A 114,592-nucleotide genomic window follows, 5' to 3' on the forward strand; every position below is an offset into this window, starting at 1 on the left:
AGGACGAACTTTCCAAGGAGGTAAAATGTCTGAAAAGGATGATCTGTACACATCTAAAAACGAAGCGCTCAGATCCGAGGCTCGTTTTTTCACTCTAAGTGGAAAGGGCAGCGGAACGGATGGGCGACTTACAAAAAGCACAGATGTGGATGTGTCGCTAAAGACAGGATAAAAAGCATGGTTATTCAGCGATGAAATTTTAAAGCATAAAGTAAGTCCATGTACGTTCGTTGGTTCTCAAGGCTCCACTTATTACACTCGACATAAAGACTCTCGGCAGGGCTAGTGCGAAAAGCACCCGACGCAAGATGGAGGCCCAAGTGTAGCACTGGGTCAAGAATTCGCAAGGCTGTCTTAGTCGCCGACCCATACACCACACTGCCATAGTCCAAACGAGACCCAATCAAAGCAGTATACAAGCGAAGCAGGAGTTCTTTGTCGGAACCATAGGGTTGGTGGGAGGGAACCTTAAGTATATTCATTGTTTTGAGACATTTATTTTTAAGTTCCTTGATGTGGGGAATGAATGTGAGTTTGTGGTCAAACACAACTCCTAGGAACTTGTGCTCCTTGTTCACAAGAAGCGACACGCCATTAAAATGAATGTCTGGGTCCGGATGGACCCCACGCTTCCTGGAGAACACAACGCAGGAACGTTTTGCTGGATTCAATTTAAAACCATTCTTGTCTGCCGAGCCGGCAAGTTTCTTGACACCAAGCTGGACTTGACGTTCGCAGATTGACATATTACATGATTTATAGGATATCTGGACGTCATCTACATACATAGAATAGGAGATTGTAGGTGGCAGTGCCTTCCCAAGGGAGTTCATCTTAGCTATGAAGAGAGTGCAGCTTAACACACCACCTTGTGGCACGCCATTTTCTTGGACGTGAACCTTTGAAAGTGCACAACCAAGTCTTACTCTCAACGTTCTCTCTGACAAATAACTAACACGGGCTGCATGGTCTCGGTAATTCGTCGTACTTTCTTCTCAAGGCGCGACAGTCGATCTGGTTGTTCGTGTGTTCTTGCAGCAGCTATGGGCGCGAAGTTTGGAATAGAGTATTCCGTGATGCGATTGGCCAGTTTCGCCAGTCGATCAAGGAACGTCTCATCTGAACCCGCGAGAACCACGCGCACCGACTGGGGCAGCCGTTGCAGAAAAAAATTCATGAAGAAGTTGGAGCTGGCCGTCCTGACGCGCGTGCACACCGAGTAGTTGTCGCATACGGTGCAGCAGTTGGGAAGGTCGTTGTTTGCCCAGCTCCTGCCGACATAAGAGCTGCTGAAGTCTGATTTCTTCAGGCTCGTCGAGGCGGTCCAGCACCGTCTTTTTGAGGGTGTCGTGTTAGGCTCGTGGTTGGGGGGTGAAATCCAAATGTCGTCGATAGCGTGGGCGATTTCTGGGGGCAGGGCTGCGACGACGTGAAGGTACTTCGCCTACTGCGAGGTGATGTGCCGGAGCTGAAAACAGGCTTCCACTTGGCTGAACCAAACTCTTGGATTTTTTGGCCAAAAATGTTGTAGGATCAGTTCTGTGGCGAAGCCTGCAGGCGTGGAGGCAGCAGTGAGGTCGTCGGAGCTCATGGTGGCGTGCTCGTTAGAGCGTTGTTCGGGTCACCAATTTTGTAACAGCCCGGAATGTCGACTGCTGAAGGAGGCGAGAGAGCAGACGTGGAGCTGGTTTGCAGTTTCAAGACAAAAATGTTTATTTTCAAAAGATGAAAACTCCGGGAGCGTCCCCCGACAAGAGGAAGAAGGGGAACCCCGCGTCCTTCGAAAGAGAGAGGAAAAAGGCCCCCCCAGCGAAAAATTTCCCCGCATTTCCCCGAGGGGAAGAATGTGAAAGTGCGAATGCAGGAGTTGAATTTGCGCGGTTCGGTAATGTTCGCGAAAGAGAGATCACACACACACACACACACACACACACAACTACAAAGAAAGAAAGATGCATTTATTCACAGACACCTACTTGTGTTGTCGTTGTACTTGATTGCTAGAGCGGATCTCAGCTTTGAAATTTCGTGTCAGTACTCCTTTAAGCGGGTGCATTAGCCCTTCTCACGCCCGATTCCTGGCCAATCCCCCACGTGGGTATGTGCCATGTCAGCGGCCAGGCAGCGCGCCCCCATCTCCTCCCGTTGCCAAGGAAGACGAGGAGATTCCTGGCCAATCTCCCACGTGGGTATGTGCCATCTCCCCCCGTTGCCAAGGAAGACGAGGAGCGCGCGCACCCGCAGCTGTTGCTATGTGGACGGACGGCGGTCAACGGAATTCAGGGTCGCTTATAAAGTGCATTCGCACTTAAAAGACGGCGACGGCGCCAGGACTCATGCCTAGAGTCTGCCGTACAAGTTAAGCTTCCCCTGGAAGGCAACCTTTGCAGAGGACGGGTGAATGACCCCCACAAAAGGCGTACTGTCGATGAGCCGGCGGCAGACCAGAGAGAAAGGAAAAGCCCCGTCTCGCGGGAGCCGCTTGCGCTGGTGTGCCGAGTGGCTTCCGCTACATGAGCAAGGGCTTTCACGACTACGACGAACGCTGGAGTTTTCTTTTGTCAATCTTGGTCAATTTCTCTGTGGCTTGACAAATGTGCGCCGGGGATGCCAGACGCTCGCCGCGAGCCACGCGCACACGAGCACTCCGCATTTTGTTGTTTTGTTTATCTGCCGGGCGGTCGCCGCGAGGAACGCGCTCACGTGCGCGCGCTCGCGTGAGCTCTGCATTTTCTTGCTAATTCTAACTGCGGACACGAGGAGGAGGAGGCAAAACGTTTATTGAGAAAAAAAAAACGGTGGGTGGCGTCCTCAGTTCAGGAGGCCGCGCGCCGCCGCTGCTCGCGTGGCCCGCTGGATCAGGCTGAGCTGCTCCTGCAGGTCCGAGCTGGTCAACGCGCATTCCCACTGCTCGGGGGTAGGGGAAGGGAGAGGAACAGGGTGTTGAGGGCACCCTGCTTCGATGTTTAAACAGTGTTTTAAACAGCTTCGGTGTTTTAAACAGCTTCGATGTTTAAGAAGGGAGGCAAAAATAGGCCACCTAGGACCCCCACATGGCAGACGCCCCTTCTATGAGAACGTAATGCTCGTCCTGATTAAAGTTTATTCCATCCATCCATCACATCCGTATGAGTGGCAGCCAAGATAAGCCTCGCGCATAAAAAAAAATCCCTTTTCTAAGCTTAGCAAACAGCATTTTGCGAATTTTTAACTCGTCTCACGGAAATGTGACATTGAAACAGTCATGCGGTGACACACAAAGCGAGCACATGTTTTGCCCAACCCGGAATGCTGCCTGCTAGAAGGTCATCAGGAATGTAGTCGCGCGCTTTGCTGCAACATGTACCAAACTCTTCGCCAAGGGCACATCGCTTGCACGCCAACATCGAGACGCCGGCAAAGTACGTTGCGCGCTATCGTACATACCTAGCCCTCCAAGGCTTGTCTGCACTGATGACTGTCTATCCAATTCATCGTTATGGCATTCGCAATCAAGCGCATTTTCCCAACTGACCACCGCTGTATTCGTATGCTCAAAACCTGTGTTGCTGAACATCATGCGGTCAGTGAGCTGAAAGGGTACATAGAGCAGTACATAGACAGTGCACTTTGTCTTTCCTCACTGGCTGCGCCAGCGATTGTGCTCTCTTCTGGTATATCAATGAACATTCCTGGCTGTGAAGTGCACTGCTGGGTACGCATTATCACTCTTAGTTTTGTCCATGTTTAATCTACCCGGGTCCTCGAGACAATGTTCAAAGAATATAGTCTACCACTCTGCCGCTCTGTTTTTGCCACTTTCACAGCCGTAGTTCATTCACCAGCCAAAAGGTAGCGAGTTTCCATGGCGCCTTCTGCTGCACCCCCATGCGTGGCTGCTCTACCGTACCAGGATACAGCGCGAAGTTGGGTTGTGGCCGTGGGGTGTGCATGGACCATGTTCTGGGCAATGATAATAACACGCTGCAGCAGCATCATTTTCGTCGCCATGGTAAGCGAAATGTCGGCGTCGCGAGAAACGGCTTCGTGGCCCTTCAACATTGTGGCAGCAGCCACCAACGTCTCCGGTAAGGCTACGCCGTACTCAAGCGCACTTCGAGGCTCATAATGTTGGTCATAAAAAAAGGTTACTTCTTAAAAATTTACGGGCAACCCAGACCTACGTGGAGCTGGTTAATTTGGTCATATTGTGCTCTGCATTTTCTTAGATTAGTGCACGCACCCCGCGGCAAATGTGCAATGTAAGACTACGCGAAAACGAGAATAAGAATGTCCCAAACACTTCTAAATACTTTCATGACATTCTCGTCGCAGGGTATCGGATTCTGATTGTATTTAAGGAAGAGGGAGATAGAGTGAGAGAGGAAAATACCTTATTCTGGTCAGTGCCATTCAGGCCTCAATTGTGACCGGTAGAACCCACTCATGGGCGACAGCTCGGCGAAAATGCTTAAGTAGTAACTAAAACGAGGTGTTTTAGTTTTGTTCTTGAGGAGCGACGGGTGCTGTTGCATGACGTGGTCAATTCCCGGCACCATGGCCGAAAGGGTAAACGGGACCTGAAGATCCAAACGGAGCTGCGAAGTGCGGCCTCCCAGTGGTTATGAAAGCACTCTAAGAAATGTGTGGCGTACTTGCAGAGTTGTACAGCTTCTCTGTTCCTACTGGCATCCTTTGATTGGGCCCGCATCCGGTGCGGTGTCAGATGCCCTGCTCACTCCACGAGGAAAGAGCAATTAAACTGCTCGCGAACTCTTTCCACGGTGGATGGGGTTGAACCGCGGTTGCATTCTTTCCGCGGAAGATAATAAGAACAGTTGCGACTCAACTTAGCTCTGCTAACCTTGGATATGCAAGGCCAAAGCTTGGCCTAGTGTGGTTAAGTCTTGGTTTCGCTTGGATAACCTTTCATGTAGCTGTGTTGCCGACCACGGCTCAAAGCCGTTCGGTCCCGTGCAACGCTCACAGAAAAAGGCCAAGCCTCGCTTTCATTCTCTGCGAACGCGGCGTTCCTCTTTCACTGCGAACGCGGAGCAAGATGAGTCACATAGCTCGAGAAGACCCAGCGGCGCATGCTTGGGAGGCTGCGGGTTTGGTCGGCTGCTGATCAGCTGAGCGGCAGCTCCCGTCAAGGGCCGCCGCCGCTACGTGAGTAGAACGACTTAAAACGGGGCCTTGTGCGCAGCGCCGACAGCGGGCCCGTGAATCACGCGATTTGCTTCGGGGAGTGTGTCGCAGGGGATGGGTTTCCGGTAAAAAGGTTAACTTGCGCATCCTCCGCGAAACCGTTTGACGAAGCTATTAAATCTTTGCTTTGAAAAGGCCAAGGAACACCCATCCGTGTTAAAAAAGAAATCCAGAAATACCCACGCCGGGAGAAAATCTGGGATATTGCCGGCTACCGAAAGCTGTCGTGCGAGAGTAGTCGCCAGGTGAGGAACCCCCCAATACCGAGAAAAGAGAATAATGGGGTGAGGTCGCGTAACACGTGTTGGTCTTCGGCCGGGGAACACTTCGTCCCTCCGGCTTTCAATCAAAATTTGGTATTTGCATTGTGGCTGAGTGGCTAGTCTACATGCTTGTCTTGTGCGTACTTAAAAGAAAGAAGTTACAGAAACGTTTTTGGCAAAAACATGCATCGTGTGCCCGGGAGAGTGTCTGCAGCAACATGTGAAGTTACGGAAGCTGTGATAAAAGGAAGAAAAGGGACCAAATTACAAGAACCTTGACTCGATGGCTCTTCTATGTACCAGAAACCGCGGTGTCTTGGATGATTCCTATTTCAATGAGAGTGAATACGACGAATTTTGCTGTCCGCGTGGTTTAGAATACGTGCGGTGTGCTTCTATCACAGGTTGGAATTGGAATGACCTCTGCTTTATTTCGGCATGTACCGCGCGTGTGTGCTCTTCGAGATTGTGCCCCGCCACAGAGACCTGCGGTTTTTCACGACAGAGTACCCTTAGAGGTCTTGCTGTACGGATTGGTTCTCAACGGATCAAGGCTCATGAAGGCATGAAATCAAGATAAGGATTGACTTCCCTGTTAACTTCTTTGTTCCGTTTCTTAAATAAAACAGGCTGAAGATATCTTTGTCCACGTGTGTTTAGTCCTAAGTAATATAACGAGCCAATTTTAGAACCCTTATATATCAATGCTCATTGAACATTTTTTATTGAGGAGAAAAGATTTGTTTTCACTAGCCGATTGATTTTTATGGGCGTAGTGCAATGATACCCCAATGCAGTCAGCAGTACAAAATTAGCTGAATATTTTGCCCGATTGATTTTTGCGTAATGTTGTAGCGCTGCTTACGTTTTCGTGAAGGAAGTGGGGGGGGGGTCTTTGTTTCCTCTTAGCAGCTATGTGGGTTTGTAATTGTACGGCTATTAAGGAAAAAACCTCGTGCACGCATCGGCCACGCTCTCTGCTGGAGACGGCGTGGTCTCCAGTTTGTTCTAGCGTAACGTTCCCGCTCTTGGGGGTAATGTAGTGCTGCCAGTGAAGGCATGAATAAATGTTTTCCGAACTCTTGCAATGAGTTCAGCAATGGTGTTTCAAAGGAATACTACGATTCTGAGAAACAGTAAAGTAGCCCTCCTTGGGAAGGTATAGCAGTACTCTGGTCCAGCTTTCCATAACTCAATGGCCGATGGAATTCTGCAACTCGTTTTGGGACTTGTCCGATGCTGTTTCAGGGGGCGCCTCTACACTCCTGTAGGAATACATTGACCGCCTTGCCACAAGGGTCCGGTGACTCCCGATGTACAGCTGTGCTGGTGCAAGAGGAGTTACTGGAAGCTCAAAAAAGGAATTGTACACGGGATAACCATTTCAATTCCGTTGAAGAGCTACCTGGTTTTCTTTACTTCTTAGAGTGAGAAGGTTAATAATACTAAGTGATCCCTCGAGTATGCCTACATAATTGGACCGAGGGCGGCGGGTTCACCCCAATGGCGTTAGGCAGCTGTTGGGTATAGCTTTGGGTGCATGTGTGTCAGATGCAATGAGCCCGGTAAAGGGCTGTAAACGCCAAATATGTGTGTTGTTGTTATCCAATTACTTTTCCACAGTTAGATAGAACCGGCCGTAGGGAGGGTAGTGTTTTGTGATGTCAGTAAGTGTAACCAGGTGGTCTCTACAACTGACAAATATTTTTGCAGATATTCACGGCACAGGTGCAGATTGCAGACAGCCGCGGAACAGGTGTCAAGCAGGGCCTATGTAAATATCCCTCCCTTGTGCTCGTCCCGCCGTCTTGCTCCGTGTCGTGGTTTTCTGCGGTATATTCTTCATATTATGTAATATTCTTCATCAAAAAACATTATGAATGCAGCGATGAGCGGAATCAACAGAAAGCGAAACTTGCGTCGTGGCGAGTGCGTCTAAAATACGAGACCTTACAAGAAACGTTCAACTTATCAATCCCCCTGTTAAACACGTAGTGAATCGCACCGCCAGTCCTTGACGTGGGCACTGGTGAGTGGAATGGGTAATATGAAAGAAGACACACGGCGTAGGAACCTTCCATCCAAAGCCGGTAACCAGCGGTTTTCATAGGTCGACGTTAACGTCTCCAGTGCGTACAGTCATTAATGCGTACATCACAGTCATGGGTGCGTACAAAACGAATGGTAGGGCGAGGAAGTCTGTAATTTGCGTTTGCGATTGAATTTGTTCGACGACTCCGAGCTGACCCCAGTGCATGAGGCCCTTGTTTTGGCCTTCGTGCGCTCTTCCGCCTGTCGCTTCTCGGCGTACTACACAAAACGCTAGTTGCGTTTCTCGACCGCCAGGCGTCGTTTCCTGGCCTCACTTCTTCGAGCCAGCGTACATTCGCCATTTTCACAGCGAACACGCTCATGCTGGCCGGCACCTGCTAAGACACCAACAGCTCCATGTGCAGGTCACGTGACACGCACGTGAACATGGGCTTTTCCGGGCATACCATCTCCACTCGTCTCGTGGGCCCTGCCAGGTGTGATACTCGAAGGGCATTGTTATAAGCTGTAAGAAACGCCGCGCAACGCCCGGCCAGGTTACTGCAGCAGCAGTAGCACTACCTGAAAAACTGGGACAGAAGGAAGGAAAATCAGCCCATCTTCACTGCCTTAACGTCGTGAACGCCAGTGCCTTCACGTTGGACAGCGAAGCTACCTGGCGTTCCCAGATCGCAATGCTAAGTTTCATAAAACTTCTCAAATTCATCAAATTCACCAGTTCGCTCTTCTGAGGAAGTTCCCCCCACGTGCCGTCTCCTTGGCGGGAGGTATGATCATCGCACTTGAGTGTTTCTATGTGCTGCATTCTACAATGTAACCGGAGTAATACTGTGCTACGGCTTACTGGCTGGTAAGATCACGGCAACATGCACTGCCATTATTAGCGCCATAATGAATTATTCTTTCTCCTGTAAACAGGATTCCACTGCTCGTGCCGTATACCGGAACTTTTGTTGCTTCTGAACTTAACTTATTGCCACAAGGCGCGCCGCAAGCATTTTTTGTTCGCGGCGTATGTTTTATTTGCTGCGGCAAAAACCAAGTGTATCGTGTGTGATAGCCGCGGCAAGCGCGTCAGCCCACCCGCGCGCGTGGAATGTTCTTTCATCGCATCGCGGCGCATGCTCGCTGTGTGCGTTCGCCTTTCCCGTGCCCTCCGCCCTTTCTCAATGTAGGCCATAAAATTTCCCGCCCAATAAACCGAAGGGTTCTTCTCGTCAAGGCTTGGCTTCACTATCAGCAGAAGTCGCACCAAGACAAAACATGGTGTCAGAAGTGGGATACGAAGATACGTCGAGCTGAACGGCAAGAAGCAGCGACCAGCAGTATGGAATTTTAAATGCAGAGCATTTCTTGAACTCACATGTAGCGTCCGCCGTCCGTCCGCAACAGCTCAGCGCGCAGGTGCGCCCTCTCCCCCACTCCTCCTCTCCCGCATCACGCTACCCTCCTCGCTCTCAACAACAGGTCCGCACCCCTCCGCCTACACTATATAAAAAAATAATACTTACCGACGCCTGGTTTCGATCCCACGACCCTGCGGGCGGAACGCAAGGTACATGGTGCTCTTCCCACTGCGCCACAAAGCCGACACAGATTCAAGGCTACCAATGCGCCTTATATCCTTGACTCATTCAAACTACGTCAAGAAGCTGCTGATACAACGCATTCACTACCTGTGGGCGGAACGCGAGGTACATGGTGCTCTTCCCACTGCGCCACAAAACCGACACAGAATCAAAGGCTACGAACGCGCCTTATATCCTTGACTCACTCAAACTACGTCAAGAAGCTGCTGATACAACGCATTCACTACCACCAACTCCCCAAACACTAAACGTTAACGCAATACACCCACCCCCTATGCGACGCATTTACTCTAGTCCCCCTCGCGGGGAGATGGGCCCAATTTTTTAAGCCCCCCGAACCGATACGCATCGAGGGCGACATCAGTAAGCATTGGCAGCTGTTTAAACAGAAGTTTCAATTCTTCCTGACAGCATAAGAAACGGGCCCCAAGCCCCGTGGAAGCGCAACAAAGACTTCCCTACTGCTTAGCCTGGCTGGCGACGCCGCCTTGGAGGATTTCAACTTCACTTTCCTCGAAGGTGATAGCAAAGAGGATTACGACAAGGTGGTAAAGAAGCTTGATAAATACTGCGCAGCATAGCAGAACGAAGTGCACGAGCATTACCTGTTCCGACAACGAGTCCAAGCTGACGGTGAGCCTTCGGAGCAGTTCATTCAGGACCTGAGGAAACTGGCCCGGTCCTGCAACTTTGGTGTAATGGAAGACTGAATGATTAGGGAACAAGTTGTTTATGGAACAAACAGCGAGAAAGTCCGCGAGAAACTGCTGCGTGAGAACGAATTAACGCCAGCCAAAGCCGAGCAAGTATGCAAGCCGGCAGAACTGTCGGCGGCGCATCACGAAGTGTGGCGACGGGAGCAACGACAGGTCGACCGGGTCAAGAAAACTCATGAGGAGCAGCATTCGACCTTCCGGTGCTGTGGGCGGGAACATGGTCCGCGAAATTGCCCGGCGTTCGGTCGCAGTTGCCGAAGGTGCGGAGGAAAAAGTCATTTTGCTGCAAGATGCAAGAGCGCAAAAGAAGTAACAGAGGTCCAGAGCAGTGAATAGGACTTCGAGACTCTCGACGTTTCGATTGACAGCGTGATAAATCAGCGGGATGGGATCGTGCTAGCACAAGTGCGAACGGTGACCTGACAGTGAAGATAGTCACAGGAGCGCAAGCAAACCTTTTGCTGTACAGTACGTATCGCAAACTCAACCCGAAAACGCAGCTAGCACCCAGCAACGCAGCGCTACGTTCCTATGGGGGAGCTGCCATCAACCACCTTGTGATCACGACGCTAAAGGTTAGCATCGGCAGCAGGACTGTCAACATCCCCTTTTTTGTTGTGAAAAAAGGGCGGCAAGCGATTTTTGGCCTGCGTGCGAGTGAACTTCTTGAACTATTCACAAGGAGCATCAGCGAAATTACGACGAACACCAGTGAACAAGTAGTGCAGGAATACCAAGATGTCTTGGCGGGTATTGGCTGCATTCAACGACACTATAAAATTGTACTGCAACCGCACAGCGTTCTCACAATGCAGGTAGCACGACAAGTCCCCTTGGCTCTCCAGGGGCCACTGCGAGCTGACCTCGACCGGATGCAGAGGGCCGACATCATTACCAAGGTGTAAAAGCCAACAGATTGGGTAAGCCCTTTGGTGATCTCCACAAAAAAAGGGCTGTAAACTGCGCGTATGCCTGGATCCCAGAAAAATTTACCAGTGTTTGAAGCGCGAGCATTACGAGATGCCGCGCCGAGAGGACATTGATGCAGAGCTTGCAGGTGCAAAATTTTTCTCTCGCCTAGACGCGAGCTCTGGGTTCCATCAGATTCACTCGATGAGGAAACATCCAGATTACGCACGTTTCCCACCCCCTTTGGATGCTATAGATTCCTCAGCCTTCCGTTCGGAATAGGGTCAGGATCGGAGGTGTTTCAGAAAAGCATGAGTGAAATCTTCGATGCAATCCCGGGAACACGAGTGTACGTGGATGATATCCTGTTATGGGTTAGCACGAGAAAAGAGCACGACGACAGGCCAAGGGCAGTCATGCAGTCCGCGCGCACAGCGGGACTAACGTTCAACCCGGAGAAGTGCGCAATAGGCGTCACGGAAATTTCTTTTTTGGGTGACGTATTATCGGCGCAAGGAATACTCCCGAGTCCTGCATCCGCTTCTTCGGTACTCTGAATACCGGCTCCAACCGATAAGCGCGCTGTACAAAGAATGCTAGGAGTCGTTAACTACTTTGCGAAGTTTATACCAGCGTTGGCCGAAAAAACGAAACTGCTCCGGGAGCTAATAAAAAAGCTCAACATTTTTGAGTGGACTGCTAACCACACGAAAGGATGGGATCTCGTAAATCGCGCACTGAGTGAGCAGCCCGTTCTAGCTATCTTCGACCCCAATCGAGACACGAAGCTAAGCTCACATGCGTCGCAAGACGGCATCGGCTCGGCCCTACTGCAACGGCATGGGGACGGGTGGAAACCAGTTGCTTATGCGTCACAGGTACTGACGAGTGTTCAGAAACGATATTCCCAGATCGAAAAGGAGACCATGGCAGTGGTATACGGATGCGAGAAATTCCACCATTTCGTGTACGGCCACAAACTGTTGCTTGAAACGGACCACCGCCCACTGATAGGAATATCTCAGAAAGCGATTGGGGACATGCCGTCAAGGTCGCAGCGCTTCTTTCTTCGTCTACTCAAATACGATTTCACCCTGCAGGTTGTGCCTGCAAAGTCCTTGCTATTAGCTGACATGCTGTCACGGGCGCCCGTTAGCCTGCCCCGAAATGACGACGCTGCGCAGGACGTCGAAGTTCATGTTGTAAGTAGCATTTCAGCTCTTGTAAGCGAGGCAACATGGCGCAACCTGATACAAGGAACAAGCGAGGACGGCTACTTGAAAAAATGTCATCGAATGTCTTCAGACCAACAAACCCGTTGCAGGCCAGCTAAAGCCGTTTGCAGCGGAGCTGTTGACATTTAACGGCGTGCTTTTGAAGGGATGCAAGGTTGTTATTCCAGCCAGTATGCGCACCGAAGTTTTTCGCAGAATTCACGACGGCCATTTGGGAATAAATAAATGCAAGGGACGTGCCCACCGTTAGTTTTTTGGCCAGGCCTCGGGACCGACATTGATAACCTCATCAGGAAATGCGCAGTGTGTCAGACGCATGTGTATAAACAACAAAGTGAGCCACTTTTGATTCGTCCCGCGCCCGAACATGCCTGGTATAGAGTCGGGGTGGATATCTTCGACAACGGTTGCAAAGCGTACCTATGCGCGTATGACGCGTTTTGCAATTTCCCAGAGGTGGAATTGCTCCATGACACATCGCAGCGACAGTCATTGAGAAGCTTAGCGCTATGTTTGCCAGATACGGGATACCAGTGGAGGTATGCACTGATAACGGACCGAAATTCGCCAGCCGTGAATTTTCGCTGTTATCAAATAGATATCATTTCACACATACCACCTGTAGCCCCCGGTTTCCTCCTTCCAATGGCCTCGCAGAAAAGGGCGTGCAGGTAGTTAAGTGGATCTTAAAGAAAACTACATAAGGAACCGATGACTTCTGGCTGGGATTGCTTAGTTACAGGTCCAGTCCCTTTGAAGATGGCAATTAGCCCGGCGAGCTACTCCAAGGCCGGCGGCTCTGCCCGACTTCAGTGAACAGCCTCGCATTACTGTGCGAAAGCAAGACAAGCCCAGACGTTCCCTGGTGCCCTTAGGAGAGGGGGAAGTTGTTAGAATTCGTGATGGCACGTGGGCAAGGAAAGCAAAGGTGATCCTTGCTGTGCAGCCTAGGTCGTACCAGGTCGTCACCGAGGACGGGACCGTTCTTCGCCGAAACCGGCAACATCTGCTAAAGACGACAGAACATTTCGTTCCTGACACTTCCGATGACGACGACTCCGACGGCGAAGCGGGCAATGACCGGATACCAACACAGCCGCACTACACCACAGCAGGTTCAACAGTGGGGGTGCCGCCACCAGTGAGCGCACCGGTGAGAAGGTAAACGCGCCAGCGAAGACCCCCTCAGCGCCTGACGTATGATGACAACTTCCATCAGTGCTCTTGAAAGTGATCAAGTGTGTTCTTGTGCATGTACGTTATTACTTTGTCTATTGGGAGGCCTGACATGAGAACTTCTATTGGTGCTTTTTAAAGTGATCAAGTGTGTTGTTGTGCGTAGTCGTTACTTGCTTTTGTTTATTTAGAGGGGAAGATGTATCGTGTGTGATAGCCGCGGCAAGCGCGTCAGCCCACCCGCGCGTGTGGAATGTTCTTTTCATCGCATCGCGGCTCATGCTCGCTGTGTGCGTTCGCCTTTCCCGTGCCCTCCGCCCTTTCTCAATGTAGGCCATAAAACTGCCCGCCGAATAAACCGAAGGGTTCTTCTCGTCAACGCTTGGCTTCACTATCCCCGGTGGTCGCGCGAACACCAAACACCAAGCAGCCAGAAATTTTAATTATCACTTATGTATTGATGTCTTGCCTCATATGTGTTTAATGTTTTCTTTTTGCTCAAAAATACGGATAAGTATAAATATTGCCACCAGATTTAGTAGTTTAGAAAACCTTTGCCGATATAAGCCTGCCATTCAAGCATTCGTTTATCCTTGCAGCATGTGCGTCTGAGGCTTACTGTCCTCGCTAGGCTATGCCCTCTCCACATCACTACGACCACGTTACCACATTTCGTCTCATGAAACCACGACCAAGAACAACTTCGCTGTTAAAGCGGCAATGCAGACGAAGCACAAGTTTGGTTCATTCAAAACATTCTCTCCTTAGAACTTTACTGACACCGCTTTAAACGTAAACATCGCTCAAATAAACAACATTATTAGGAAAAAGTGGAATGCCCATGCGACCCACTAGCTCATTTCCCGCAACAGAACCTGTGACGTTATATGTCCCGGCCCTGCGATTGGCTGAGGCCGGCAAAAGCAAACGCAAATTAGGCAGGGCTTGCCGAACGAGCTATTTGCACTTACATTTAGGGCACGGTCCTTTCACAGCAGCAAGAATGATGGGGCGAACAGTGAGCGCGGTTGAAGTTACGAAAGTAGCGATGCGTACAGCGCGCACTATGCTTGCTTTAGCTGCAGAGCACTGCGGCGCTTTGTGGTTGTCTTACTCGACACTGGACTACTGTCGTAAGCGACCGGGCCTTAGATGACCATATTGTCTAGTGAACACCATGTTTCACGAAATGATTATTTTCTAGCGCCACAAAAACAACCCAGGTACAAACACGGTCAACAACAAAGCGACAGTGAAAATGCCCTGCCGCGGTATGGTAACGCCATCTAGGTTGACTGACGGTAACAAGGCTCGCAGCCCACTAGGTTTAGCGTGAAGACCTGCTCTTGTGATGCTATTGTAGACGTCGTGAACATGGTTTGGCCAGAGAATTAAAATTTTAGCTTAAATCGGTTAATTTACCAGTGAAGAAAGCATCGTTTGCCTCCGGACACGCGCGGGAGCCCTACAAAACGCGAAATCTTTCTAATAAAACAAACTTGTATTTTGCCTGCAGATAAGCCTATCTTTGCAATTTCATTCCGTACTTCTGCACACTATACTTCATACCACAAGCTACGTGGAGCACCCTGGAGGCTACATTGTTGTCATTAGTGAGCCCACTGAGGGCGCCTAACTCACCATGAAGGGGGCCTTAAAAGGACATTTCCCTCTTCCCTCCCGGCAGGGAACCGCAAGGCCCCGGCACCTTTTGTCGCTTTCTTCGCGGTGAGTTCGGCGCTCTCAGTGAGCAGACTGTTAACAATGTAGCCTCCACAGTGCTGCACGTAGCTTGTGGTATTAACTATAGAATCCTGTCGTTCCTAAATATAGACTTTGACAACTTAGCCTGCAAACGCACATACGATATTCAATAAGTATGTGAACGCTTTTCACGGCGTGCCTTCCCGCATGCTCAGGTGTCATTGCTGGACTGCTTCTGAGGAAGTTCCCCCCACGTGTCGTCTCCATGGCGGGAGGTATGATCATCGCAATTGGAGTGCTTCTGTGTGCTGCATTCTACAATATCACCGGAATAATACTGTGCTACGGCTTACTGGTCGGTAAGATAACCGCGATATGCGCTGCCATTTTTAGCGCCATAATGAGCTATTCTTGTTCCTGTAAACAGGATTCGGCCAAGGATTGGTTTGTCTCTCCAATGAGTGTGCGATCAACACCTACTTCAACAAGTAAGTCAATGTTTTCCAACAAAAAAAAAATTCGCGCCAATCCACCCTGCGAATGAGGTTGGAAAGCAAAGCTGTAAACAGCGCCCACAACCATTACCCATGCGACGTCACTTAAATTCAACCTCGTGACTCTACAAATAGTGAAACCAGAGACGAGTGAAATGCACTTAATCTCACCCTTTATTACTTCAAAGAGATATTCGTTTCTAAGGCTAAATGAATGCATGATGCATGAACGGTAGTTTCTTAAGTTGTATTGGCGTAGCACATGAGTGGAAACTCTTTTTTTACAAAATTAAAGAAAGCTCAAATTCGCTGTTACGCGATGTCACTTCTCCGTCTCCGCCGCCGCCGCCGGAAGCGACAAGATCGGTGGCAGAGACGGAGGAGGAGGAGACGGAGGTGGAGGGGAATACTTTTGTTGAGATTTGTGAACGGCCCAGAGGGCGGTGCAGGGGTCTGGTTCCTTCTAAGGCCCCTAAAATTGTTCCTTCGGGCCTTAGTTCCTTCTGCGAAGCCCATATGCATTCCGCGCCACCTGTGCCCTGTCCACCAGCTGAAGCAGGGTAGGCAGAGAGGGACTGGACAGCAGCTTCTCCCATTGCTCTTGTTGGGTAGTTCACGGGAAGAGAAGGGGTGCTCAGGGTTAAACTTGATTGATAGATTCTGGGGTTTAACGCGCCGACGCAACGCAGGCGATGAGGCGCGCCGTAGTGGAGGGCTCCGGATTAATTTCGACCACCTGGGGATCTTTATCGTGCGCCGAAATCTCGTACACACGGGCGTTTTTGCTTTTTGCCTCCATCAGAAAAGCGGCCGCCGCGGCCGGGAATCGAACCCGCGACCTCGTGCTCAGCAGCGCAACGCCTTAGCCACTGAGCCACCGCGGTCAGGGTTAAACTCGCACACCCCGATTATGTGGCTGACTATTCCTACTTCTGAGCAAAATTTACATTCAGCGTCGTAGTGATTCGGGTGCATTAAGTGAAGACGCGTCGTGTGTGGGAAGGAGCCGCATTGTATGAGCCGTAAGGTAGTTGTTTTCTAGAAAGGTCAGGGTAAGGCGGGGGTAGCGTCTGTCTTTGAAGGCGATAATGCTGGGTTATGTCCCTGAACGGGACAAGTTGTTGACTGTCTTAGTGCAGCTCCATAGCGGGGGGGGGGGGGGGGGGGAAGGGGGGTAAAAGCGCTGGCTTGGTGGTTTGAATTTATTTCATTTTGAAGTTATTTCATTTTGTGTTACAACAAGAATGTATACAATAGAAGATTTCAGAAGGAGGTCCCAGAGTCAGAGACTGAAAAGGGGACCTCCTGTTATTCATTAAACAGGCGGAAACACACGTTATAAGCACGAATATATCAATCAACGAATGGCAAAATAATATCAGCAAGATAAATTACGTTATATATACAAAAACATAATAAGCAAAAAACGTATTAGAAAGACATGAAAAAAAAGAAAAAAACTATTACCAAGATAACAAACGGTATATATGAAAGAACGTAATCATCAAGAAACGTAGTAGCAATGCATGAAGAAAAAAAGAAACAAAACTAATATCAGCAGCAGTGTATAGGCAAGAACATCATAAGCACAAAGCATATTAGTGATGCCCGAAATAAAGAAACAAAACTAAACATGGTACAACCAAGTCACATTATTCAGGTTAGGATAAGAACGCCCACAAATTATTTTTAAATGTATACACGGTACGGCATGTTTTAATAGAGAGCGGCAGCGTATTCCAACAGTGTATAGCTGAAAAATTAGTTTAAAACTTTCCGTAGTTTGTTGTTACTTTTGGCAATAAATAGTTCATGTTTAAAGAAAATCGAGTGGAGTTACCACGAGGAAATTGGTCAGTACTTATTAACTGAAGGGGGAGGTTTCCATTAATGAAATTATAAACTAATAGGCCATGAGAATATTTAACAAGTTCTGAAACCGACAAGATATTATGAGCCCGAAGCAAGGAAACGGCGTTCGATTGGATGTGGCTAAAGGTTATAATTCGAATAGCTTGATTTTGAATATGTTGCAGTGTAGATAAATGAGTTTTGTATGTATTTCCCCAAGATGACATGTCATATGCTATGTGACTGTGTAAGAATGCGTAGTAAAGTGAGATAAGGATGCGTTCACTAAAAAAGGAACGAACTTTATAGAGCACTCTAATACCGTAAGCTGTTTTTCTTGCTATTAATGCGATATGGTTGTTGAATTTCAAGTTCTTGTCAATTTCTACGCCAAGAAATGTTACACTGTCACATGGAAAGAGTAGATCAGAATCAAGGTTAATGCAAGGACGTCCGGGAACGGTCCTTTGATGTGACGTGAACATCATGAAGTTTGATTTGGCAGCATTAATGCTCAACAAGTTATTTTTACACCATGTCACTAAATTAGATGCATCTGTATAAGTTTATCTACTAATGAACCAAGGCACTTGTTGTGTTGTGTTGTGTCATCAGCGTAAAGTATGCTGTTAGAATAATTGAGACAAAGAGGAAGATCATTAATGTAAATTAGAAACAATAATGGGCCAAGACTTGACCCCTGCGGGACACAAATATTTGTTATTTTAGTTCGAGAGTAACAAGTTGACACACATACGACTTGTTCTCTATTAAGCAGGTAAATTAAATTGAGGGTAGGGCTGGTTACACCAATCGAGTTCAGTTTGCTAAACAATATCGTATGGTTAATAGAATCAAACGCCTTTGAAAAATCAATAAACAATGCACCAAAAAATTCCCCCGCATCTACTGCCGCTTTGATTTTATCGGTTAAGGAAATTAGGGCGAGGTCCGTTGAGTAACCAGCCCTGAAACCAAACTGATACGACGACAGGATATTAAATTTTTAAGTACTTCATTATTCGTTCAACTAAGAGTTTTCTATTATTTTACAAAAAATGGCAAAATGGCAATTGGGCGATAGTTAGAGGCTTGGCACTTATCACTTTTCTTGAAAACAGGAACTAGTTTAGCTTTTTTCAAAGCGGACGGAAATAGGCCTGTTTTGAAGATAAGGTTAACGATGTATGAAAAAACACCCGAAACATATTGTGCGATTAGTTTGATATGGCAAGAGTGGAAGTTGTCAAGGCCGGGACCAGTGTTCTTCATGGTGCGTATGACAGCACAAACTTCCTCGGGCGTTGTAGGAAAAAGAAAAAAACTGTGGGGGAGGCGGGGGTTATTGGACTGGAAGATTTCATCAGAATGAGCTTGCTTGAAGGCGAAAGCATCCGCAAAAACGTTTGCTATGTCCTGTGGATCATTGTAACTGACGTTCTCAGTATTAACCATGGTCACTGGAGCGTTAGAGCGATTTCGGCCCAAGAAGGTATTTATAATTTGCCATTGCCTTTTAACGTTGTTTTATGCACGGTCGGTTGCATTCTCAAAGTGCTTCCTTTTGGCTTCCTTAAGTAATGCTCCTAAGACGTTGCAGTACAGTTTGTAACGTTTTTTTTAAGTCTTAAATTATACGGTTGTTTTTTTGTCTTTTTATACATGTTTTCTTTTTTCCGCATGGATCTAAGAAGACCGTTTGTCATCCAGTCGTTCCGAGGACCAGATAACCTATCTTGGCGCGCAGTGACGGTTGCTGACTCTGGTGCACGAGCAATATTTTCAGAAAAAGTATTAAATGCATCATTAGAGTTCTGTCTGGAAGTTACTGCCGCCCAATTCGAATTACGGATGAGTTCAACGAAAATAGATGCATCTACCTTGCTCTTTGTTAACTGCATGTTATCTATATTGACCGAGGAATTGATTCCTCGCGTCGACTGCTCAGATTACGACGAGGCCACATCAGTGTACTCTGTGCCAGAGGACATGGATGCCAATGAAGACGCTGAAGGCGGTTCATTTACAACGGTGACATATCACAAGAGCAGGCCATCGGGCATTCCAATTCTGTTCAAGCCAGTTGCGCCTGAGGCGTCTTTTTGGAAAGTGAACCCGAACGTGGTGGCTAGAGAAGTCGTCGCAGTTGCTAAGGAACAAGTTTTAAGTCATCGCATCAACCGAGATGGCAGCCTCTCTCTCAGTGTTCCCTCTCTGGCTGCTGCTCAGCGGCTATTGGAAACTTCCAAGATAGCTTCACTCGACGTCAAAGCTGAAATTCCCCGCTCTTACTGCCTCAACTTCGGCCGTATAACTGACGTGCCCATAGAGTACACAGAAGACTGCCTACTTGAGTACCTTAAGGAAGTAGGAGTTGTATCTGTATGCCGACAAAAGTCTTTTGTTCCCGGAGAAGATGGCTCAGTGGAAGAGCATCCCCTTCGAAGTGTTGTGTTACAGTTTCGACCAGACCGCCCAATGCCCACGCGTGTTTTCCTGGGCTTTACCAGCCACCGTGTCACAGAGTACTTTGGAACAGCGATACAGTGCTACAAATGCCAGCGCCATGGACATATTGCCAAGTTTTGTCGCGGACCCTTACGTTGCAAGGTGTGCTCTGGTCCCCACAGTCACAAGGTTTTCCCATCAAGGAGAGAGCCAAGGTGTGCCAACTGCGGCGGATCGCATGCCGCAACTTTCGCAGGATGCCCCCGCAAGAAAGCTGCCAGAGCAGCAAAAAGGCATATATATCATATTACACGGAAAATCGCCCACACCGAGGCGCAATAAGCCGAACGCAAGTAACGCTAAGGGCAATGCCTCCTTTCAACAGCAGCTGTCAATATCGCGAGGAACATATGCCGAAGTCACCGCTGACTCGTCACAACAGACACCCCGGCCTGCACCTCGTTCAAAGAATTTGGTACCCAACTCGACTACGGTGACCTCAGGCTTGGCCGCTATAGAGAATCCATCACATCAGCGACCCTTGGATACACATACCCAGCGGTCACAAGGCGTGTCGGCACGACCGGAGAGGCCAACAGTTCCACAGTCTGATGAAGAAATATCTGACAAGGTCCTTATACGGATCCTCATTTTAGCACTTCGTTCGATCACCCGTCTCCTTCCACAAGCTAACTCCCTTCCAGAAATCCAAGCTCTGCTGTCACTACCACAGGCCCGCCCTTTCATTGCCGATCCGTGTCTCGGGTATGTCTAACACTTATCAACGGACAAATGGAATACTAATGGACTCGCCAACAAGACAAGTGCATTTCGTCAATTTGTGCACTATTATAACTTTCCTGTTCTAGCTTTGTGTGAAACACGAGTAACTGACCAGTTTCGCTTGGCTAACTATGTGCAGTATCGTGCTAAGAGACCAAATGGACTCAGCCGTGTCATGATTTGTGTGCGCAAAGACTTACCCTCTTCCCTCGTGTCCTCATCGACCTCTTCATCACCGGAGTACGTTGCAGTGAAAGTGCGGTGTGCATCCTTCATTTTCACTGTCGTTAGTGTCTACCTAGAGCCACAAACCACTGTGAGTTCATCTGTGCTTAATACTTTATTTAGAAACCTGTCAGCTCCATTTGTTGAATGCGGTGATTTCAACGCCCATAGTCCATCATGGGAATCCCAGCGGATATGCAGTCGGGGCCGATTACTCGAGGAAATTATTGAGCGTAACAACTTATGTGTTTTGAATGACGGCACACCAACGTACCTTAGAGGAGTAGGTTACAGTAGTGTGCTTGATTTGACGTTATGCTCTTCAGACATTGCATCAGAGGCGTCATGGTGTGTCGATGCTGACACTCACGGCAGCGATCATCTTCCTGTCTTAATTCAACACCAACGAATTTGCCTGGCGCAGAAGCCAAGGATGGCATGCATTACAAACTGGGGGGCTTTCCGCTTTCATAACGATTGCTCCGAAGATGCCGCGGGCAATATTGACACCTTCGTACAAGGGGTGAAATCCACTATGGCAAAGGTTACCAAGTGGATTCCTGTTCCAAACGCCAGTGCTGGTGTAAACGGAGAATATGCACGGCTGCGCGCAATTAGACGTCGTGCTGAGCGGCGTTTTCGCCGCTCAGGAAAGCTAGAAGATTACCGCACCGCACAGAGAACGTTAATCAAAATGCGTAAGGAACTGCAGCCTTTAGGCCAACGTAGGTGGAGGTCATTCTGTGCCACTTTATGTCCGATGACGTCAACAAGCAAAGTGTGGGATACGATTCGCGCTCTTCGATCACCTGTGGCAGCAAGAATGCCTTTTCAAGGATTAGCGCTATACAGAGGATTGTCCGAAACAGCTGTTGCAGATGAATTTTGTGCATGGATTACGAGGCCTTCAGAGGCAATGGCCTGTGATGAGTTTATCACATCTCGCAATGCCGCTAGGTCATTATTCCAGAAGTACAGGACATCATGTCACGCAGAGCTTGATGTCGCGTTCTCGCTGACTGAGCTCGAAGAAGCACTGCGAAGGAGTCGCCGCAATGCCGCCGCTGGACCAGACAATGTCACTTACGCTCTCCTTTGCAATCTTGGTACCCGCATGACCATCCATCTGCTACATTTATTGAATTAATTATGGAATTCTGAGGAGATCCCCGAGTCTTGTTGCCAGTTGCGTAGCCAAGCTAAATGAGAGGCTAATCTTTTATAGATTAAATTGGTTTTTAGAAACATCTGGGTTTTTTCCATCATGCATGTCAGGATTCCGGCCACGTCGGTGCACTATGGACAGTGTCCTAGACCTGGTGACGTCCATTGAACAAGAGCGCTCTCAAGGAAACATGACAATAGCTGCTTTTCTGGATATTAGTCGAGCTTTCGACACCGCAAGTCATTACCACATTCTTGAAGGCCTTGTCGAAATGGGAATTCGTGGCAAAATACTTCGTTGGATTGAGAAGTTCTTGAAGAACAGAAGAGTGTACATGTGCACCAGTCAAGGAGACAGCCAACGGCATGCAGTGGAACAAGGGGTTCCTCAGGGAAGCGTGCTAAGTCCGCTGTTGTTTAATGTTGTAATGGCGAAGTTGCCAGCGTTGCTTTCCCCGCAGCTGCACGTAAGCATCTACGCTGATGACATTTGCATTTGGTGCAGCGGTGCTTGTTACTTGTCGATTCAAGCTGACCTCCAAGCTGGCATTGATAGCATTGAGAAGTTTCTACGTGCGCGAGGAATGGATGTCTCTGCAACGAAATCCGGCGTGCTTGCTTTCACGCGAAAGAAGTTGCGTGGATTACGGCTCACCATGGGTGGTCAGGAAATACCTCGAGAAAAATGTCACAAGTTTCTTGGGATATGCATTGACACATCGCTCACATGGTGCCGACATATGGATTATCTGCAGGAAAGGGCATCACGTGTAGTCCACGTTTTGCGTTACCTGACAGGCACCCGATGGGGTTGTTCGGCCGATGCTATGCTTCGACTGCATGCTGCGCTTGTCCGTCAGGCCGTTGCCTATTCTATACCTGTTCTGCATGGCCTGTCAAATCGTTAAGAGCAGCGACTGCAAGCATTGGTTACCAGAGGCCTCCGTCTCTGCCTCGGGGTGCCCAGGCCAACGTCGGGAACCATGGTTCTCGCGGAAGCAAGAGAGCCACCCGTAAATGCTTTGCGCGTGCAGGAGGTGCGCCGCCCATACCTGCGCCTGACTACGCAGCATGACTCGCACCCTTTGGTTTCCCGCCTTCAACAGCGTTGAGCGTCAAAGATTCATCAGGCCATCTTTGTGATGTCATGGCCCTGCCCGCTGTATCTCAATGGCAACACAGCACTGGGTCGCCTCCATGGACTGTTCCCTGCATTGACACCAATGCTGATATCCCCGGCATGCCCAAAAAACAATCTATATCTACAGTGGCAGCACGGCAGATGACGCGCAGATGACGCTCATGACCGTTATGCTGATTATGTGCATATATATACCGATGGATCGTCGACAACCACCTCGTCGTCGTCAGCTTTCACAATACCGAGTCTTCACATCGATCAGGGGGTCAAGCTCTCGCACCCTACATCGTCGACGGCTGCAGAGCTTTACGCAATGTATCTTGCAGTCAAATTTATCGCTACAATGACTTCACCGACTAAATGGGCAGTTCTCACAGATTCAAAAGCGGCTCTTCAAGCCCTAAATCCAATTGCGGCTTACAGTCATCACAATATCTTGGCAAGACACATCTGTGATGTGATTGCAACTGAAATAGGAAAAACTCAGAAAATAACATTTCAGTGGATTCCCGGGCACATTGGAATATGAGGAAATGCACGAGCTGACCGATTAGCAGCAACCGCTCATTCAAATTCCACGTGTAGCGCCGTGCCTTTTACCAGAGGTGATGTTAAAAATTATTTGAAAAAACTAAGGACACACATTACTTTGGAAACCAGGTTGACCGATAAATATCGTTCATCGCTGTTATACCAAGTGGACCCGTACCTTACATACCCGTGTGCGTCTCACCTGGGTCGTTCCGTCGACACGTTAATACATCGCCTTCGCCTTGACGTGGCCTACACCAAGAAATTTCTTTACCGTATTCAATTCGCTGATGACACCTGCTGTGCTTGTGGACACCAAACTGAAGATGTACATCATGTCCTGCTTGAGTGCCCTCTATATGCGACCGATCGGAAAAAACTAAGTGATAAGCTTAACCTGCTATCTCGGACACCCCTATCCTTGCCGAAACTGTTGGGTCCGTGGGACAATGTACGCAACCAAACGAAAGCCTTCCTTGCCTTAAGGGATTTTTTTCAAATGACGAAGATGTGTGAACACTATTAAATAAGTGCACTTTCCTCTGAAACGCTCTGAAATGGGTGTGGAAACACACAAGGGTGTTATGTATATTGGCGAAACTATCTGTGTCACGTCGTGGATGTCGTCTGTATATAGATGTGTATAGTTCTCTTGTTTTTTTTTGTTTTTTTTAACTTTATTTCACTGCTGTAAGGACCGCTGCTGTCTCAATGTACTTAATCTAACCCCTTGTGGTTCCTTAGCGCAAGTATTGTACCTTTTGTATACTCCAATGCCTGGAGTAGCCAGCTCCTGTTTGGGTTGGAGCTAAACTCTCCAATAAATAATTATTTCTCTTTCTTTCTCTCTGATTCGGACAAAAACAGGGTAATGATCAGTCATGGAAACTTCGAGTACGCCAGCACTGGGGGGAGTTATCAAGTTCGATAATGCGTGGTCTATGAGCGTACCCTGTCCGTTATCGACACAGCGTGTTGGAATGGCCACGATACATTCGAACCCATGACCATTGAGACAATTTTTATACTCATTGCAAGGGCTGTTATTTTCGAATAGGTTAATGTTTATGTCTCCCATGATGATTGCATTTTTGCGTTCTGATGATAGTGCATGCAATGTATCATTTAAAGCTAGGCAAAACTCGTTAATGTAAGATGACGGCGAACGGTAAATGCATCCGATGGCTAAGTTTTTTTTTTCTCCTGTAAGAATATCTGTTCATCGAATTCAACCCAAACAGACTCGCAGTTGGCTTGCTTAATTTCCAGATCAAAACGCCTGCGCTACTGGAGTGATGACGAAACAAATATGGCTGCGCCGCCATGGCTGCTATTGCCGCGATGACAATATTAAGAAGAATACGAGGGAAAACTGTACAGGTCTCTATCATTCGATGTTAACCATGTTTCACTGATGCAGATTACCGAGAAGTGGTGTTTTATGGACGACAGAAGGTTGGCGATATCATCAGAATGCTTGCGCAGGCTACGGGCATTAAAATGAATGAGTGATCTGCAGGGAACCGAGAAATATGAAGCGAGTTCGGAGGGTGAAAGGTAGGATGTCATTGTGAAGCGATCCAATTGCTAGCTAGGCCCAGAGCACGAAGCTTGGCAAAGATCCTTAGGTCAGACTCGGACATGATGCGGAAGACCTTGCTGTCTTCGGATTGACGGGCTTTGATTTGGCAGTTTTCAGTCCAAAGAAAGCGCCAGTTTTTCTCCTTTTTGAGTGCCACCGCCTTCCCAAATAATCGTTTGTTATCAGGGGCGTTGGGTTTTCTCCTGGGATATCTCCTGCGTATTTGTTGCCCTCCATGGAAGCGTGAGCGGGCGTCCAGATGAGCTGACTAGAATCAGTTGGGGAGTGTTTTTTTAGAACACGCAGTGCAGCTCAGGAAGACCCACCCCGACTGGTAATTCCGGTAGGATTGTTGGAATCGCTGACTACCTTCCGAAGCCCTGTTTGAGTGAGAGCCAAGGCGATGGCTGCCTCTTCTTCTGCTATAATGTCTTGGGTGTTGAGGGAGGCACACGCAAGGAGGATGGTTCTGGAGGTAGCCACGATGATGGAGTATTGCTACCCTCGATGTTGAAAGGCGTCTGTGTAGATAACTGCATGATCCCCGCCGAGGGTGGTGTTGACCGCTTGAGCCCATGCTTGTCGGCCACCCCCGTCGTGTGACGGGTTCATATTTCTAAGCAAAAGGAACTTCTTTAGTTCTCGTCACCAAGAGTCCGGGAGAACATTACGTGGTGTGACATTCTGTGCTGTCCAGCGAATCTGGTGAAGGATGCGGTGACCCACTGCAGGTGTGCTCATGCGGAGCTTCTGGTTAGAAAGATGGCCCTCTATCAGTTCTTCACCGTGTTGTGGAGCCCCGCGCTAAGCAGCCTCTCTGTGGACGCACTGATAGGAAGACCAAGGGCCTGCTCAACTGCCTTTCTAATCGCTGTATCAAGCGTATTTATGTCCTCCTTGTCGAGAAGAAGACGGGGGCGGTGACCTAAGGGATTCTCGGGCGGACAAAATCTTGAATTAATCGAAAGGTATCGTCTTCCTTGAGGCCTCGCTTCTTGGTGGTAACTCGCCTGATCATGTGTATGCTTTCATTGATGATGTGTTCGAGGCGCTAAAAGGATACCTCACTCTTGGTGTTGTCCCGGAGACGTAGGCACAGGATCTTCATACTAGGGCTTGGAATGACGGCTTGGTCATCAAGGAGTGTTTAAATGTCTTCCTTGATGTGGCGTTTGGCGTGAGGGCGGACAACAAGGATCGCTGATTTTTGTGGAGAACACTGGAGGCCACAGGCTTCACCCATTGTCGCACTAGAAGTGAGATGTCATGCGTTGGTGTGAGCTTCCTTTAATCGCTATCGCGGGGCATTCAGCGAGAATGCAGAGGTTAAACCTGTAGATGTGCGTGGTGAGTGCACCACCTGTCACCGCCGTCTCCGCATGGGCTCGTAGCTCAATCGGTAAGACAACGGGCTCTTGCTTTGTTGCTGTATTAGTTCCAGGCTCGATTCCTGGCGGTGCCACTAATTTCTTTTATTTATTCGCGGGAGTTTTTTGTTGACACCAACGGTCGCGAAAGAACCCTTGGGGGGTAGAGGTAAAAAGCTTTGCTTTAAAACCAAACATCATCTTATTGAAGCGTTGGTGTTTTAAAGATAAATCATTCTTAGTTGGACCGATAGCGTTCTGTCAAAAAACTAATGCATTTTCCCACAGACCGGTGCATCGAACGATAAGATCTCTGGACATGTGGCGTGTGCGTGAAGCCGGGCATCCATTTCGTCAAAACAGTTACTTGAAAATTTGTAAAAAGGAACGGTTCTAGATAATACACTACGCATATCGATCATGAATAACTACAACAGTATACCTTCATCTCATAAGCCACGTATCGGTATACGTTTAAATTGTTCCCAAATGCGTTTACTTAGTTCGCAAAAAATTGTCGCATGCGATCGTTCTTCGTTTGCGACTTCGGTCTTCGAAGGTTTAATGATCCATTACACTTACTTTCAGTGAAGCTTAGACGCAGCTTTCGCGAGAGCTTTGATGCAGTTTCGACGCATTTTTTGCGTAATAAGTCTTTCTTTAGGAAGGGATGGTAAAGTGTTTAACGTGCGTCCCTTGAATAACTTGAATTAGGAACTTGAACTATGGCCCATTCTTCTTTAGTCCCTCAATTGTAATGTACATGCTACACTTTTTTGTCGTTTTCAGGTATCGGGCGTCTGCAAGCGGGATCAACTGGGCCGGTAGTAGTCTGGCCACCTTCGTGTTCTCTTCCGTCATTGTCTATCTTAACGACCAGTACGGATTGCGGGGAACCTTCGTCATCGTGGGTGGCTTGACTCTCAACGCTGCTGCCGGGTGTCTTCTTATGGCTAATCCAGAAGACCGTGTCAAGAAGCCTGAGCTGCCTGGTAGCGGAGAGTGCGTCAACGGGGATATAGATGAAAAAGTACAAGGAAAGTGGTACAATAGTTTGTCACACCGCACTGTTCGTGATGCATGCGGAGAAAAAAAGATTATTGGTTTCTACGCTGAGTCGAATACAAGTGTAGCGCTTAGCTCAGTGCCGACAGAAACACGGATTAAAATGTCGGCTAGAAACGCCTCACCGAGAGACATGCCCCATAGTTCACAAGTAGAACAAAATTACACTGGTGAAGCAGGCAGGGAAAAGTGGCCGCGCCAGAAGTCAAAGGACATCAGGAACGGGGAAGGAGGAAATGCCAACACAGCCAGCTGTGTGAGGAAATCAACGCTTGTGTCTGTTGTCTGCAGCGAGCTAGGCTTCCTGAAGAGGCCTATCGTTCACATCATCATGCTGTCAACCGTTGTGTACGCTTCCGTAAGCGCTCTTTACGCTGTCACGCTTGCGGATCACGCTATGGGCCAAGGACTATACGAATGGCAGGCTGCACTTGTGGTCTCCTGCTGCGGAGTCGGCGAAATCATCGCGCAACTTCTATCCGGACAGATATCGGACAGGAAGGTTTGCCAAAGGTAGTACGAGTTTATTTCGTTTCACAATACGGGAGTTTTTTTTCTTTCAACGCGCGAAGTAAGGCTGCCATGGATTATGTCAGGTCCAGAAGCCAAACCACCCGAGGCATTGAAAAGTGTCTTCTGCCTCTCACCTGTTTCTGTATATTTCATTATTGCTCTCTCTCCCTTTTTTCTTTCATTTTACCTGTATGTGCGTGCAAGTTATCTAATAATTTGCAATGCCACGCATTGCAAATAGCAGTGGTCAAAACATTATGCCTGCTTCACTGACTTGCCATCGCGAACACTGATGTTAACAGTAAAGCCGCTTGGCGTTCCCTATTCGCATGGCTACGCTTCATTGAAGTTTTCAAAGCCAGCAGATCGATTCCTGTTCATGTCCGCTGGCGCTCCCGACGGCGTCCTGATCTTCCACAGAGAGCGCGACTTTAAACAATTTCCCAAGATTTCAGAAACGATCTCCAGGCGCACGAGCCAATATATGCGTGCTCCTCCGAAACATCTGCCATTTGGAGGAGTCGGCCATTTAGAGAATGGCCGACTCCTCTTCTCCTCTCCATGACCCCGCCCCCCTGCATTTGACGCCCGCTTCCCCTCTCCCCATTACTCTGCGCCTCTGCTTGGCGCTTGCTCTCCCGCTCGCTTGGCTATATACTCCACATCGCTGCGCCCGCGTTACCACGCCTCGGCCCATAAAAGCCTCGACCAAGAACCACTGAGAGACTGTACGCTGAAATTCAGCGATATTAAATAGGGTAGGCTAGCATTGGCATCTTGAATATAACCAGGTAGATGAAAAATGCGATACAATAGGGACGGTGGCTTCAATCCGGAGGTTGTGTTGTGGACACGAATTAGAAAAATAAATATTTCCCCGGCTGCCAAGAATTCCAACTTTGAAGTGATGACCGCTGCTGGATGAAATTTTAAACAATCGCTGCTGGACATTGACAGACAACCAAAATCGAGAAAAGGTCCAATACCTGGCGGCGCGATATGTAATGAAGAAACATGTTATGAATAGAGAATTTGCGCAACCCTTTCAATACAAGCATTAAAATGAAATATAATGGAACACCGCCAAACCAAGCTCGGGTTGAAGTTATCCCATAGAATATACGTTTCTAAAACAGGTGTCAAGTTTACATAGCAGCATCACATTATAAATCAGGCCGCATGGACCATGCTTACAAAGTTCAAGATTACAAACGGAACACTTCAATTTTTGCAAGATCTTTTTTCCCGAATATGTCAGGTCGTAAAATCGGTTATCGTCAGCAGTTGGGTCGTGCATTCCAAGCGATCCTTTTTACGGTGCTTTTTAGAGCTTTTTGGTATGTGGCGGTAGTATCTGTTTTTGTATTATGTATTTTTCTTCTCTGCTGACCTTTGTATGCCCGAATGGGTTTTCATGCTGCATTGTTTTAAAAAACCGTGCACGGGAATGCGCTGTTAGTCCGATTTAAGGTATTGTAGTATTGAACTGAACGTAACTATATTCTCAGTATTGACAGTGGTGTATTTTCCTCGCTTACGCTTGAGTGATTGCGTTCTTTTGATGCCAACTAAAACTTGCCGTATTTTTTATTCTTTTTTTTTTGGTTTTTAACCCCTACTGTATTTCCCGCACTGGGCACCTTGAGCATTCATGGTGACGGTGTTGGCGACACCGCGGACCCCGAGCCCCCAACATACACTGTAACCTACCGTGGTGATGTGTTTAAATGTGAAGGGTAGGAGCCTCAAACGGTGGCCGTCGGAGCCCAGGTCAAGCTCCGGCGGATGGGCTCCCTGTCTGTTTACCAGGCAGGGAGCTCCGGGACCTCTCAGGCTATCAGGGTAAGGTTTGAGAAGAAAGTACCCCCGTCCCTTGCTTTTTTTTATGCTGTATGGAAAATTCAAAACCCCCCTCCCAACGTGATCGGTCCCTCAAAAGGGGCCGCACCGAAGTATCTTTTCCTCCACTTCCAAGCATGAGCTTCCCAAAGCCAGACAAATACTCTCGTTTCCTTGTTATCGAATCTCTTGACACAGCCCGCCCTCTTGCTTCACAATCAGTATTTCTGATTACAAAATACATTGATGGAATAATTGGGAAAACCTATAATGCCAAAAAACAACGCACAGGTGAAATCCTTGTTGAAGTAAAAAACCAGCAGCAGGCAACCACACTTCTTGGTCAGCCGAAAATGGTCGATCTGGACGTCAGGGTCACAGCCCACCGCAGCCTGAATAGCTCCCACGGTGTGATCTCTGAGGCAGATCTTCTTAACGAGACAGATGCCGACATTCTTGAAGGTTTAAAGGATCAGGGTGTCACAACCGTGCGCCGCATCACGATGCGTAGAGATGATAAGATAATCCCCACGAAACATATTATCCTGTCCTTCAACTGCTCCTCACTTCCTGACCATATCAACACAGGGTTGATATGGTCAACCCGCGCCGCTGCTTTAAGTGCCAGCAGTTCGGGAACGGAACCAACTCCTGCCGTGGCCGTCTGACCTGCGCAAAGTGCGCTCAGCACCGATCCTTCACCTGACAATTGTCCATCATCAACCCTCACTTGCGCCAACTACCAGGGACCCCACGCTGCCTGCTCTCGAAAATGCGAGAAGTTTAATCAGGAGAAGGCGATCATAAATGTGAAGGTCACTGAGAACATCACCTTCCCAGAGGCGCGGAAGAGGTTCGCCTCTTTCCCCCTGGGGAGGTACGCCGACGCAGCTCGCCGGTGGGCGGAGCTGTGTCTGGTGTCCACAGGGACCCAGTTCAGCGAGTCTGACCTGGTCCCTCCCCCGCAAACCCCTGGGGTGCCTCAGGCATCCCAATCCGTTGCCACGCCGCTTGCTGAGGCAGCAGCGGTTGTGGTGACAACCTCTTCTGTAGGGACCGGTGCCGCTCCCGCCTCTGCCTCCCCGTCCTCCAGTGCGTTGGAGGGTGCCGACCGGATGGACACCGGGGTCCCCGCATCGGCTTCCACCGCCACCGCACCTCCCGTGCCACCTCTGGTGCCCCGGACGCCCTCGGCGGTGGCGGCTCAAACCAAGGGCTCCCGAAAGGGGGCCAAGTCCGAGGGGCCTGGTCCGCCGGGCACCCTTCTGGCATCCGACGAGGAGATGGATGTCACGCCGTTCCTGCCTGCAACGCAGCGCAAGGAGCGGCCTCCGATGTCCAAGCCGACAGAAAAGCCTAAAAATCCTAGAATAACAGCCCCGAAAGACGACACATGAACAAGCACACACACACATACTCCAGTTATTCTTAAATTTAAACAATGGGAACAGAAAACATCATCCAATGGAACTGCAGAGGCCTCCCTAAAAATCTTGACGATGTGTATGAGATTCTGCATGCTAGTCAGCCAAGTATCATGTGTCTCCAGGAAACTCACCTCAATTCTAAACAAACAAATTTCTTAAATAGGTACATGGTATTCAGAAAGGACAGGGTTGGCTGCACACACTCTTCAGGAGGTGTGGCAATTGTCGCCCGGAAATCCTTAGCCTGCCACCCTGTCACTCTGAACACTGTCCTTGAGGCTGTAGCAATCCGTACGATAATATTTAATAGGTTGATAACGGTATGCTCCATTTACATTCCTCCTGATCATGCACTTTCAAGCTCTGATTTCGAGGCGCTGGTCGACCAGCTGCCCGAACCATACATCCTAACAGGCGACTTTAATGCGCACAACTCTCTTTGGGGCTCCTCTAGAATGGATGCCCGAGGTCGCCTGATAGAAAAATTTCTTACATCCTCAGGAGCATGCCTTTTCAACAAAAAACAGCCTGCATACCATAACTTAGGACATAATACATACTCGCATCTTGACTTGGCTATTGGTTCTGCAATTCTCTTTCCATGTCTTGAGTGGGGTGTGGGCACGGACCCATATGGTAGTGACCACTTCCCCACTTCCCTAACGTACATAGGTAAAGGCCCATGCAGTCCATCTTCCCATAACATGTTTAATGAATCAAAAGCAAACTGGAGTACATTCACAGAAACATCTAAACTACACCACACAACCATAAAACACCTACACGTGGAGGAAGCAGCCCAACTTGTCACGGCACACATACTCGACACCGCCGAAAAGTCTATGCCCCAGGCCTCCAGTGCGTCCCGCAACCCAAGGAGGCCCTGGTGGAACGTGGACTGTAGGCGGGCGCGAGAGGCCCAGAACAAGGCGTGGGGTGTCCTTCGCCGGTACCCCACGCCAGATAATCTCATTTCCTTTAAACGGGCATAGTCTCTTGGGAAGCGTGTGCGTCGTGAGGCGAAAAGGGAGAGTTGGCGCGCCTTCCTCACTTCCATCAACTCATACACCGACACTCACAAAGTCTGGACACGAATACGTAACCTTAAAGGACAACAGACACACAGCCTGCCCTGGTCAGTACAACCGGGGACACGCTAGAAGACCAGGCTAACACACTTGCACAACACTTCCAACACGTTTCCAGCTCTGCACACTACACAAACACTTTCCTAAAACATAAAAATACTTGTGAAAAGAAGTCACTACATGACAATAACAGGTCAAAATCTGGTTACAATTCTGAATTTACACTCTATGAGTTGAGGGTTGCCCTGAACACATGTATACCTTCAGCTACAGGGGCAGATAAGATTACAATTCACCATGATACAACACCTACACGCAGACACTCTTGAAACACTCCTACACCTATACAATAAAATATGGCTTTCGGGGCAGATTCCACACTCTTGGAGGGAGGCCATAGTAGTGGCGTTCCTGAAGGAAGGGAAGGACCCTTCCTCTCCCGCCAGTTATTGTCCCATCGCTCTGACAAGCTGCCTGTGCAAGCTGCTCGAGAAGATGATACATCGCAGGATGGTGTACTTCCTTGAGTACAACGGTCTTCTCGAGAGCTGCCAGGCAGGCTTTACGGTGGGGCGATCTACCAACGATCAACTTGTTGCGTTGGAATCCTTCATAAAAGATGCATTTGCTCATCAGCAGTTCTGCCTTACGGTATTCTTTGATCTTGAAAAGGCTTACGACACAGCCTGGCGATATGGCATCCTTAGCGACCTGAAGTCTTTGGTGTGTCAGGTAACATGTTAAATACCATTTCTAGCTACATGTCCACGAGGACATTTCGTGTTAAGGTTGGGTCATCCCTGTCCGAGATACATGTGCAGGAAAATGGTGTGTCGCAAGGTGGAGTTCTAAGCTGCACATTGTTTATAGTCAAGATGAACTCCCTCCGAAAGGCACCTCCACCAACCATTTTCTGTTCCATCTATGTAGACGATGTTCAAATATCTTTTAAATCCTGTAACCTGTCAATTTCCGAACGTCAAGTACAGCTCGGTGTTAAGAAGCTTGCTGGATGGGCGGACCTTAACGGTTTTAAACTGAACCCGGGCAAAAGTACTTGTGTTCTGCTTTCCCAAAAGCGCGGGCTTAATGCGGACCCTGAGATTTCTCTTGGCCGTGCATCTATTCCTGTTAAAAGGGAGCACAAGTTTTTAAGGTGTCATATTTGATAACAAGCTCACATTCATACCTCACGTCAAAGCACTTAAACATAAATGCCTCAAAACACTAAACATTCTCAAGGTCCTCTCCCACCAATCCTATGGTGCACACAAAGAACTACTCCGTGTCTTTACCGCCTTAGTCGGGTCCCGGTTAGACTACGGCAGCGTCGTGTATGGGTCGGCATCAAAAACCGCACTAAAAATGCTTGACCCAGTACTCCACTTGGGCCTCCGCCTTGCGTCGGGTGCGATCCGCACTAGCCCGGCAAAGAGTCTATACGCTGAATGTAACAAATGGTGCCTTGAGGACCAACGAACGTATATGGACTTGCTCTATGCTTTCAAAATTTCATCGATGAATAACCATCCTTTTAAACCTGTTTTTAATGATGCATCCACATCACCAGTGTTTGTAAATCGCCCGTCCGTTCCTTTGCCATTCTCACTTAGAGTGAGACAGGAAGCTTCGGATTTCAACATCTCCTTTTCAGACATTTACACATCTTTTACTGACGTTTTACCACCCTGGCAGCTTCAACCTGTGAGTTGTGACTTGTCTTTCATGAATATTGATAAAACCAGGGTACCACAAACTGCAATTTTGCAGCACTTCTTCTCCCTGCAGTACAAGTATCGATGTGCAGAGATTTATAGTGACGCATCAAAAACTGCAACCATAGTGTCTTGCGCTGCTCACGGACCAAACTTTGATGCATGCAGAACCATGAGCACATACACCACAATTTACTCAGCTGAGGCATATGGCATCTTACTTATTGCACAACACATTCTTGAACACAAAATCTCGAAGTCCATCATATATACAGATTCCTTCAGCGTTGTGCGCGCATTGGCATCATACAAGGCATGCAAAAACAGAATTTTCCATATGGTTTTCAACGCTATCATGTCTATATATGCCCAAAAACTTGTTCTGGTGTTGTGCTGGTTCCAGGCCATGCTGGGATTGCTGGCAATGAGGTTGCGGATCAGAAGGTCGCACTTGCTTTACTCAGGAACACAGTAGATATAACAATACTACCACAGAGTGACCTTAAGCCACAAATTCGACAATACCTTCGAAGGAAATGGCAAGCACAGTGGAATGAACAGACAGATAACAAACTACACGTAATAAAGCCACACTTGGGACGATACACAACTGACTCACACAACAGACACACGGAAGTCGCCTTGGGTAGGCTGCGGATAGGGCACACCCATGCAACGCACTCGTATCTGCTGACGGGATCTTCTAGACCCCAGTGCAGCAGGTGCGGAGAGGCCCTATCCGTAGTGCACATACTAATTAGGTGCAAGGCACTTCACACAACACGACACAAACACTTCAGAGAACTCTACAGACAACATATTCCCCTACATCCATCGTTTTTTCTAGGTGACGATGCCATTGTTTCCGTGAAACGTGTGTTTGAGTATTTCTCAGATGTCAAGTTTTTAAACCTCATTTCCTATCACACATAATGAAATCTGGCCCTATACACCAGCCATGCTCATTGTCGTTTTGTTATTTTACTTTTGTTTTTGCTGACTTAGTGTTTAAGGTTTCACCCCTCATATATGACTATTGTTTTGGCGCTCTTTGCCCCAGTTGGCCTTGCGCATAAACATCCAACCATCATCATCAACCCCTACTGTATTGCCCTTGAGGTGTTGTGGGCATTAAACATATACAAACAGGGTGGCAACAAAAAGGTGAGCTACTGAGTGAGGGCATGATATGGTGGATTTGCTTGGAAAGATACAGGCGTGAATTTAGAAGCAAAGTGAAAGGGTATGGGGATTTAACGTTCATTTCGTATCATTTACACTTCCCGTACTGTAGTGGGTGAGTGACAACATTTATTTGACCATGGATGGAAGTAAGGAAGGAGAAGGCTTGAAGAGCCAACTATGGTCAGCAGCCACGAATCCTCTTTTTCTAGCCACGGCGTTGACTATCTAGACCAGACGGGCCCACTTTCTCGGGTCCTAGCTGAGCAGCATAGTCTTCCACTGCTCGGTGCGCCTAATGTGAAATGCTAAATTCTGATATCTATTCTTGTGCATTAATTCAGTTTACCTTGTTTGGGCAAGCCCGGATCTTGTGACTCTGGTACGAGCCTCTTTCCGCACCGTTTACATGCGCGTGAATATCGCGCCGGGTAGCAGTGGTTGCGCAACACTCGGTTGGAGAAGGTGTCTGGAGAAGGCGCTACTCCACTGCCTGCCATCTGGAGAGGCTCCTGTCTGCTGCAGAGCATTCAGCCCTTCCCAGCTTGTAGTGGTTTAAGACGCCCCAGTAGGTGACCACCCTGTCTCCGTCCGACCGGCTCAGCGAGAGTGCGTTGTTGGTGTCGGTAACGTCGGCCAGGTCGGTGAAGCCTCGATCAGCGTTGTACAGTTCCTTGTTTCCAGGGAGGCCAGACTGAGCTGGTGCCCGTATGAATTGGGTTCCACAGACTCATCTGACAAAAGGAAGTTTGCAGCACAATTTTGAATTCATTCGAACCTTATGGTATAAACTTTGACGTGTGGCTACCACACTAGCGGATAGTCGAGTTTAGGTCGTGCTAAGGTTTTATAAAAAAAGTTTCAGTTTCGTTAGTACGAGGGAGAAGCTACAGGGCAAACTGCCAAAAGTGCGTTTAGCATTGTGTTTAATAGGGTCAATGGAAGTCTGCCAAGTAGGTCCTGGAATTATAATGCCTAATTACTTGTAAGAGGTGTGGTAGCTAAGAGAAGATTAAAGAACTATCTAGTTACATTTATACAAGTTTGACGTGAACCCCATCATTTTTTTAGTATTATTACGGTTCATTATGAAGGTATCGCGGCAAGAATAAACGTTCTGTAGATTACACTGATGGTCTAGTTGGTAAGGAGACGTTTTCATTAATAATAAACAACTGAATCACCCGCACAACGCTTTATATTAGAGGAGATGGTATTTGGTAAGCGAATTTCGTAAATTAAGAGAGTAATTAGCACGCATCAGGTCCTTGTGGGACGCCCGAAATTACAGACAAGGGTACCATTGCATTCGTGAGCGCTTAGTAATTGGCAGCCTTCTTTAACAAAAAAACATTTTACATATTGTTAAAATAGGGGCTATTCTGTAAAAACCAGGATTCCATTCCCCTCTGTGAAGCTCGATGTCCATCTAAGCTGTACAAGGATACATACTAGCACGTTTACACGTATTTATGTTTCTTATAATATCGTAATTGTAGCCACTGTGGGTGTACGAATACTTAAAGATGACTACAAATATATTCTGGCAGACAAACCTGGGCGCTTCGTTTCCCTGCCACAAAAGCCTATGTACTGATAGCAAACGGGGATTCTGTAAAGTTCACAACTTCACTGTCAGCTATGACAAGTAAATGAAATTCGTAGTAATGATCGAGCCCTCTTAGGGGCTAAGGGCCACTTTCTTTCTTCCCGGATAATTTTGTTAAAACTAATTATTCCGAGCAAATGAAACTGGGAGTAATGATAAACTAATCTTAGCAGCCAAATTCCGTGTAATATATGCTACCCTAGGCATATAAAGCTTCGCTTTAATAAAAGTTGCTCCAAATCTTCTCGGTTGTAAGCATATTCACCTAAATACATAACGTCCAGTCTCCACTGCAAGCCAGAGGAAATGTTAAAAACATATAATAAGCATCCACTCACCCTGCATAACTCTTGAACTACCCGTGGCTAATTTTTTATTTTTGGGACAGTACAAAAGGTAGAAACCGTCCCCACCTACAATCATCAGTAAACATCTTTTGCAACCGAGCATCCCAGTTCTTAAGCTCAAACTGTTGTTATGCCCTTAGTGCTCTTATGCTCCTTGTGACCATGCTGGCGAGCATTTTTAGGAATTTTTGATATTCGTGCCACCCGTAAACAACTACGCGCTGTTGTCTCTTGATCCACAACACAGGAGGCACGTGATGGCGATATCCTTCCTGCTGATGGCCTCGTCATTGGTGGCCGTCATATATGTAAAATCGATGGCTCTGTTCGTTTTGGTCGCACTGTTCTACGGCCCTGCCAGCGGCGGTATCCAGATGCTCATCGCCGTCATCACGGTCGAGTACCTCGGGCTGAAGAACCTGCCACTGGCCTCCAGTTTCTACTCACTCGCCTGCGCGCTTGTGGCTTTTCCCAGACCTCTTCTCATTGGTAAGGTCACATTGAGTTTGTGAAAGGCAAAGGGCTTTGACTATGGCGAAAACCATAATACGTGTGCGGTAGATTTGATTGATAGTGGGGTTTAACATGCGGACTCTTCACAGGCGATGAGGCGTGCCCTAGTGGAGGGTTCAGGAATAATTTGACTACCTGGGGGTCTTTAACGTGCGCTTCAATCTCGAACACGCGGGCGTTCTTGCTTTCCGCCTCCATAAGAAAAGCGACCGCCGCGCCAGGGAATCGAACCCGCATCCTCGTGCTCAGCAGCAGAACGCCTTAGCAACTGAGCCACCATGGTGGGTGAGCAGTAGCTATAGCCGTATGTTGGAGGCCGCCATTTTCTGCCTTAATCAATCCGTGCCTGGCGCAGTGGCTCAGTGCCTAAGGCGTTACGCTGCCGGGCCGAGGGACACTTGTTCAATCCCGGTCACGACGGCCACTTCTCGGGTGGACGTGAGGAGAAAAAACGCCCATGTGTCGCTATTTCGGCGCATGTTGAAAAACCCTAGGTCAAGAAAATTAATGCGGGCTCTCCGGTACGGTGCACCTCATAGTCCATGTCTACCCTCGACACGTTCAAAGTACGCTGAAGGCAACCAGAAAATTCTTTTCAAACAAAAGTCTGGCCTTTTCATGGCCATTTTAGCGTTGATTCCGTGCCGATGACGCCCTAATTGCGGAGAATTTTGGTGAAATCAATCCTGTTTTCCCCCAACTCCCACGTCTTTTGCAGCTCCGGACCACTAAACAAAATGTTCCTTCCCGCGTACCGTGACCAATATTGACGCTATATAATTGTTGCAGGAACAAATGTTGTACTTTTAAATGCACCCGAATGTTGGCGTCGAACGAACTGCTCGTGCGTAGCTCGCACGCTTCCTCCAAAAGCAGTACCGCCGCCCTAAGTATAGACGAGTAGCCCCATCCAGTGGGAGCCATAAAAGACGTTGCGCCCGCTGGACGTTTTAACCATAAATAGTGCAAGTTGCGCGGTATAGCCAGTGTCGGCGGCACCTATCTTGACTCTTGCCATATTCTCTACCTTATGTTTAAAAGGCTGCGCGTAGGAGTGGCATATTCGTGTTGACCGTGAGCTAATCCATCGATCTAGTGCAACATGTATTTTGATTTCAGTACCCCTTTAAACGCCGGAAATTTGACTTTTTTTCATGAATCAGTGACCGTCCAGCGCTCCGCACCTCTTGGCCCATGTATAACGTCACGGCGCAAGGCCCTAGTTAGTTGAAAGATGGGCAGACTTGTAGGCGATCCGCAATTCTAGAGGCGGCTGGAAAGGTTCATTATCCCCATCACGTACATACGGGTAGATTCTGGAATACCTGAAAAAGTTGCACTGCTCGGAATGCGCTAAAGAAGTGGCAGCTTTATGTGGTATACCGATCGACCTTCTCCTCTCGTCTACAAGACACCTTCACTCAGTGCATTCAGCGTTTTAGGATTACTGTGCCTACACGGGTCACTTTTGGCGGATGTATTCTTTATGAAAATACCTTCGATTATGATAGCCCAGTTTTTTTGGGGGGGGAGGGGGGGGGCAATAAATGCCACACGACTTGTTCACGTAATCACAGAATTTTGCAAGCAGAAAATTATTTATGCGCTTCATTTCTCTTAGTACTTGTCAGTAGAGATTTACCTACTTTTTAATGCTGCTAACGCTTAATTTCTGTTACGCAGTAATTACGCAAACGCGCTAAACAAGCCTGTACACACGTCTTTCCGACAAAATCACGCTTTGTCGCTTGATACGTAAATCGCTTGTTCTGTGCACCGAATGAATAATTGAATAAATGGTCGTTCTAAATCCACATTCAACCACAAAAGACCGGCAGTGCGTATGTAGGTATTGCTTTCGTGATCACACATAAGACAGGACTCGAAACGTGGCACGGAAGCATGGTACATAACGCTGGGGGTGTCAGTATTATTTTTTCAAAAGCGAGAAAACAAAGGCAGAGTGGCGCATTATTAACGCACCATTACTTAAACACGGTATGAAAACTTGAGCCAAAGACAAAACGTGAATGAAAGCAGCAAGGTAACAAGGTATCAGATCGGCTAAAGAATAATGCACGTACGGCGAGCCTCGCAACTTTGTTCTAGGTACAAACAAACAAAGCACGTATGAATGTTGCCACGAAAACGAAACTAGAAAGGGCGATGCTGACTACGCCAACGCGCCAGCTAGACGGGGCAGAAAGCAAGAACATTGGCGTTCGAAACAATTAGGAACCATTCCACAGTGGAACCATAAAAAATTAGGATCCATTTCGGCTCATAATAAGTTGTGTATTAAAGACATCCAACACATGAATAATGAATGTACGCACACTATTTGTTTTTCTCATCACTTATTAGAATTCATTTATCTTTATTTTCTTTATCATTTTTGTAATCAATGGCTCTATGATTTGTTGTTGAAAAGTAAAAAACAAGAGTACCAGGGAAACTTGAGGATGTCAGTCATTTTCGCTACGAGCTGATGTAATAAAGCAGACGGTAGTTGCATGGGGTTTAAAACTAAACTGTTAATGTGGTATTCATGACAAGTAAACAAAACTCAGCGTATCGACAGCCGCTAAATGCCATAATTTGTTTGGAAGTTTCAAGAAACAACAAGAGTTACATTCGTTTTTCTAAACATCCTTCCGCAAACACAGGTATTGTAAGCAGAAGAAAATTCTGCTACGATTATTCCTTCACTGTGAAATACACTAGGAAATAACGATGGAGTCATATTTGAGGCCAATTGTCATATCACTGTATTTTTGAAAAGATTCTATAAAATTGGACTTACAACGGTTTTTTTTTCTCAAAGGTCTTTTTGCCCAAGGTTTTGCCCAATTTACCTAACACTAGCCATAAACAGTTTCACTGTAAAAATTAATTAAACCGACAAGGCACTGACGCAAATGCTTCCACATGATCATTGGCGAGGATTTGTTCACGCGTGTGCTGACATGGTCAAGCAATATGAACCAAAGCCGCAAATTTGCAAACCCACACTATTGGCTGTGTCCGAAGTAGATTCGGCAGCGACGTTTGCTCTCGCCATTCGCACTACACTTTCTTTTTTTTTTGAACAGCGCTAACAGGCATGTTTCTTCCTTTTTTCTACGTCTCCGTGTTGTTAGCGCTGTTCAACATACAACCTTACCAACAAGCTCGGCTTTCTTTACTCACTCATTATTTGCCTGAGGCACTGTTTTTCCTTCCGCTCACACAGGCTACTACAGAGACAGGAGAGGGTCGTACGCCGGTCTATACGTGCTGCTGGGAGCGCTGTGCTTTGCTGTTGGCCTCATTTGGACCATCGAGTGCCTTCTGCAATGGAGAGCATCCAAAAAACTTCGGGAAGAAGCGGGACCGCCAGAGAAGGACGCTGAGATAGTTGGTGTTTGTAGTCCCCCAAAGAGCGCTTAGACATTGCACAATGAGGGTGTTTTTACGGTGAATGCCCACTCTACTGTATTCGTAAGGCTTGCAACTGTTGGTAGAACTTAGAAGGAATGATGGAAGTGGCCCCAGTTATCCTACTCAACGACGTTCAGACATTCGGGTGCGTCTTGTTAGGAACCATCATGGCCGTTTTATGATAGTAATATTTAGCATGCAGGGAAAGTTTAATTTTGATGCTAACGCAGGCAAAAATACTTTGTAGAACGCCCCATCCGAAGAGCAAGTGCACTCTGGTATGTTGCTTCGAGGTTTGGCTTCAGCGTGGTCCAAAAATATCGACGTGCGACTTCTCCCCACCAGCCCTCCCCGTCGTCATAATAGCTCTAGAGCGCCTGAATCATGGTCTTCCAAGACGCGACTCCACTTGCGCGCACTTTACGTGGCGTCCACTTTTATAAAGTCTCGCTGGGAGCTCAGCCAGTGCTTTTCTTACCGGACATTATACGGGGCAGGGTAGTCTCCTGGCATTGTGCACGCTTCAACAGTTTCCGCCAACAGAGTATACCGCATCATGGCTTGCGTCTTTCCAAAACCTTGTACAGCCATCCTTAAGAACTAATGTTCCAGCCCCACAGGATCCAACCTTGACTACCAGGTATTTCAAAATGCATTGTGAAACTGTCAATAAATTTCAAGTAATTGGTTGCGGGAGTTTAGACATGTCCGAAAATGCTGTGTGTGTACTAAGGTTGACTTTGTCCCGATATTGGCATTGTTGGTGATCGCGGTGTCAACGTGCAGTATTTCAGATATTGTTGTTTTGTAGAGTAAATTATTATTATGCTATACTATGCTACACTATATTCTCGTCGTGCTAATTCTCATTGTTGGACATTCTTCTCGAGACAACGGCTGAAAATTGCATTTATATGTCAGCCTAGAATTAAAAGATGCGTGACCGAGCGATCAACCAACCAGCCGACCGACTCACTCACTCACGAGATCGATGAGTGCATCGATCAGTCGAATCCTAATTGCCGGGCCCCTAAAGACGCTGGTTAAATTCCCAACCACGGCGGCCGCTTTCTGATGGAGGTACAGAGCAAAAACGCCCATATGTTACAGATTTACGCCGGCTTTAAAGATCCACAGGTAGCCAAAATTAATCCGGAGCCCTCCAATACGGAGTGCCTCTTCGCCTGCGCATCGTCTGCGTGTTAAACCTCACAATCAATCAATCAATCAATCAATCAATCAATCAATCAATCAATCAATCAATCAATCAATCAATCAATAATCGAACAGCCACTACCAAAAACGCCAGAATTCCGAAAAGAGTTCACGAAGAGCTTCTTACCCTATAACGGCGACTTAGTAACACTGTTACTAGACACATGCTTCAAGGTATGCAAATCTCATGTACACGCCTTTTTCTTGTGTTTTAGTACTTCATATTCACTTTGTTCAACTGATCTAAAAACAGATTTACAACCCAGTGTGACAAAACAGGAACCACTACTCTCTCTCTCCAATGTGGTGGCCACGAAGTGCTTGTGGGAAAAGTAGGCATGTTGGGGTAGCGCGGAAAGAGCTGTGTGAAGCTGCAGTGTAATCTCAATCGGCCGAAGTCTGTTAAACAGCACTGGTGCCTCCACGGTACAGAAACGCCTCGGAATTACTTGGTTTTGCCTTAAGGAAGTGTAAATAAATCCCGTTAATCCGAACGTACATTTTCCAACTACCGCGTAAACAGAACCAGACTCAAAACCGCAAATAGTTTAAGCAAGCTACACCGCTATCGTGGTAGGCATCATCCTCATTTTCATTTCCGGCCGCGGTACTCATCACTCCGTAATGCTCGTCTGCGCAAGCTTCCGATGTTCCGGCACTCTGCTGACCCTGCACCCGCATCGCTTGCGTGTATTCGTCGTGCGTTTGCAGTATTGTTTAGGTAGAATGACACCTCAGAACCTTTTTTGGAGCCCATGAAGGACACCCTCTCTCCTCCTTCGGTAAGACCTGTGCAGACGGAACCAGCGGTACATATGCTGAAGCGCTTGGGAGGTGGCCTATTGTCATTTCCTCTGGACGCCGATCCCCTACCGCACTACGCCTTGGCCAGAAGGCCGAAGAAGCCGCCAGGGACCAAAATCTACTGCCTGACAAATGTGACAGAGAGAGCCCAAAGCTCCCTACTTCTGCGCGACTAAAGCTCTCTCTCTCCCTTTCCAACTTCCAGCCAGAACGCTCAGAGCTGTTTCGGCGCATCCTGCCGAGTATCAGCGCCGCAATAAAATGAACGGCTCCTAAAGCTAGAGGAGCTAGAAGAAGTAAATATAATGCCGTTTAACCTTGGCCAATAAATCACACTTCTTACTGTATTTTACAATCACAACGAGTAAGTGTACTATCGACATTTCTTTTTTTTTTGTTTTTGGTGAAACTAAAAAAAAACTGTGGTTGATTCCTTTATCATAAGAATTGGTACAACATGAAAGTGAAATGTGCAGCGAAATCTGCAGTGACTGGAGAGCATGATTTGCGGGTGGGTGGCTCTCTTGCGGGTATTCTGGGCGAGCAACATCCTGCTGGATTGTCGCTTCGAAAAAGGTGCGACCACTTCAGTCCTGCTTAGTGGCGGGTGTGGCAGATGGTTACGTTGCGATGAGCTCAGCGTGTGGAACGCGAGAGGCACATTTCGTTGTTTGGATCCTGAACGCATGAACGCATTCGGCTTCCCGCTGCCATGTCTCTCGTCGCACCAAATCAGTCACGAACGCTACATTCACCCGTCAGAGCCATTGCCTTTCAGCGGCGCCTAATGCGAGTTTTCTTGCAAGTCGGCCATCACACCAAAAGCAGTAAGCAGCGGAGGGTGCCTCAATTCACGCGCGTCCCTCGTACTTCGGTGTTAAAAACTGAAGCGTGACGTTCGTGCAAGGCAAGCCTATTAGCGATCACTACGGGCGCGCTCCGGGACAAGAGCGTCGCAGGCAAACGTGGCCGAAAGCGTCACCAATAGTATTTCCATGTTCGCCGCTGATGGCGCTGCTCTTTGAGTGGAAAAGGTCCATTGCGCTAAGGGCAGCACCCGCAGGCAACAAATCGAGCCCGTTATTTCCTTCCGTGTTTCCCGTCAGCAGCAGAGAGGGCGAAAAATAGCAGCACATTTTGCTTTACTTTCTTGAACGCCAATCAGTCACAATCAAATTCAAGACAACCAGGTTGCTTGCATGAGTGCCCCAGGCGTATTCTTTCGATCCCATGGAGTCACAGACGGCTTCGTGGCGAGAACTACGTTAGAAGGCACCGCTAAGCCCTGTTTCGAAGTCTGCTTCGAGCGTCACTTCGTACAGCATCAAAGCAGCTGGAAAAAGCGACACAAAAATAGGCCACCTTAACAACCGTCTGAGTGGCAGCCAACATAAGGTTCGTGCATAAAAAACTATGTTTTCTAAACGTAGCAAAACACCATGCTGAGAGTTTGTAACCCGTTCCTCGGAAATGTGACATTGAAACAGTCGTGCGGTGACGCACAAAGCGAGCACATGTTTTGCCCAACCCGGAATGCTGCCTGTTGGAAGGCCATCAGGACTGTAGTCGCACGCCTTGCTTCCCAAGTACCAAACTTCATCAAGGGCACATCACTCGAGCGCCGACATTCCGCACCGGCAAAGTACGTTGCACGCTATCGCACATACCTTGACTTCGAAGCCTTGTCTGTGCTCGTGCCTGTATATCGAATGCATCGCTATTGCATTCACAACAAGTGCATCTTCCCAACTGACCACCGTTGTATTATTATGCTCAAAACATGTGTTTCTGAAGATTATGGGGAGAGTGAGCTGAAAAGGTACTCGCTGAGAGCCGTACCTAGACAGCGCACTTTGTCTTTCCTCACTGTTTTCGGCAGCGATTGTGCTCTCTTCTGGTACATCAATGAACAACATTCCAGGCTGTGAAGTGCACTGCGGGGTACGTATCATCACTCTTAGTTTTGGCCACGTTTAATCTACCGGGGTCCTCGATGCAATGCCCAAGTAATAGTCTACCACTCTGCCACTCTGCTTTTGCCACTCTCACAGCAGTACTTTATTCACGAGCCAAAAGGTAGCGAGTTTTCATGGAGCCTTCTGCTGGACCTCCAGACGTGCCTGCTCTACCGTACCAGGATACAGCGCGAAGTTGGGTTGCAGCCGTGGGGTGTTCATGGAGCATGTTCTAATATTAACCCGCTGCAGTAGCAACATCTTCGTCGCCATGGTAATCGAAATGGCGGTGTCGTGGGAAAGCGCCCCGTGGCCCTTCCACCTCTAGGCAACGGCCACCAACGTGTCAGGTAAGCCTACCCCGTATTCAAGCGCACTGAGAGGCTCATAATGTTCGTTATCTTGTGCTGCGCATTTGATCACATTTAGTGACAGAACCCCGCGACGAATGTGCAATGCTAAACACGAAACGATTCTAAGAATGTCCTCTGCATTTAAAAATTCTTTCGTTACATTCTCTTCACATGGTATCGTGTTTTGATTGTATTTAAGCAGGAAGGAGATGAAAAGAGAGAATAAAATTCTTTAATCTGGTCAGTGCCATTCAGGCCGTACTTGTGACCGGTGCAATCCACTCATCGGCGACAACTCGGTGAAAGCAAATACGTGGTAACAAAAACTATGTGCTTTAATTTTGTTCTTGAGGTGCGATGGGTGCCCTTGCGTGACGTAGTCAATTGCCGACACCATGGTCGAAAGGGTTAACGGTACCTGCAGATCCAAACTAAGCTGTGGAGTGCGGCCTCCCAGTGGTACTCTAAGGAGGGTATTTACATTAAATGATCCAGGGAGTATGCCCATATATTGTGACAGAAGGTTGCGTGTTATCCTCAAATCCGTTGAGCCGCTGCTCAGTATAGGTTTGGGTGCAAGTGTATCGGAAGTAGTAAATCCGGAGGGTGTAGTAAACGCCAAATGTATGAATTGGTGTTTCACAAAAAAGGGCCAGGCATTATGGGAAACCATACAGCAACTCAACCTGACAAATCTGACGAACCCCGCTCATCCCACGAGAAGAGGTAACAGTGTCCAACGCGACACCACCCCTGACCTTACCATCGTGAAAATGTCTCCGATGCGTGGTGGACAAACACTCTTGAAGGCTTAGGCAGTGACCACTATATAGTGGAAACCGCAATCATTGCGGGGCCGCCAAAGTACAGCGGCCGGGAACAAAAAATTATCCACTGGGATGTTTTCCGTAATATACGGAGGGCCGAGATTTCGAAAGTAGAAAACTCGGGCATTGAAGATCTGGAAAAATGGGTCGAATGCTTACAGGAACACGCTACGATAGCTACTCGAATCGTACCAGAGGAAGCGAACCTAGACAAGGTCGACTCTCGCCTCCTTCACATGTGGGAAGCGAAGAGCAGCCTTCAGAAACGGCTGCATGGGCAGCGGCACAATCTGTCCTTACGCCGCCGGATAGCGCGCCTAAAGAAGAAGATCGAGAAGCACGCGGCATATTTTACTAATCAACACTGGAATGCACTGTGCGAAAGAACGGACGTACAAATGAATATACGCAAAACATGGCACACCATCCGCAGCTTTCTGAACCCGGACGGAAGGCGGGTAACCCAGCGTAGCAACTTCGTGACCATCCTACATGCACATCAAGGACAAGGATCTACTTTACTGCAGAAACTGCAGGAGCTTTACATACAAGAAGCCCCTCAGGAGTCAGCAGACCCATATGCTGGTAACCCCTATCCCGAAATAAACAGGCCTATTACCAAAGCTGAAATCTGTGAAGCCATTACTAAACTGAACACTCGCTATGCGCCAGGGCCTGATGGCATCACTAACAAGCTACTTACCAATCTGGACGACTCATCCGTAGAAGACCTCACAGCTTACATGAACAAATTATGGGACAACGGCCGTCTTCCTCCTACGTGGGAGAGCGCTCTCGGAAAGCAACTGCAGCTTGAGAACCTTAGGCTCATTTCTTTGACCTCGTGTTTGGAGAAACTGCTCGAACACGTAGTGTTGAATCACCTGCATCGGTACATGGAAGAACACCAACTCTTCCCCCATACCATGGTGGGCTTCCGGCCATCACTATAAACGAAGACGTCATACTCCAGTTACAGCATCAAATCATCGATAACTCCGCTGTATCACCACTAGACACTCGAGCAATCTTGGCCTTAGATCTGACCAAAGCTTTTGACTCCGTGCAACATAGCGCTACTCTCCACCACTTGAGCGACCTCCACGTGGGCAAGAAGGCCTATAACTATATCGCGGATTTCTTAGCACAATGAACCGCACAACTAACCATACCAGGCCTCCATTCGGACCCCATACGCTTGGGCAGCCGCGGAAAACCACAGGGCTCGGTCTTATCGCCCTTTCTTTTCAATGTGGCAATGATTAAGCTACCTGTTTTACTACGACAAATTCCTAATGTAAGTCACAGCATTTATGCTGATGACATCACGATTTGTACCGTAGGAGGAAGCGATGGGGACATACAGGAACAGCTGCAAGTAGCCGCTGACCGGGTTCAAGAATACGTAACCCAAAGAGGCCTCGCATGTTCACCACAAAAATCAGAAGTCCTCTTCTACAACCCAGCTAGGCCCGGCCGGAGGCAAAGACATGACCCCAACATAGAAATCCTGCTGCAGGGCAGCCCTATACCCAGAACTGAATGCATACGAATTCTAGGGCTTAGAATACAGGAGAAAGGAACCAACACGGTTACCATACAGGCCCGGCACAATGCAGCCGTACAAATTGGTTGACTCATCGCCCGGATAGCCAATAAACACCATGGCCTCAAGGAACATAATCTCCTTAGGTTAGTTCAAGCCTTTATCATCAGCCAAATAACTTACGTTACTCCGTACCAGAAACTCAAGAAAGCAGAGAAAGAAAAAATAGATCGAATTATTCGCAAAGCCACCAAGGCGGCTGTAGGCATTCCAGTGGCTGCCTCCACAGAAAAATTACAGGACATGGGCATTCACAACACGTTGGATGAACTTACAGAAGCACAACGCATTGCCCAATACAACAGGCTGGCGGGGACCCCAACTGGGCGGGCCATTCTGGAGTCGCTGCTGTTACGAATCTGCCATCGCCACGTGTTTAGCTGTTACGTGATCGGCCAACGCCACGTGTTTTCCCGCATCAGGCACCACGTGGGAATCGACCATGTGCGCCCGCGTGTCGGTGAATCGTACTTTCGTGTCTCGCCATGCCGGGTCAGTCACCTCGCTTTGCAACGTGCCTCCGGCGGCTGCCAGCGCCACACCCTTCAGGCACCTGCGCGTCGGTGAGTCCCGCCTTGACCTTCCCGGCTCAGACGTTTTCGCTATCGGCGCGATCAGCAGTTGATAGCGCGACCCCGGCACCTTTCAAGGACACTCTCTCCCCCCCTCTCGGACGCCATGTGGGACGAAGCCATGAATGACTCACGAACTATGGAAAGAGTGTGTGTGCGTCTGTGATTTCGTGGAGTGTTACTCTTTGGGGCGTTTTTTTGGGTATAAATAGAAGCAGCACAAACGTTGAATTCATTCCTGTCTGAGCAGCGAATCCATGCGGTCGCTCTGCTCGTGTCCTGTATTGTAACCTCGCCCGTCAGGGCATTGTATGTGTTTCTTTCGCTTCGGCTCACCTCTCGCTATGAAGTAAACAGTTACGTTATCCTACTGCTCTGGACTTCTTCACGGCTGCAACAGCGGCTGGCCGCTCGCACCATACACGCTACCCATCGTATGTTGGAGGCCACGGAACTCGGATCGGGTGCCCCCGCCCGGTCGCAACACTGCCTTTCGCGGACCAGAATAACACCAAAGGCGTCATTGAAGCGGACCTACGAGACAAAATAAGTGTGGCCCCACTGCCTAGAAATATGCATCCGGAGTACCATCAAGACCGACGGCTTGCCCGTGCGAAGGCGCTCCACAAGCAGTACAGTGCCAACCCAGCGGTATGCTATGTCGACACGGCGGGTTACCCTGGCCAACGTGCGGTAGTGGCCGTGGTGGTAGATCAGCAGGGAAATGCAACCTCATCTTGTTCAATCCCTACGTCCAACCCAGAAACGGGTGAAGAGGTGGCCATAGCTCTTGCTATTACGGGCACGCAGGCCACTACCATCATCTCGGGCTCGAAGGCCGCCCTGCGCAACAATGCGCGCGGTAGGATTTCCCCCACAGCCGCCAAAATCCTTACGAACAGCGCGACCCCAGTTTCAAGGCACACCCGCCTGGTATGGACGCCAGCTCACTCGTCTCTCCTGGGGAACGAAATGGCACATGAAGCAGCTCCGCGCATACACGAACCAGGCTGACTTGGAATCCGACAAGAGACTGACAACTTACCGAGAGATTACTGAACACTATAGGCTGAGCCGACTGAAATTTCCGGCTGCCCACACTACTCTAAACAAATGGCAAACAGTTGCTTGGCGCAGGTTGCAATAAAATTCGTTCCCTCACCCCGCCCTGTGTCACCGCAGCTGTCCGGATAGGTACACGGGCAGAATCAAGTGGTGCAACATTGCAGCAGCCACACTACAACATATGGTCTGGCAATGTCCCAATAAACCACGCGCCTTTGAACAAGTAATACATATAAGAAGTAGTGAGCAGTGGGAGGCCGCACTGCTCAGCTCTCTTCCCGGGATACAAGCTGCTGTCATCCAAATGGTAGAGGACGCCGCCAGGGACCACGGGTTCCTGACCACCGTCTAATGTGACGAATATACCGGACTTTTCCGCACGGTACATTCGTCTTAAAACGGATGACAATAAAGTCTGTTCTCTCTCTCTCTCTCTCTCTCTCTCTCTCTCTCTCTCTCTCTCTCTCTCTCTCTCTCTCTCTCTCTCTCTCTCTCTCTCTCTCTCTCTCTCTCTCTCTCCAAATCCCTCTTCTTTCTTTCCAGTTCAATTTCGTTTCCGCCAATAGGTAGACACGGCGTTAGAGAGGGTAGTGTGTTGTAATGTCAGTACATGTAACTCGGCGTTCCCTACCATTGCAAAATATATTTGCAGACAATCACGCCACAGGTGCAGATTGCAGACAGTCACGAAACCGGCGTCAAAAGGTGCCCATGTAAACATCCGGCTCTCATGCCCGTCCCGTCGTTTTACTCCGTGTCCTCGTTCTCGCGCGTAATATTCTTCACATTAGGTAACATTCTTTGTCAGAAAGCATTGTGGATCCACGCATGAGCGGAATCAACAGACAGCGGAAACTTGCATCGCGGCGAGGGCGTCAAAAATGTGAGACCTTACGAGAAACGTTCAACTTGTCAGCCCCATGGTAAACTCGGGGTGAATAGCACCACCAGTCGTTGACGTGGGCACCGATGAGTGGGATGGCTGGCATGAAAAAAAAAACACACTCACACACGGCGTAGGAATCGCCTATGAAAAGCCGGTAACTAGCGTTTTTTATAGGTCGACGTTGAAGGGAAACTGAAGTGAATTTGCCAAGCTACTGTTTTGCTTGCACTGCGTACAAATCCTGAATAAACAAACTTTTAGATGCGACTGCATCTCCTTCACTCGCCTTGTCCCTCCATACGGCGTCGTTGTCCGTCCACACCCCTCCCCCATTCTCCTCGCCGCGCGAGCTGCGCTCTCCGCCGCTCACCCCCTCTCCTCTCTGATAGCGAACGCTCTCTCGCGAGGGGCATTGGATTGGATTCGATTGGATTGGCTTGACTTGGATTGGATTTGGATTGGATTAAAATGGATTGTGTTGGATTGTGTTGCGTCATAGCCGAGCCACGTTGCGTCATAGCCGCGGCAGGGGGTTCACGGCACGTTGCACGCGATGGGAGAATCAACCTAACGGAAACAACAACGGAATCCCCTATGCGTCGCATCTACACAGGGGTTCCCGCAAGGGGAGGTGGGAGTAATTTTTCATCGTTTATTCGATCGATAAGGCGGTATTTATTTTATAAAACCCGAAAAGAAGAAAAACTACCATGCTTGGTATCCCGTGGCGGCATGAACTAAAGCAGTGATGTCCATTCAAGCAGCTACGTGATTGACGATGTCCAAGACTAGAATTCAAACCCATTTGGGTTCGATGAACCAACATGCTTGCTATCTGACGTTATCGTTGGCTGGGCATTTCGATATCTCAGTTATATTAGGCGTACCGCGCTTCTGCCAATTCGTCGGCTGTAAAAATGCGTCAGATATGCCTACCAGCCCGGCTTCGAATCGTAACAATCACTAGCCGAGGCATAGGCAGTGGATGAACGCCCTCCGCGTCACCACAGACGCAAAATGCGATGCGTTTTTCCCCCACCTTTGGAGCTTGCCTGATTCGTGCCTGGCAAGAAGCAGGTTCTCAAGAGGCGGGTTCGCCTATCACCTAGCTATCGCGAGGCGTATTGCGATAGGCGTGTTCGCCCATCAAACAAGCCTATCGCAAGAGGCCTGTTCACACCAGGCCAAGGGTCGGCTAATTCGGAACTGTACCCGCAACCAGTCGGTGCTTATGTCCAAACCAAGACAACTAGAACTCGCCAGCAGGTGTGTCAGTCTACACGCGTTCTGCGACCTCGCTCGTAGAGCAATGAACGTTACTGCGCAAAAATAAATGGTGAATTCAGTATAGCAAACATTTCCCAAAAACAAATAAATTAAGCAACTTTCTTGATTAAGGGATCGTATTTTATTAGTTTATTGCTTAAAGCTGAAGTGCATCCAACAGGCCTTTCTCAGGGAAACACTGAAGCTGCTTAGCGCGTGGAAATAATTAGGTTTCATACTAGCGTCATTAGGAATGCTATTCGAAATTACGTGCCGTTAATTTGAACATATCTTTTTTCCGTCCAGCCTACGGCGGTGGGAAAAATTAAAACCTGCGTTTCCCGCCGCCTTTGCACACTTTATATACCTGTGTCAAAACGATACTCGCAAGGAATGGATCATTGAGACCGAATATTGTCTTAATTCTTTGGACCACTCATAACGTGCAAGTTTAACAAAAAAAGAGGCCCGTTGATTTTAACCGAGGCTCACTCTTGCAAGTAAATGCTGAATATGTTGCCTATCTAAGGGGTTGTTTATTTCATAGATGTGTTTTATATGTGTCTAATTCGTGTAATTATATCACTCTATGCAGTTGTTTGTATGCATACGAACGAAAGCAAGGTATTGCTACGGAGATTAATGAGATCGATGTAATCACTAGATTCTTATGTTCTCTTTGGAACTTGGTTTTTTCAGTGTATGTCATCCGCAGTATACACACCCAAGTAATTGTAAGAATCCTATCTATTAGTTACCCATCAGTATATCAAAAGAATCCTAATTTAGCTGACCTCTATAATAAATGTTTGTGTATGGTTTTCTATATTTACTTTGGGTTGATTCTTACTAAACCATGCCAAAACCCTGGAAAGTTCATGCTATATTTTTAGCCCTATTTCATCCATATTATCGCCTGCCAGAATGGAAGCAGTACTATAGCATATATTAGTGCCTGCGGATGCCTTAGGATAGTTAGGAAATAGTTCACGGATAACAGGAAAAGTAGGGGTCCGTGAACGGAGTCGAAAACAGATCTATTAAATAATTTTTTTATAGTAGTACAGCTGGTTTTCCTGTAAGGACGTAGTTGTGTATTTTAGCGGTATAGTGTGATTATTAACAGCGTCAAAAGCTTTTTTTATGTCACCATGTACGACTGCAGCAATTCTGCTGTTGTTGCGGATCTATTTGCGATAAAACCATTCGGAAAGGGCTAATTATATTGCTACATAATTTTAGGCAGTGTACCTATCGCCGTGCCGCCGATCAAGGAAGATGCTCGCATGGTGGCTCGTTGCCGTGCTCCCGCAAAGATGGCGGTGACTTAATAAAATTCATCTCGTCATCATATACCATTGTTAGTATCGACTATGTCCTAGCGCCGCGAAACAATATCATGCTTCTGTATAAATTTGTTTGCCCACATATGAAACCTTTTTTTTTTGCAAAAGCAGTATTGATGACAGTCAGAACATGTAGGGTGCGATTTATTTCCTTCTTTGTAAACCACTACCATTTAGATATCTAAATCACTTCCTTGTTATAACTGGAATACAATGTTTGTTTGGATATTTTAAGCCCTAAATCTCTTTTCGATAAAGTCAACTGTCCCTTTTCTGGGGCTGTAGTATTGCAGGGAATTTTGCCGGCACAGCAGCCATCAGCAACAAATCGAGTACGTTATTTCTCCGCGCACCTTGCGAAAGTAGCTCACGGAACGAAAAGCAGTAGCACATTTTTTTGCCAAGAGCCACACCAGGTTTCAGTGACAGGGATATTTCTACACATAACAATCAAACAGTTTTGAAGCACTCCTAACGAAGCCGCTTGCATCAGTTAATTGCTTCCAGCATTTTCGTGCAATCGCTGGGAGCCAAAAATAGCTTCAAGGTAGCCAGTTTACACGAAGACACCACTAAACCTTGTTTTGAAGCCGGGCTTGAGCGTCACTTGATATAGGATCAACTACAAAACAAAGCGAAGCAAAAGGAGTTGACGCTGAAGGCCATACAATGGTCAGCTAAAGCTGTAACGACAAAACAGTCGTTGTTTCAAACCTAACAAAGAAGCATGGGGAACTTTGTGCTCATGACACCTGTAAAGAAAATGTGACATTGGAAATTACACGCGGTGAAAGACAGCTCAAGCACATGTTTTCCCCAACTAGGAATTCTGCCTGTTGGATAAGCATCAGGAATGCAGTTGCATGCTTTGCAGCACATATACGAAACTCTTTGTTACGGGCACATTATTTGAGCGCTGCCCGTCTACGCCCGACAGGTAATTTACTTGAATGCTACAAATCCCACAGCACGCTATTATGTATTAGTTGTCTTACAAGCCTCGTCTGCTCGTTTACGTGTCAATTGAATGTATCCTTATCGTAATAAAAACCAAAACCAGCTTCCCAATCTGACCGCCGTTCTTTCATTACGCGCTACAAGTTTATTATTGAACAACATGCTGTTAGTGACCTCAAGATGCAGGCGCTCAGGGCCGTACTCTGACAGTCCGCAGGCTAGCTGTGGTGCTGCCACTATCCACTTTTCGTCCTTCCTCACTGGCCACAGCAGTGTTTGTGTCCCTCTGCTGGTATATCGCTGAACATTATCAGCATTGAAGTACACTATAGCCTACACATCCTACCTTTTAGGCTTTTCCGTGTTGTACATTGTCGTGGGTCATCAAGGCATTGTTCAAATAACAGTCTACCCCCTTTATGCCCCTCTGACAGGCGTTCCTCATTCACCAGCCAAAAGGTAGCTGTTTTCCATGGCGCCTTCAGCGGGGCTTCTAGATGTTCCTGCTCTACCGTACCGAGATACAGCGCGAAGTTGGGTGGTAGCCGTGGCGTGCGCATGGAGTATGTTCTGGACAACGATAATGGCATGCTGCAGTGGCATCATCTTCGTCGCAGTAGTTATCGAGATGGCGGCGTCGAGAGAAACGGCCTCGTGGCCCTTCAACCTCATGGCAGTCGCCATCAATGTGTCCGGTAAGTCGAGATAGTACGCCTGTGCTCGACGAGGCTGAAGTGTTGTCCTAAGCAGGCAAGCTATCTAACGAAATGTGTAACGAAAAAAATGTTTACTCTCTATAAATTTCTATCCAATGCCAATGCGTGTAGACCTGGGCAACTTGCGTTAGTTTTGGTGAAACTTTATCTCATTAGTACGAATGCTATTTCTCGTTTTACAAAAATATAGTTTTGATAATTTTATTTTTTAATTATTGTATCTCTGGCTTTTTTTATATTCCTATCTCCCAGATATACCCATTTTATGTATTACAACGATTAAGTGCGTTCAGTATGGCAATTTTGCAATTTTTTGCGAACCTAGGGCATTACACACTTACCGGCCCGCTTTCACGATTTTATTATTTGAGAATTTCCATCGTTGTCTTTGCCGCTTCGTTAATCTTGTTGTTCGTTTCGCGGGGTTGTTCATACAATTCATATCTTTTATTCTATTCGTTTTTTTTTTATAATTTCCACATTTTTGCTATTTTTTTTCTTTTTTAAAATTCTCTTTCTGAAGAAATTAGGAGTGTTTCAAGAGAAGCAGTAGATGACTATTGGGGGTGCGTCCATCCAGCCATATTCTTCAGACACGCCACCAGTAGGTGACGAAGAAATGATTTATCCAGCGCACATTTAATGGCCTAAGGCACAAGACGTGGAGCACCACGAGTGGATCAAGGGCGACGTCATCGCACTCAGTGAGACGGCATGGGGACCACAACACAAAACCCGCACATGCGGGGAATGTGCGATATATTAGCAGACGGCATAACCTAGCATCCTACCAGTGACGTCACTTGCACTTGGCGCCACGGTAGCTTTTCTTTCCTCCTCTCTAGATTAGATGGTTCGCCTTTTTCCAGGTTTTGCTCGACCCAACCGAAGGCCTCGACACAGGTCTCGAGTTGGGTTGATCTAAATTTTCCGTTCCTTGATTGCACCGCGCTCGCCCCGTCGTCTTTCGCAAATTACTCTTAGTATCAAGGTAGGTCACCACCTTCGAAAAAAAAATTTACAAGTGTAGCCCGAAGGTTATAATTATATTTTTAATTTGTACAGCTTATGCAGGTAGAAACTTTAAAAATATAAAATTACTAAAAATGTCTAACAAAAAATATATATAAATCAAAATGCGCGGAAACATGCATGTTGCGCGAGTAGTCATAAATACAAAATGGTAGGTGCGTTTCAAACACGACTTCGCAGGAACGTAATGAGGGCAATAATCTGTGCTTCTAACTTCCACGATTATCACATATTTAAGCTGTGTAATCATAAAAAAGACTGAAAAATTTGATATCCGGCATGTTCGATTTTCACACAACCGGCCGAAAGTTACCGATATTTTTTTCCTTATTCTTTTCGATTGCATAGTCCTATATAAAAGAAACATCACGCCAATTTTCTTATTAAAACAGTTATACAAGCAAAGTTATCACTGTTCGCGTAACTGTAGGATGAGAAAAATAAAGTTTTGAGAAAAAAAATCTCGCCATCTCCACGAAGTGAATGATGATGAGAGGGGCGAAGGTAAAATGCTTATCGGTAAAACCGCGAAACATTCGCCGACACATCATATAAAGACTCGACACGTCAAGCTTTCCACCGCTCCGTTGACAAGCCCGTCGACGACGTCGATGTTTGTGGTGATTATGTAGGGCTTGTTTGGGACGATGAGAACCTCAATGGGTAAGTTGGCGAATTCGATGTGTGACATTTTAGCCACTTTGGCCGTCGCCTTCTGCAGAGCGTCTTGTGTCGCGTACCCCCGGTACCTGCCTTCAGCTCGCAGGCGACGAACGACAACCTCTTCTTCTTCCTCTCCTTCTTGTTGTGTAGCAACGAACGCGTTACACGCTTTGACCTCTTCGGCCAATTTTTGGTTTGCCAATCCTTAGGGGGATCCTGCCACAATCATCATCATTTCGTCATGTATAGCAGCAACGACGGACGTGACAGGGCCCGAGCAAGAGTCTCGAGCTCGCAGGCGACGAACGACAACCTCTTCTTCTTAATCTCCTCCTTGTTGGGTAGCAACGAACGCGTTGAACATTATGTCCTCTTCGGCCAATCTTTGGTTGATCAATTCCTAGGGTGATCATGCCACAATTATCATCAACGTGCCGTGTACAATGTGCCGTGTACGGCCGGGACAGGGCCCGAGCAAGAAGAGCTTCGCCCCTAAAATGGCTTTAAAGGTTTAAACCAATTGTGCATGTAATCAAAGACATTCAGTGCGCCTAAAATTCACCCAGCCCATAGCTTGCGCTCTCCTTGGAACTGGCACGGTCTCCTTATGACCGAGCTGAAGCACACATTTTTTTGTTGCCTGTTTTGCATCCTACAGTTGGCTGACGTGCGGCCTTCGTCACACGGTGACAGTCAGTGGGTAGGCACGAAATCTGCGTACTATAACTGTGTCGGTAGACTATGGAGTATCATAACTGGCTCCTTCCAGAGCTAGAACTAAATCCCCAACATCAATATGGCATACAAAAAAGCACAGACAGCCAGGCGCAAACGCAAGGCAACGCCAATGCGCGCAATGTGAACAAGAGAGTGCCAAGAACTACCTCATAGTGAAAATTTTAAAATAAGTAGCATGTACAATGTCCCACAAAATGAGTCCAAAAGTTAGAATGTACCTAAACAAATTTGCATTACGTATAATATGTACGAAGATACATTTATGGCGACATGTCAGATACTACGGAATCGGAAACCTTCAGTTTCAGTTTCGGATGTGTCTAGGAGGGAAAAAAACTATCATAACTTTTGAACCGATTAATATAACAGCATACTTTGTTGTGCTAAATATTCTTCCATGAGATTGGGATGTTCGAAATGCTAATTTAAAAAAAAAAAAGCCTTTTTTAATGCGTTTCTGAAGGTGGTGACGTACCTTAACTCATGAACGGACGGGAAAACCAAGAAATTCCATTGCCTAGACTTGCTCACTGGAACACTGTGGTTGGCATGCCCACACTTCAGCATGCCGACGCGGATGCGCAGGCGTCATGGCCGGAATACTTTTGAGGAAGTTCTCCCCACGCTTCGTCTCTCTGGCGGGATGTCTGCTCACCGCATTTGGAGTGCTTCTGTCGGCTGCATTTTACGACGTCACCGGAATAACAATCTGCTACGGATTACTGGGCGGTAAGACGAATGGAGAAAAAGTCTTCATTTTTGGCATTACTACCAATTCTTCTTCTCTTTGTCTGCAGGACTTGGGCAAGGTTTACTTTATTCTTCCAATGCGTACGCGCTCAACACGTGCTTCGAAAAGTAAGTAGTTGCGTCCTTTAAGGTGCAGCTTTTGAAGAATACGAGCGCAGACTCCTGGGCACGTGTGTGCAACGAACATTAAAAATTCCTAGCACATACAAACGAGCACACTGGAAAGCAGACAAAGCACGCCACGTGGGGCAATCTCTTCTCCCTGGCATTTCCTGTCTCCTCTACGCTGGTTTGTAGGCGCTGTGAATTTTACGAGAGCCTTTTGAATAGCTCGAACTCTGGCCCATTTCATTTATATTCTCAATTCTGCTTTCTGTTGTTGTCAGGTACCGGGCGTCGGCAAGTGGGATGAACTGGGCAGGCCGCAGTGTGGCCGCCTTCGTGTTCCCTTCCGTCATTGTCTGCCTCAACGACCAGTACGGATTGCGTGGAACCTTCATCATAGTGGGAGCCTTGACTCTTAACGCCGCTGCCGGGTGTCTCTTTCTGAGAAGTCCAGAAGAACTCGTCAGGAAGTCTGAGCCTCGCGGCAGCCGAAAAGGTGTCAGCGAATACAGAAATGGGAAAGTACAAGGCAAGCGCAACATCACCTGTTCGAACCGCACTTTCCGCGATGCATGCGAAGAAAAGCTGATGAAAGAGGACTACAGGGAACCCGCAACAAGCGTAACGGATAGCTCAATGCAAACGAAAGAACTGATGGAGATGCCGCCTCGAAACGCTTCACCTGAAGTGAGGACCCTGAGTTCACAGACAGAACAACAGTTCATCGGAGATGCGCGAACAGGAGGGTGTCCAAGTCAACGGTCAAGGAACACCATAAACGGGGAAGGAAGAAACGCGAACAGAGCCAACGTTGGGAGTGGGACAGCGCTTGTGTCCATTGTCCGTCGCGAGCTAGGCTTCCTGAAGAGGCCCATCGTTTACGTCATCACGCTTTCAAGCGTTGTGTACGCGTCCTCAAGGGCCTTTTACAGTGTCACGCTTGCAGATCACGCTATGGGCCAAGGACTGCCCGAATGGCAGGCTGCACTACTGGTCTCCTGCAACGGGGTTGGTGACCTGATCGCGCAACTTGTGTCCGGGCAGATATCGGACAGGAAGTTTCTCCTAAGGTACTAAACGTTGATGCCTCCTCACTATATTTCGTCTTCGCAACATTTTGCGACAGCGGTTACTGTTTGTTTGCCTATTACTTCTTGTTCTGTCTGTAAATGCACCAGCGGGAGCTCTGTTCTCTGTGTGCTTGGTTTTATCTCGCGTGAGTTGGTTCTAATCTGCGCCTTTTTAACGCTTTGTTTTCACTCGCTATGGTAGGCACCAACCCAACGTGCATTTTTAACCCAAATAATTCGGTTACTCTCGGTTACGCAGGTACATTTCCCATCAAATGTGCCCGAGGATTCCTTCGCGCTAAATGATGGCGGCATGTGGGATGTACGCGACAGGTTTAGTAAATTGGAACGGGTTCGGCCTGTATATACGGCTTTCTGACGATTTGTTTCACTTTTTTGCCTGCAGGTTGAGACAAGAGGCACAGAGACAGACAGTGACAGGCCAAAATTTTCTGATTCTAGTTATCAAAGTAAGGCTATCGCCTTGAAAAAACTTCATTCAAGCAACTGGTTAGACAAGCGAAGTGGCCACCGGCCGGAAGCTGGAGGTGCCTTAGGGGCGGCGCTTTGGACCAGGGCTTCTTACATAATCCGGTCAAAGCTACCCAATGCCTTCATCCACTTCTCACTGGTGATGATAAGAGAGATAAGGTCTTGGGAGCATGACCGCGTAGATTGCGGCGTCCCCCCCCCCCCAAACGGGCATGCTGATGAAGGGAACTTCAATGAACTGAGGTGAAGGGGGACGCTGTACTTGTAAAACCCTTGGTCACCGGTTGCCACCTGATAAGCACTGACGTATAGTAAAGGCTTCATTTCGAGAAGGAATTGTCTGCGTGAGAGGATGCCGAGCATTATTCTGCCTGGAGCGGGGTCCCGTGGTGAGGAACGATAGCCACGCCGACTCGATGTGTGAGATCCCGGTTCTTTACGTTTGTATTCTTGTTACCCTCCAAGCCAAGGGAGGCTGGCCCCCATATAAACTTCACTGGGCCTCTGGTGTATTTTGCTTAGGCGTGCAGTGGGTGAGATATCTCTAGGAAAAAATTTTGAAGGGTCGTTTGTTAGTATAGCGTAATAATGCGGGAAGAGACCTGTGTTAGTGCTAAGCCCATTGCCGCCTCTTCTGCCAGAATGGTAAGGTAGCAATGGCTGTGAAGGTGTTATAAGCGGAGCAGCGCTTTTTTGGAGCGGTGACTGCTATAAAGTATGCTCCATGATGTCTGTACTCGGCTGTGTCGAACTACGCTACCCATGAACTGTTTGGTAGCTGCCTTGAAAGAGTTTGTGTTTGGGCTATTGCTTGGCGTCATATCGAATTGCGAACTTCAGATCCATGTTCCTCTGTAAGACCCCTATTATTTGCTTCCATATATTAGCAGGGACTGGTGACGCATCCAGCGTGTGATTTCTTGCTGCCCCGTCCGTGCAAGCTCTAATCATTCTCTCTCTGTGCTTAGGTGTGCTTGCATGACATCTTCAGTGGTATGGTACATTCCCGGTTGGTTAAGCCTGTCAGTAAATGCGTTGTAGGGCAGTTGCAGAGCAGCTCCTCACACTTTTCTTATTAGGCTAGTAATATGAAAGGGTATTTAATTGGAGTTGTCCAAGAAAAATTATTCTAAGACAAGTGACTGTCCTCCTCTCTGGGTAGCGTTTTAGGGTGCAGCACTTTGTCGCCCGTCTCTGAGCTGAGCTGCATCGCTGTCGTAACCCAGTCAACGATGGCAAGACCGAATAGTGAAAGAAAGCAAAGGAGGAGGTTGTGGCGACATTTTGAGGAGAGGACAGTTCGCCGTGGCGGCGCAAGTGCTCTCCGAAAGTGTGTGGTGGGGGCGGGAGGTACGCTGTAAGGAGGAGAGTGTCGCGAAATTGGGAGGGAAGGGTGGTTCGCCGTGGCGGCGCCTGCGCTCTTCGAAAGTGTGCGGTGGGGGAGGAGGGGCAGTATGCTCTGCCCGCACGAGACGCCCGTCTGCGTGACGCTGGCGTAAACGGAGAGGGCCTTTGCGTGACGATGGTGTGCGTTCCCTGCCTAAGACGCGGGTCGCGGTCCCCTCTTGAGACGCACTTCGCTCTGCCGACGCAGAGGCTCATCATCGCTGCCGTCGAGAGAACCCACGAGTGAGCGCTGCTTCAGCGCACTCCTGCTGCGCCCAAATATCGCATTAGGGAGCATCGTAATCGCGAGCCAATTTTTTTGCTGGTTCGTTTTTATGCCGTTAAATTTGTACAGTTCGGTCTTTCTGGCTCGAATAAAGGGTATATTGTAGAAAAGCTGGTTAATATACAGGGTGTTTCAAGGAAGACTAAGTAATTTTAAAAAATAAGCTTTCGGATGTAAAATTGCGCGCGGGGTCAGATGCGGTGGCGGACGCAATAGAACGAGTTACAATTTGCATTTGGGACAAAAATTATTAGTATTTGTTAATTTTTTGTTTTGTAGTTAGGTGGGTGATTGTAATGTAGAAATTGTTACGTTACGTTAGCGAAAATGTAATTGCCCACAGGCCTATGGACTGAGTACTTCAGTCCTCTAAACGCGCGCATTTCGAGCTCGGCGGCTGCAAAGCGCCGCCAAGCCATGTCCACATATTGACGTCGTCACTCAGTGAACGCCGCCCTTGGTTACGTTGAATTTTAGAGACCCGCTGGACCATGCCTCCTCTCACCTGAAGGGGGAGTTGAGGTGCCATAGCATTCGTTTCATTTGTTGCAAACACATATAATTCGTATTTTATAGGCTAGCACTGGCGTCCAGCCCGGGTTCTCTGTTCTGAAACCACATCTGCTCCTGCTTGGAGGGAGCTCTCAATGTGTCCATCATTTCACCGGTTAATGCAGAGGGCGATGTCCTCCACATATGGCGAGGAGGAGCTGTGAGGTCCACCGCAGTCCAAGAGGAGGCGGAAAAATCTTTATTCAAATGCAGTGCATGGGCCACCGGTAGGAGGGTTAAGCTGAATAGCAGAGGAGAAATGACTGCGCCTTGAGGAGTGCCTCTACTAGCAAGGTCGTATGGTACACCCTCATTTTGTCCCATACGGATGGCGGCGGTAGGGTCGATAAGAAAATCCCTAACGTTGTCGTGGACCCTGCGACTCGGCTTAAGTAGGTTGCACCATGCATAATGGCCGTGGGGTCTACCATGTCAAAGTCTTTTCGTAAGCCCAGTACCAGTAGCGCTGTGCTGTCGACTCGTTTGGTGGTCTGTACTCATTATAGAAGCAAAGGGCGAAAGGCTACCATTTCGCATGGTATTGTCGTGGTCTGGTCGATGTGTCCGGTATGCCGAGCCGGGATAATACGCTGAGGGAGTTTGCAAAGAGGGACGTCAGGGATATTGGTCTGAATGTTCTACAGTAAAAGGCTTACCCGGCATTATGATATAGGACATTCTGGGAGTACGCCACTCCTTAGGTAACGTGACCATTCACAAATAGTCACCATGGTACTCTGCTAGCTGGGCGACGGATTTATTGTGACGGTTCCTGAGCCCTTTTTTAGTGACTGCATCTAGACGGGGGGCTGATCCGGGCAGGACGTATTGACTTGCGCTTCCGTTATTTCAGAACCCAGGGCTTCCCTTTAGTCTTTCTGGTCGTCCGGAGTAGCCACTTTCACACCGCATTAAGTGTCCATCGAGCATAGGCTAAGGTCATCTATTGAATTCCCCCTTTTGTATTGGATCACCATAAAAGTTTGGATTTTGCAAACATGACTTGGAAGGCGTAAGACTTGGTTTAACGCTGAAATTTTTGCAATTTATATTGCAAGACAAAAAAAACAAAGATATAGAAATAAAACCAACGGTACTTTCTGTTGCTAAGTTACAGGCTGTTAATAAGCTGTTGAACACAGCAATTCGCAAAGAAAAACTTTTATTCCTTTCCCTCAAGATCAAAGGAAAAAGTTTAGCGTTACATCGAACGGAATGGTAAAGAAAATATCTGTACTCTCTCGCGTAAACGTTTACGAGAATTGTTACTAAAATATCTCGAGAAATCTAACTGCCTTAAAAATTTTTTAGCTGTATGTTCTCACGTCGTACAACTCTTACCACCTCATCAGGTCCAGCGGCGAGAGATATCACTGCCATGGAGCAAATCCGAGTAGACGAGTACGGAATATCTGTACTTCTCCAAGCATCCAATGAACGTCAGGCTGAAGGTCCTGATGGCTTACTGAGCAAGATACTAAAGTTGTGTGCACGATTACCTTCGTCTTTCTTGGCTGTATTTGTTGCAAAATCGTTAGTCATATGTTCCTCTCCGGCGTAGTGGAAAATGGTCGGCGTTGTCCAAATTCACAAATAGGTACCACGAGACTCGGTGGTTAACTATAGGTCAATCTCTCTTACGAGCCTTATTTGCAAAATCTTAGAGATAGTTTTGTACCGGCACATAATGAAACTACGAGAGTCCCATTCATAGTTCAATACAAACCAGAACAGCTTTCGCCAAGGTGTATCTTGCGTAACTCAATTGACGAAATTTCTTCACGAAGTGACCAAAACATTGGACAGCCATTCCGTTGTACACTGGGTTGTTATAGACTTTAGAAAAATCTCCGACTTAGTGTATGATGTGTTGCTTGTGCACAAAATGATGTCTTTGAACATTAAAGACTAAGTTATCAATTCGATTGAAGAATACCTAAATTTAAGGTCTCGGTTTGTAACTATAAATAGGGCACAGTGGAATGTCGTGGATGTTACATCACGTGTCCCGCAGTGGTCAATCCTAGGACCTCTGCTGCTTTTATTTATGTAAATGATGTTTTGGAAACATCAACAATTCCATGCGCGTATTCAAAGGCGATTGTGTAGGGTAGCGAGAAGTGGAAGGTGTCGAGGACAGCCGTGCGCACAACGTGATTTAAATCGCTTACAGCTGTGGTGTCAAAAACTGCCGCATGACTTTAACCATGGAAACACTGCGCACATTTGTTTTACGAAGAAAAAAATGCATTGAAAAAGTTTTTGCTTTCGACGGGATCACGTTGAAAACTGTTAGTGGATAGAAGCATCTACACGTATTCCTTACACTGACTTTGTGCTGGAATCTACATATAGATTTGATAACTTCAAAAGCTTGTCATATCTTGGCTTTCCTGCGTAACACAAGGTTTCTCTTTAGTGCATGCGCGTTTTTATATCAGAACCATTGTCAGATTAGTGGTGGAATATGCATGAGCTGTGTGGAATTACCCAACGGCAAGACATAGAACAAATTTAGAAAACGTACAAAACCTGGCAGCTTGTTATGTTTCTCGAAATTACGCGGGACGACTAAGTATGGCGAGTTTAAAATAGTCCTCGGGGTGGGTATCGCTAGATTTAAGAAGAAGAAGAAATACTGCTGAAGTTTTCTAATATCTACCCCAGCCAAGTTAGTATAACCAGGGAAAGGTACTTACTTTCACCACATCTCATATCGGAGTGAATCGACCACTATCATAAAATACGCGAATGTTGGAGCAAAGCTGCTTTGTTAAAGTTATCTTTTTTCCCCACGAGAATCCGGGAGTAAATTGTACATTGTTCGCCATTGCTCTTCTTTTTTGCTTGCATGGCATTTTTTTAAGTATGCACAGTGCGTGTCAGGCTTGTTTAGGGCAACCGGGCTGCGTATTTCCAAACGCCTCGCTGCGCAGAGCACCCACGTGACATGTCTGTTGCCGCGATGCAGAACGGTAATTAAACGTCATCATTGGCTGCGCCCCAAACCCAATGCTAACTAAAACATATCAAATCACTATTATTAAGAAAAACAACACGTAAATTTGAGTTTGTAAAAAAATTATATTTAGAAAAAAAGTTATGAAAAAAACACTTTACAGATAGACCAGCTGGGGCCCAAACCCAAGCTGTCAGCGCGAGTACTCAGTACTGTACTGCTAGGCCACAGAGCACCCGCCGCGCTGGCTCAGTGGCTAAGGCGTTGCGCTGCTGAGCACGAGGTCGCGGGTTCGATTCCCGGCCGCGGCGGCCGCTTTTCTGATGGAGGCGAAACGCAAAAACGTCCGTGTGTACGAGATTTCGGCGCACGTTAAAGATCCCCAGGTTGTCAAAATTAATCCGGAGCACTCCACTACGGCGCGCCTCATCGCCTGCGTTGCGTCGGCGCGTTAAACCCTAAAATCAATCAATCAAGGCCACAGAGCCCGAACGGTGGGCTCCTTTTAGCAGGCGCTCAAAAGAAGATCGCGCACAGGGACATGAATTATGTGACATGGGTGCTCTGTGCAGCGAAGCGTTTGGAAACACGCAACCGGGCGTATAGCTCTAGAGCCTGATAAGGACAATCTGCTGGTGGGTTATGGGTTGGTAATAGTTCGATATTGAGCATGCGCCGATCTGAAACGTACTTGAGCCAGTCGTCGTTTCGCGTTGGCCTGTGTACTCTGCAGACACCGCCACCCACAGTGGGCGCTTCTCTTTCGCAATACAAGCGGTAAGCAATGATCAACACGGCAAAGAAGCGCTCGCAAGCAGTCATGTAATCGCACACAACGACTTGTGCTAATTTTCTGAATCTCACTAGTAGCAAGCGAAAGGCACGCATCGAGAATGTCATGCAGTACTTTACGTCGAAGATTTTGTGCGAGTATGTAACGACCTGCGGGGATACTGCGGCACGTGAAACGACGAGCCAGTGTCCCTACTCCAGTGTCACTACTTACGGCTAGCCGTGCGACAAAGATGCGCCCCTCGTGGCTGATAGTGTCTGCAAATTATGTAGGCCAATGCGAAACGATGACCGACCCAGCTTGTTTCAGATTGGTGCATGTGCAGTATCGAGCTACCTCCAAACCAGCAGGCACCAACAGATGCCGTCAGCATGCTTCTGAGCCGTGCGCTGTCTTGGTGACGCAAAGCCCAACCCGCACTGTACCCCTCGACTGTAACGCCAGAAATGACGATGTGGATAAACAAACAAATAAACAAACAAATAAAAATAAAACAAGTAACTAAATAAAAAAATTAATAAAGGCAACTAATTCTAGAAAGTTTAGCGCCCTTTACATTTCCGTCCCCATGTTAGGGCGTCGCAGAAGGGCTTCTTGACGCGTGTACTCCACGTGGAAACTCCGTGCTATTGTCCCTTGATCTGTGGTGCAGGAGGGACATGATGGCGATATCCTTCCTGCTGATGGCATCGTCATGGGTGGGCCTAATATACGCAAAATCAATGGCTCTGCTCGCTCTGATCGCGACACTGTACTGCTTTGCCAGCGGTAGTATCCAGATGCTCTTCTCGGTCGTCACAGTCGAGTACCTGGGGTTGCCGAACCTTCCGCTGGCCTCCAGTTTCCACTCGCTCGCCTGCGCCCTCGCGGCTTTCCCAAGGCCGCTCCTCATTGGTAAGCAGCGGTCGTGCCGCGTTTGCAAAATAAGTGGGCTTCTGACGTTGGCTGAAACAATATTACCGTGCGCCGTAGATGTAAGCGTACGTTGCGAATGACCATTTAGCTCGGTGGGGGCGAGCTCAGCGTTTCACCTTCGCACGGGCTTCGGAAGTTTTAAATGCAGAGCATTTCAGTAACTCACGATGTCACCCGCGTTGACGTCCGTAGTCGTCCGTAGTCGTAGTCCGCACCCCTCCCCCTATACTGTATAAAAAAAATACTATCCGGCGCCTGGTTTCGATCCCTCGACCCTGCGGGCGGAACGCTATGTACATGGTGCTCTACCCACTGCGCCACAAAGCCGACACACAATGGGAGGCTACGAACGCGCCTTATATCCTTGACTCATTCAAATTACTGCTGACGAGCGCTCTCTCGTCAGCAGTTGCCACAAGTGCAACAACATTAACGTAACGCAAACTACTTAACGTCATGCGCCCCCGGAAATGCTCTGCATTTGATCGTGCCCCTCGCGAGGGGGATGTTTCACTACGTCGCCATGCGAACAGTTTGCCACGCTTTAGTTTAGTTCTTCTGTTCACGAGTTCTCCGAAAGCTTAACATTGTTGGGGGCGTGCCTTACTGCCATTTTTCTAAGTGCAACCCCAGCTTCCTCGCCTGAACCAAATTGACCGCGCAGTTTCATGAGCGTGTGCTGACCACCCAAAGCGACCATTGACCCTTGACAAACGACACATTAAAGCAAAGGCACGCACCGCGAACGTCGAGACAGATTAAAACGGCACATTAAAACGATGTACACACCCCGTACTTCAAGCCGATGGCAGGGGGCAAAGGCGGAGTGCAATAAAACGGACTACACTCTAACATGAGGTCTTGCGGGTTCTAGTAGTGACGATTTTTGACGTATTTTCACGGATCTAAACCGCAAGTTCTTGTTCGTAAATGCGCTCAGTTGACGGTGCGCAACGTGCACACTGCATTTCATTTCATTTCATTTCATTTATTTCCACCTTAAAGGCCCGAAGGCATTACATAAGGGGGGGCGTACAAGGTATGAATTTCTGCTCAATCAGGAACACAAACAGCAGGGGAAAAAAAGAAAAAAAAAGAAAAAAAAAAGGAAAAACAAAGTGGCACAAAAAGTGTTGCAGTCAAACCTTATAAGTCAAACCTTTCTGCAGTCAAACCTTATACGGAAGGCGCCGCAGCTAGGCTTGCTGCAGACGATTGTTTATTACATTACTTGCTAACCATACTGCCTTTTGCTTCCCTTATACAGGTTACTACCGAGATACAGGGGAGTCTTACACCGGCCTCTATGTGCTTCTGGGAACAGCGTGCTTCACTATGGGCCTTGTTTGAACCGTGGAGTGCCTCCTGCAGTGGCGGGCGTCCAGGAAACTTCGGGAAGAACCAGGACAGTCATGTGAAGTCGCTTAGGAGGTGTGCAGCGCCATAGGAGTGCACAGTGACAGTCACCAGAGGCGCGCCGTGATTAAAAATTCGATTTGTGAGGAACGTGGCATTTCCCCGAATCCCATTTAGCAGGCTTTCCCACATGGACGCTGTTACGCAACGAGCATTGCGCACGCGGGTCGTGAACACCTCCCGTCCATTCCGTTCCAGACAGATTCATTATGGCGACACTGGCGCCCATTCTCAGGCCGATTTTTAGCTGCGTCCATGGCCACATGTGGCGAAGACTCGCGAGAAGTCTGAGGACAAGGGAAGACATGCTCCTCCTCGAGAAAGGATGTGCGGGCTGCGTGTTCATTTTACGAGCTCCTGACTGCACCACGGCCCCTAGCTTCAGTCGCACCCACACGTGGCAAAACATCCCCTCTCATGTATATTATTAAACAGTCAAACCATCGTGATTTTTGCACTGTTGTTTAACGCCTCGCTCCACAGCTGCTGTTTGACCAACGATTATTCTGTATGCGGTATCTTTGATTGCACGCGCAATAAACACTGCCTGTGTTGCTTACCACTCTCACCTCTTGCCTCATTTGTCTCCGTGAAAAACGAACCCGTTGCAGTAAGTGCTCGCACGGAATGTTCTCTGAGCGTGGATGCCGGCGGGGTAGAAATATGTAGGAAAAATGACTCCATAGTACTCAGCATACTCGGACATGAAAGTGCGTCTTATTGAAATTTGATCAGACCGATTTAAAATGGCAATATAATAATAACTGTAAAGAGTCACGAAGAGCGGCAGCGATGATAACCATTATCTCTAACTTACTGTACAAAACGGTGAGGGGACGTGCGCCGCCTCGCCAGGGGATACAGACCACTGCATATATGGATAGGCTTGCTCTCAATGCATGCTGTAATGATACACGGTACCGGACAATCTTTTCTTCACTATTCCCAGGATTTAGGGGCACGCACCGCCGAAACCTGACTGTGCCCTCTCCCGGCACTTCGCTCGTCCGGGGCGTAACTGAATGGCGCAAAAATTGTATTTAAATAAATTGTATTTAAACGACGCACTAGCTACAAGAATACGAAAGAAACTGTACTCTTAAGCATACGCCTGCGCAGAACAGTGATTTGAGGACTAAAAATAACCAAAAAGCTATGTATGTATATTTATGGCCATATGTTGGCTGCTCAGAGCCACCATCGTAACGAAAAAAATACACGTGAAAAGTGAACACAAAAATAACACAGAGATCATCAATGGAGCAACAAGTAGGTAGTACAAATAGGAATCTAATAAACATGGAAATCAAAAAACCTAAATTAAGAGCCGTTTCATCAAAACCCTCTTTCCAACTCATGTATACCTTGATATTATCTGACTCACTCCATTTAAAACGTGGTCGCTCGGAATATTCTTGATACTAACGTTTATTTCTACGTCTTCTGCACAGACTCCGTTAGCCGTGAGGTCTGAAACACGTCGGTGGGACTCTTGGGCAGGCCTTTCCTAACGTTCGCGGGTGCATTCATTTCGGGTCAGGTCAAAATAAACTTTAATTTTCAGATGTTTCCTTACTTTAATTAACAACCGCCGCTGTGGCTCAGTGGCTACTCATTGTGCTGCTGATTACGAGGACGCGGGTTCGATTCGCGGCGGCGGCGGTCGGTTTTCAAATGTAGGCTAAAAGCAAAAACGCCCGTGGGTACGATATTTCGGCGCACGTTAGAGATACCCAGGTGGTCAAAATTAATTTGAAGCCCTCCACTACCACGTGCTTCACCGCCTGCGTTGCGTCGGCACGTTAAACCCTACAATCAATCACTTTAATTAACGCCGTGAGTTAAAAACGCCGATATGAAAACTAGCATATACAATGAAATACCTGTTGTGGAAAAAGCAAAGAATGGCAAGCTCAACAAAACTGTTATTTGGTAGAGATCCTTTTTTTCCTACATCAGCTTCGGGACCCTTTTTTAGGAATTGTTTCTTGCGCGACCATTTTTTTCGGCGCCTAAACTGATGTTTGTCAGTAAACACCGCAAAAAGTAACAAAATTGTTGTTTGGTCGAGATCCTTTTTTTTCCTACCTCTGCTCCGGGACCTTTTTTTAGAGAGTAGTTTTTCCGGGACCTTTTTTTTTGTGCACCTAAAATGATGTTTGTCAGTAAATCCCAGACTTCACAAAACACTATTAGAAGCTACTCTTTTTAGTGTTCTCTGACCTATCCTCCCCCACTACCTACAAAAACCTGAAACGTCGAAAAACCTGCTCCCCTGCCCGTCCCCAAGAATGCAATATAAAAGGAGCGCTAAAAATGCAATCAGCCGGCTGCACAATGAAACAATTTGCCCAGAGAAAGTATTAAAAAAAGACATTCAAATGCTCGAATGGTAAAAATTAACTTTGGAAACACAGGAATAATCAACAAAGTTAAGCCACTGCAGTAAACTGCCATGCAAAACCTACAATCCGCGAAAATAAACAGTGACAGTTTTTAACAACGAAGCACACAAAGCAGTTCAACTTTGCGCACCGACACGTCCCAGACACATATGTGTATTAATACGTACACGAAGCAACTTCAGAGTAGAATGAACAGGGAAATTGAAGATAAGACCGAAAGGTTCATCCTCGTTCCACTACAAAAAGAAAAAAGAATCATATCGTACAGCAGCAAACATCCAAAAGGAAAGACACACAAGCGCTGAAATCAGTGGGGCACATTTTACTGTAACGAGAAGACAATATAGGAAGGGATGATGAACCTTAAGTTAAAACTTGCGTATAAAGAATGTAGGGCGCATCTCTTCAGTAAAATGCCGTTAGTAAAAAGTACCGTAGACTGAAACGGGCTGTGCCCACAAACCCCAAAATATTGACGATTTAAACAAGTGGCGTTCACAAAAATTCATTTCGTGAAACCAGTGCTCAGCACAGTTGACAACAGATTACCCCAGACAAATACTGATGCTGCACACCCATCAAATAACTCATGAGCTTCATCAAAATATTTTTGCCTTTCGAGGCCTGTACAATGTTTGGCCACATGAGTGACGTCACTTGAGCTATATCACAGCTGTTGACCGGCTTCCTTTGAGCCGCAGAAATGAACTCACTTGATAGCTACTTTTTTTTGACACCCACTTGACAGGTACGTGATAACTAACAGGTGGCCTGGGCAAAAAAAACATAGAATCTTGTGGGCTGAAAACCCGTGACATGCCGAGGAGCAAAGAGGGGGTTAGAAATGAAGACGAACCAAGCGGCAGTATGGAAACAGACTTTGCAATTCATTTCTTTTTAGTTTCAATTAGGTAAGTCGTTGAGAATAGAGGACAACGCTTGGTAACCGACTAGAAATAAACACCGTGCGGATAACGAGCTTGAAATGTAGAAATCGGAGGTTGCATTAACTAGCTGTCCTTTTGTTTGTTTTTTTTTTTTGTTTTTTTTTTTACATTGGACGAGAAGCACCGATTTGATTGATTTCTGGGTTGAATGCGCCGAAGCAAGACCTCAGCTATGGGGTGCTCTGTAGTTGAGTGCTCCTGATGAATTTTGACCACTTGGGGATCTTTAGCGTTCCCCCAAACCTCGACACAAGGGGGTTATCGCTTTTCACTTTCATCTGAAAAGCGCCCTCCGCGCCCGGAAATCGAACCCGCGACCTTCCGGATCAGCAGCGCAACGCCTTAGGCACTAAGCCACCACGGCAGGTTGCACAAGTGCCAAGAAGTCCCTTACATACGTAAACACACGTGGCAAAATAATTATGTGCCGATACGAAAGCGGAGTATAATAAACTAAGAAGGATAAAATGACGTGGTTTGGTGCGGATGAGATGGGGAACTAGACAGGGAGGAAGATTCGTTATAGCAGTTACAACTGCGCAATGAACTTTTGAATAAAATCTCTAAACTCTCTTATCTCCAAACTCTTGAATAAAATTGAGCTCTGTGTTCGCAAGTTAGCGTAAAATAAGAAAGGGCAGGTGGAGATATCAAGACGACCTTGTTTGAAACTCACCTTTAATGGTACTTGGCCACTGATTTGTTTCAGGAAAGCGTTTCGTTGGTGCTATACCTCCGTTCTTTTTTTTTTTGTAAATGCACCCCTAACATATACATCTACGCTTTTGTCGAAACCGTACAGTGCAATATATTTGGAGTCCCCTGCGTGGAGTTCTACACATGGCCTCCGCGATCGCCGGCAGCCGTTTGCGGAGGCCACGTTCAACGGAGCCTAGTTTGGATGGCTGCGTTTCTAGTCGCAAAGGAAACCCTTGGGGTATGAAGACATTCGCTCGTGGCTGCTGCGGGTCCCTTGGTGAGAGCATAGAGACGACAATTACGTTTCCTGGAGGCGATGCAAGATCCTTTTGTCAGAGATCCCCTCTTCTTTCTTCGTGTCCTTCCTGCTTCCGGTAACTTCCAAAAGCTTGCCCACTGAGAGAAACCGTCGAGAGCACCTGGAGTGTGTGAATTCCCTGCTTTTCGCGTCGTAGGGGAGACTGCAAGAGAGAAGGAAAAGAGTCTTCAACTCTGGGCGCCATGTGGTGTCAGTTTCTCGAAGCTTGAGGCCGTGTCCCAAAATGCAGGCCATGCCCTTATAGTGAAGACAACACCGCAAAACGTCGCAACAATCTACCCGTCCTTTTGGTGCTCTTTAGACCCATTCGAATGAGTATGAGCTTGGGAGTGAACCTTTTTTCTCCTCACTCATCCTTTTTGGTCCGCGTATCTTGATTACATAAACAGATGTATGCATACTTTTATTCAAGCTCATATTTCTGCTGCATGCCACTTGAATTGATAGGGAAACCATAATTATTGGCCCCTTCGCGATTTCATGGCAGTCCACCTTATTTTATGTAACGCCAACTTTTTCTTCAGAAAATGTTACATCTATAAGCTCCACCAGGAGCACAGTCAACGCTTCAGCTCTGGTCCCTCCGACCATTGTGGGTACGTGCCAAGGGCTTCAAGGCCGTCATGCTCGTCGTCGTCGTCGTCATCACCATGCCGCGGGTCAGGCCTGTGCAGAAGGCCCGAGGTTTGGACAAGAGTTTTGTATTTCGGGTCAATTTTTGTTGTGTTTACAGTATACTCTCTAACGGTGAAGCTTCTTCTAAATTATAGGTGCGGGATCGATGCATACGAGCTGATGTCGTTCAGCTGTCCCACCCAGGGGCCACCGCCCTTGTCGGGTTCTATTTCTGTGTAGGAGCTGCCTCTGAATTTCTTTTCAAATGGGGGCGTGAACACGCTTCCTGTGGCTCTGGTGCCGACTAATTTAGCGTCAGTTAGTCCTTACACATGGATCTATTCCCGCATTTATAATATCGAATAAAATCAAACCAAATCAATTTTATGTTCAGCATCACAAAGTTGAAGGTCACTCTGCCATAAAAGCTGCTAGACGCTGCTTGACGTGGCTAGGGGGCCGGTCAAGCTGAAAACCTCAATTAAAAAATTTTCCCTCGGACATATCTCACCAACTGCATTCCCAAGCAAAATGCACCAGAGGATTCGGTGAAGCTTATATGGGGCACCTCCCACCTTAGTTAGGAGGGAAACGAGAACACAAACGTAAAGGATTGGGAACTCGCACATCGAGCCGCCGTGGGTATCATTCCTCACCACGGGACCCGCTCCAGGCCGAATAATGCTCTAAAGCGTCTCACGCGGAGAATAGCTTCTTGGCGTAAGCGCCTTACTATACGAAAAGAGCTTATATGGGGCACGTGGCGACGGTAACTTTCCCAAATACAGCGCGCACCCTTCACATCTATTCCTTACAATTCCCCTCATCAGCATGCCCCCTTTGTTGGGGGGCTCATCACACTCCATACGGTCATGCTCCCCAGACCCCTTCTTACTTATCATCATCTGCGATAGGTGGACGAACGAGTTGGGTAGCCCTGACTGAATGATCAAAGAAGCCCTAGTAAAAGGAGCCGCCGGAGACACTACCAGCTTCCGCCCGGTGGCCAATTGTCTTGTCTAACCGATTGCTTGAAAAAGGTTTCGAAGACAAAGTGTTATTTGGGCCACTTCGACTAGAAAACTTTGGTCTGTCTGTCTGTCTGTCTGTCTGTCTGTCTGTCTGTCTGTCTGTCGCTTACCCTATCCTGCCGGCTAAAAGTTAAAGGGACACTGAAGTGAAATGTAAACATTGCAGGATTACTTGCGCAAATTGTAGTCCGGAGTCCCCAGGCCACGTTTCGACCACCCTGGGCGCGTTTACGCGATTTTATTTAGTAGAAAACTTAATTCGAAAATGCTGTCCTCCTCTCTTTCGCTCGCCCATTTTCTGCGGCGTTTTCGTGTGACGTCGCGAGGAGCCGAGCTCGCAATTGGCTGCGCTACTGCACGGCTCCCCGGCCTTTAGACAGAGTCAGTCGGCCCAGCCTTTCGTCCGCCGGCCGCCGACGGGTCGTCGCAATTCGTTCACTCAGTTGAAACGAAGCCAGGACACGTTTGTGAATGGAAGAATCTGCCTTTCTTTACTTGGTTAGTTTGTACACTGTATCTATCAGGTCGCTTCACACAAGCGCTGCACAAGAGCACATGCGACGCTTCGCTGACTGGTACGCCAGTAGGAAAATATAAGGCCTCTTGAAGGCGGGAGAACAGTCAGCGAAGTCAATATAGGTACTAAGGAAATAAAATCAACTGATATTTTTACCGTACAGCGTAAAACTAGGCTGCGGGAAGCACTTTTTTGCGCTGGGCGAAGAAGCACAGCGGTCAATACCACGACTACGCATCTGCGAACACTCTAAACTTTTTTTCCTCCCATATACTCCCTAGAGGTTCTTTTTCGCCTGTCCTCTAGTGGTCCTCCTTGTAGGAGTTATTTTACTACATGGAACAGGGAGGTTTTGTTTACCTACTCAAAACAGGGCGTTTTTAGGTTATAGAAAGGAGGTATTTAGGGAGTGTTAAGAAATGTTCGGGAGAATTTAAGGAGGTCAAAATGGAGTATTCTTTACTTCCTGAAGGGCGTTTTTAAGTGATGTTTATGGAATTTTTAGGCGGTTGAATAGGAGCCTATTATGGCTCCCTTTGGAAGTACTTATGTTAGTTTAGGGGCGTTTTTAGGAGGTTCAAGGGAAGCATTTACTTCTTTTGAATGGAGTTTGACGAAAGCTTGGGGAGTTTTGTAGGCCTTCCGAAAGGAGGTTTTCAAGGCCACAAGGGAGAATTTCTAGTTCCCTGCGGGAGTACTGATTTCACACGGTTTTTCTCGATTTCAGGTTTATTTCAAACGAACTTTCGCAGACAAGTTTACATGGTACATGGTGTACACAAGGAGGTTCCGAAATAAATACCTATGGCGACCTCATATTGGAAATCACAAATGGTACATTGCTAAATAACACGCCAGTTAGGAATTGAAGACAGCAATACGATGCTAGTTGAACAAACCGTAGAAACAATATTACTACAAGAACTGGAAACACGCGAAAAACAAAGATAGGCACAAACACAACCGCATGGTAAGTGAAATCATCATAGAATACTATCGGATCGAGAACGCGTCAGTACTTATCAGAACTTATCAGTACGCATCAGCGCTCAGTACACAGTGAAAAAAAAATGGTTGCAGTGGTTTACAACACAACAAAAAAATTCAGTAGGTGGTGAAATGAGCGAGAGCTGTGTGCTAGTTGAACAAATTGTAGAAACAAAAATAATACAAGAACTGGAAATACTTGAAAAACAGATAGGCACAAACACAACCGCATGGTAAGTGAAATCATTATATTATACTAGAGGATCGAGAACGCGTCAGTATTTATCAGAACTTATCAGTACGCATTAATACTAAGTACACAAAGTGAAGAAAAAATGGTTCCAGTGGTTTACAACAACAAAACAATTTTTCAATTTGTGGTGAAATGAACGAGAGCTGTGCAACGATTTGATATTGAAAGGTAACAAGCATTTTGTAGGTGGTAAAGGCACAAGAGATAAATGATGTAGGAGACAGACTGCAGTGAGTTGGCTATGGATAAATGAGTAATATAAAGAACGAAAAATATGCTGCGGAAAATACCAGTGCGTTTTGATAAAGAAACAAATGCGCCAAGAAAAGTGACCGAGTCTGACGGGTTAATTGCAATGATATAGAACAGAATGGGTGGTATCGCGACAGATTCTTTAGAGTGAGAACAAAAAGCCATGAAATTCGTGTTTTTTGGATACTTTTTAGTCGATTCATTTCGCACCAGATGCCAATATTATTTAGATAATTGTTTCAAGTTAAATTAGTTTGTTAATATTATTGCTTCACTGAAAGATAGCTGTATTATCAGCATACAGAACGGCCCATCAAATATCCCCTTTTCAGTAAAAAAAGAAAAAAAAGAAAAAGTCAGAAATATAATACGGAATTCTTTTTGACTACTATCCAATGATTACAGGATTGAAAACAAATTTTAGTGAGCGATATTGATGCGATAAAAGTTAATTAGTTCTAAATCCTTCACACGTGGTTTGGTGCTGGCAAGGTCCAAAAAGGCATGTTCCACAAACGTTAGAGCTCTGTGTGCCTTCTTGGGATAGTGAATGTTGAAAAGCTAGAACGATGCAAACAGACTACACAGTCCTCCCAGTAAAGATTATGCAGTCAAGACACGCTGGCCATCAATGTGGAGGCTAACTTCCCCGTTCACAGAATGCAGTCAGGGAGTCAGAGGAACATCTGCCTGAAAAAGCAAAAAAGAAAAAAAATGCCCCACACGTAAAATTCAAAACATGGTTAAATGAACTTAATAATTCGGTGCAGTAATAAAATTGTAAGGCCAGGTTCAATGCGAATTCCAGTACCTAAATTAGGAATGCAAAGGCTTCATCAAACCAAGTGCCAGTACATTAACCGTCGTGGCTTTGGCAGCAATAAAAAAGATATTACTTTCGCACAATATACTCGAGCACAACTTTAAATGACAGTGAAGATAAAATGCAAGTCTCTGTAGGTTGATAGATTAGTTTTTCTTTTTGACTGAAAAACACTTTGGTATTGCATGATTTTGTTAACTGCTGTCTCTTGCTTTAAGATGCCAGCTTGCATCTATTCAAGTGAATGGGCACACAGTTAAAGATGCAAACCCTTACACTGCCTCTCCCCTACCATGGTGGCTCACTTTCATAGAAAAAGTGCAGCTTTTTCGAGCTGGACGGCTGTTGCAAGCCGTGGCAATACTCACTTCTGCTGGAGGGGCCAACTTGGTTTCCGAATGCAGCCTTGCCTTGTACAGCACAGCCTATCCTGCCTTAAGATCTATGAAGTCATTCAACTCGATCATGTATCAGGATCTGCAGAAGAAAATCGTGTCAGCAAATAATGAATTCATGCCGGACAGGCACCCACTGTTTCAGTTATACTTGCAGATACCTCCACCTATTTCCCTCCTGGTGTTCATTTCCCTCCATAAGGTCATTTGTAGCCGCAACCTTTACTACAGCCTTGTTAGCTAACGTAAACCTCGTTTATGGCACCAAATTACTTCTGATTGCATGGCAACCAAACAAAAAACAGCTGAAATGGAAACGCTATTCTCGCAAACTTACCAACGCTGCATGCCACACACACCTGCCTTAGTTAATTTACCGTGATTGTAGAAGTTTCCGTCACGCAAAACCATAGTGCACTTTTTGGAGCTGCAAGCTCCGTGTCAATATCGAGTGTCAGATGAATCGAGTAATTTTTGTGTATGGTCTTACTATTGATTATGACAAAGTTATTACCAACAAAAGAAGAGTGTGTGCATTGTTCTTCCAAAAAATGATATCATTTTTTATGCCCGGCAGACTTGTGTCATGCTACGGCAAACTCGGTTCTCTTCCATAAGGGCATGAATTTGTGTTTTTAATTACGTGGCCTTAGCTGGCGACTGACGGGCCCCGAGTGTATACAGACCCCTCATTATCATCCGAAAGTGAATAAAAACATTTCGGTTTCGAACCACGTCGCCGTCGTGGTCCACACTATATGCATTTAATCGTTCGATAGGCTCATAGCATCTTTTACGCATGTCACCGTTTCCTTAATAGGGTACGCTGTTAGATGTGAAGAGTCGACTTAAGCGAGCAAACAACCCCACCGAATCTACAGGGCACAGTTTTCGAAGGGGGTGGCCGTCTGATCTGCGGCTTTCGCCGAAAAGGGCGCTAAGAATGAGTCAGAGCCTTGAACGAAAACAACACAAAGACTTATATTTGGACAGGCAAGCCATCAGGAGCGTTAACACATAGATATTACAAAGTAGAGCAGTTAACTAAAAAGAACACGAGCAGTTCGATGCATATGAGAGACTGAGTCCCACAATATTCACCGACCGGGCCCGACGATGCACCGCTGTCGGAGGCGATTCGGCTACCTGAGTAACCGTTACGTTGCTTTGAAACGACTCCGCGCGCGGCAAACGATTTCATCTCAAATGCCCTGTTACAAACCGGCCTACAAAAGAATGCCCAAAAGCCACAAACAAGTACAATAAAATGAGTGTACGCTTTTTTCTTTGCCCGTGCGTGTACGTGCTGTGTGCGGCACGGGTACTTCGCAGTTAACCCTATCCAAACGTTTGACAAACGCATCGACTGATAACAGACCACTTACCAGCGAGCTGTCCACAGCTGTCGCCGTATCCAAATGCTGTTAGCGGCCGTTCCTCGTGTGACAGGGGCACATAAAAATCTTTCCACCAAATGGCACTACTAGTCCTTCTCAAATAAGAAAAAACGATGGCCCAAGGCGAGGCTTGAAGCTCCGGCCGCACCGAGTCACCAGCCACGCTGCGTTGATAGCACGGAGGTTGTTTACATCCGGGCAGCAAGTCGTGCCGCCAGGGCAAGTTGAGTCGCTGCAGTCGGGTGCGTTGGCGCGCTGGCACGAGAATTTCAATCGTCTATATATGCGCAAGCAAGCGAAGCAGATGAGCATTGCAATTGTTTGCAACGGCGAGAACTGTCTTTTTGTTATCAGCAGAGTTTGACAACACCTATTGCCAAAATAAACAGATTGAAACAACACGGCCGCGCTGCCTGCCTGTGATCGCGCTGGCTGAAGCGTCTATACGGGTATACGTACGGTATGGGGTTTGTAGCTGCATGCAACCGTCGCGTCCTGCTTACTCGTTCTAATTAGCATGAGGCCACGGTTGAAGTGCTGATACACGGAAACAACAGAAGACTAACATGGCGACCGCCCGCTTGAGATGATTATCCCAGATGGGGAGTTTATTTTGGACGTGGTACTATACAAGGAACCGAACGCCATCTCACAAATGGTGTTAAGTGGTTCTAAATCCTCCCTTTTGCTACACGGATGGGCAACGGTACTACCATGGAGGTTCGTCCACATTTTTAGACTATGCCTAGGGAGTACATTTTTTGCTATAAGTACTTTTCAGGGCACATTACTTGATTAAAACTCCATTTCCGGCTAGTTTGCGTTTACAGTGAACGCTTTTCCGTCTACGAAATGCAATTGCTAGACGTGAGCTATTGTGGAAACTCGGGCGACGCTTACTGCACGAGCGCAATACAACAAATAGTCACCTAAGCTGCTTGAAATGCCATAACTAAATAAAAGTGTAAACTGGTTGTACAATATATACCCTACATTGCACCGCTAGCGGATCCCGCTCCGTGGCAGAGTGGTTTGGGGCGCTAGGTACGTCACTGCAAGTATTTTGCAAGTCACGAGTTCGAATCCCCGAGGGTACGTGGTTTTTTTTTTTGTAAGTTAACTTTTTGGTTTTCCGCCGATGTTTTCTCTATTGAGTTCACCTTTTTTTGGGCCGCGACGTTCATGGCTCCACGAACCAGTTCACAAAACGCGCGCAGGCTGGCACTGGCGCGCTACCGAGTTCTCGTTGGCGTGCTGTTGCCATAAGCACCGACTGCTTGCAGGCAGTGGGCACGGGCCAGAATGAACAGACCCTTGGCCTGGTGCGAACACGCTTTAAACGATACAGGCATGAGGGAGGCAAGCTCCAAATATGGGGGAAAAGCGCATGACATTTGGGCGTCTGCGGATACGCGGAGGGCGTTCATGCACTGCGTAGGTCTCGGCTAGTGAATGCTACGATTCCAAGCCGTCCTGGGAGGCTTATCTTTATGCATTTTTACAGCTGACAACATGGCAGAAGCGCGGTACGATGATTACTGAGTTATTGAGAATGCCCATCCAACAACGCCACCGGTTGTGTTTTACAGAACCGAAACCGAAACCGAAACTTGTTTGGTTGCTCACCTTGGGCATCGTCCAATCACGGTGCCCGCTCCTCCCAACGTCACAGCTTTAGTTGGTGCGGCCGCCGCAAACCGCGCATAGTAGTTATTCTTCTTTCGCGCTTTGTAAAATAATTACCGATTTGTCAACCGGATAAACGATGAAAACTGTGCTAATTTGAGCCAGTCTACGCAGTGCAAGCAAAAACGGGAGCTTGACAAATTCACTTCAGTGTCCCTTTAAAGCAAACCACCAAAAAGACATACACACGGAGAATCTGTTCCAATCTACCAAAACTGATCGCGAAAGTCGCACGTGTCGCCATCATTTAGCGCAAAGGAACCCTCAGGCGCATTTCAGGAGAAATTTAACCGTAACCGGGAGTACCCTCACAATTTTGGTTAAAAATGCACGCTAGGTGGGGTGCTTACCACAGCAAGTGAAAACAAAGCGTTAAAATCGCTCAGATTAGCTCCAACCCGTGCGAGATAAAACCAAGCACAGAGAGAACTAAGCTCCCGCTGGTGCAGTTCCAGGCAAAACAATAAGCAATTGACATAAAAAAATAAGTTCTGTCATAGAATATTTAGAAGACAAGACGCAGTTAGGATACATCAACGTTTGGTACCTTTGGAGAAACTTCCTCTCCGATATCTGTCCCGACACAAGTTGCGCGATGAAGTTGCCCACCCCGTTCCAGGAGACGAGTATTGTAGCCTGCGATTTTGGTAGTACTTGGCCCATAGCGTGATCTGTAAGCGTGACACTGTAAAACGCGCTTGAGGACGCGTACACAACGGTTGAGAGCATGATGACCTAAACGATAGGCCTCTTCAGGAAGCCAAGCTCGCGACGAACAATGGGCACAAGCGCTGTCCCACAAGCAACCTTGGTTCTGTTCGCGTTTCTTCCTTCCCTGTTTCTGGTATTCATTGACTGTTGGCTTGGACACCCTTCTCTTTGCGCGTCTCCGTTGCAGTGCTCTTCTGTCTGTGAACTCACGGTTATCACTCCAGGTGAATCGTTTCGCGGCGGAATTTTCATCAGTTCTATCGTTTGCACTGAGCCATCCGTCACACTTGTTCCCGGTTCCCTGTAGTCCCCTTTGATCAGTTTTTCTTCAAATGCATCGCGGATAGTACGGTTCGAACAAGTATTGTTGCGCTTGCCTTGTACTTTCCCATTTCTGTATTGGCGGACACCGTTACGGCTGCCGCGAGGCTCTGACTTCCTGACGAGTTCTTCGGGATCTCAGAACAAGACACCCGGCAGCGGCGTTGAGAGTCAAGCAGAAGAATGGCAATTTGGGCTAGTTGATTCATAGTGATCATATCGAACAGGGAGCGTACGAAGGACGGGACAAAAGAAGATTTAACGACGACACAGCGCTGAACTCTAAACTGAATTTTATTAGAAAAAACACACATATATAACTCCACTCTGAAGAGCCACGTGGCTCCCTATATTCTCATCCGCGATTACAGCACGAGTAAAGCGTTGACAGACTGCACATGCCAAATGCCACACAATGCGCACTGCACCAGACAGTAATACAAACTGGTGAACGTAATTTGAGAGACATTTGCGCGAAATAACACGGCGAGCCCGGTGCCATTAAAAGACAGGAAGAGTTGATCGACCCAGCCCGAAACCTGTTCCGAGGCCTCCTGTTGGGTCCAGCTAACCCTTGAACAAGGCTAACCATGTAATGTAGAAAGGCGGAAAGAAAAAGGTATACCGTGGCGCCAAGTGTGAGGGTGTCACTGTTTGGATGACAAATTATGCCGCCGGCAAATATACCGCACATCCTGCGGCAATCGGTAGTAGCGACCGTGACCAGCTTTCTTAGTGCATCTTTGATTGTCACTTTTGCGGGACGCTCACGTGTTTAAGAAATCAGTGTGGCCGCGTCTGCTCCGGATTGAACCCATCAAACCTCTGTCGCTGCAGTACCGCAAGCACTGGCGCTACGGACACAGCCCGGGAGGCTCGATGCCATCAGCGGCTCGATGCCTTACGTCTGGGGAAACGCACCTGGACAAAGGGTGCTGTGGAGGTGTAAAATGTTGCATGTGTTGAGAGGTTCACCCGACTTCCTCTCTAAGCTGCGGCTCATATGTGCAAGAAGAGAGCATTGTGTAATTAAAAAAAAATGCGGTAGCTATTGCGGTTAACGTCCAAGCAGACCCACTGTGTGGCGACTACTTTGACAAGCATTATAATCGCGGCTGCGTAAAAGGCAGCAGCAAAGCACGTGGAGCCACTAGTTCTAACAATTTATCAGTGTGGCCCCACTGCAGTTATTGACAGCTGAGCTTTCAAAGTTTGCACAGGCTTTTCCTCTCCTCTCTGCTCGCGCTGACTGCCAGATTGCGGACGTCAATTCAGTTTCTCCTCTCCCCTGAAGTGCTACGCCTTGAGTTCACGGTTTTCAGGACAACAAATTTTCTCGAGCCAGCCCCTCCTTGAATGCAACTGCAGTGCCACTAGATTACAGACTCTGCTGACATCTCGAATGCTTTTAGTGACCATTTTTCCAAAATTTCCTGCAACACTGATCCATCTCATGGTATCCCTCGTTATGAGAGATGCGCACAATCGTTCTTTCTTCGTTCAACCTGCGCCACAGAAATCGAATCGATCATTTTCTCGTTAATAACTACAGGTCCTGGCCTTGATATCATTTATTGCAAGCAAATTAAGTTGGTTAGCGCGATTTTGTCCCCAGTTCTCAGTCATATTTTCAACCTGGTCTTTAAAACTTCCATTTTTCCTTCGCAATTAAAGATTACTAGGGTTATCCCTTTATTTAAAAAAGGTGACCCTTCACTCCCCGAAAATTACAGACACATTGCAATCCTACCGTTTTTTGAGAAAATTTTAGAAAAATTAATTGAAGTTCGACTGACGAATTATTCTAACAAATTTATTATCTTGTCCCCTTGTCAATTTGGCTTCAGGCAAGGACTGTCTACTGATTTTGCCATCGCTTGCTTGACTGATATGGTAAAGTCTGTGGTCAATCGTGGGGACATAGCTGGGGCTGTTTTCATCGACTTCAGCAAAGACTTCGACACCATTGATCATAACATTTTTGTTCTTGAACTTAGAATCTTATGGTATTTCGGGACCCCCTCTATCACTCCTAAAGAGTTTCTTGAGTAATACATCCCAAGTCGTCTATATCAATGACTCCAATTCTTACCCTTTTATTGTTAATAAAGGTGTACCCCAAGGCTCCGTCTTAGGCCCGTTGTTATTCTTAGTTTTTATTAATGATCTCCCTTCTTGCCTTCATCACTCCAGTTGCTTTCTCTATGCAGATGATACCACTATTGTGTCATCCCATCGTAATCAGCATACTTTGATGTGCAATTTGCAGAATGACCTGTTAGCCATCCAAGAATGGTGCTGTTGTAACCGGCTCGTTATTAATGTTAAGAAAACTGTTTTTGTTCCGTTTCACTTCCCTGAAAAACACCTATTTCCCATCCCTAATTTATACATCAACGACGATTGGATTCTGTCTACTGATCGCGTGTGTTTTCTTGGTGTTATTGTGGATAGCCATCTCAAATTTCATTACAAGTAAATTCAATTTGTACAAAGGTTTCATATGGAATACGTTCCCTGCTCAGGGCTCGATCCTACTTTGATTTAAAAACATTAGTAACTATGTATTATGCGTTTATTCATAGCCATTTGAATTATTGTATATCGTCTTGGGGCAGCGCGTATTGTAATCATCTCTGGCCTCTTCAAAAACTCCGAAAACAAGCTTTAAGAATCATTACTTTTTCTTGCCGTCTATCTTCTTTTACTCCTCTGTTCATTGAACTTGCGATTTTGCCCCTCCCTTGTCTCTACCAGCTAAATATTGGCACTTTGTTCTTCAAAGTATTGCGTTGCGTGGACTTCTGATATATATTTTCTCTCCTAGCACAATCTCTAACCCAAACTCCACTCGGTTCTCCTCTCGCAACAACTTTCTACTTCCCAAAGTAAGAACTAACTTCGGTAAACAAACTATTCAGTTCTCTTGCTTGCACTTTGGAATACCTTAAACCAGGACATTAAATCTTCTCATTCTGTCATACCCTTCAAAAAAAACTTAAACTCTACCTATTGTCTTCATTACAGTGATGTGACGCGTCTTATTGTAGTTTTCTTCCTATTCTCACAGCTGATTTCTTGAATATTTGTTCAGTACTGTTTTCTAATATGTTTAGCAGTGTTGTCATTGTAATTTTATAGTCATTTTGTTAATTTGTATAGGAGGTCCCGCTTGCGGTTTTCATAACCATGGGACCTCCTCCTGTATAAACCGTGTACCCATATCATGTTTGTTTAATAAAACTTATTTTCAATTCAAATTCAATTCAAGAAGTCGAGAAAAACCACCGAGCTTCCCACTCTTCTACCACCGCGCATCCTCCTCAGGTCACCAACTCCTCCGATGATAGCTCTTCTGTTATGATGCTCAGTACTGCAACTTCCCAATATAAAACAAGAGGACTCTTTCTCTCGGGAAATAAAAGGGAAATAAACCCAAAGCTTAAAAAAAAGTCATAACTAGGACCTCAAAGTCTGGAGCCATTTTGAAACCGGCAACTTCTGCGGCAGACCTTGATTCGCCGTAGGGCGGATCTGACTCCTGCAGTGGAATTGCCGCTTGGAGATCTCTTCCTCTCCCCCTCTCCTGATCTTTCGTACGAAATTTCTAAGCTAGCCCGAGATATCAGTCTGCTTCAGGAAACGGGGCTATCTCCTCCAAAATCTTTCGCTTTTTCGCTTAAATCTCCAAGGTAGGGACGGAGGATCCCTTATATTATTTCAGCCGCATTTTGCGACATGGCGTCTATTCTGTTCCCGTTGTCGACAAGTGACTGCAAAATCTGTGGGATTGTGCTATTTCTCTCTAATGCAACTCCCTTGTTTGTGATCAATGCATACTTACCACCCGGTGTAATATCTACTAGGCCATTGGCCGCTGCTCTCGCTTCCTGTCAACACCACAGTGTTTTAAAAGGTGATTTTAACTCTCACCGCGTATCCTGGGGCTTCGGCACAGATGCATGCGGTCGGCGGTTGTCAGAATGGATTGCGGAAAGCAACCTGGCATGCTACGACTGTGGCACGGGAACGTGCGTTAGGGTTAAATCCCGCTTGGTTGTACACTTGATTCTTTCAAAGCCAGTGAAAGGGGAAACGATCTCGGGTGCCATCAATAGTGATCATGTTCCTGCGCATCTTGAAATTATGTGCCCCGTGCATACTCTTAACCACAAAATACACTAATTCGTAAAATAAATCGCTTTTCTGAGGAATTCCGCGCTGCTCTTTACACGATGGCCCAAGCTGATGAAGAGTACATGGCAGCGGAGGTTTAAAATTTTATTAGTAATGCACCCGTGAGATCTACATTCACTGTCTCGTTAACTAGAGATATGTATAGTGCGTGGTGGAACAATGAGCGTACATGTTCACACAGACGTAGAATGCTGTGTGCAACGTGCAAGATACTGTTTCACTACCAGTGCTCTGGGAATAGGAGTAGTTTTAATTCGTACGCGTAATATTTAAACGGAATATCGCTGGGCCAAAAGAGGAGCATAAGTCGCGCCAGTTTGCTTCACTATCAGACCCACGCAAGAAGAGTACCCTGTTTAGATTTTTGCGCAACTGGAGTGTGGCTCCTCCCTGGCAAAACATTGACTCGATTATCACTTGCCCAGGTGAAACACAAGATTTTCTTAACCAGATCTTGCGAGGCTTGCATGCGCGTTTTACTTCGGCGTTAAGCGTTCGGCGTTTATGCGCGTTTTACTTCGGCGCGTTTTACTTCGGCGTTTTACTTCGGCGTTACGAGACTTGGTGAGGAAAACTTTAAGGAGGTGACTCTGTGTGACCTCGAGGATTGATTGTGTCGTGTCCCCGATGTGGCTCCTAAACTTGACGGCATCACAGCCGACATGCAAAAACATTTGTTGAACGAGTACCCCAACTCACTTCTGTGCTTAGCTAAGAACTCCCTACAGCATTCGTGGGTCCCGTCTGAGTGGGGGCTGGCAAGATCGTTCTCCTCCTTAAAAAACAAGGTCTGGGATACGCACTAGGCAATAGTAGACCCATTGCCCTCACGTCGAATTTAGTAAGACTAGTAAAAAGAATTTTGCCCTACCAAATTGAAGAGGTATTAGAACGCGAGAAAATTTTGAGCCCCAAACAGGTAGGATATTCAGGCCTGGCTGCTCAACATGGTCTGCGCACATGGATTTGGAGAGCGGTATTCACTTAGAATGCCAACATAAAGAACTTAGCACGTTGGTTATCCTGGATACTGCCCATGCTTACGACAGAGCTGAATACCGGGTTCTTTTTAACACGACCAAGAGTTACTAGAGAGTTTTAGTATAGCGTTTTAGCTGTAGCGTTAACGTTTTGCGGGCCGCAATCGCGAACGGATAGCGCCTCGTTATGCTACGGTTAGCGTGCCCGCTAACGCTATGGGCGCGCTAAAGTGGTGCTTTCCGCTATACTAAAACTCCCTACTCTTTCCAAGACTATATTGTTTTGCGGATTAGCAATTTTTTGTCGGATAGAATATAATTTTGTTCGGAGCAATGCCGGTTTTCTCGATGCATGTACACCCAAACCCGAGGTCTCCATCAGTGCTCCTTTTTGTCTCCAGTGCTTCTTATTATTTTAGTGAGTTAGATTCCCGTAAATCTAGACGTTCATGTGTTCGCTTACGCGGATAGTGCTTTTTCCCCTCATATAGGGATATGCACACGTTGTATCTGCATCTGCAGTGCTAACTTAACGCCTAAAGGCTTGGCTGGATGGTCTCTGGTTGAACGTAACGTAAGTATGCTCTACTTCCCTGAGAGTGGCCCAGGCTTAATTTCGCTTTGTTACCGTCGACAGGCCATTCCTCAGAAAAATCCATTAATATCTGTGGGAATGTTATACGAATACACTCTCAGTTGCCGTCCACACAAAAATTATGTTACGACTAAAGGGGCTCGGGCTGCCTCTTTCTTACAAGGGCTAAGTCACAAGAGATCGGCCTTGAGTCGTGACACACTACTAATGATTTACAAAATGTATGCACGGCATTTTCTAGAATTCTCGTGCGGTGTTTTCTGGACGTTCACCCCCCAAACTTCGCCGGTTGATAATGCTCGAACGAGAAGATCTAAGATTATGCCTTGGTCTACCGGGTTATGGGCCGATCAGCGTTTTCATCAATTAGTCTCCCGCATGCATGCCCTCATCGTGTATGCAGTTTTACGAGTAATGGAATTGCCAATGTCAAGCCGCTAACAGCCTTTGTTACATGGCTTTCACTGTCCTTCAGTAGTCCATGGCTGCGGTTCAAACAATTACAGTCGGTCTTCGTACAATCTCTACTTGAACCATTAAATGTGGCCTTTGGGTCGGCTTCCGTGCCTAACACAGTCTCATCATTAAATATTGCTTTTGATAAATTCTCCCCCAAAAATGCTAAATTACTCCCATGGAATCTTTTGACAGGCCTCCTACGGGATCATCTCAGCGGTTTCCCTTTGAAAGCCACGCCATTATTACAACGATGCCTCTGTCCGGAAGGAGAACGGAGATTGCGTTGGTACTGTTTCTCCCGATGTCGACTGGGCCTTTTCTCTGAGGTTGCCTAACTTTATTACTTCTCTCCACGCACAATTTCTCGCAATAGTTTTCTTTCGTTTCCTGTTTGTTCGGCACTTACTTCCACAACCCCATTTCCCCAAATTCGAGCTCTTGCTTGTCTACGCCTTCCTCCCTCCAACAACTTCGTTTGGTTTGGGAGCCTGGACATGCAGGTATCTGGCTTAATGAATCAGCGGATGCTTTGGCGGGAATGGCATTGGGTGGTCCAGGGGCTAGCGGATGTTCTGCCCCCCCCGTTAATACCATCGCTTCGGCTCCCTTTAGTAGCTAGCGTCTACTTCGAAGTATGCCTGATTCCGTTTACGAAGACTCAGAGCTCGAGCGCCTTATCACTTCAAACCTTATCACTTCAGGGGTAAAAGACAAGAAAAATACACGGCTCTTGAGAAGCGTCGTGCATAGCTCCGCAGCGCTAACCTGACACGAGCGCCAGGCTATCTTGAAGGTGATAACGCAATACGGCGCTGTGCATTTGGCAATATATCCCCGCCGTACGTTTTCAAGACCCTACACATCAAAGTAAAATCGCTGTCGTCAGAGAGGAACCAGGTTTTGTTAATAAATACAGCGGGAAGTCAAAAACGAGCCTACCTGGCAGCACCTGTCGAAGATTGACACATTTGAGTGGGAGCATCTTCACCAGAACTAAAATCTAACGAATCCACATCATTGGTGCAGTCATCAGTGCCGCTGGGGTAACACAAATCAGCAGCAGCAGCTCCCGAAGTCCCTCCCACAGGTGTCCGCTTAAACGGAGCGCCGGGAATCGGACGCTATCTTCACACAGCTCGCCGCTATCGCGGGTTCAAATTTCGCTCTCGGCGTAGTTAATAATTATCATAAATATAGCCATAGTCTTTATTTCCATCAATGCGAGTGATGGAGGAGGTGGGAGTAAAAGCGAAAACAGCTTGACGAAGCTCCCACCACCCTTACAGCTGGCAGCTACAGTAAACCGCAATACAGGGCCGAGTTTCTCATTGTATAAAGAAACACATGACATAAGAGAAAAAAACATGACATTCTACTACGCTCTGCGTAATCAAAAAGAAAAAAATAAGAAAAGAAAAAAGCAACAATCAAACAAACAAAAACCATGCGCACGAACAATTCAAGACTACTCTTTAACAAATTCATAAAACAAATCAAGCTTTTTTGTCAAAAATGTATACAGCACTGAGCTCAATATTAAAAATGAACCATATATTCTTATCTATACCGTGGATTTTTGGCATTTGCGTAAAAATAACAGTGAAATATTATCAATGTCGCTACCCTCATCAGTGAGTGTGTTTAATGCTGTGGGTAGTTGATATGATAGGAGTTGATTACCATAGTTTGTACGGACGGGGGTAATGCCCAATGGGGTTTATGGCACTGTGGATATGAAGTCTCGTACAATTGTTGGCTTGCTATACTGGAAAGCAAATTTAGACCTCTTCTCCTTTTGCGCTTGTACTTCCGGATAAAGCGGTATTTGTACTGGTTGAATATGTTTACTGTGTCATGTTTCCGAAATAAATGTTGCCTTGTGTATCTGTACGGCAAGTGAAGAACAATGTGAAGCACCCGTTTTTTGAAAATGGCTAGTTTTTCTAGAATTGAGGTTGTAGTTGTTGCCCATACAAGTGTGCAATAGTTAAAGTAAGAGCAGAAAAGAGCCCGGTACAGTATTAGTTTGACTTTTTGTGCCAATACGTATTTGTGGCAAAGAATAATACCGATGGACCGCGAAGCTTTTAGCGGTATATGGTGTACGTGATCATCCCACACAACATATTCTGAGAAAACAGCACCCAATGTTTTGAAAGATTTAACTATTTCGATGGTTTGTGATTTATATCATAGTGAAATGCGTGAATGTATTGATTACTTTTAGGGAGGAAATTTACAGCTTTTGAGTTCGAGATGTTTACTTGAAACAGGTTAGCGACTGACCGGTCTGCTAGTTATTCCAATAATGCATTCGCACGGCAAAATAAATCTGTGGATTCACCCGACAGAAAAACACTGGTATCATCCGCGTATATTAAAAACGAGTGTTGGGCTCAAGGTTTACTATTTTATTAATGTACAGTTTAAATAATATTGGTCCTCAAATACTTCCCTGTGGAACACCGGAGAGGGTATGTCTTGTAGTGGAATTGAAGTTATTCATTTGGACATACTGCGTTCTACTAGATAAATATGACGTAATCAAAATTAAAGCTTGGCCCCTTATACCCTATTGTTCTAACTTATAAAAAAATTTCACCGTCGAACCCTTTACTAATATCTATAAAAATTCCGATTACAATTATTCTCGGTTCTAAATTGTTTAGTATGCATTTTTTGGGTGGAGTGCGAGATCCGTGGACCTACCCTTCCTACATCCGTACTGAAAATCAGTAATCACACTGTGGGAGTTCAGAAATGCGTCGAATCTCTTAAGTAAAATATTGTCAAAAATTTTTTTAAATACTGTTAGAATGCTAATGGGTCTACAATTCCCGAAATCATTTTTATCACCTTTTTTATAAGGAACCGTTACCTTTGGTAGTTGCATACACGAATGAAAGGTGGCGGTCTCTATACATAGATTGAATATATAAGTAAGCGGAATCACAATTGTGTGAATCACGTGCTTAACAGGCCGGTCTTAAATATTGTGGGCATCACGACAGAAACTACCATTAACGTCTGATAGCAATTATATGATTTCAGTTTCGGAAACAGGATTTAGAGATATAGTGTCAGAGAAAATTTGTAAAGAGCAGTTAAACTTCTTTGTGACCGGGGTAGATTCAGGAGTGAAATAGATGTTGAAAGCATCAGCGAGCTTACACCCAGTGTACTGAACCACATTACATGTAATTTTATCGGCACGCACGTTATAAGTGGATTTCGCATCTAAAAACGGATCTTCCTCCACAGTTGATCAGGTCGATAAAGTGATTCAAAATGTTTTTCATAAAAACAATTTCGTGCATTGCGGATGCCGTTGGTTATTTGTTTCTTTGTTTTCTGAATACTTTTAAGGTGTTAGCATCTCTCGATTTAATGAATCATTGATACAGCCTGTTGTTTTACTTGATGCGGCTATATAAGTCGCGTGAATTCCATGGCTTCCCCACTTTGTTCGAGATTTTTTTGTCCTCAATGGCAAAGTGCTTGCTGTATATTTCGATAAAAATTGACATAAATATTTCATGAGATTTCTGTGTCTGATTCACTGTACACGTCGTTACAGTCAACAGAGCAAAGTTTTGCATGAACGTTCTCGAGGCTTTCTTGTATTACACGATGAGTTATGTACAGTGCATTACGTTGTTTACGCTTATCGATGGGTTTATTGCATAAGAGATAAATGCCCATGCGGTCACTGAGATCGCAGCATGTAACACGAGACTGTGCAAGGGAGGGGTCAATGTTTGTATGAATAAATCAATCAGTGTTTCCTTAGTCAAAGGATACGTGTGGGCACTTTAGATGTAATGTGGTAATCATAACATTTCAATAGCACATCTAAAGTTGTACTAACCGGGGTACTAAGTAACATGTCTACATTGAAATGAACACTTATGATGGCTTCCTATTTGTGCTGAGTAATGAAGCTTAAATAGGATTCATAAACTCTAAGAAAGAAGGTGTATCACCCCTGGAGGGTCTGCAGAACACAGATAACACTGTGTAGCTGGTTACTATCGATACAACTTCTACATTGGGATCGATATAAGAAAGCTATTCTATCATATCTCCTTTAAACTTATTGCTAAGCAGAAGACGTACACCGCCACCACGACATCCACTTCGATTAACAGTAAAACTAGAAAACGAGGGTAGCCGAACCGAAAGTCAAAATCAGAATCTAACAACGTTTCAGATATCAATACTGCATCAAACAAATATCCGAAGCTATCTAAGACTACACCTAATTTATCGTGCTTGTTATTTAATGGGCGTGCATTTAAATGAAAACATTTGAATATTGAAGGACACAACCATTCTTTGGGTTCAGTTTGTTTAAATTCACAAGGTAAGGGGTATCAGTGTGAAGTCACAACAAGGTGAAGCCTTGCTATTTGGATTCATAGCAAAAATAATGGTTACGATGCAAGTCTCGCTAAGTCACTCACGTCTTTGATCACACGCGCAATGTCACCTTGTTTCTTGCGAAGCCGACCTTTTCCGTTTACATGCCAAGCGTATTTCCAGCCGTTGTCTTGGGCCGATTTTTTAGTCGTGTACAACAGATCTTTCGCTCTCCGCGTCAGATTTTCACAGATGTCAATATTCGTTTCTTTTTCTTTGAGGGCGCTTTCTTACGGAGCCCTCGGTCCCTCGCTGCTTGCCTTTCGAACCGAATTAGGATGCCTGGCACTTTGTTAGGCTTTGCAGTCAGCCTGTTACAAGCCTCAATGTCACAGGCATTGATTTCATCTAGGTCAATCACGTGGACCACTTCATTAACCTTGCTAATGAGGTCTTCTTTTTTTTTTAGAACACTACGCCATCAATTCCCAGCTTTCTTTACCGGCTCCGAAATTCAAGCGCATCCAAGTCAGCGTTCAACTACAGAAGCTGTTCCTTTGGTCGCGCGGTTTCGATTTTTTTTCAACCCATTTGCGAAGCTGTACAATCCCTTCGTACGGGCTGTCAAGACGCTCCATTATTTCATCGATGTGGTCATGCATGGTGTGCATGGATAATTCGACGTTGTTTACCTGCTGTCTCAGTGGCAACAAGGAGTCTAGCTTTTTACTCGATTCCGCAAACGCCGCGGCTACATTGACGGTTTCTTTGACCTCTGACATAGCCTGAGCGGGAAGACTCCACTTGACATGTTGGGCGCGTATATGCTTTGCGAGCGCTGGCACTTCTTGTTTTCACCAGTGATTCTGACAGAAAGAGACCTCATCGGTCAGGTCTTCACAAGGTCCTGAGACACGAAACAGTCAGAGCAAGTTCTACCGAATGTACAGAATTTTTATAATTTTTTGTACCAAAGGCAAACGATTACTTAGAGATAATATCACGGAGAATTTAGAAGCGAAACTGAAATTTTTATGCGAATTTCGAAACGAAAATAAACAATATGCGCACCGCTGAACGTGTACAGTTTGAAGAAAAAACGGAGGCACTCCAGGTTCACACGCATTTAAAAAAACGTTTCTTTCAGTTTAGTGAAGATTTCTACAGGTATTTTTCTCTAAATATACTTCTGCGAGTCCTAGAAATATTGAGTGTCATTCTAAACACAGCGGGGATACAGCGCACCTTTCCTGCGGTTGCGAAAACGCTGCAATGTATGCTGGTAAAACGCGAAATTTTAAGTTCTTCGGGTATATTTTTAGAGCTTCCTCTAGATTTCTCCAACCGCGGTCAGTCGTTGTCCCACATTTTTAACGGTTTCTTTTTGTGCACACTGCTGTCGTGATGTGCTATAATTTGGTTCATAAGGTCAACTACTTGACAAGGTGCACGCAGTCTTGTTTTTTAATGCACAAGGACCTAACTATCGTTCGCCTAAAATGAAAAAGATTCAACGGAAGCCCGTCCCGTCGGCAGCAGACATGGCAAGTATTAAAAACGGAAATCGGCCATTCATGACCCCTGCGCGGGTAACACCTCCAAGAAGCGCGTTCCTCGTCGGTCCTTCTCTGGACACTTTGTTGCAATTACCGAATTAGCGACCAAACAGGAAGGCAAACTCCCTTGAGCGTGGTGGGGTCTAGGACGACACATGTGAGATCATTTTTTTGTTTGAGGGTGCTATTATTGGGCTTTTACGACCGGATGCGGGGGCGGAGACTTGGCTGACAGAAACAGCGAAAGAGGGCAGTGGAAGAAAGGGGGTTGGTTGCCTTTGAATGGTTACGATTTTTGAGTTCTGTCATACAGGGGGAGTGCCATGCGCTGCCTTCCCGATATTTGACTACGGTCGCATTTCAATCTTCATTTCATCACTTTTCTGGTATTCCTTTTAAGTATTCTGATCTTATTATTATTTTGTATATATTTCGCTTGTTGCTCACTATCTTTTGTGTTTAATCTTGTCTGTTCAATTGTGCAAAGAGTAGAGCTAGCACATCACGGCAGCAGGGCGCACAAAAAAAGAGCGTTGATAATGTGACACAAGGAGTGATCGTGGTTGTGTTTGGGGAAATCTAGAGGAAGCTCTAAAAATAGACCCGAATAACTTAAAATTGTGTGTTTTATCACCGTACATTGCAGCGGTGTCGCCAACGCAGGAAAGGTGCGCTGTATCCGCGCTGTGCTTGGAATGACGTACGATATTTCTAGGGCTCACAGAAGTAAATTCAGAGGAAAACATCTGTGGAAACTTTATCAAAGTGAAAAAAGTGTCCTTTTTTAAAATGCGCGTGAACCTGGAGTTCCTCCGTTTTTTTTTTTTTTTTTTTTCAAATTGTACACGTTTAGCCGTGCCCAGATTACTTCTTTTCGTTCCATAAACCACATAAAAATTTGAGTTTCGCTTCTGAATTCTCCGTGATATCGTCTATAAGTAATCGTTTGCTTTTGCTACAAAAAATTGTAAAATGTCTTCACATTCGGTGGAAGTTGCTCTCACTTTTCCGTGTCTCAGAACCTTGTGAAGACCTGGCCGAGGAGGCCTCTTTTTCGCGCTGTAGGCGCGTCAGGAACAAAATGATGCAACATGTTTTAATTGATCATTCAAGCACATTCACAGGCAAACATCTGGGGAGAATTTCAGCAAACGCAAAGAAATTTTTTTTTTAATAAGCCTCTGAACTTGGAGTGTTTTCCTTTTTTCTTCAAACTTGTGCGCCAGTTGGTTTTTAACCATTGCTTGCACAGGCACGATATTTACGACTCTTATTTATGCTTGCCATGAGCACCCCTCGCTAAATGTGAACGCTCTAGCTCTAGTATTTGCGATATTGGCCCGCAAGGTGCCGAACAAAATGCGCTCTGAGGAAGATTTGGAAATTTATTACCAAAAGTGTCTGTTTTTCTAGCCAATGACATTTTGAGGGACAAATTTAAACCAGGCGTAGATTAAGCACGAAAATTACCATTCGCGCCTGATGAGTACATTTTCTGGTAAACGACGCTAAATTTCGCCGCGCCGCAGGGGCAGGTAGCGGCCGGGGTCCACGCGAATGCCTTCCACGAATGCCTTCCAAATTTGTTTTTTAGTCGTACACAATTTTGTACGCCGAAAATACTTGTGAATCGGCACATTACATACAGGGCGAATGATTTAAAAAATTCAACCGAATTGAAGAGGTCGACCACTCATGCTTTATTCGATCTTTTATGAAAGGACACCGCTATTTCTTTTATCTGTGAAGTGCTGCTTTATCTTTAAGTGGGGGTGTTCAGACATGCTTCTGGTTTACAGATAATCTTTGGTTTGAGATGACTTCCCGCAGCAAGGAAAGTCGGACAACGGCTTGTAGGCGGATAATGGCGTGATATTAGAACTGGGGCAAGTATAAAGACATTGTGTTTAGCGTAGAGAAAGCTCCGCGGGAAGGAGTTCTGGCGTCAATAGTCCAAAAACAACGATCTACACACCTTCTGTGAGATAGAGAGAATAAACTTCCTTAACTGAGAAAAAAAAACCAGCGCTCACTGCAAGAAGACCGGTTGAACGCACACACCCGTGACGTGCAGTTTCTCTTCTGTACCTGCCCCTACCCTACATGGGCGAATCGCCACACCTTGAATTTTCAATCCATGATTAAAGTTCCCGCCAGAAATTGAAACTGTTGACTAATATCTCCGATGTAATCGCGACAACTGGGATGAGTTTTGCTCGTTTCAGTACTAAGCAGCAGCCAAGCCATGTTCCCAATTTTTTAGCCTTGAGCTTGCGTTGGTTTTTCTGTAGATTTTCCAACTTCTGAACGCTAAAGCCCGTCATTCGCGGTAAAGTACCAAGGGTTCCATAGGATTGTGTTCCTGAAAAAATTCAAGATTAGGCACAAGACGTGTCGCCCAGGTATTCAATATGCGTTTGGGAACAGGACGTCCTTGAAACGTCCCGGAATGCGGGGCGGCTCTCCTTCCGGCTTTAAATAGAGCTGACGGCTTCATCGGACGCTCAGAGCTACACATGAAATTATATCTGACGCCACCAAGTGCACCACACCATATACACAGGGGAGAAGAGATGAGCCCATACAAAAATATTGTATGGTCGGCTGTAGAAAATCCTTTTTATGATCGTCTTTAGCATATTGGGACCAATATTCTTAAGACTTTTCTGTGGCTGTCTTTAGCAATTCGTATCGCCATTCCTATGGGTGTCTTTAGCTTCTTCTATAACCGGTTCTACGGCTGTCTTTAACTATTCTTATCGACATTCCTATGGGTGTCTTTAGCTTCTTCTATTGCCGGTTATATGGTTGTCTGTAGCTATTCGTATCGACATTCCTATGGGTGTCTTTAGCGTGTTCTATAGCCGGTTCTGTGGTTGACTTCAGATATTCGTATCGACATTCCTATGGGTGGCTTTAGCTTCTTCAATAGCCGGTTCTATGGCTGTCTTTAGCTATTCGTATCGAAATCTCTATGGGTGTCTTTAGCTTCTTCTATAGCTGGTTCTATGGCTGTCTTCAGCTCTTCTTTCGATATCGCTATGGCTATAGAAGAATACAAATACACCCATAGCAATGTCGATAGGAATGGCTAAAGACACCCATAGAAATGTCTAAAGATAATTGGGCCAAATAGCTAAAGACAACCGTAAGAAGGTTTTTCAATAGCCGGCCATACAATATTTTTGCATGGGCTGCAGCCAGAAGAGAATCACCACTACTTGAAACACAGCGGCAGCAGCAGCCGCTGAGAAATTATTAGCACGCTGCCATGCCGGCATAGAGCCTTGCTGATCTCTAGAACTTCTCCTGTGGCACTTAGGTTGTGTGCCTAGCTGCATTCTGCAATATATGCTCCGTGAACACTTCAGCGATATATTCGGTGCGAGGTGGCGATTGCAAACACTTCGCCAGTTATAATTCACAAAAGGCTTAAACACAGGCATTCAAGGAAAGCAAAACCAAGGGGTTTATACATTCCATTCATTACATAAAGGGCTACTATTTACGCTACTTCACCACCAGTAAACAGTTGTTTACATACGCCGGTCGAAAAACACAGCAGACGCATTCCAACACTCTGGATGACGCTTAAGTGACTCGCTCAACAGCCACACTACGCGGCACATTCCCCGCGAACACCCGCCGAGACACAAATAGCTACAGGTGCTGGGTAGTCCCCAGAGAAACAAGCACTCAGAAGTCGTTCATTACACTCAGTACTCAATGCACACAGCTGCAAGTACGGTGGCTAAAAGGAAAATGCACTCTCAATAAAACAAAGAAGACGGTCGCACACATTGCAATGATAAAAAAACGTTTTTCTAAGTTCACTCAATTAGTTCCTTGTAAGTTTTCTCAGTTCACGAAAAAATTATTTTTTTCACATCACCGCGGCCAAATCTTCACTTCTGTGTACGCTGCAATGCCCATGTGGTGCAGGGTAGTTTAGAAAAGTATTTGTAAACACCATAAAAAGTCCTGCATTTCTCGCACTATAGAGTCTCTTCAGTTCGTAAGATCACTCACCCTGGAGTTTTGCGTACGATTAAATCCCGGTCACAGTATCACAGGTATCCATTTTCGTATGACTTGAAGTTGATGTTGAATTAATCGTAACACTGTCCCCGTAAACACCGAAATTTACGACACCGAAAAGCGACACATTTGCTTGGCGTCACACCATCTACACGAGCACATTACCTTCGAGTCGTAAATTCCCAGCCCCAGGCAACACGTGCCATGCCCGCGCACATGAGCAAGAAGACGAAATGTGGCTGACCGAGTACATCCAGGTATAAGCAGGTCCATCGCGATAGCAAATAGTGCGGAGATACGTGCCCATCTTTCGATCTTTTTAACTTGTTCGCTGGTAATTATTTTTTTAGGTAAATACAAGATTGCTTAACGTTTTGTTTTCTTCACCCGAAAAAGTTGTATCTGTTCTCGGTACTCAGGGAAAATTGTCTGTCACTAGCATTGCTGCGCGCAGGAATACTAACACAGCGCGGGCCGCACGGCCGTGTCCTTCGGTACCCATCGCCAAAACCAGTAAGCCAAACAAACAACAGAAAATAAAATAGGAAGCAGGGGTGTCCCCTCTACCTTTTCATCGCTTCGCAGAATTTCCTCATCGCGCCCCCTTCGGTCCGGCGTGAGTCGCTCTCCGGCTATCTCAATGACTAATCTGATAGTGGGCTCCGTGGGAGAAAGAATGCGGTTGTTCGCAGCTTCCACCATATTTCGGAGAGAGCGTACCGTGGACCACGCAAGTTTTTTTCCAATCTGCTTCGACAATCTGCTTCGTCGTTTTCAGAGAAGCCCGCTTTTTCACTTGACCGCGGCAGCGAAGGGCCGCAGAGGAAGAATTCTCCGAAATTATACGTCTTTCGGACAAGGTTCATTTGCAAACTTTGCCGACGCGCAGTATCCAAAGTTGCAACCTGAATTTGCGGGTTAACCAGTAGCTTCCTTTAATTGTACTTTTCCCGTATTGTTGGTATAATAAGTACCTAACCATATTGAACAAATATGCTCATATAACTGGCCGATCAACCTCATCATCGTTATCCAATCTGTGTTGTAGATGTAGCTAGGTAGCTAGATGTAGTATATAAATTTCGCGTCATACGTCATATTGAAACCAGCAGAATAGGATTTAATGGTTGCTCGAATTATACCTTTATAGGCTAACACTTTTGGATTAGCGGCTGGAGACTTGGAACCTTATGTTACTATGTAGTTAGCTAAAGAAGCCTTTATGGATGCAGGCTTGTAAGTTATGCGCAAAACGCTTCCTAATGCCAGCAAAATGTTGCGTAATTATCACACGTCTAAAGGTTTACAGTTATATATTGTACTGTACCCAGCCGCAGAAGCTTTTATGACTGCCTCTCTTTAGCTTTAAAGCAAACTCTCTCCAATAGCTGGCAGAAGACAGGCGTATGGTTCCAAGTTTGTAGACTTAGAGCTAAACGGCCCATAGGCACCCAAATGAGCTTTTATGGCTCTTTCTCTATAGCTTTAGGACGAACTCTTTTCAATAGGTGCCAAAAGACAGCTGAATGGTTTCAAGTCTGTAGACTTAAAGCTAAACAATGGTCTATAGCCAGCCAAAAGAGCTTTGCCGCGGCTGGTCTCTAGAACTAAAGCCATACATATTTCTTTACCTGGCTACAATAACCTCAATAGCTGTGACTCTATAGACTAAGCATACTAGGATGTTCTATAATCATCTAAAGAGAATTGTATGATTTACAGTCTTTAGTGCAGGATCTATAAAAACTTCAAGTGCTGGGTATAGCCTAATTTATGCCTTTTTATGGGTGACCATAGAGACCCATAGGCGGCCATAGCTCACTACACATTTTTCAATAGACGCCCATAAGGCATTTTTGTATGGGAGCCGCTACTTCCTTTCTCGTCAGGGCACTCCAAGGTTGTAAAGCGAAGGGTCGTCAAGTCACGTTTCCTTAATAGCCTCAAAAAATCTGCACAGAAACTGGATGACAGATTTGGGGCACAAGTAACCCGACTTGAACAAACAGGGTTTTCTAAGCATCTTTTATTCCGTCGTTCCGTCATTCCGTGTGCCGTCATTCTGTACAAGCACGGTGTTTCCCACCGGCGTAAAAGATCGGGGAAAACGCTCACGTCACCATAATCCTTTCAGCGCCACAGAAACTTGTCACTCTGAGCAAGAAGGTTGACCGTACCGCTGTGAAACGTGCATGTGATCTTAAACGCAAGGTCAAGTTCGTTGACTGCAGTGAAAGTGTAGTCTATGTCATCCCATTGAATAGTCGCAAGAAGAATCATGGGCAGACTGGGCGTTGCCTCAACGAACGATAGCGTGAGCATGCCAACAATGTGCGTAACGGCACAACTGGACATTTGGCCGCCCACTGTTGTGGCCATGGTTGCACACCTTTGTTTGATAAGAGCAGCATTATCGGCAAACAGAGGAGTCAGCGGACTCGGGAGATAATTGAGGCGCATAAGATCACACGTTCCGGGGATAATTGTGTGAGTATGCCCTCCATCTCGGTCACCGAGAGAGAAGTATACTTTTTAAGACGAGGTGATTGTTTGTAATGACTGAACAGCCATAACACGTCATCCAGTAGTGTCGTGTGGAAGAAGGGGTAAGGAGACATGATGATTTGGTGTATGTAAGAACGCGTTTCTTTCAAATAAAGTGAGTTGCAAGTTGCGCCTCTCTCGTCTTCATTCTTCATCTTCGTGTAGACTGCGAATCGAAAGTTCAAGTATGACGTACCAACTCGTCCAAACCTATACCTGCTTAAGATCCCGAAGAATGGCTGGAACATATCGAGTGGGTCGGGACATTTAACCGACAGAGGCACGACAAAACACTTAAGCGAGTGTTGTATCTTGAAGGCTCCGCATCTATTTGCATGGAGAATTATGTGCGCACCCTGACGACCTTGGAGTTGATCAAGACTGAGCTTTTGAAAACGTTCACGACTCTTTTACGTAAGGAACGAGCCGATGAGTTTCTGCAAACACGCACAGAGCATCAAAATGAGATCGTGCTCGTATTCGCTGAGGAAATTAAGCGACTGTTTTGACAGGCAGAACGGAAAGTTACGGAAGATAAGAAGCTCCTCCTTTTAATGCAAGGGTTAGAGAAATAGCTTTTTGCTTCCCTTGTTCGCAATTGTCCTAAGACGCTGGCCGATTTTGTGCGACGGCAATGGAAAATGCGCTTAAAATTCGCACGAGGCAATACTACCTCTAAGTAAATGCACTCGTAACGAATTAGGTCACCGGTGCGGCTATTTTTTCTGACGCGCTGCGCGAGGTGATGCGCCTATTAGTAAGGGAGGAGCTGCAAAAACTGTTCTCTACGACGCCTCAACCTCAAATCACTTTGCTAAGCGAAGTGATCCAGGAAGAAGTTAAACACGCTTTGGGAACTTCATCTCCATCGGAGCAACCCGGAAGATACAAGCTATGGCCTACGCCGCAGCAGTTCGTTGATCCCGCCCACCTCTCACTCGCCATCGGGAGGCCCCGCCGTACCACAATCCGCTGTCGCACAGCCGACCCCCTATGGTTCTGAAACCCGCCACCGAAGTAGACCGACGTATAGCCGACCACCGACTGTCGTCCGCTGTACTACCACTGCGGCCAAGCCACCCACATTTGCCATCGCTGCCCCTACAAACTCGACCCGCGAGACTTCTCCGACGATGCGCCGTGCTCCTTGCCTTCTAATTCATCGAGTCAGATCGACGGGTACCTGTCGCATACCACCTGCAACTCCCCGCGCTTCAACCGTTCGCCATCGCCCTATCCATAAGGATGAGCGAGCCACCGTAGCAGCGAGATACCGAAACGAGACCTCGCGGCCCTCGGAAAAGAGAAACGACTTTTGAGTTCTCGTCCTCAGTACATGCCACGGCTAGCACTTTACCTGGTCTGAACAGGGCAGTGTAATTTTAGGCTATTTTGTCAGGGGCAATGTATTGAAGCATCTTGTGGAGTGCTTTGGGACATGCTTCTCGCCAGCCCTTGTGCTTCGTTGGGTGCATGTATTTCGGTATTGGGCGGGCGTCAATGGGGGACCTCCAGGCAAGTGGTACTTCCTAGGGTATTTTACTAACATGGATGGGGTGGAAGTTGAGTTGAGTCATCATGGTCTTTCGCGCCGCAACCAATTCTGCAAGTCTGTTGTGGGCGCCCGTCGCCAATAATCTAAGCGAGAATGACAGGGCTGGAAGATACTAGACCGTTTCTGTAACTTTCCAGAGTTTAGGGTACAGTGGGGCTTGCTCAGAGTTTATAAGATTCATATACAGAGTCACGTAAACTACACTGGAAATGGCGAAGCCCAGGCCGAGATTCTCTCCTTCTGTCATCCCTTGATGCCTTGTAGTAACTATCCAAATCATGTGGCCTGGTTGGTGTAGTTGTTGCTTGAGGTGGTTGACCTGATGGGTCCATCTGTTGTTGGCTTTATTGGGGAGACCAAGAATTCGGATTGGACTACAAGTTGGGGTTACGTTTTGGTCGTCGATGGTGAGGTAGAATTGTTAGATTGCATGTTCTTGAGAATTGCATCTGTTCATAAACAGTAACTCTGTCTTCTGAGGTACCCTTGTGAGGCCCACGGTATGCACGAACTTGTAAATTATGTCTACGGCTTCTTGGAGTGTATCTTGTAGCTCACCCGGGTAATCCGGTTCGGGGGTCCAAAGGTAATGTCATCTGCATGTAAGGCCACCTTGAGGTTCGGGATGTGTTGTAGTTCCTTCAATAGGTGGACAAGAGTGAGATAAAAGAGCAGTGGAGAGAGGACTGCTCCTGATGGGGTGCCCCTGTCACCGATCAGGAGGGTGTCAGACTCCAAGCCACCTATCTTGATTTGCGGTGTGCGTTCTGTTAAATATGAGCGAATGTATTTATAGCCGCGCTAGTCGCCGTCAGTGCTGTGAAGGAAGGTTTCCGTCATGGAGCCCGTTAGCAAACGCACCTTGTAGTTCCACTGCCAATATACATTTTCGGGTGTTACGGGTGGTGGTGTCAAATATGTCTTCTTTTAGTTAGAGGAGGACGTCCTGGGTGCTAACATTTGGCAGGACGCCAACCACGTTGTGTTGGAATTGCTCTGCCTTTTGAGGAAGTTTATAGTCACATTGGACCATTTTCTCCATTAACATGCCCACGGAAGAAGTAAGGGACATTTCTCGCAGGTTTTAGGTTATGGGTGGTTTGCCCGGCTTCTGCGTGAAAGTAACACTTCAGTGTTTCCATTCCTCGGAAATGGAACCCTGTTCCTTGACTTCGTTCAAGTGGTGCAGGAGTGATTTGAGGATGACGTCTTCCAAGTTCGAGAGGGCTCTGTACGCTATGGAGTCGGCTCCTGGTGCATTCTTGTTATTAGTCGGCGCTAGCACTATCTTCAGTTTCTGAATAAAATGGGCTAATCCAGTATGGTGTTGGGAAGGCCGCTTTAGTCGGGTTATGATGTTTTTGATGCGGGTGTTTATTCATCGGAGGTATAGAGTGGGCAGGTTGTCTATAAGCTGTTGATGGGTGCCCTTGTAAGCATTAACTGTGCGGGTAATTCCCCGCTCCATCCCGAATTCCTCTTTTGCTCCGTCAATGTGGTGGCGAAGGAGGTTTCATGTTGGCTTGAGGGGTAGGCGGGCACCAACCTCGTCAGATATCTTTAGTCGGCTTTGGTTGGCGTAGGCACCTGCCTTTGCGTTAAGTTTTGTGATGGATTTTCGTAGTTCTTTATTATTATCGTTGTTTCCATTGCTTCGGCAACTGCCGGATGGCCTTATAAACTCCAAGAAGAAGGTCGAAATTTACGGGATGTCTTCAGTAGTGGTGATTTGGTTGTGCAGCTGACGGTCTTTTGTTAGTTGGGTGGCCCAACAACTGTAGTCTGGGTCTGACTGGGAAAAGGCAGTTAAGAGTTTTTAAATTTTTCCCAGTTTGGGTGACGTGTGTTGCATTGACTGTCTTGTATTAGGCCCCTGTGAGTGCAACTTGGGTGATATCGTGGTCAAATCTGTGATTTTCGGCCAAGGAACTTCACGTCACCTTCAGTATACATGGCTGAAGCACAAAAGCAAGGTCCAGGCACGTATCCCTACCTGTCCTTATTCTCAATCTACGTAGTGTGCCATGATCGTTGAGAAGTGTGGAGCCTTTGGCAATTTGCAGTCTAATTAGTTCCCTTCCCCGGGCTGAATTCTAATGGTAGCCCCATTTTTGATGGGCTGCACTGTAGTCACCTGCGATTAGTGTTGCGTTTCGTTTGGCAGTGGCTAGTTGACTCGCGTCGTAGAACGTATCATCCAGGCCCCAGGTTTATTCCCTTCGGCTCGACAATAACACGGGAGGATAAAGAGACCTTCTTCGTATTTGTTCATCGATTTTGTGCGGTCTTCTATGAGTGCGTGTTTGAAGCATCTGTGTGGTGTGATGGTGTGGGTAGCTGTGATGTTGTTCTTGATTACAGTGGCTGTGCTTCGTTCCATAACGGCCTCGTACAATATAAAAGATGGTAGCTTCACCCTCCCATTCTTCTCTTGAAGCAGAATGATGTCAGGCTAATTTCATGCGTGTTGGTAGAATTTATGAATATCCCATTTTTTGCTTGAGACGCTCCAGTAATTGCACTGCCATATCCCATTCTTGTTTATGTTTCCATTCATCATGGCTCTTAAGAAAAGCTTGGGTTGAGGGATTGTGCATAAATTTTTAGGTGCCTTTCAATGGCTTTAAGTTGCAGTTTTTGTTGCTAGGTTTGGTGCTGGGCTTGTTGCTAGGAATCTTGCTTTTCCGTGTGCATTTAGGACAACATGATAGTGGTCTGTTGGGTATGGTATGCTCGTGGAGCCTTCCGTTTTATCGACTCATCTCTTTCGTCAGAAAAACTGCAGGGTTGGGTGATTGTGGGGTTGGTGGGAGTTGTTTGAGGGATTGGGTGGTTACAATGAGGGTGTGAATAGCATTGACTATGTTGGTGATATTGTTGTTGGACCACGTGGTTCTGATTCTCTCGCTCGCTACTTTCCTTGAGAAGTTCCTCCTCCCTGGCTGTAGGGGTTCAGTAGAGCTTTTATTGGGTAAGCCAGGGGCGATCTCGGCCCAGGTAACGGGCAGTCAGTGTGTGTAGGTCGCTTTCAGCTCATGCTAGGACTGCGGTTCCTTGCTGCAGATTTTTGCGTTGCGTTGCTTTCAGTCCTTTTCGAGCTTGTGCTCCTTCCGTGACGGGGTGAGTCTTGGGATTTGGCAGGCCGTAGTCAATGTCTGTGCCCACATTCCTTACTTCCCGAAATATGCTATTACTCTCACACCGCGCATCTCGGTTTACAATATTGGTTTCCGGAGTGTAGTTAACCACAGCGAGTACACATGGTTGTGTTTGGGGCGTACGTCCGTCCATGCGTGGTGCTGCGCCGTCGGCTGCAGCGTAGTGCAAATTTCTGATAGGGGTAGCAGCGTAGCTACCCTCCTGCGAGAAAAATATACCAGGATCGTCTTTTCCCCGAAAAACTGAGAAGGGATGAGCTAGATTTGCCCCTTCTCGGAGCTTGAATGAGTGCGGCGTCCTGGTCGCGCACCATTTCCATTAAAAAATTATGCCCACCTCCCCTCGCGGGAACCCTAGTGTGATGCGACGCTGAGGGGGGTTCAAGCGCAATTGGAGAGCAACTGTCGACCGAAAGGCCGCCGAAGAGCGGCACACCGGTTATATGCGCAGCGCGCCCGAAGGAGAGGAGACCGCGAAGAGAGAGAGAGTACTGCACATGCGCAGCACTTCGCGCAGCGCCGCCCACCGGCGGAGTGAGAGCGCGCTGGGCCGAACACCCGCAGATGTTGAGAGAGCGTGTTCGCTCTCATCTGGGCACGCGCCGGCGCCAGTGCGTCTGCCGCGGCTATGACGCAACACAATCCAACATAATCCACTTTAATCCAATCCAATCTAAGCCAAGCCAAGCCAATCGGATCCAATCCAATGCCCCTCGCGATAGAGTGTTCGCTATCGGAGAGGAGAGGGGGTGAGCGGAGGAGAGTGCGGACGCCGACGACGACGGACGCACGCAGGAAGGACAGGGCCGCCGACAAGAGATGCTCTCAGCGTCGCATCTAATAATTGGAGTCGGCTTTGGTAGGGACGCCATGAATACCTCCAAGTACCGAGCCGTGGGAGGACGCCTATATTAGCTCTGACCACGCACACTTTCCTTACGATATGAAGTATGTCGAGTGTGGCTAAAGTATAGGCGGCGGCTTGGCTGGGCGTGCCGAAATGGCAACGTTTTGGTTCGTGTCAATGCGAACTTTCCATGCCTTGGTTATCGCTATCAGGGCCTTAGTGGTAAATGAACGCAAGGTAGTGTTGAACGGAGCTAACCCCCGCAAGGTTGAGCCAGTGTTTGGTTCAGCCGGCAGGAAGGGCAGAAGAATGCCTCCAGGGAGCTTCCAACTCGCATACAGCGCCCGCCTGTTTTTGCATATTTCGACGAGTACTGCGAGAGAGAAACGCACAACGACGCCATTGATGTAGAGTTGGGTGCTGTCCTCGTGGGAAAGCAGAACCGCCGTGAAAAAAGTCATCGCTTATCCCGTCACGGCCTATCAAAAGAAGAAAAAAGTATTGCGAGTCTGATTAAGAGTGTAGCGCCGTAATATGGTCATTTATAAGTTGTTACTGTATGTCTACGCTAGGCCGTTTAAGGTGGTAACCGACCATCATGCGCTGTGTTGGCTGGCAAGTTCGAAGGAGCCCTCTCGCCATCTTGGGCGATGGAGCCTCTGCCTCCAAATATTCTGTGTGGCTTTACAGCTGGGGAAAAAAAAATTACTCCCACCTCCCATCGCGGGAACCCCTGTGTAGATGCGACGCATAGGGGGTTCCGTTGTTGTTTCCGTTAGGTTGATTCTTCCATCGCGTGAAACGTACCGTGAACCCCCTGCAGCGGCTATGACGCAACACAATCCAACACAATCCTCTTAAAATCCAATCCAATCCAAATCCAATCCAATCCAAGCCAAGCCAAGCCAATCCAATCGAATCCAATCCAATGCCCCTCGCGAGAGAGTGTTCGCTGTCGGAGAGGAGAGGGGGTGAGCGGCGGAGAGCGCCCTCGCGCGGCGAGGAGAATGGGGGAAGGGTGTGGACGGACAACGACAACGCCGTATGGAGGGACAAGGCGAGTGAATGAGATGCCGTCGCATCTAAAACACTTTGACGAAGACTGGCTATGACGCACCCATGTCGACCCGCCACCAAAGGAATCCGATCAAGACGCCTGATTCCTCGGTATGGTGACGCAAAGCGACCTAGCCGCCCAGCAGCGAGCCAAATACGAGTTGCGCGTCCTAATCGAATACCTCGAACGGCGCAACGGCGCCGTGGCGGACATTCAATTGGGTCCTGAAAGGCGTTTTTAGCGCTCTAAATGAACCGCCGGCATTAGGCTGGGTAGTCAATGTCACCTCTGCCGGAGAGAGAGAGAGAGAGAGAGAGAGAGAGAGAGAGAGAAAGTACCCTATTGGGGGAAGCTGGGGCTCTTAGGCGTCGGCCAAGAGCCTTTGGGCTCTAGCAGCGTGCTGAGCCAGCTGAATGGCCCCGGCTTGATCCGATGGGTCGGAGCTGAGCACCACCGTATACCTTCTTTACACGGAGGGGAAAGGTAACACTTTCATTGCTAAGTTTGTCTTTCCTTTCTTACCGTTTCCTGCGTGTTTTTTGCCACCGCAATTTCAACGCATGAACCTCATCGATTCTCCCACGTGCGTCATAAAGAAGAGAACCTGTCATTGGACGGCTTTTTTTCTCTCACTTCTGGCTAAGAAAACAGTCGTCGGCTCAGCGCCGGCAGGTTGCTGTGTACCTTCGGGTAACGACGGCTTCCCGCAGTACACCCTCACACATTTTCTAATTAATCTATTACCCCACTTCTTGGTACAAAGCATGGGTGCAGCTTGTCAAAACACGCGCACACCCTTCTTCAGTGCGCCGCTGGTTTGCTGCTGATCGCGAATTATAATGCAGTTGAAACCGTTCCGCGTCGTTCACGCGTTCTTCGCCGTATTAAAATATCTTTTTTTACGTGCCATCGGAAGGAATTACTGCAACACTGAAAAACACGACCCGGTGCCGGCGAGGACACGCAGCTCGCACTGCGTGTAAGAGAGCAACACCTACGATCCTTCCGCGCTGCTGATAACGCATTCCCAACCCGTGAATTTCTGATGACGAATTTTCCACCGCATTACATCGTCGTTTTCAAGTGCTGCCGATAGGAACCACCGCAACGTGCCGTCAACGGGGCGCAAAACCGGGAATACTTGGGGCGTCCCTTTGAAAGGCGAAGCATTATGGGAAGGAACTCTCGCCCGCAAGCAAAATGGGGAACAAAGCATAAAATTGGCCCCGGCGAGAGTGGCAGTTTCTACTCCGAAGCAGTATATGACTATACCCCCCCCCCCAGTTTTGATTTCAGTGAAGCCGCTTTAGTCGGTGCTGCTCCGGGGCTTGCCCGCAGTGGCTAAGGCGTTTTGCTGGATAGCACGAGGACGCTGGTGCGATTCCCGGCCACGGCAGCTGGTTTTCGGATGGAGGCGAAACGCAAAAAACTCCCGTGTGTTAGATTTCGCCGTACGTTAAAGACCCTCAGATGGTCAAAATTAATCCGGAGAACTACACAACGGGGCGACGCCTATCAAGCGTCCACACGTTAAACCTCAGAATCAATCAATCAATCAATCAATCAATCAATCAATCAATCAATCAATCAATCAATCAATCAATCAATCAATCTAATAATCTCCTCCGGGCCTCCTCGTCGACCCCGCCGACCTATCTTTTCCAATTGTTATACCCCTCGCCACAACCAATACCTCTTTCAATTGGTGCGCCCCCTTTTACACCTTAGCTTAGCTTAGAAATCGGCTGACAACGGCGGTAGCGGCGTTTTCAGATGATTCCGGAGAATCACAGTAGCGCGAATGCGCGTAAAAGCGACCGAACGCGGCCGCTGCCTCAAATGTATTCGCCGCCGTTTCCGCCTAATTCCACCTTCCGAGAAGCTGCGAATACCTCTAGGTTGAAGAGTAACTTGCCCGGCCAGAACCCCGGCGTAAGCTGATATCTTTTCTTCAGGATGAAAGGCTTACCGAGCGACATTTTTACCCGTGTATTTCACGCCTAAGAATGCACCCATCACCGTTTTCCGGTTTAGGCGTGCACGACCGGGTTTATGCGCGCGTGAAGTTCTAGCTTATCGAGTATCTGCAAATCACTCGCAGATAAGCAGAAACGTGCCCGCTTCAAAATGCCGACGGAAGCGAATATTACTTCAGCTGAAATGGCTTTCCGAGTGACATTTTCCACGGTGTCTTTCACCGGTAGGCATGTGCACATAACCGGTTGCCGGTTTATACGAGCACGGGTTGGGAGTGGAGGCGGTGCCTGCACGAGCAGCTACGTTTCATGCCGTAGCTTACTGATGACATCTCCACTGTACTGGCGCGACGTTTAAACGTGGACGTTCGAACGTCCAATTTAAAGGCCAACTGCAACGAAATTTTCGGCTTTTTAAACGCACTATTTTTCGGCAGTAACACCTTAAAATACACTACCTGCAAAATCCGGAGGCCCAAATATGCGTTCCGGCATCGTAAAACAAGATCAAAACTGCTCTTTTCAAACCGAAATTGGAAAAAATGGCGGCCATTACGGTCGGCAGGAAGAGACGTTACACTCAGGAATCAAGTGGGCTCAGCTGGCAGATTTTCCCGCGGCTCCCTGCGAGAAGACGTCGTGCATTCGATGTGTTTCGGGTCGTCCGTTTTTTCCAACACTTAAAACATGCGTAAAAAGGGGTTGAGAGGTTCGTGCAACCATTATTGCTTACTGTTAGCTGCTGAGACGCGCCTATAATCGTCCGGTAATACGAAAACACAGGCATTGCCAGGCGTCATGGCCAAGCTGGGAGCTGGGAAATAGGTACAAGGTAAATGTAACTGGTAGCGAAGGTTCCATAGAAGCCCATACGTTCAGAAAATGGCGGCTCTCGAGCTGCTCATGGGGCTTAGCGCCATCTGTGTGAGGAGGGAACACTTCCGGCGGAACAAAAAATAAACCGGATGTGAAGCAAGATCCGGTCAAAAAGTGACGTCATTTTGGTGGCATTAGCGCGAAAATTTGACTTCAAAATATTTTTAGCGCGCCTCTGATCGCTCAGGGCTCATGTCATTGCCATCTGACGTAAGTTGGCGAGCCGTTGTCGTGTGTGCTTCCAGTCAACGCCAGCCTAACTAGTACAGACTCGTGACTACAGAAACGTACTTAAGCATACTGTCGTGTGATCAACCTCGGTGTTGCTGAAAACATCTCGCATTATCTCTGAAACTTTATTCTGTATTCATGTCTTCAACTGCTGTACAAAAGCAATCAGTTGTTTATTTTGATTGCAGTGGGTGGCAAACCGGGAACCGGGCACGTACACCCCCGACCGGAATTTTTTTTCTGCCATGGGATGCAGAGCACAAAATGACACTCAACCACTCTCCCCGACTCCCCCCCCCCCTTCATACCAAAAATGTGCCCACTCCTCACCCCGATACAAATTTCTACCAACGCCACTACTGGGCTGTTTAATTGCGTCGCACATACGCAGGTTGCGTGCGTGGCTTAAGTATAGATCAATGTTATATAATGCTTGCTCGGTTTGTGTGCTTCAGTTCTAAGAGAAGAAATAACGCATAGTCAAGCTATAACCAAGATATTTGAATTTTATTCCAGCATAAACATAAAACAACTTTAACACACTGTACAAAATCAGCACGTATACAATAAGTACAAAATGTTCGTGGAAACTACATGCATTATGGTTTTTTTACGAGCCAAAAAATTGACTTTACCCGTGACACATAGCATTATGAGCATGAAAGCCTCAACAGCAGAACTACTCCGAAACAAGTGAAAAGAACTAGGCACTGCATCTTGACGCAGAAAACCAGGCCGCAGTAATGCGGATTCACGAAAGTGAAGCGAGCACACCGCAGCTGTCCCGGCGTCTTATCAAGTAGACATGGGTTTCTCAGAACTTCACCCAGGATTCACGCCGGCAATTTCATGGTTGCATTGTTTAGGCAAGTGTCGCAACAAATAAGTAAAAAAAGCAGGAAAGATCTGGCAGCAGGGCAGCACGGAGCAGCACAACACAGTACTGCGATGGGATTAATGCTTGCGGGAAGCAACGATCACTACAAGCGTTGTAATGCAATAAAGAAGGCACTGAGATCGACAATTAAAGTGAATCATTTGAATTCAAGTGTGAATACGCTGAGAAGTCCTAGAGTAATTGACACCACTTGCTCCGATCCAACCTGAGGTGAAATCAAGAGGTAACTGTGACATAACAAAGCTTTAGACCCACTATTTTTCGAAGCACCACCACGTCCCCTAACACAACCCCCGTGCACGTATTAACAGTACCATATTTTCGCGTTACCTGTGAAAAAGAGAGGAAAATGGGGCAGTGAAACGCCAGGCGTACGGGAGTTGCTGTTCAAACCTTGTACAGCACATCGTTTCCGTAGGTACCGAGGAAAGCGCTCCGCTCCAACCGTTGGCAGCATCGTCCCGTAGTTCACCGTGCCCGCCGGGCACGGTACTAAACGTGTTCACCCACGATACGACGCACCTCGCAACTCCACGCACAGCAAAAATTAAGGGCACACTAAATTAACAAGGAAGAACGAATGCAAATGCGCACCACCAAAACACGCGAGGGGCGTTTCCTAGCAGACGAACTTTAGGTGCTCCTTTCCGAACACTACAATGACTGCATCACAGAGCAATGACATGTGCCATTCTTCAGAGGGCGCTACAAAAAAGGTTTTCAAGAATGAACAACATTTTCATAAGTTCTTTGCACACTGTGCCTAAATAAATGTGATTCAGAAATAAATACAGTTCTTAAAATATAAATGTTGCTTTATTGTTGAATAAAACTTGTTTTTTTGTTACTAGTGTTTGTTCCCTCCTCACCTAGTCGCGCTTCAATCGCTACTCCCATAAGCCCCCATGCTGATGTTGCTGGCAATAGGTTCTGAACCGCTTTTCGCGCGAGCCTTCGCTACCATTTATATTTACCTTGATAGGTACACAAAAGGCAGTTTTGACCGCTAGGTGGGCGCCGGCACAGCCAGTATGCCCTCTGCCGTTCGAACCATCCTGTGTTTGTGAGAGAACAGAAAAAAAGCTACCGTGGGAGGACGGCGTCGGAACCTGCTGGCTAGCGTGTAAGAATTCGGTTTCAGCGTATGTTATCAAAGTGTAAATCCAGCATTTTGTTATTTTTTTACAGGGGCAGTTAATGGCAGAGTGCCCGCGCCAAGTCTTTAGATAATGAAAGCACTGCAGTGTCTTCGCTGGCGTTGTGAAACAGTGACCTTTCCCGAGGCTCAATGCCGCCTAATTTTCCCCTTTTTATGCTTTTTCTCTAAGTGGTGAGAGCAATGTTGCAAACAACGACTAGTTTTCATTTATTTTTTGACAACGTTGTTTGAACTGAATATATTTCGTGCAGTGCGCCGCATGCTGTTCTTGTTCGCGCCCCGACCGGCCCGATTACAGTGACAACAGCGTTTCGCCTCGCGTCGGCCTTACTCGCGCTCTTGAAGAGTCGACCGGCGGCGATCATGCAGTGGGCCCGCAGAGGTATCTCCCGTACTCGTACCGCGACAACAGCGTATCGTCCCGAGTCGGCCGTTCTGCGTATTGCGCTCTCGTAGAGACGCCCGGCCGTGAGCTTGCAGTGCCCCGCACGCCTGCCGTAGTCGTCCGCGCGCCTACACACCGACCAACCGCGCCAACAGCCTATCGTCTCGCGTTGGTCGTACATGCGTTTTGCGTGCTCGTGGGGTCGACCGAGAGCCTCCTGCCGCTCTCGCAACCACGAAATCAGCCGTTGTGCAACTGCCGCACTCGCTCGCCGACCAGCGTATTCCCTCGCGTCGACCGGCCCCGGCAATCTTCGAATACATAACACTATAGATGAAATAGCAGAAGCCCAGCATACAGCGCAGCTTACAAGATTATCGCTAACAAGAACGGGACGCTACATACTGCAACGGCTCGGCTACCAAAATCAAGCACTACAAGACGACAAGGAACATGTATCACTCCCACAGGACCTGCTCCGCAGACTCCACGTATCGCCGATCCCCCGCCACATGCACCCCGAACACAACCAAGAGAGAAGGCTCGCAAGAGCGAAGGCACTCACGGCATCGCACGCCAACGACTCGGGAGCATACTACGTAGATGTGGCCAAGTACCCAAATCAGCCGAACACGTATGCGGCAGCTGTTATAGCCGCCAACACCGGCGAACTATACACCGCAGGCAGCGTCAAAGCCAAGAGTGTGCATCACGCCGAGGAAATGGCGATCGCTCTGGCACTCACAAGTCCGAAGTGCACCACTGTGATCAGCGACTCGAGGACAGCGATCGTGAACTACGCCACAAATCGTGTCTCCCACAGTGCAGTGAGGGTGTGCGGGGCCCTACCTCCCAAAGAAATGACGATGACTATTAGGTGGTTCCCGGCGCACGCCGGCCCGTTGGGTACGGGCAGCAACCGCAACGAGGAGGCGGACCGAGCAGCGCACGCGCTCACCGGACGCGGCGCAAGCTCCAGCCCCCAACTTGCAGAGCAAGAGCTCGACGAAGCGTCGCCACTCACCACCTATAGGGACATCCTTGAGTGGTATCGAGCTAACCGCCGGACCTTACCACCACCGCACCCTCGTCTGACGAAACGAGAAGCGGTCGTGTACAGACAACTACAAACTAATGCGCTAATGACTCCGGTGATAGCCAAACACATGTGTCCAGAAGTGTTCCCAAGCGACGTGTGTGTGTTGTGTAAGAAGGACAGAGCCACAGCATCTCACATTCTGTGGGACTGTAGACTACACCCCAGTGAAGCCAACACAGCCAAAACGCTCCCGCCGCTTCTCGCAAGTGCGACCAGAGACAAGGACTACGAAATACAACATACGGCCGTCCAGCAGGTGTTGGGGGCCCTCGAACGCCAGCGCCCCGAAACTGCTGCCTCCACTGGAGGCAATGCATGAGTAGGGAGCCGACGACGAGTGGCGGCCCGACACGACGACTAGGCTGCGTCCCAGCTGCCGGACTCAATAAAGATGTTTGCTCTCTCTCTCTTCGAATTTGCTCTTTATGTCTCAGCAACGCAGCGCTTCTTCAGCTGCTCGCATTACGGAAACGTGTGAAAGCTATTATTGATGCATGATGCACGAATTACGCTGCTCACTCGCGCCAGAGCGCACATAAAAGGAGTAGTGTAGGTTACTGAGGAGAGGCGATGGCAGCGTGGGAGTCCTGACGAATGTCACATCCGTTAATTGTCTGTCCTCTGTGGCGACTAGTTGTGGCGACTATGCTAGGTGCTGCATCGGCCGAAGTGGCGTGTTTTATAACGGTTTTAATACAGATACTGCGCTTTTGTAGAGTTTAAAATCAGGACACAAGAGACTTTAGTGTTATATACCATACGTTGGAACAGAAATATCGGCAGGTAAATTTTCGCTGCAGTTGGCCTTTAAACGTCCCAACGAGACCCGTTCCGTGTACTCAGTGGCCGAGCGGTTTTGGGTGGCGTGTTTCATAAACAGTAAGATGCCTACTATGAGGGAAGAAAATAGATAGCTACATGTTTGTGCCCGCTAAGAACGATTGGGTCCTTCCAACTTGCATTCAGATAATTGGCTAGGGAGTTCTCAATCACAAATTACAAGCAAACGGGTTCTATTTCGCGCGCGGCGTGCACGGCGTCCAGCTTCGTAGGTAATCCTCCTTCACAGAGGGGACGGGCACTAATGTTTTACGTGCAATTTTTGAGATAATAATCCTCGCTTAAACAAATTCTTTTAGGAGGTGAATATAATACATTGGTCTATTTGGTCAAATGTGCATGGATGTATCGACGGAGGGTATTCCAGGATCCCTTTAAGCGTAACTCCACCGCATTCTGCTTGAAAAACTCTGTGTTATTAAAGAGGAACTCCCCCCAACAAATACGAAATAAGTGCTTTCTCGTCCTCCTCACCCCCCCCCCTTCCGCCCCCTCTGCGACGAAATTTTCAATCGTGCCACAAAGAGCCAACATCAGACCACTTAAGCATGATGCGCACGTACGG

The 114,592-nt window shown here is 47.1% G+C and overlaps 2 protein-coding genes across 5 annotated transcripts; both read left to right on the forward strand.

Moving 5' to 3' along the window:
• Positions 1 to 3,255: 3,255 nt before the first annotated feature.
• Positions 3,256 to 43,403, forward strand: LOC144146762 (monocarboxylate transporter 12-like). 3 transcript variants are annotated; one of them, XM_077678687.1, is made up of 7 exons: positions 3,284 to 3,401; positions 3,807 to 4,067; positions 15,047 to 15,190; positions 15,259 to 15,319; positions 27,207 to 27,995; positions 37,450 to 37,691; positions 40,948 to 43,403. In XM_077678687.1, the coding sequence occupies exons 2-7, from the start codon at positions 3,845 to 3,847 to the stop codon at positions 41,142 to 41,144; spliced, it is 1,656 nt and encodes a 551-aa protein (XP_077534813.1). In that variant the 5' UTR covers positions 3,284 to 3,401; positions 3,807 to 3,844; the 3' UTR covers positions 41,145 to 43,403. The 3 variants fall into 3 exon arrangements, with proteins under 3 accessions (XP_077534815.1, XP_077534813.1, XP_077534814.1); XM_077678688.1 differs by lacking the exon at positions 3,284 to 3,401 and adding an exon at positions 3,415 to 3,694; XM_077678689.1 differs by lacking the exon at positions 3,807 to 4,067 and having other exon boundaries at positions 3,256 to 3,401.
• Positions 43,404 to 44,430: 1,027 nt separating this feature from the next.
• Positions 44,431 to 68,409, forward strand: LOC144144736 (monocarboxylate transporter 12-like). Of its 2 annotated transcripts, none has more exons than XM_077676257.1 (8): positions 44,431 to 45,095; positions 45,206 to 45,459; positions 54,422 to 54,682; positions 57,722 to 57,865; positions 57,934 to 57,994; positions 58,273 to 59,061; positions 66,182 to 66,423; positions 67,712 to 68,409. In XM_077676257.1, the coding sequence occupies exons 3-8, from the start codon at positions 54,460 to 54,462 to the stop codon at positions 67,792 to 67,794; spliced, it is 1,542 nt and encodes a 513-aa protein (XP_077532383.1). In that variant the 5' UTR covers positions 44,431 to 45,095; positions 45,206 to 45,459; positions 54,422 to 54,459; the 3' UTR covers positions 67,795 to 68,409. The 2 variants fall into 2 exon arrangements, with proteins under 2 accessions (XP_077532383.1, XP_077532384.1); XM_077676258.1 differs by having other exon boundaries at positions 45,209 to 45,459.
• The last annotated feature ends 46,183 nt before the right edge of the window (positions 68,410 to 114,592 follow it).

Source organism: Haemaphysalis longicornis, unplaced genomic scaffold (assembly GCF_048455015.1).
Source record: "Haemaphysalis longicornis isolate Haplotype H1 unplaced genomic scaffold, Haemaphysalis longicornis Haplotype H1 scaffold_7, whole genome shotgun sequence".
In the NCBI taxonomy this organism is placed as follows: Eukaryota; Metazoa; Arthropoda; class Arachnida; order Ixodida; family Ixodidae; genus Haemaphysalis; species Haemaphysalis longicornis.

What these genes read in the sequence shown, in the direction of transcription:
- LOC144146762 (XM_077678687.1), top strand. Translation starts at nt 3,845, where the DNA reads ATGGCGCCTTCTGCTGCACCCCCATGCGTGGCTGCTCTACCGTACCAG. An exon ending in ATCAACACCTACTTCAACAA is followed by an intron (nt 15,320 to 27,206) that starts GTAAGTCAATGT and finishes TGTCGTTTTCAG; the next exon opens with GTATCGGGCGTCTGCAAGCG. An exon ending in TCCCAGACCTCTTCTCATTG is followed by an intron (nt 37,692 to 40,947) that starts GTAAGGTCACAT and finishes CCGCTCACACAG; the next exon opens with GCTACTACAGAGACAGGAGA.
- LOC144144736 (XM_077676257.1), top strand. Translation starts at nt 54,460, where the DNA reads ATGGCGCCTTCAGCGGGGCTTCTAGATGTTCCTGCTCTACCGTACCGA. An exon ending in CTGCTACGGATTACTGGGCG is followed by an intron (nt 57,866 to 57,933) that starts GTAAGACGAATG and finishes CTTTGTCTGCAG; the next exon opens with GACTTGGGCAAGGTTTACTT. An exon ending in CTCAACACGTGCTTCGAAAA is followed by an intron (nt 57,995 to 58,272) that starts GTAAGTAGTTGC and finishes TGTTGTTGTCAG; the next exon opens with GTACCGGGCGTCGGCAAGTG.